The sequence below is a fragment of the Haliotis cracherodii genome, unplaced genomic scaffold, assembly GCF_022045235.1.
Source record: "Haliotis cracherodii isolate W230 unplaced genomic scaffold, xgHalCrac1.p SCAF_1, whole genome shotgun sequence".
Taxonomy (NCBI): Eukaryota; Metazoa; Mollusca; class Gastropoda; order Lepetellida; family Haliotidae; genus Haliotis; species Haliotis cracherodii.
The window spans coordinates 1673745-1815359 of NW_027266264.1; the positions used below are offsets into that span (position 1 = coordinate 1673745).

Genomic DNA, 141615 nt, shown 5'->3' on the forward strand with positions numbered 1-141615 from the left:
TGGTCGCATCATGGGATACCAATGTATGTTCCTGTAGATGGTCACATCATAGGATACCACTGTATGTTCCTGTAGATGGTCACATCATAGGATACCACTATATGTTCCTGTAGATGGTCACATCATGGGATACCACTGTATGTTCCTGTAGATTGTCACATCATAGGATACCACTATATGTTCCTGTAGATGGTCACATCATAGGATACAAAGACCGTGAAAGAAGCAGGGAGCAAGTGAAAGTTAGTCAAGATACTATCGCCGTGGAGCAGCTACAAAACATGGCACTAAATAATTTATTTCTGTATCCGTATTACAAAACGAGTATGGCACTTTGTTAACAAAAATAATTGTGCTTTGTTACAAAATGTAAAAAAAGATTCCTATTCAAAACAAATGACTATTTCCATTGAATGTACACATATTATATTTTCCATGGTGTATATCTCATGAAAGCAATCACGTTGACACCCATGGTGTAGACCAATACAAGTTTGAAGAAATGCCTTTGTGACCGATTGTATAAGATATGCTGTTTCCTCCGGGTATATTTGCAACCAATGTGTCCCGCGCTGTATCAATCAGTTGCGCCCTTGCGCCACCACCACTGGCTGTATATTTACAATGGTCTCCTCAGACAGGTCATGTGTTCTGTCCCCCAGGGCCATGTCTTCAGCAGCCGTGCTGATTGCCCTCCTGCTTCTCCAACTCTCCCCGACTGGAAGCACCCTCCTCAACATCCACAACAACAAATATGACAACCTCGTTGTAGCCATTCACGACAGCGTGCCAGAGAACCTCACCCTCATCTCCGAGATGAAGGTAAGCAAGGTGTAGGATGACGGACAGCGTGCCAGAGAACCTCACCCTCATCTCCGAGATGAAGGTAAGCAAGGTGTAGGATGACGGACAGCGTGCCAGAGAACCTCACCCTCATCTCCGAGATGAAGGTAAGCAAGGGTGAGATGACGGACAGCGTGCCAGAGAACCTCACCCTCATCTCCGAGATGAAGGTAAGCAAGGTGTAGGATGACGGACAGCGTGCCAGAGAACCTCACCCTCATCTCCGAGATGAAGGTAAGCAATGTGTAGGATGACGGACAGCGTGCCAGAGAACCTCACCCTCATCTCCGAGATGAAGGTAAGCAATGTGTAGGATGACGGACAGCGTGCCAGAGAACCTCACCCTCATCTCCGAGATGAAGGTAAGCAATGTGTAGGATGACGGACAGCGTGCCAGAGAACCTCACCCTCATCTCCGAGATGAAGGTAAGAAAGGGTGAGATGACGGACAGCGTGCCAGAGAACCTCACCTTCATCTCCGAGATAAAGGTAAGCAAGGTGTACGTTTCTTCTTTTAAGAAAATATTTCGAACATGTCCCGAGGCTAATATTTGTTTTGGCTGTCTATTCCCTCACTCAATGGCCATCTGTACGCCTATCTGTACGCTCACCTCTCTCAGTGTGGCCTTGTTTGTTTGCCTGTCCGTCATCCTACACAGATGCTCATCTGTGCGCCCACCTCTCTCAGGGTGACCTTGTTTATTCTTTTCCGTGGACATATATCTGTTTGTGTCTGTATTTATCTTTCCAGCTACCTACCTACCTGTCTTGATGCCTCCCCGTGTTAGAATCGATCTTCAGCAAACCATTCTTGTCGTAAAAGGCAACTAACGGGATCGGGTGGTGAGACTCGCTGATAGTGTTAATGGTTATCGTCTTATCCCAATCACGTCGATCCATGCTCATGATGGTAATCACTGGATTGTTTGGTCCACATTCGATTATATACAGACCACTGACAGCAGCGATAAACAAAACAAGAAAGTCTTGATGCCTACTAGGGGCGTTCATTAAAGATTTCTCCTGACCCACTTCCGATGGACCTAGTGGAATGAAACTTGGCATAGGTATTAGTCTTTCTCCACATAGGAACCACCAAGAGTTACACAGTGTCACGTATTGAACCAACCGCAAACACAAATGAAGTTGTAATACAGATTTATTCCCTCCCTTAAGTTAATTTTAAAACCCAATAACAATATTTAAATTCAAACAAATACCAAATTATTACCATCTACTACTAATACTAATATCTTAATACTAACAGTACAAATGACTACTACTAATAATACAACTATCTACTACTAACAATACAACTATCACGGTACACTATCCTGATACTAATAATCTACTTCTAACAATACTAACACTACATGACCATGCTGATTCTGGCTGACTGTACAAATTATTACCCTGCCCCGCTATTTAAACTGACCCCAAAGCCCAAGCTACCCCTGACCTCCCTATTGTTACACCAATTAACTCCCCAGCTATCACCCGTACCCAGTCACGCTTCCCTGAACCTAACTTGTTCCCATAGTATTACCTGAAAATATCTAAAAACAACCCGCTAAGCTTAATATACTAATCTAACCATACCATAATACATCTATCTGAAGTACTAACATATAATTTATATATACAAGATTATTTGTGATCTTGACACACACTTCTCCCATCGTTTTATGCAACTATGGAGACCTCGCTTGTAAAAGCCCTCATTTTGCGTCTCAAACCAGGACTTGATCATCTGTGAAACGTTTTCCCTTCAAAAATGACTTCATGGTTGGAAAGAGGTGGAAGTCGGATGATGCAAGGATTTCACAGCCACAGGACCGCGCTTCTGTCTGGGCAACATGAGAGTTGTGTACTGGAGCATTGTCTTGCAGGAGACAGACATTCTTGGTCATCATGCCACGCCTCTTAAACTTGATAGCGTCCCGCAATTTCCACAGCAGTGAACCATAATAAGCTCCTGTAATTGTGGTACCCTTTGCCAGGAAATCCATCATCACAACTCCGTGCTGGTCCCAAAACACCGTGAGCATGACCTTGCCTGCAGAGGGTTGGACACGTGCCTTCTTTGGGGGTGGTGACTCCACATGCTTCCATTGCATCGACTGAACTTAAGTCTCAGGATCATAGTGATGGACTCATGTTTCATCCTGTGTGATAAGTCTGTCAAAAAAGTTTGCCTGTTTTTTTTGGCACATGTCCAAAAGATCCTTTGAGCAATTGACTCGTTCCTGCTTTTGGACAGGTGTGAGCAACCTGGGAATCCATCGTGCAGACACCTTATGCATGTTCAAATTGTCATGGATGATTTTTTCCACAGACCCTACACTGATCTTGACATCTTGTGCTAACTGGCGAACAGTTATACGTCGGTCTGCCAAAATGGCGGTGTCCACTTGATGGATAGTGTCCTCATCAATGGCTAAATTGGGTCGACCAGGAATGGCAGCGGTTTCCACAGATGTCCGACCACAGTTGAACTGGCGATGCCATTGTTTAACAACATCATATGATGGGGCATCTTCCCCATAAGTTGCTTTCATTTCATCGAAAGTTTCTTTTGGTGTGCGACCTTTCAAATATAAAAAAACCCTAATCACTGCTCCGTATTCTACTGGCTCCATTGTCACACCCTACTCGATCATAACACCTGTAAAAGTGGTAAGATTTATAGTTCGGTGCTGCAAATTCAGACATAACCAAAGGATACATGTATCATTACACATGTGAAATTTCAACCAAATATGATAACCCTAAGTGGTTTAGGGGAAATCTTTAATGAACACCCCTTGTAATTCCACATTTAAACTCCATCGTCCGATCCTTGGTTGATAGGTCATTTTATAAAGACAAATGTCCAGTTGAAAACATAAACCACCGGGTAGGAGGGTGGATAAAACCAGTAGACTATGCGTATTTCTGACCAACTTCGGCATGCCATGAGTCGCACCTCGGGCGTGTCCCTAACAACAATAAACCGCTTACAGCATTGTCAGTCTGAGCTGGTTCACCCTGACTGTTAAATTCATAGTCACTAAAACAGATGGCAGGGCAATGCCTTTTGAATTTAAATAAACTGGGGTTTATTTCTACGGCCTGAACTAGTATCCTTATTTCTTCAAAGCTTGACATCTGCCATGCACCGTTCTATGTGTACAGAACGCAGAATAAAATCAAGAAAATTTGAAACTTCAGAACACAGTAGAAAAACAAAGGTGGAAGGCACTTCCTATGATATGATCGTCATGTATTTCTTACAGAGCATTATCAGCGATGCGTCCTCCGCGCTGTACAAGGCAACTAGGAAACGCTCCTACATAGGTAGTGTCACGTTCCTTATCCCGGGCACATGGTCTAAACAGCCAGCTTGGGCCAATGCGAAGGATGAGACATTTGAAGAGGCAGATATCCGAATCGACCAGGCGTCTCCAGTGTATGGCAACAACCCCTACACGGAGCAGCCCGCTGGATGTGGCGACCCCGGGGAGTACATCCACCTCACCCCGGAGTATATCCTCAACCCTCACTACAGGCTCACCAACTGGGGCGAGGGAGGTAGGTGGCCATCGGTCTTCATCTCGCGACATTGTCATTGCAAAGCCTAACATCTACACTCAATGATGGAAGATGGGCAGGGTATGTTGTATAGGCAGACGCTGGTGAATTGACAAGTGCTTGGCAGACGCTCATGGATGGGCAGACTGCTGTATGGCGGATGCTGTTGTGTGGGCGGATGCTGTTGTATGGGCGGATGATGTTGGGGGCGGATGTTGCTGTTTGGGGGATGGATGCTGTTTTGGGGGGCGGATGCTGTTGGGGGAGGGAAATGCTGGGGGGGGGGGGGGGGAATGCTGTTGTATAGTCATATTATGTAGCATGTAAAATGTTATTACGTACAGGTTTCTCTTATGCCATACTGTTTACCATATGGCCAAGTAGACATGTGAATTTGATTGGATAATTAAGGAAATAATGTATTCATAAAATAACAAACAAACGCTTGGAATACGTTCTGCAGGTCGGACGCTCGTCCACGAATTCGCGCATCTCCGTTACGGAGTGTTTGATGAGTATGGACTGAACACCGCGGAATTCCCCAAATTCTACTTGGATGACAACACCTTGATGCCAACTGGGTGTACAAACTCCATCAAAGGTCACCCTCAAGGGAACTGCACCCTCGATCCGGCGACGCACCTGCCGGGGAGCGACTGCTACTTCCTGGCGGACATAGACGGGAACTCCGCCAGGGCGTCCATCATGAATGACCTCTTTGTCAAATCGGTAAGCAGTAACAAGGCCGGATCCAACAATTTTAAAAGAAGGGTTCCAAAATATCAAAATACTCTCTCAAAATAATACAGTTCCGGATCCCCCCATCCCCGCTCAATTTGGATCATGGGGCATGGAATAAATATACCTTTGTATAGACATATTTTGTGATATGAAACATGTCATTTATTTATCATTCGGTAAAATAAAGGCCAACAGTACGCTTTCACAGCCAAATGTAACGAATAGACTATTAAATGTTTGGTGTCACGACCCGATGTTGGGATTGTGGGCTGGATGCATCATATACACAGCGGAATAAGCCGATCTAACTCGGAATCTTGAACAAATCACAGCGCCATCTGGCGTTCTTATTGGGAATGTTTCCCTTTAGTTTTCGGTGTCCTTTTGTATTCGCAGACGTTCTGCAGTACACATTGTCCTTTGTTTCTGGACGTCTTTTCTTTACTATCTATATATCTTATGTTGTTCTTTGAGTTTCATTATTCATATGCAAATATCAATTGTCGTTGCTAAAAAATAATTAGTCTAGATTATTCACCAAAACAGATAAATATTTGGCGTAAGGTCAAAATAGGTGTGAAAATTATATGAATGGACCACTGAAAATCAGAGATGACACCTGTTGGCTGTTACTGCGTACTGTCGATCTTTACGTTTCTACTTATGTAATTTATGTCCCAGTGGGCAACTGTAGGTATCAGTACCTTCGAGATGTAAAGGGGAGTTTGTGCTTTACAAATGTCGTGAATTTGTGTAACTGGGTGTCTGGAATCTCTGTGGGTTTATTGCTTCAAGCAATTGGATTGGATACAAGTAGAAACGTCATTCTTACTAACAATTAATGTGTCAGTATTCATAAGATTTGATGTTACATTAACATTTGAAAATGCTGCACTGACACCACGCCACTGTTTGATATGTGTAAAGATTGTTTTGGGCTGTGCTGATAATTTCACGATTGTTGTAATGTATATCTTTGAAAAGTTTCTGTGGAGAACGTTATGTTGTTATTTTAGTGTTCATTTATGATTGTAACATGAAGGTTTAATATGCGTAACTGCCAAAACACACTACAGTATATTAATTGGTATTTGTGATATTTACTGGCTTGTTACCAGTACATGTAAAGACTATATTCAAGGTATGTTGTGAGTTATGGATCGGGTTGACTAACTTTCCAAACTACCTGGCTCTTTAATGTGCAGGTAACTACATTTTGTGAGAGTAATTCCAATGACCCGGATTACCTCCACAACGACCTGGCCCCGAACCAGCATAACAAGATGTGTAGGGGGAGGGGCACCTGGGACATCATCTTGGAGAACCCAGACTTCGCGGGAGGAGCCAACCCGCCCGTCAACAGGACAGAGGCGGAGATAAGACCTACATTCAATGTCCTGTTCAACAATAAGACCACCGCACACATCGGAGGGGAGGTCTGTGGGAGACCCGTTATCCTGGTCCTGGACCTTTCCGGCTCAATGGTATCGGTAAGTTTTGATTGGAGACGATAATGCTACAGAGGTGGCTGAACAGTTCAGAGCCTAACTACGAAGGGCGTATAGTACACCCTAACAGTTTACATGTGTGAAGTACACCACTTCACATGCTTACAGGGGCGGTCGGGTAGCCTAGTGGTTAAAGCGTTCGCTCGTCACGCTGAAGACCCGGGTTCGATTCCCGACATGGGTACATTATGTGAAGCCCATTTCTGATGTCCCCCGCCGTGATATTGCTGGAATATTGCTAAAAGCGGCGTAAAACCATACTCACTCACTCACTCACTCACTCACTCACATGCTTACAAGCTACACTGGGACCAAAAACACAACCTGGCTGCACATTTCTGCGGGCATAAAAGCCAAAAGGTATTCTCTTTTGATGAAAATGGACAAAATTGACTACCGTACTGTCATCAAGTCAGTGAAAGGACTATCTCCAACAGCCATCCATGCAGACATGATGCCGACTTTCGGGGTTGATGTTCTTTCCTTTACCACTCACCATATGTCACATAGCAATTAGAGTAGGCATCTCTCATGAGAGGAGAGTTCAGAACAATCGGAGGAATGAACTCGGCATGACAAAGGTTTCAACACACTGGGTTCCACGGCTTCTGACTCCTGATCAGAAACAGTCCAGGTTTTCTCTCGTGCAAATTTAGCAGAGCCATCTGATCTTTCCACCTCTTCCCAAAGGAGAGGGTTTTACTGTTCTCCACTTGTGATAATGTTGAAAAATGATTAACAACCAACTCCATCAATGCACATGCAGTCCATCATACTTAGGCTCAGAATGTTTCAGCCACTCCTTCTAGGTCTTAATGTACGGTTTGTCAAATATGAATGTTAAATACCAGAAACCAAGCTCTGGTACTCACAGTATCTGTTTCTGGTACACTTGACGCCATAGGCATGTTATCTTATGCAAATTACTGTATGGAGATTGAATTGTCTTTCAGAACAACCGCTACTTCAAACAAAGTCAGACAGCGGACAAACTCATCAGAGACATCCTCCCCGTGGGAACAAAGGTCGGCGTGGTAACGTTTTCTACCACTGCGTCTACAAGAATATCTCTGACGTCGTTGTCAACAACCTCTGACAGAGACAGGGTGTCCAATCACCTGCTGAAACGGCAGGACTACGGGGGTGGTACCGGGATTGGAAATGGACTCCTTCATGCTAAACAGGTAGACAGAACATACGATTATGAAAGTACATGCATGTTTTATCTTATATAGAATTCGTATTCGTCAAACTATTGCTGATGAAAGACTACCTTCCACTTACTGTTGTTTTTGTAAATGTGGTTCACACATGAAATACTAACTGTTGCCCCCAGATGCTGCAAGGTATAGGTGCATTAAAGGAAGGCAGGATAGTGCTGATCACAGATGGAGAGGAGAATGTATCCCCTTATGTAGCTGATGTGAAAGGAGAACTGATCCAAGCAGGAGTCCGGGTACATGCAGTGGCATACAGTAGTGCGGCTGCCGTGGCTATAGGGAAACTAGCTAATGAAACAGGTCAGTCAAGTTACACCGGGGCAAGTCTGTCTGCCTGTCTGTCTCTCTCTAACTGTCTGTCTGTCTGTCTGTCTGTCTCCATTGATTGGAAGTTGTTGCTAAGGAATATTTCATTAAACAACGCAAGGTCTTCTTACTGGCCTGCTTCTGTTTGTCAGGTGGTCAGTACGCCTACTACTCCGAGGGCGCCACCTCCACCGTCCTGGACAGCGTCATCGAGACGTTGATGAAAGACATATCTATCTGTAACCACAGGGTCCGTATTGAGGTTCGTTGATGACATCGTTTCAAATCAAGTCATGTAAGTAGTCATACATTCCTCGTCGGTAAATGTCATCAATGATGACAGCATGTCATCCATGATGACAGCATGTCAAGACCACTGTTGGTTCGAATGGTGAAATATAATAAGAAAGTTTACAAATAAAGTTTACACAGTTGACTTTTACTAGTCCTGTGTGTTTGTCAGTCCGATAGCCTTAAGCAACCCTAATTCCTTTTCGACTTTCTTGCGCTTGGATTGTGTAAGATGCCTAGCTTGGTCGGAGGCAAATTATGCCATGCACTGCATTGACTCACTTGTTTCCTCAAACTCAAGGGGACAGAAACTTAGAATACCCGGATTTTGTTCCTATGGCCTTAACTATGACAGTGTCCCCCTTTCCATTACCTGTTCATTGTGAAGATGTCTGTGTCCAGACACGGGGAGTATATGAAGTGGACCCAAATATGTACGATATATTTTGTGACGATTTAATCCTGTTCTTTCGAGTTAACTGATATAGAACAGTCATTTCTTCAACTTCCGCGTTCAGGGCCAACTTGGAGGATAAGGTTCAAGGCCATGACTATGGTTTCTGAACCAGCGTAATTTCAGGTTTAATTTCAGATAATGAGAGTAGCTAAGCCTTTAATTCCCACGACACCCGTTGAAGACGTCATCACCATGGACGCTACAGTTGGGAATGACACGATGTTCGTCTTTACACTCCCGCGTGGAGCATCAGTGACGGTGAGTATGTTTCCTCCATTGCGGCTTCATACTTCAAGTTATTTAACAAAGCTTGGTTGCCACGAGAAGCTACATGTAGATGGTTTTATGCATTTCCTTATTGTGTTTAGGTAACCCTGACGTCACCTACTGGCATCAAGTATACCTCAGCTAGTCCTGAATATTCCCTCGACAGCAAACTCAACATTGTCAGATTCAACTTCCAGAAAGCGCAGGTATCATACTTCATTACTTATATAATCATGAGCCGTTTCTGTAATCACCAAGCCAAGCATGATAGTTGCATTTGTTTCTGTATTAAGACAGGAGTATGGCGCTATTCGCTGTTGAGCCCGACGCCTGGCACAGTGACACTTGTGGTGAAGGCGCTACCTGGGGATCACACACAACCCTATGAGATTACTTCCTGGCTGTCCTCCACGGGCGCCGACCTCTCCGGACCTAACCCCACTAAACCTGTCGTCTACGTCAGTGTACGAAAAGGATATTCCCCCGTCGTTGACGCTGATGTAACAGTGACGGTGGAACGACCATCTGGGCCTCCCGCGACGTTAAAACCTATGGACAAGGGGACGTGTAAGTATACCATAGGTCTTTGTAACAGATTTTGGGTAATAGGGTTTGTAAACCGTAGTGTATATGTAATCCGTAGTTATTGAGAGAGTATGGGTAATGGGATGTGTATGTACTCTGTAGTTATTGAGAGGGTGTGGGTAGTAGGGTGTGTATGTATAGCATTTGCTTGGAATTGCACAACGTCCCTATGTGTGTTTCTAACATGGCCGTGTTGTATAGGGTTGTGTAGAGGACCTCAGGGACCTGGCAACATATACTGACCATGAGGCTTCTGGAGGTGATACAAGTAATAGACACACAGCCTCGAGGTGCCTGTATTATATATACTTTAAATGTTAAGTTACTGCCTATAACAGGACCAGGTTCGATCCGGAGTTCATGAAAGTGTAAGTACATGTTCAGACATGACTCTTGTTTACTGTTTTGGTGGTGTGTACATGGAATGAGTTGCAGATCCTCCAGCTTCATTAATAAACAAGTGAGGCAATGTCACTGCTTACATTTGCTGGCACGGACGTGCGTGTGTCTCTGCATTACTTTATTCACTTGTTCTATCCACAAAATATGCATTTCTATAATACATATTAACATATTCCATGCAATCCTATGTCCCTACATTGAGAGAGGCCGTCACATGCTTGTGTTCCAGTGCCGGACAACAAGGCTGATGACGGGGTGTATTCTGTGTACTTCACCCAGTTCACTGGCAACGAGAGGTACTCCCTGGATGTGGACGTGAGAACTATCGCCCACAAAACACGCTACTTCCTTCAGGGGGGTCCTGCCTTCGGGAGGGCCAACTCCAGATACCCCAGTATGTTTGTATCTGTGCCACACTAAGGGCATCATTTCTACACACATTGCATTGAATCCATTGATTCAGTGCATCTATTTCGTACACGATACTCACCGCCAAAAGAAACGCCAACTATAGAAACATATGAAGAAGTTTGTAAGTTAAGAAGAAAAAGAGAAAAACTATCAGTCAACAGAGTGTCTTTATTCTTATCACGATATGCTGCATGTGATTTCCAAACTTTGCACGTTAATTCTCTACGCGACAAATGGGACATTTCAAGTCATGGATCTCTGATGTCACATTTGAAACAACATACCAGTATGTTCGTTTGTGCATTGAACCAATCTAATATCTCATGCATGTGGGTCATTCTTCATATATTAACCAACACATATGTTATTCGCTTTTCTTTTGTCTATGGATCAAATAGAGCATAATGTGTGCACTCACTCATTAATAAGCACTGAAAGATTGTAACCGAATCAATTGAACTTTGAATATAATGGTAAATTGTCCTTATATCTCAAGGCGTCCTCTGTAACCTTGTAGCCTTGTTGTCCGTGTTTACCAGATACCACAGCCACTGTAAAAACTGTGGATGCCGACAGCTTCACCCGCACCACGTCTCCTGGTGCCATGGACGTTACTGGATTTGTACCTGGAAAAGACGTGTATCCCCCTGGTAGAGTCATCGATCTCAAGGTCGTCACTTCCAGTGCAAATATTGGAACAGTGACCTTGACCTGGACTGCCCCTGGGGACGATCTCGACGTTGGCACTGGTGAATATTTTGGTTTATTGTGTTCCGGATTATATAGAAGCAATGTTATCGAAGTTGAAGGAAATAGAATACAACAAAAAATTATTCCGGTGTCCGAGGATGGGTGGGAGGTTGCTAGCTATATTTTCAGCTATATCTTCAAAGCCAGATAGGTATTTACTTTAGAATGTGAGCCTAAAAAACAGCTTGCAGCAATGTACTTTTTGTGACTGACAATATCATCTTTTTCAACTGTCAGAAGTACATTTATCTGAGGTTGGCATAGTGGGTTTACTAGGGTTGATGATCAATTCTTCATGCATTATTTTTCATAGTGATTGCAATAGGATGAACCACATATGTAAATCGCGACTGATAATTATTTGCTGATAATCATTTTCTAAGATTTTGGATCACATCTACACCGTCATTTATGGTGTTAAAAAACAAGTGGACCTACATTTGTGTTTTGCAAAGCTTCTTTGGGCTGCTTAATTAGTACTTTTCTAAAGATGTACCAACTATTTCCGTTATAGAGATTGCAATTGGAGGGACCAGATTTTACTAAATATTTACTTTTAACCATTTTCTGAAATATGGGTTCATCTCTCCCGTCATATATAAGGATCAGAACCGGTGGGCCCACATTTGTAAATCGTTTGGCTGAGGTTCACGTAGTAAATCCGCATCTTCCGGAGGCAAGGGAGTTAACTGTCAACACAAGTCACGTTTATAGTCAGTCCTTGCTTCGTGAGGACGGTGAACAAACATTTGCACATAATTTACATTGATAAAAAGTAACAAAAGCAAGTTCGTAATACTGTGTTTTTGGACGTAGTTCATACTACAGGCGCAGTTTGTTTGGAATGTGTGCCCACCTCGAATTTTTGATTAGGCAAACAGAGTTAGCTGCCATCTCGAACCAACGACATTTCTATATTATATTGTCACTCTTGCAGATTTATGTCTTTTTGTAAATCAGTATTCTAAATTTAATTTTCAGCTTCCAGATACGAAATACGAATCGCAGAAACTTATAAAGAACTGCACACAGATTTCTCGTCGTGCCAAAAGGTGACACAATCTATGATATCCGGACCTGTGGCGCCTAAACCGGCCGGCAGCAGAGAGAAGATGACGATCAAGACCCCAGTGGGTTGGACGACCGTCTGGTTTGCCCTGGTGACCTTTGATGAAGTCAATCACGCATCTGAAAAATCCAACATAGCTGTGGCAACTTTCAAACCAGTAAAGATGAATGGCCTAGTAACCGCCGAAACAACACGCCTAAAGACTGGACAGTCGGTGACCGCACGACCTATGACAACGACGGCTCCAAGCGCAGGTATGATCGGCGCTATTGTGGGCGGCACGTTAGGCGGTGTTGCTATTGTTGCAGCAGCTGCTGTTGTTATAGCTAAGATGTTCATCAGCAAGAAGGTTCTCCATAGGCCGTCAGACCCGCAGGATGCCCCAATGACCGAGCCAGCTGTTCCTAACAAGTCGGTTTTCTTACAAATGAAATATTGAAATACTGAACGATGACTGCAGGGAAATTTGACATGTAATCACGATCAGTTGTTGAAATTTAATGTATACGATATTCCACTTGATCACACTTAAACTTCGTGTTTGTCCATCAACCACAAATGACATTATCTGACAAGGCTTGTACAGAGATCATTGCTGAGTCAGACCAGAGACAGTGTATGTCTAGAGTGAAAATGACAATGAGTATAGATTGTTGTCCTTAGCTTGGACACGGCATGAGGTCAATGACGTATACAAAACGAAGACATTTATTCATACTTCTAATTCACAATGATGTGTATAGATGAAGTAAAATACATTTCCACGATGTTTCCCTTATATATGTATCATATATGTATATGTCTGCGTGCGTGAAGTGAATAAGCAATAAATACATTCATAATTTAGCACTGATATCAACCTTTCACACCATCCAACACAGACGTATGGCAGTTGCAAGTACACCAGGTCGTGGAGGAACGCCCACAGTGATGCAGTTAGTGAACAATACCACTTAGGTTCTCGTCACCCAGGGGTGAACAATACCACTTTGGTCCTCGTCACCCGGAGGTGAACAATACCACTTAGGTCCTCGTCACCCAGTGGTGAACAATACAACTTACGTCCTCGTCACCCTCTGGTGAACAATACCACTTAGGTCCTCGTCACCCTCTGGAGAACAATACCACTTAGGTCCTCGTCACCCTGTGGTGAACAATACCACTTAGGTCCTCGTCACCCAGAAGTGAACAATACCACTTAGGTCCTCGTCACCCAGAGGTGAACAATACCATTTAGGTCCTCGTCACCCTCTGGTGAACAATACCACTTAGGTCCTCGTCACCCTCTGGTGAACAATACTACTTAGGTCCTCGTCACCCATCGGTGAACAATACCACTTAGGTCCTCGTTACCCTCTGCTGAACAATACCACTTAGGTCCTCGTCACCCTGTGGTGAACAATACCACTTAGGTCCTCATCACCCAGAGGTGAACAATACCACCTAGGTTCTCGTCACCCTCTGGTGAACAATACCACTTAGGTCCTCGTCACCCGCTGGTAAACAATACCACTTAGGTCCTCATCATCCGGAGGTGAACAATACCACTTAGGTCCTCGTCACCCAGAGGTGAACAATACCACTTAGGTCCTCGTCACCCAGAGGTGAACAATACCACTTTGGTCCTCGTCACCCGGAGGTGAACATTACCACTTAGGTCCTCGTCACCCAGAGGTGAACAATACCACTTAGGTCCTCGTCACCCAGAGGTGAACAATACCACTTAGGTCCTCGTCACCCTGTACATCACGGCGTGGAGGAAAGCCTACGGTGATGCATGTGGTGAACAATACCACTTTTGTACCAGTATGTAACGTCAAGTTTGTCGAGGTTGACCGTCGAGAAGAGACTAATATCTGTATCGTTGATGTGAGTGTTTATCCCCCTGAAGATCAATGGTGAAATCCCTGTTTGGTTCATGTGAGTGTTTAGGGGCGGGCCATTTGATATTGAGCGGGGAGCCCGGGAGTTTTGGGTAGAGTCATGTTTTTCTTTTCTTCAGTTATAGGGGCTGAAATATTTTTTTCTGAAAAGAGATCTGAGATTTTCTTTTACAGCACATTTCAAATTCAAGAAAGAATGGAAAGAATGCTAACATTTCCTCATTGTTCACTACAAAATAATAACTGTACAGATGTGGGTGATTTTGAAACAGAACAATTAAAATAGCAGTATAATAAAGCATTTTCTATGATACTAAATAAAAACCCATTTTTTACAATGCCATGGGTAGCAAGAAATAAAGAAACATTACCAAACTGAAAGTTTGGAACTTGGGTCCAAACCCAAATAGTGTTACAAAATGACAACCCCAACAGTTTGCTGTGTAATGCACGTGAAACATTACCAAGATCAGTGGAACTTGAGTTTGAAGTGAAACCTTTGGTGCACTTGCAGCATGCCAGCCTGCAAAGATATGGATATAAAAGGAACTATGTACTGCTCATTCACACCCAAACCGTTGGACAGTGACATTAATGGTACTGAATGAACAAGCCATTGGTATGATAGATTAAGAAGCAACGCATGACCATGTTGCAAGGAGCTTGGCTGTAGCCGAATGACAGTCACCTGGCTGATGGTCCGTTATAGGCACACCAGCTGGACGGGAGACAAGCGATACTTCATTGTCGCCTTGGCCGACTCCACAACTAGCCATGCACCATAACAATATCCACGAACGTCGTGGAGTTCTTTTTCCCAAAAACATTTTTAAAAATATTGAAAGTCCCAGAACACAGTCAAATGCATTTCTCCAATCACAAAGATCAGTTACATACTAATATATGTTGATGACATAATATTTTCTGAAACGTTTTTGGAACATTTGAGTCACCTCAAGGCAGTATTCCAAAAGATGAAAGAAGCAGGGATCACTCTAAAATTGTAACAAAACAAGTCACCTACTTAGGGCATAGCTTCAGTAAAGATGTCATCCATGTCGATATACTTCAAAAATAGATTCAGTAACGCAGATCCAACCCTCTAAAAACGTCCATGTCTTGTGTCATTTCTTGGATTTGGTTTGGTATTATATATTTGTAGAAAACTTTTCTGACATCGCGTCTTTCGAATGGTCCAACAATTGCCAACAGGGATTTGAAAAGCTAAAGTAAGCCCTTACAACAACCCCCATCCTTGCATATCCTGACAAAAAAAACCTTTCATCCTCACAACTGATGCATCTCAAACAAAACGTAACGTGGAATGATGTTGTGAATTCATGTCTATTGGCCATACAAGTATCTTCCTGTTCTGTTGTTGGGAACAAACAATGTTGATTGGTAACGTTTCTTTTGCTTATCAGTTTTCAAGTAATGGTATATGATGCTTAATGGTCCTTTCCCATCACAGTCAACAACTGTTTGGAATGATTATTAATAAATAAGGGTTACAGGCACACTGGCGCTCTGTCAAAGATTTTCTCACGAAATATTTTGTATTGATAAGGAAGGCCATATTGTGGTCGAGACTCTTTTATTTAGAGTTTTTTATTTTCACAAAATTATAAGCTGTGTTTTTTTACCCTCTCCCCTAGAAATCATGTGGTTCAACCAGCCTGAAGACCAGTCACAAATCCCTCTATTTTTATATAAGCGTTGATTCACATGGAGGCCAGTGATAAATAGATCGATGAATGTTTAGTGTGGAACCAGTAACACTATCTGTTGGCAGTACTTGACTGCCCCCAACATGTACATGACTGTCAGTGTTAATTTGGAAACCGCATGCCCTGTAATCTGCAAGGGGGCATTGCATTACCTGTTATCTTATATATTGCTGATCGAGGGGCAGCTGATCCATGGCATGGCACTGGTGTCGCCCAATGATATATGACGTGTACCCTAACTTATTTGGAGTAGGGGGATCACTACCAGGAAGACATGATATACACGTTTACTGGAAACCGTACATGCAAAGACATGACGTCCCTTGAGACGCACATTTTGATCCGATAGTGTCATGCAAAGTAAGATTGAAGAGGTAAAAAATACACTAAGATATTAATCTTTTCTTCCCCATCTAACACAAAACATAGCAACTAATCCATTTTGCACTCATGTCCTACATTGCACACAGACACCATACGTTGTACACAAGCTCACTACATTATGCACTGACACCCTATAGTGAACATATACACCCTAATGTTAACACATACTAGTAACACTAGTAACACAAGAATTTTACCTTATTAATTGAACACAAGATTAACAAGACAGTGTTCCCGTGTACAGATACGTACAGTTTATAGCGGTGCCACTACACTGGGGTGGTGACAGTCAGTATAGGGGAAGCCGACTCACAGATACGTACAGTGTACAGGGCTGACGCTACACTGGGGTGGTGACAGTCAGTATAGAGGAAGTCGGCTCACAGATACGTACAGTGTACAGGGCTGAAGCTACACTGGGGTGGTGACAGTCAGTATAGAGGAAGTCGGCTCACAGATACGTACAGTTTACAGGGCTGACGCTACACTGGGATGGTGACAGTCAGTATAGAGGAAGTCGGCACAGATACGTACAGTGTACAGGGCTGACGCTACACTGGGATGGTGACAGTCAGTATAGAGGAAGTCGGCTCACAGATACGTACAGTTTACAGGGCTGACGCTACACTGGGGCGGTGACAGTCAGTATAGAGGACGTCGGCACAGATACATACAGTGTACAGGGCTGACGCTACACTGGGGTGGTGACAATCAGTATAGAGGACGTCGGCACAGGTACATGCAGTTTACAGGACTGACGCTACACTGGGGTGGTGACAGTCAGTATAGAGGAAGCCGGCTCACAGATACGTACAGTTTACAGGGCTGACGCTACACTGGGATGGTGACAGTCAGTATAGAGGACGTCGGCACAGATACGTACAGTGTACAGGGCTGACGCTACACTGGGGTGGTGACAGTCAGTATAGAGGAAGCCAGCTCACAGATACGTACAGTTTACAGGGCTGAAGCTACACTGGGGTGGTGACAGTCAGTATAGAGGAAGTCGGCTCACAGATACGTACACTGTACAGGGCTGACGCTACACTGGGATGGTGAGAGAGAGAGAGAGAGAGAGAGAGAGAGAGAGAGAGAGAGAGAGAGAGAGAGAGAGAGAGAGAGAGAGAGAGAGAGAGAGAGAGAGAGAGAGAGAGAGAAAAAAAAACGTTGGAAACGTTGTTCGGGTGCTTGTGTTGCTGAGAGAGACTCGTTGGGTGGTAGGGTCTTGAGACCACACGACCTCATTTGGCACATGGCCGCAACCACGAGTTTCAGCATGATAACGCCCGTGCCCACACTGCGAGAGCAACAAGAGACTTCCTGCAGCAGAATGGCGTCAGAACCATGCAGTGGCTTGCCCTCAGTCCCGATTTAAATCCCATTGAGCACCTATGGGATGAGATTCAAAGACGGCTGAATGACGTCCGACCAAGGCCGAAAACTGCAGCTGGACTGCATCAGGCGTTCCTCAGAGTATGGGCTCAACCGCCTCATTCATTCCATGCATCGACGTTGCACGGCAATCATCAATGTACATGGCGGACACACGAGATACTGACTTGTGATGCCATTTTCTCAGAGACTAGTGTCGTCGTTCGCTTTGAGAACATTTGACAGTTTCATTTCAACCTTGATGATCAGTTTTGCCAAGTTTCATCTTTTTAATATGTCTTAAAGTATGTTTGCAGTGTTTGGACAAATAAGGTTTCCCATATATCTATCCATGGTGACGTTTCTTTTGCGGTTCAGTATATGATCCATTGATACATAAGGTGAGGATATGATTCCTTAGACATGGAACACGGTATTCTGACGTTTGAAATACTGGAAAAGCAAGCTATCAATACCCTTCAATGATGAACTCCCAATAATTGACATCCTAGATTTAAAGGCACTGACTTTCTTATACAGGGAACTACATTTTGTGAGAGTAATGCCAAAGACCGGGATTACCTCTACAACGGCCTGGCCCCGAACCTGCATAACAAGATGTGTGGAGGGAGGGGCACCTGGGATGTGATTATGGAACATTCAGACTTCGCGGGAGGGGGCAACCCGCCTGTCAACATGACTGTGGATCAAACGAGACCAAACATCAGAATATTGTACAACAGAGGACTCAAGACACCATCAGGCGATGACATCTGTGGCAGACCAGTAGTTCTGGTTCTGGATCTGTCTGGTTCCATGCTTGAAGTGAGGGTCCTTCCTGGAATGATATCCCGTTGTTTGGGGTATCATTGTTCGTTTAGTATAGGGGAATAAACGATTCGTGGTCGTTGTTTATCATATAAAAAACACAGCGGGGAGAATAAACCATGAGGGGCGCAGTCGTTTATTGCTTAACCATGAGCTATCAAGATAATGTACATCCTCTTCAAGTATATTGATAAACTGTAAAGCTTTAAAATAATTACCTGGTTTTTAATAATGATGACACCCTGTATATAATTTGACCTCTCAACCGACGTTACACCCCCCAAGATCGTTGCCGGTGTTAACTGCAAGCCACAGACCGTGACATCGGGGGGTCTAAAACAGTCACGATGATTGCAGCTGTCAGTGCAGTTGGCGGTAATGTTCCTCATTCTTTTGTATTTCCTGGTCAACGGATGAGAGAAGAACTGTTGTCTGAAGCAACACCTGGAGCCTCTGGCCACTGCAGCAATGGCGGCAAGCGACGACTAGAGTTGACGAGTGCAGTCAGTAAAATGTGAGTGAATATCCTTTAACAGATGTTTGTTGACATTTACAGAAAATGAAATGATTTTATTAGGACGTGTATAGATTTACCGCGCACTTTTCGTACATCGCCGAAAACAGGTGAAACCGGGATATCGGAAGACGTTAAAAATTTGTTCTTGTTGTTACCCTGTCTGGCGCTGGGTATTATGAGGCTAAAACAAGGACTGGTCGGCTCAAAGTCAGTATGCTGTGTCTGAATGGGGTATTTGTGTGAACCTGTTGCATGGTATCTCAGTAGGCTAGCACTATAAAATCGGCATTAGTCCGGACTAGTACAAGCATTTTTTCAATTTTAACCCTTAGACAATCATCTATCCACAATTAAGCAATGATCGTTTATATACTGCACTTTCTGTGTATGACTGGGATTACCTGATGAATAATACTCCTTTTTCTTTCAAAAATTGGAATGTGACAAGACCATTTTTATATCACAAATTGTGTTCACTATTCGGTGAGAAAACGATATGCGAAACATGGTATTCCTCTACTTTCGTTTACTGTTCTCGCTTCGGTACTTTCTTACTCTTGTTGTGAGACTGAAACTATTCGTGGATCTGTGTATAAGATGACCTAATGGATTGTATTTTCTTCGTTTCTTTTTGCGGTATCGTGAGCTCAAACTGCTCCCAAGTTGCTAATATGTCCAACTCTGACAGTGACAATACTTTTGAGTTGTCAAGGAATGTGAATGTTTTTCGGGACATGAATTGGAGATTTCTGAGGAAGAAGTGTTGTAGTCTTGAAATGGCACTACCAAGATGAAGCAACATGTCATCAACTCTGTGACTCCGTGCCACTTACTCACATGATGTAACATTACACTATACACATGGATGAGCGATTAGTGGTACTTGGTCTGAGGGTATCCTCACAAGATAAGTACACGCCAACATCACTGCAGTCTGAACAACAAAGTTGATGGTCCAGTGGGCAGCTACACCACTGCCTGATCCCTTCGTCATCATGGGACGTGTTTTGTAATATACAAATACAAAACAACGGAAGGTAGAAAATAGAATGATTTTTATTTCAACATGTATACATGAATAACATTTGTTATATGAATTCGTTTGTATTACCAAATAACAAAGCACACATGGACATGTAATATCGTTATTTAATCTCTTCAGCGATATACCGATATATAAATAATAGATATACCGGATTATGGATTATTTATATATCGGTTTATCTCTGAAGAGATTAAATAACGATATTACATGTCCATGTGTGCTTTGTTATTTGGTAATACAAATAATATATATACCGTAATATGCACCGTGTGCGACATACGCTTGCTGTCGGAAAGCGTACGTTAAATCTCCAATATAAGTAAGTAAGTAAGGAATATGGTCTCAAATTGTTTCAAATGATCTCAAATTTTCCAAAAAACTGCACTACAACTACAGCTGCAGATTGAATGTGTCCGGACAGACTCAGGTGCACGTGCACTATCAGTGAGTGAGTGAGTGAGTGAGTGAGTGAGTGAGTGAGTGAATGAGTGAGTTTTTCGCCTCGTTCAGGATGTTTGCGTAACATGGCGGCGGGGTACTCCAAGAGCATCCATCACCCAGTGTCACTATGTGGGGAATCAAGCCTTGGACTTCAGCGTGACGCGCCATTGCTATATACATCAGCTTACCTCCGCTGACTATTGATGACGTAATACGGAACAACAAAGAGGATAAACAATCAATGTTTTGACATTTGTATTTTGCATATCTTCCTTGTGGTCATAAACAATAAAACTATGCAATAAACGCAATAAACCATTTAATACATTCACGTCATTCAGGCGGTGAACTGAACTAAGTGTGTGTCATTGTGCAGCTTGGAAGCTTAACGCTGAACTGACCTTTAGTATGTCAGAAGCTCCTATGTTTACATTTCCAAAGCAACAATTAAGGACTACATCTTTATGTCACCTGTACTTGTACAAACGTAAGAATTACCCACAGTTTACTGGTATTGTCACATATATGACATACTTCATACTCATACACATTGTGCGGCATGAACCAACAAACAAAAAAACTTTTACTATTCGTTAATCTTTCTCCTCTGTGTCCAAGCGATCAAATCCTCTGTAGGTGTTGCCAAGGAAACTGGGAAGATGCAGTCGTGTCTTGGTACAGAACTTCGAAATTTTTCCTGTGAAAAAGAAAGTTAAAATAATGAAATATTCCAGTCACGTGTTGGCATTACGTATTCTCTTGTCAATATCATATTACGATTATCCCAAGGTTATTCGTTACGGAAACAAAGCTACCACTGGGTATCAGCATGTTTGAGTTTTTATCCGCCTCAGATTAAATGAAATAACCCCCACACAATAAAGGCTTATGTATCAGAACAAAGTTACCGATTAGTCTAGTATGAAGTACATGTTTTCATATTCGTCACCTGACTGATATATAGCGAGAACGACAGCGAATCCAAGAACCAGCATCATCCCAGACATGATAAAGACATCCGTCAAGATAGTGTCCATTCCGTCCTTAGTTGTCTCCCTTGATCTGTTCTCAGCCACAGGCGAGAGTTCAGCGTCGACTGCAGAACGGTTTCCTGCGGTACTTTCTGAAGGTAGAGGCATCAGGTAGCGTACGTGTAACTAGCTCACGGTTACAGAATAGTGCCACTGACTAGTTCATCATAGTATTGTAGCATCCTCCCACATGCTGACATGAAATACGAGTGAATTATATTACATTTAGAACAAATAAATCGTATCCAAATCTCTTTCTGTGTCAATTCAAAACTCTCGCTACGTAAACAATCCATAACCCATATTGGAAGTCTCATCGCGCGGCCTTGCCTTGCTCCATCCAGCAGTGTTGTGAAGAGGTAGTGTTTGTTTTTTGTTGATGTTTAACGCCGCACTCAGCAATATCCCAGCTATATAATCGAGTCTGAACCAGACAATCCAGTGATTGACAACATGAGCATGCATCGATTTACGCAATTGGGATCGATGACGTGCATCAACCAAGTCAACGAGCCTGACCACCCGATCCCGATCTTTCGACAAGCGTAGTCGCCCTTTACGATGCTCATGATGTCAATCACTGGATTGTCTGTCCAGACTCGATTATTTACAGACCGCCGTCAGAGTGCAACGTAAAAGAACAAACAATCAATATTTACTCCCGTACTATTGTACTCCTATGACCTGACGTACATGTATCAGGTCACAGGTCAATGCTTCCCGTACCAGGTTATTCAGGTCTAAGGGTTTAGTGATGCGTGACATGTATGATCTTAAAGTGACGACGTTCAGGTCTGACAGCCACATAATTTCCACTCAGTGCAGCGATCAACGTGTTCGTATTACGGACAACTCATTTACTGTTATACCATATCCCAATTTGAACTTTTACTACTCTAATTACTGTTTATCGATTGATGATTGAAGACTTGACCGGAAGACAACGAAAGTATAATCGTTGTTTTTTAAGTTTTGCGGATTTACACCGAGAGTTGATTTTACCATTGTCGGGGGGATGCACGTGGAAGTGATGGTGGTCGTGACCTTGTGCTTCCTCCTCCAGGAGGGGGTTCCGGGGCAAGGGGACGGCCGAGTCAGGGGGTAGTTTTCTCACAAGGTCGGGATACTTGTTTCCCCCGCGAAAAGAGAAAAGACTTCCAGTGCTGGCTTCCGCTTTAAACATGAAGATGAAGTTGCACATCTCGTTACTGTCTGCGAATCTGCAACAAAACAAACAGCGTGCCATATATCAACCCCCTCGTTGCGTGGCACTTGTCGACATGTGCAATAGGTGGTTCATTCCTATACCCATTATCTATGACCAGCGGAGGTGAGGAGTGGCAAAGAATTCTTGTTGCGATATATTCTTCAGAGTCTGTTTCTCCCGAACCTTCACATTCACAACCTTTGCCAAAGTCTGATCGGTTGCCATTTTGAAGAGTCATAATCGGACCTGAAGGAGCATGAAGTCGCGTGGCATTTTAAGGAAATGACGTCACTCAGTGGTCATTATAAGACGCCGAGACAACATAATCTGGTCAGTGATAAAGCAGTTTGAGCTCACCATGAAAACACACAGACCCTTTAAGATTTCGTTGGAATATTGCTAAAAGCACATGTCGGCACATGTTACGATTTTACTGACTTCATGACCCCAGAACGAGTAGATCATTGGCAATGGTCATTCACCGCTATCTTCTTGTTCGACGTCTTGATATATATTCACCGCCAAAAGAAACGCGAATACCATACATGTTGGTTAATACATTCTTCAAAAAAAGAAACTCACAGGTAGCATGTAGTTCATTGAACCTGGCTACACAAACAATCCGGTATACAAAATGGATATATGTTATTGGAAAATGTTGGTGGCTTGATATTCGTCAGCCACGCAGCCAAAACGCAGCCACTGTCGATTTGCAATGTCTTAAACGGCATTGTTTTCACACTTGTTAAAAAATGTCATGGTGGAAAATGGTAAAGCAAAATGCACGTGCAAATTATGGCATTCGTAACACGTGGTATTGGTTATTAAAAGGCAAGCATCAGCCAACAATGTGTCGTTCAATTGTCAGCATTTTTCAAGTTCGAAACTGCCGAGACTCAGCGCTGCGGATCGGAATATCGCTATAGGACGTATCCAAAGAGGGAACAGTCTTCTGTTGCACGCCACTTCAACGTCCATCACAGCACCATTTGCCGCCTTTGGGACCGATTCACAAAGTTCAATTCCACTGCAGACCGTCCGAGAACCGACCGACCAAGAGCTACCACCCCTGCACAGGATCGCAACATTCGACTGTTGCAACTACGTCATCGCAATGCCACAGCTACGGAGACTGCAGGACGCATCCCTGGGTAACTGTAGTGACGCTTGCGTCACGAGATCTGACTTGGTTGTGGTTCGGGAAAATTTGACAGTGAATCGCGACATGATTCAAATTCTTCAACCTCACCATTTTCCAATCATTGACCACCAGAGGGAGTTGTTTCAACAGGACAACGCTACACCGCACACAGCTCGTGTCACAGTACCTGCATGATGCCAACATCAACGTCTTGCCCTGGCCGTCGAGATCTCCAGATCTCAACCCAATCGAACTCCTCCTGGATAAACTCTATCGACGTTTACTCAGAACACACCGCAGAGATGCACCATTTTTCTCGAGCAATATTAATGTGTAAAGTTTGGAAATCATGTGCAGCACATCGTGATAAGAATAAAGGCACTCTGTGGTAACACTTGACTGGTTGTTAGTTTTGTCATTAAGTGGCACACATTGGAAACATCTCTTATTGTACATACTTCTCTATATGTCTATGTTCGCGTTTCTTTTGGCGGTGAGTTTCACAGAACTTACCCTGCAAATGTGGTCCGGTTTCTATCCGTTGAGTCGTAGAGACATCTTGCCACCTGCCGACAGATAATGAATGTGTCATGGGGGTATCACCACTGTCCTACAAGGGTATAGGTCACGAGTGATGGAAGCATCATCACGTGCTAACAAGAAGGAAATGGTGAAATAAAACATTTACCAACTTATCCCCAGGCTTTATGACGATGTTTCTTTGCACGGGGTAGAAAACCTAAAAATAGATGTAATAACAATGATGAAAAACACAATATATTAATGATGAACAGGTTATGTTTCGCTCACTCAACACAGATGCACAAATCACTTTCAGTCAAACGCAGTGTTGAACGTATAACATTCAGTTAAACGCGGTGTTGAACATATCACACATTCAGTCAAACGCAGTGTTGGACCTATTACATTCAGTCAAACACAGTGTTGAACGCATTACATTCCGTCAAACGCAGTGTTGAAATATTACATTCAATCAAACGCAGAGTTGACCAAATTACATTCAGTCAAACGCAGTGTTGAACACATTACATCCAGTCAAACGCAGTGTTGAAATATTACATTCCATCAAACGCAGTGTTAAACCTATTACATTCAATCAAACGCAGTGTTAAACATATTACATTCAGTCAAACACATTTTACACGTGACAGCCCCAACGCTGAAACCCATTTATCACATGCAGATTAAGTATAGGTGAGGTGTAGGTTCTCGTCGCATACGATCATAACATGTATTCATTCCTCCATACCTGAGGCCACATTGGATTTCCCTTGCCGATTTCATACCAGGATCCGTTGTACAAATAACCTGTTATTACTCTTCCTGTAACACAGAAACACACGCTACCATGATGACGTCACACATAGGAAAACACGGCATATTGTGTTTTTGGACCGTTCATGTAACACACAAATACACGTTTCCATGACATCATGACAGATGGGAATACTTTTTCAGGGGTGAAATGAAACTTCGGTCAGAGGAAAACATTGCAGCGATCCCAACATTAAATGTCAGTGAAGTAACAACGGAGTGAAGCTTGGGCAGAATGCAGCTGACACAATACAACCTGGTTCGAATCCAAGGAGTCTCTGCTTAAAAAGTATCTACACAGTATGCATGCTACTTCCCCGAGGCCAAGTTTCGTTGTGATGATTGATGGATTCTGTTACTTGGAAAAGGTAGTGGGAAACGTGTTATGTATCAATATTTGAGGCACTGGAGGTATGGATGCAAAACATGTTATAACTGATAAACAGTAACCAGAACCACCGCTGAGGACCCTTGACCAGAACCCGCCGTCCAATGGCAGCTGAAAGCGTTTGTCAGTAGCTGAGGCTACTTGAAGTAGTTCAATCAGAATGGGGGATTCTGCAGTGTCATGGGAGGACCTGGATTCTTTCTGTAGCCGAAAATCAAATAAACCGAAAGAAATCCACAATTATAGGTAGATAATGTAACACCCTACTTGGCTTTGTTTGTAGTTTAACGCCGCACTCAGCAATATCTCAGCTACATGACGGAAACTTGTAATAATCCAGTCTGGACCAGACAATCCAGTGATTAATAACAACACGCAATCCACCCAGCCACCTGTCTGATCCCCCGACCAAAACACCTCTGACGACATGCATAGGTTGTCAGGGGTCAATTCGTCCTCGAAATCACCACAGGGTGCTGAATTTGATGATGTGATGGATGTGTGTGTGTGTGTGTGTGTGTGTGTGTGTGTGTGTGTGTGTGTGTGTGTGTGTGTGTGTGTGTGTGTGTGTGTGTGTGTGTGTGTGTGTGTGTGTGTGTGTGTGTGTGTGTGTGGCTGCTTGTTCTAGTCCGGACTGATGCAGATTTATAGTTCTAGCCTACTGAGATACCATGAATACCATACTCAGACGCAGCATAAAGACTCCGGGCCGACCAGTCCCCTTTATGCCGAGCGCCAGACAGGGTAACAACAAATACCATATTTTAACGCCTTTTGGTATGACGCGGGCGGGCATCGAACCCCGGACCTTCCGCTCTTTTGGCTGACGCTCGACTACTAGACCACGGAGGCAGTTCTGATGTGATGGAAGATGACGCTATGACATAGAGACTTCTACACGACTCTGCAAATCAGCTGTAATACTGACCCAGGTTGTGGGCATGGGGTCTGAAGGCAAATGGGTAGATGGGCGTGTCCCCCGTGTAGGAACAGCTGATGTCCACGAGGACCTCTGGAAATAAACACACATTTTGTAGCGGCGCAGGGTATATTATAGAAATGAAGTTATGAAGTAACGAGGAGAGAGAATCGGTATGAAAAGAACGGACATCACAGTTAAATAAAACACCTGATCTGACTAAATGATGTTTCTGGTAGTTTCCTTAATGTGTATATCAAAGTTGCCTTTGCCCAGCAGACAGCGTATGTGGCGGGTCAGAAGTTCTCACAACGTACTTGGTGTTTGCGGTGGTATTCGAAATCCATTGAAGTACATCACTACCATTCCGGCTGTATATAATTCCCTGAAGATCAATTATTTACATAGAAAATTAACCACATTTAAACAATACATCTATGCTGAGTAAAGTCACATTCAGCACATTATCAATACCTAGACTCAAACAGCGGAAACCAAATTGCAGGATTTAAAGGTAGAAAAGCAAGTATTTCCAATCTCATTGGAGTGAGTGAGTGAGTATGGTTTTACGCCGCTATTAGCAATATTCCAGCAATATCACGGCTGGGACACCAGAAATGGGCTTCACTCATTGTACCCATGTCGGGAATCGAACCCGGGTCTTCGGCGTGACGAGCGAACGTTTTAACCACTAGGCTACCCGAACTCCCCTATCTTAATTAGACATCTCTGCAGTTTTACGACCCCAAATATATCAAAATACATCATGAAACTCAATCAATTGGTGATGATACCGAAACAAAACATAAAGAATGTTGAAGCCTTTTTTCCGACTGCTATGGTAGTATGCTTTCGATCTAACCTTCGTTACAAATTCTTATCAAATGTCAGTACGGTTTTTTAATTTGCTTACCTTTGAGTTGAAACGGTCAGCCGTATTCCCGAATAATCCTTTTTTGTAGAATCTATAATATAGGTTCTTTGAGACATGATAAGTAATATATATCGTGTACAGCGGTAATTCGTGTTTCCAACACTGTGGGACTCATGGTGTATTCTGAGCCAAATATCTGCGTCCATGGCGTTTCTTTATTAATAGTGAAATTTGTCCTTTCCAAAGTAACTCAGATGGTCTATTTTAATTTTTATATCAGCTTTTCACATACGTTTACTTTACATATACAATGGGTATAAGGAAATATAACTTAATTATATACTACATGTCTCTGTTGGTGCTTCCAACCTCAGATGTGGCGAACATTACATCCGTTACAATGGAGAAAAATATATTTGTACTGGACTGTACAATAAACTATTGCTGACCCGGATTTCTCTCTACTTTGGACATATTTGACAGGAACTGACCAGTGCCAGGTTTGGCGACTCCATGGACAGTTCTACGGGGAGGAAGTCTTACCGGTAAACCCATGTTTGTAGTGAATCTGCAGTATAAGCGTTGTGATCGTCGATCCTTTACCAATTCTGAATCCAACCCCTGGAACAGAAGAATTTTACATTCGAATAATTCTAACTTATAATAGACCTGCATAACACATATTAATGTAGGTAGGCAATTTACAGACCTAGGATTAAAACAGTCTCTCCGCTCCTTCATTCTTGTAACTTTGACAAACGTTAATTTCAATAATATGTTCTTAAACAAGAATTTGTATTCATTTGACTTAGTATTCACTTTAAATCCAAAGTTTCAGAGAAGAAATGTCACCTTTCGGTAAACTTGTCGATGTGGCGTGTTTGGCCCAGGCGTACATGGCTTTACGTTGCCCGGACCTGCATTTGCCTCCCCTGCAGTTCCTGTGATGATTTGAGAATCCAGCAACAAGATGAACAAACACATAACGACAACAAAATGTCTATAGCGCACGACGACCATCAGAATAAGTAGCACTGTTGCCATTTACGATATCAAAAACTATGCATAACAGGTGGGCAATTCTGAAGCTGCTGTCCTGACTGTACTCCCCTTGGAGCTGAGAATGGAAACCGAGTGCACACTGATCTTTATTTCCAGCGGAAAAATAAATCCCTTCCACCCCGTTTCGAAGTAAAAAGTTAAAAGCTGAGTCTATGAAAGTCACGTGACATAGCACAAGCTAACCTCCGCTCAATCGAACAGCTGTTTTCTATCAATTTTGAATTTGTTTTAATTCTTTTACAATAGCAGCTTAAAACATGTCGGTGAGATAATTCGTTGTTGTGGTATCACTTGGGGAACCCCATCTACCACTCGTGATCCTTCTACAAATATTATGTTATGTGTCCATTATTACTCACTCACTCACTCAATCCGTGAAGATCCGGGATAGAAAAGGTCTTCAGCAAACCATGCTTGCCGTAAGTGGCGACCAATGGGATCGGGTGGTCAGGCTCGCTAACTTGGTTGATGCATGTCATCTTATCCCATTTGCGTGGATCGATGATCATGACGTCAATCACTGGATTGACTAGTCCAGACTCGATTATTTACAGACCGTCGTCATATAGCTCGAATATTGCTGAGTGCGGCGTTAAACATCAAACAAACCAAACTAACCAAATCAACCAGCTCAAGTCTTTGGTCTTGGCAGTTCTCCACGTTTAATACACTCGAGCATACTCGTCTGCGAAGATTTCAAAGAGAGTCATGCGACTCTTGCTCAAACGTTAATTTGATCTACCAGCCTACAACACGTACCATACATCGGTCTGTCTACCAGCCTACAACACGTACCATACATCGGTCTGTCTACCAGCCTACAACACGTACCATACATCGGTCTGTCTACCAGCCTACAACACGTACCATACATCGGTCTGTCTACCAGCCTACAACACGTACCATACATCGGTCTGTCTACCAGCCTACAACACGTACCATACATCGGTCTGTCTACCAGCCTACAACACGTACCATACATCGGTCTGTCTACCAGCCTACAACACGTACCATACATCGGTCTGTCTACCAGCCTACAACACGTACCATACATCGGTCTGTATACCAGCCTACAACACGTACCATACATCGATCTGTCTACCAGCCTACAACACGTACCATACATCGGTCTTTCCAAGGGGTTCTCCATTACACGCTTTGAGAGAGATGTGGTGAGCAACACCGCCACTTGTCAACGCCTCAAATTTGACTGAAATTGAGGTGAATACATGTTAGTAATAAGCTGGTAGACACAGCTGTAGTATCCACACCGGAACAGTGTTGTAAGACTGTGTTGTTGGACTGTGTTGTTAAACTGTGTTGTTGAACTGTGTTGTTGAACTGTGTTATGGAACTGTGTTGTTGGACAGCGTTGTTATACTGTGTTGTTAAACTGTGTTGTTGAACTGTGTTGTTGGACAGTGTTGTTGGATTGTGTTGTTGAACTGTGTTGTTGAACTGTGTTGTTAAACTGTGTTGTTAAACTGTGTTGTTGGACAGTGTTGTTAGACTGTGTTGTTGAACTGTGTTGTTGAACTGTGTTATGGAACTGTGTTGTTGGACAGCGTTGTAATACTGTGTTGTTAAACTGTGTTGTTGAACTGTGTTGTTGGACACTGTTGTTAGACTGTGGTGTTGGACTGTGTTGTTAGACTGCGGTGTTGGACTGTGTTGTTAGACTGTGGTGTTGGACAGTGTTGTTAGACTGTGGTGTTGGAGTCTGTTGTTGAAAAGTGTTTTTGATACAGTTGCTGGACGGTCAGTGTTGTTGTACACTGAGGCGAATTGCGATTATTAATAAGCTAGTAGATATCGCTATAGTATCTTTGAAGGAACGGTGTTGTAGGATATGAATACGACTTACAAAGCGATTATCTTGCGTTCAACTTCTATAACCGATGTATAGAGAAGATTGTCCTTGGTTCTACAACCGATGTGTGGGTTTAATTCCTTGTGGTCTACTCACCTATGTAGGTGTCCTCGGGACAGTTAGCTACATTGAAACTGGAACACATGTAAGCATCAGCCTGTAACACATGTAAACATCGGCCTTTAACACATGTAAGCATCGGTCTGTAACACATGTAAGCATAAGCTTGTAACACATGTAAGCATCGGCCTGTAACACATGTAAGCATCGGTCTGTAACACATGTAAGCATCAGCTTGTAACACATGTCAGCATCGGTCTGTAACACATGTAAGCATCAGCTTGTAACACATGTAAGCATCGGTCTGTAACACATGTAAGCATAAGCTTGTAACACATGTAAGCATCGGCCTGTAACACATGTAAGCATCGGCCTGTAACACATGTAAGCATCGGTTTGTAACACATGTAAGCATCTGCCTGTAACACATGTAAGCATCTGCCTGTAACACATGTAAGCATCGGCCTGTTACACATGTAAGCATCGGCTTGTAACACATGTAAGCATCGGCTTTTAACACATGTAAGCATCGGTCTGTAACACATGTAAGCATCGGTCCTTAACACATGTAAGCATCGGTCTGTAACACATGTAAGCATCGGCTTGTAACACATGTAAGCATCGGTCTGTAACACATGTAAGCATCAGCTTGTAACACATGTAAGCATCGGCCTGTAACACATGTAAGCATCGGCTTGTAACACATGTAAGCATCGGCCTGTAACACATGTAAGCATAAGCTTGTAACACATGTAAGCATCGGCCTGTAACACATGTAAGCATCAATCTGTTACACATGTAAGCATCGGTCTGTAACACATGTAAGCATCAATCTGTTACACATGTAAGCATCGGCCTGTAACACATGTAAGCATCGGTCTGTAACACATGTAAACATCAGCTTGTAACACATGTCAGCATCGGTCTGTAACACATGTTAGCATCAGCTTGTAACACATGTAAGCATCTGCCTGTAATACATGTAAGCATCAGCTTGTAACACATGTAAGCATCGGTCTGTAACACATGTAAGCATAAGCTTGTAACACATGTAAGCATCGGCCTGTAACACATGTAAGCATCGGCCTGTAACACATGTAAGCATCGGTTTGTAACACATGTAAGCATCGGCCTTTAACACATGTAAGCATCTGCCTGTAACACATGTAAGCATCGGCCTGTTACACATGTAAGCATCGGCTTGTAACACATGTAAGCATCGGCTTTTAACACATGTAAGCATCGGTCTGTAACACATGTAAGCATCGGTCCTTAACACATGTAAGCATCGGTCTGTAACACATGTAAGCATCGGCTTGTAACACATGTAAGCATCGGTCTGTAACACATGTAAGCATCAGCTTGTAACACATGTAAGCATCGGCCTGTAACACATGTAAGCATCGGCTTGTAACACATGTAAGCATCGGCCTGTAACACATGTAAGCATAAGCTTGTAACACATGTAAGCATCGGCCTGTAACACATGTAAGCATCAATCTGTTACACATGTAAGCATCGGTCTGTAACACATGTAAGCATCAATCTGTTACACATGTAAGCATCGGCCTGTAACACATGTAAGCATCGGTCTGTAACACATGTAAACATCAGCTTGTAACACATGTCAGCATCGGTCTGTAACACATGTTAGCATCAGCTTGTAACACATGTAAGCATCTGCCTGTAATACATGTAAGCATCTGCCTGTAACACATGTGCCTGTAACACATGTAAGCATCAGCTTGTAACACATGTAAGCATCTGCCTGTAATACATGTAAGCATCAGCTTGTAACACATGTAAGTGGTGAGTGAGTGGTGAGTGACGAGAGATGGCTGACAGTCACCAGCACAAGTACATTACCTCCAGTTAATGTGAAGACACGCAACGTTCAGGGATCACATCCCCTACTCAATAAACATCTGGCTCTTGAGAATTTTGGAGTATCAAGAACTAGAACTGACCCCTGTTTCATTTCATATTTAATTTCGTTACTGATTGTGATACTTTCAAGTAATGTTTTTATTTTGATCAACCCAGTGCAACCAAAATGTGTAGCATGTATATTATGTTTGTTCTGACACTGTTTCCTTGGCTGGAAGACCCAGGACCATGTTGTTGACTGCACTGAAATAAACATTCAAATCCCATCTGCCTTTGTCCTCAACTCAAACGTTTTATACACAAGATGTAATTCTATACTTAATATACCCATAAGATTATTATTGAATTTCAATATCCAGGTCTATTTGTTCAAAACTGAACAGCTGTGGCAAGTCATAGTGAATGCACGGCAATACACCACTGAACAGCTTTGTCCAACCATTACTTTACAACCGTCTTAGTGGTAGGAACGCTTTGTGAAGCTACCTCTCACGACATCAATTGCATCGTGTAGACTAGTCGCCCGTATACAACACATACAACCCCTTTGACTGAAAGGATTCATCAGGGCGTGGCGCAGCTTGCCACGTCACACAATATCCCTGTTATAATGCTATCTTCATAAAAGAAAAACTATACACTCTTCAAAACTAGAAACGCACGGGTAGTATGTTATTTACGGAACCTGACTACAAAAAAAAATCCGGTATATAAATTGGATGTATCTTATTAGAAAATGTTGGTGGCCTGACAGTCGAGAAACGGTGCGCCAAAACACAGCCATTGTCGATTTGCAATGTCTTAAAAGGCATTGTTTTCACACTTGTTCAAAAATGTCATGGAAGAAAATAGTAAAGTAAAATAGGTGGTGGTTGTGTCATGGTGTGGGGGGCCATATCCTACAACACGAGATCTGACTTGTGGTTCAGGGAAATTTTACAGCAAATCGCGACATGAATCAAATTCTTCAACCTCACCATCTTCCAATCATTGGCCGCCAGAGGGAGCCGTGTCAACAGGACAACGCCCCACCGTGCACAGCTCGTGTCACGGTAGACTACATTCATAATGCCAACATCAACGTCTTGCCCGGGCCGTCGAGATCTCCAGATCTCAACCCAATCGAACACCTCTGGGATGAACTCGATCGCCGTGTACGTCAACGTCAGAACACGCCGCAGACACTCCCACAAATTGGGAGTGCGTTACAAACAGAAAGGCGCAGAATTCCGCAGGACAGAATGTTCATACTCTTTTCCAGTCAGTGCCGAGGAGATGCAGAGCCGTGATTGCTGCCCGGGGCGATCATACCTGATACTGAGTTCAGCGCAACCTTGTAGCCTTAACAATGAACAGTTTTCAATGCCTTTGTACAACGACAACATGTGACTATCGAGCTCCAAAATTTCATATTTGTATCTATGATACTAAATTAAATATATCGACTTTATTCGGTGCAATACATTTCCTAAAAATTTACCTGCGCGTTTCCTTTTTTGAAGAGTGTATTAGCTTAATATCGTTTGTCACGATAATGTTTCTTTTTCTTTTAAGTAACGAGATGTTGGTTGTGTCAAACACATACAAACGACACTTCCCCAATATAGTTTCCTGCTTATAAGGTACCGTTGCATCTGATATCAAACACATTCAAGGCCATCCTAAATACCTTCCTAGTGCACAGTAAGGCGTTATAGCGAGGTGTGCACCCCTCAACACATCGTACACACTCACTGTTGTCGGAGTGGCTCCTCTCATCCGCAGATCAATAGTTCTCGTGCTCTGTCCAACTCTAACACTGACTTCGTCACCTCCGCAGATTGTTTGAGCATCCCCTGGAGAAATATTCTGAAGGTGGGCCACCATCAGGAAAACCGTCATCCAGCGGTGAGCCATGATCGTCCCGCTGTTCAGGCTTCAGCCACACTGCAACTAAAAACCAACTACACGTCCCGCATCAACGGATTAGATTATCACATAGTTTAAGAACAAACACTCAAACACAGGAACTTTCACACTTTTAACAGGAGGTCTTCTGTTATTGTAGTAAACATGAGACGTCAAATAATTCGAAAAACTCTCTCGGAGTTCTCACACACCTTATCATCGATTTCGCACATATGTCACTGGGTACATACGAGTTATGTCTCCTGTTATAAACTACTTTGTCCAGATAGTCCCCAGCTAGTGGCCTTTTTAACACAACTTGTTTCTTCAAGTGAACGGCGTCTATTTATAGCTGTTAGATGATATAACACTAAACTTACCGGTGCTTTAGCCTGCAGTGTGTACGCATGGTTGAGCTTTTGTCCAGACAGTACGTATAGTAACGTGTCTCTGGGTGTCTATTTGCTCTGTTGGATAGAGCGTCTGCCTTGTCAGTGGTTCGATCCTCTGACAGCCTCCGTGGTCTAGTGGATAGAGCGTCTGCCCGGGGAGTTAAAGGTCGGTGGTTCGATCCCCTGACGGCCTTCGAGGTCTAGTGGATAGAGCGTCTGCCCGGGGAGTTAAAGGTCGGTGGTTCGATCCCCTGACGGCCTTCGTGGTCTGGTGGATTGAGCGTCCGCCTGGAGAGTTAAAGGTCGGTGGTTCGATCCCCTGACGGCCTTCGTGGTCTAGTGGACAGAGCGGAATGTCGGTGGTTCAGTTCCCCGGATCCCCTGTGCATGCAATCGTTATGATCTTGAACACGACGTTACACCCCATTTCCTCTCACCTCACACCGTGTCAGTCTTTGCATCATCATTGATGCATGCAGAGTTTATGGAGAGCGTTGCTGAAAGGCCGGATGTTTAGTACACAGGTTTTGGAAATATTATTAACGCTTACACCTAACTTCACTTTAACACAAATTATATCCGTAGTTGTCAGTGTGTCTCGTCACCCCCTCTGTGTGGTGTCATTTCAAGCTTGTCTGTGGGGTATTATCACAGATGACCAGACCGTTAACAGGGACAGTCAGAGCAAAACATGGAGTGACATCATGACATTGCTTGAATATTGCAGCGGCGTAAAACTACGCTCGCTCACTCTGTCAGATCAGTTCAGCTTCCGGAGATGTAAACAATGGCCATACTCTGCACTGTACCTAAAAATAATTGTTGTTTGTTTTTGTAGAATTTTGGTAGTATCGTTCTATTTTCTTGTCCATTTAACCTACGATCGGTCATTTATCGTTCAGTGGGTGCCTTCCCTCGCGCAAAAGCCGTCTCTTAATATTTATGCGTGACCCTGAGGTCAAACTCCAAAACGAGGCTATCCCCACAAGCTGTCAAAATGGCATCGGAGCATCGCTGTGCCCTCGAATGCGTTTCCGATGCGAGCTGCGATAAATCATTCAGTTTTCATCGTCGTTACGGTCGATTTATCTTTGCGGAAACGATGACTGGCAGCCATCCGACAAGTTAAAGGAAAGTTGTTCACCGTAAGTAATATTTTTCATTCATGTTTTTGCAAAACTGATGAGCGAATATCGCCTATCAACTATTGATTTTATCGCAGCTTACATGACGTTTCAGTACGAAATACTCGTGCTTTTTTAAAATACTCGTGCTATCGATTTCTTTTCTCGTTACATAAATACTACGTTTTATATATGTATATATGAGAGAGAGAGAGAGCGAGAGAGAGAGAGAGAGTATCGCGCGAGTGTTAATATCCTGCATTAGGAATAAACATTGTATTTAGCGAGCCTTGGCGAGCTAAATACAAAGTGTTTATTCCTAGTACAGGATATTTACCTGTCCTAAACAAACAAGCGTGTTAACCTCTTTATCATATAATGTCATTCTTCAATTCTGTGCTTGAAAATCACTTCCCCTCACTCACAAACATTACCTAAACATTGGGAGTTTTCCTGGAATGCGCGCATTACTATTTATTATGTCACAGGGTAAGTGATGTGTCAGACGGACAGTGAAAGTAGCCAATATAGTTCCAACTGAAATCTGTTTCTTATACACTGGCGAAGCAACATATACGCAAAACAACAATTGTTTTTACGTGCCTTTCGCGACAATCCATCGGTCTGTCCGCTAGAGTAACTGCCCTTTGTCAAAGGGAAGCTACTCTAACCCAAGTCTATGAGACGTCACGGCCACTTTTTAGACGTTGTTGACAGTCGGCCTGTTCTGTCATAACGTTAAGAAGTTTAGTTAGATGTACACACAGCGCCAAGGTAACAATTCATACATATTTCGCCTAAATCCAACTATTTTTATTTGTGGGAAAGGTTTCAAGCCACAGAGGTCTACAAGCACAGATATGGCTACTGATCCCGCTTGGCTAGGCCTAGTGCCCTCGCAAAATTGTTTCGAAATTAAAACCTCGTTCTGGAGTTTGACCTTGGGGTCATGCATAAATGTTAAAAGAGGTCTATGTCTCGTACAAGAAGTGACTGAATACGTGTGACACATTCGGTGCCACATATAACCGCTACCAGGCATCATAGACTGGACATGCGTAGAATTGCGATAAATAACTCCAACAAGGACAAGAAAACATTGATGCAGAGCATCAAAGTTCCCCGCCATATGTGATGCCTCACAAACGCATAATTATGGATGCCTCACAAACGCATAATTATGATGTTACTGAAAGGCATGAAGGAGCATAATTATATTAACCACAAATAACACAACGCTGTTGTTGAAAAAAATATTATTCATTTTGAGTATTGGGCAATACAGTTGATACATGTGCATAGGGTAGGTCTATTTAAAAATAGTTTCTTGTTTAACGCCGCACTCAACAGTATTCAAGCCATATAACGGCGTGAGTCTGGACCAGATAATCCAGTGAGTGACACCAGAGACCATATAATAGATATATTATATGGTCTCTGTTGACACCAAGAGCGTCGAACTACGCAATTGGAATACGATGTTATGCATCGACCAAATCGGCGAGCCTGACTACCCAGTCCTGTTCGTCGCCTCTTACGGCAAGCATCCATGGGGTTATTTAAAAAGTAGATCGAAGGAAATTTCTGGCACAAATGTAAACATTTTGAAATAGTATCCAAACTGCCAACAACATTGGCAGATGCACATACTCAAATAATAGATCACATCCTTTTTACCTTTGGCATTTGGTTATAAAAATGAAAATGAAAATACTAAGGGCTCCATATGGCAAAAACGTCACACTAGATAAGGTCTTTTTGTCACAACCACAGATGCACATACTCAAAATATTATCACGTAGTTGGAGAACATTTCAATACCTGGACTAATCAATAACGCAGATTCCTCCTCTCTTGTTTTACGTATTTTGGTCAGTTTCTTTTTTGTATTTCTTTCTTTCAAAGAATAGTAATTGTGATCATGATGAGTTGAGTTACTTCGTCTTTTTCTATGTACTGTTTTTATCCAGTGTCAGTAACTGTTGTGGAATGTGGTTTACTTGTAATAATTACTGGTTTGAGTTCATATGATGATAATTGATTGGTTTGTCGTTTAACGCCGCACTCAGCAATATTCCAGCTACATGACGGCGTTCTGTAAATAATCGAGTCTGGACCAGACAATCCAGTGATTAATATCATGAGCATCGATCCACGCAATTGGGATCGATGCCATGCATCAACCAAAGCCTGACCACCGGATCCCGTTAGTCGCCTCTTACGACAAGCATAGTCGCCTGATATACTGTTAAGATGTAACATAACAATTCATCAATACTACTAAACAGAAGTAAATCTGCTTGTCCATTCGGATGAGTCGGACCCAAACCATTCCGCTGATGAGAGTCAAATAATGCATACGAATCAAAATCCGTAAAAATTGCAATAGAGACATCATTAAAAGTTACCAAAAGTGACTGGGATATCAATATTCCTTGTTGAAATGATTCTATGAAATTTGTTTTCCCTGCTTCAATATTTGGAGCACCTGTGACGGGGCCATAAAACTGATTATGACCTAAATACCCCTCATAGCCTTCGGTGTTAACAATGTGACTGTAGACAGTTGTGCCTTCATCCAACCGATTATCGAGGTCAGTGGAACACGGTACAGACGCAAATAGATTTGAGCCATGGGACACAAAATATATGATAGCGACCAGTGTTACGGCTGTACATTGAATTCCATTAAACGGTTGAAAAATACTACAGCCTTGATGCAAATTCGCCGACACACTTCTCCGATTTTGCTTTGACTTTGCTACCAAACGTTTCACATGTGGCTATGTGCGGTGCAATTATTAGAAAAAAACACAGGAGGCTGGGTTAATTCAAAATACGGAATATAACTATTCCAAATATTTCCAGTGAACATGAGCATCCAAGCAATCAAAAGTGTGGTATGTAGAATGTGGAATTCAGACATATTACATTTAAATTGAAATGTCGTCGTCGTTCATGAATAAGCATATTCAGAACATATTTTATATTATGCTGTTATTTACGATCTCCGGAGTACAGTTCTTCTTTTGTATGCACCGTGAAAATCAGAAAATTAGTCCTTGAGGAAATAAGGACATCGGATTACACATGAATGGTTTAATAATGTCAGCTAATGACCAGAAACGGTCAGATGCATCAATTAACTACATAAAGACGATTTTGAAGTATCTCTTATTGCTGGAAAAGAATAACATCAACATTCCACGCACACGATTTGTATGTTTTGTTTCCGTAAATGCGTGGCTTGAAATTTCAAATAAACCAACATGTCGACACACATGCTACAAATTTAACGTTTCCCGTATACTTCCCCGCCTTCAGGGCGGGGAAGAATAAACTGTCAACATGAATGGTGGGTTATCGTGTGTTTATTACATGTAGTCAGTCCTCCCCAGTACAGAAGTCATCGTCTTCACTGGACAACAGTGTGAACCCTTGGTGAGACGTCCCAAGTATATTGAAAGATTTCCGGCCCTGGAAACAGGATAATGTACCTGAAAGAAATATACACAAGTTAAAACGACGTAGTTCAAAATATTGAAAATAGCAAAATTGACAATGATCGATCGTTGTTACCGTGAACACTTTATCGACCAGTGGTTAGATATTTCATGGTAGACATCATGAATATACTCTCTCTCTCTCTCTCTCTCTCTCTCTCTCTCTCTCTCTCTCTCTCGATCGATCGATCGATCGATCGATCGATCGACAGGTTTCAGTGCAAGTATATTGTGTAAGGAAATTGCGCTTGTTCTGAGTGCAATTTGTCATACAGATTAATGACATAAAACAGCTGCCAGCGTAAAACAGTCCGTTACTATGGCAGTCACTTGTACAGTTAGGGAAGGTATTCGTTAACACGTTACTGTCCATTGAGCAGGCCACCAATAGCTAGTATATGTCCGTGTTCTACCTGATTCCATGAATCTGCTGACGATGAGGCCAGTGATGACACAGACAACCGGCAACGTTATCAACACAGCCACGACGACCAGGGTCACGTGATTCTCCTTCCCCTTGTCAGGAATGACAACTCTACCTTAATAACAAAATGTTCAGATTAAGTGTACACACATGCACTGTTCTGTATATATGAAGGCTTTTTGGAAGTACAGAGTAAACTTACATGATACCATATCTAGGGCATTTAGATAATCCGCAAAAATCTAAAATAGAGGTACCTGTTTCTTTACGAGAATCCATGCTGAGGCGCCAGACTTTGTGGGGATCGAGTTCTCCCACATACACAGCGTGGTCCGCGGAGTCCACTGTCACATCGTGGGGGTTCTGTAGCCCCTGTGTAACATGCGACAACATGAAGTCAGCTGTCACATCGTGGTCATCAGAGTCAACAGTCACATCGTGGTCCATGGAGTCAACTGTCACATCGTGGTCCGCAGAGTCCACTGTCACATCGTGGGGGTTCTGTAGCCTCTGTGTAACATGCGACAACATGAAGTCAGCTGTCACATCGTGGTCCATGGAGTCAACAGTCACATAGTGGTCCGCGGAGTCAACTGTCACATCGTGATCCATGGAGTCAACTGTCACATCGTTGTCTTTGGAGTCAACTGTCACATGGTTGTCCTCGGAGTCAACAGTCACATCGTTGTCCTTGGAGTCAACAGTCACATCGTGGACCTACGAGTCAACTGTCACATCGTGGTAGATGGAGTTGATTCTCACATCATGGCCCATGCAGTCAAATGTCACATCATGTTTCGTGGAGTCAACTGTCACATCGTGGTCCCTTGGAGTCAACTGTCACATCGTGGTCCATGGAGTCAACTATCACATCGTGGTTCATGGAGTCAACTGTCACATCGTGGTCCCTTGGAGTCAACTGTAACATCATGGTCCCTTGGAGTCAACTGTCACATCGTGGTCCGTGGAGTCAACTGTCACATCGTGGTCCTCGGAGTCAACTGTCACATCGTGGTCCATGGAGTCAACAGTCACATCGTGATCCTCGGAGTCAACTGTCACATCATGGTCCTCGGAGTCAACTGTCACATCATCGTCCATGGAGTCAACTGTCACATCGTGGTCCGTGGAGTCAATTGTCACATCGTGGTCCATGGAGTCAACTGTCACATCATGTTTCGTGGAGTCAAATGTCACATCATGGTCCGTGGAGTCGACCGTTACATCATTTGTGCTCTGTGTAACTTGAAACAAGATGGATTCAGTGTGTCATAAAAGAATAGTGATGGTTGAGCTAGCTGTCACATGGCAATTCATCTTCCCGAGGCAGGGGAGTTAATTGACTGTAAAAGTGAATTTTTCATCCTTGCCGAACTGGAATTTCAGGGCTCGATCGTAGCACCACCGGGCTATTACAAGTGATGTCCCTTCTACGTCCCTCCTATTGACCAATTAGATTTCACCTCTGATGGCACTTGCATTTACTTCAAACAAAATGGCGGAGCCCAGTCAACACGATTTGATCGATAATCAAACCATATTATAGTTGAACGAGTCTAACTTCGCGAAATGCATCAAATCATGTGAGCACCTTCATTAACAACATAAGAAGATTTTAAAATATCAGTTGACGCGGAGTTGGCGGTGCTCATGCTTTGCAAGTCCTGCAGTCGACCTGTTTACGAACCGGATTTCGAATTCGTTACGCGATTTTGATTGACTCGATAGTCCCAACTCAATAATTCTAGCCCAGTTCGGCAAGGCTGGAAACTGGAATTTTCTTGTAAGTTATCTCTCTTGCCTCGGGACGATGATGGCAATGGTTTTGCCAGGACCTTTGATGCTATCATTTACAAGTAAGACCCTGTTACCTCAGAAACAGCATATCCTGTAGGATTTATCCACCCCAAAACGAAATAAGGGTCTAGTTGGGATGGGGTTGGGTGTGGAGATGGGACACGTGGGTCGGGGGTAAGTTTGCAGCTTACATCAGGGACATTCCATCGCTGCATCACTTCCCCCGTATCTATGGCAACTGTGACTCCATGGACTGGTACATTCTGGTCACCCGATTTATGCCCATTCACGACAAACAGGACGCCACCTACAAAGAAAAACACAATATGTGACTAAAGAACGTGAAAGAGTTTTATATCTCAGTCTTAATCCTATATTCATAATGTTCTTAGATGACAACCCTAGTGGGTTGGGTTTACCCCAATTTCAATACAAATTCAACGAATTTTCTTCAGCTTAATGTCTGCGCCCACGCCCGTCTTGGACGTTCACCACTTCCGTAAAATCCAACCATAGCTAAGCGTACTGTGATCCTAATCGTGTTTATCTTTGAGATAAAGGCAGCTGATAAACTATCTCTTTCACAACTAGGTCCTCAGAAACTACACAACTAAATCCTTAGTTTCCAAATTAAATATTAAATTCTTAATAAAACGACTCCAACCAAGACCATCTCGTATTCATTCATAGCAGTGAATCTCTTTGAATCTGTAAATAAAAACCTTTGCAATAATGGTTTGGGGGAAGCCCATTCTATGACAGATGTTAATCTTGGGTAACACTTGTTTAAGGTACAGTTTATACACATTCCCACCATGAAGGGGGCAGTATTCTGTGGCCAGCACATACGGCCCCATCTCTTCACTGCTGATGATGAAGCTGAAACGCCCATCCAGATGAAAGCACTGTACCCGGCCGTGCATGCAGTCTGCCACACACACCAGACCCCGGTCCTCGGCCACCGTGATGCTGGACACCATGTTAAACACCCCCGGCAACTCTTCGCCACCTGAAACATGACTTCATGAATGGTCATTTTCCTTTAACCATAAACAACAAACAACGTTCATGTACTGCTAAGTCCGATCCATTTGTTTGTTGTTTAACGCAGCATTCAGCAATATTCCAGCTATATGACGGCGGTCTGTACATAATCGAGCCTGGACCAGACAATCCGATGATTGACATCATGAACTTCGATCCACGCAATTGGGATACGATGACAGGCATCAACCAAGTCAGCAAGCCTGACCACCCGATCCCATAAGTCGCAACTTACGACAAGCATAGATGTCTCTTAAGACAAGCATGGGTTGCTGAAGACCTATTCTAACCCGGATCATAACGAGTGAGGGCCGAGCCACAAAGCGACCACAGCGCTAGGACTGGCGTGAAGCGGGGCCCTGATTCCATCAACATCACTTTGCCTCGACTCTCTTCCACGACAATCTTATGATGTTAATACACTGCAGTCTGAATTGGAAATGGCGGCAAATAATTGAAAAGGAAGACTTTTAATCCGTTTTGAGTTATATCACAGCGTGGCACATTAATGTATGGGGTGTACATGTACACATGTGGCACATTAATGTATGGGGAGTACATGTACACATGGGGCACATTAATGGATGGGGTGTACATGTACACATGTGGCACATTAATGTATGGGGTGTACATGTACACATGTGGCACATTAATGTATGGGGTGTACATGTACACATGGGGCACATTAATGGATGGGGTGTACATGTACACATGTGGCACATTAATGTATGGGGTGTACATGTACACATGGGGCACATTAATGTATGGGGAGTACATGTACACATGGGGCACATTAATGTATGGGGTGTACATGTACACATGTGGCACTTGGGTGAAACAGATGAGCACAGGAATGATGCTGACGAAGCAAGAAATTAACCATTTGATTCAACGATCAGCGCATATCCTTGCACGATTAAAGGACGCAACCTCTGCAAAATGCATTGACAACGTCATAATGATGACGTCTTTCAAAACGGGCCTGTACATCCTTTGCATTTTCCAGATGGCACAGGGATGTTTCTGATTGATTAAAACCCGCATGTTTGAGGTGTACGTGTGCCTAGGATATGTAGTGAACAAATTACTGATTGTGACAGTTTTAACAGTGAATGTCAGTGGGTTGTCACATCAGCTGACAACAATAATATGGTTCATGTGATGTACCCACAAAACGAATCAAACCGAATTGGTGCCGTCAAAAGAAATGTTTTATCCCTCGATCTACGCGACCGGAAGGTGACACATATACTCTCATCAATCCTTTCCTCCGTCGTCGGTGTCGGCGGGTCGGCCCCACTGCGTCAGGAACGTGACACACATACTCACAGCAACACTTTCCTCCGTCGTCGCTGTCGGCGGGTCGGCCCCACTGCGTCAGGAACGTGACACATATACTCACAGCAACACTTTCCTCCGTCGTCGGTGTCGGCGGGTCGGCCCCACTGCCTCAGGAACGTGCCATTGCTGGAGTACTTCACTATCCGGCCATTACAAAACCTGAAACAGAATCAGGAAACAAATGTCTTCCAACCCGGTAACAAGATACACATAGTTATGCCTGGGCATACTCTCGATGGTACCTAAATGCACGGACGCCTATTTGGTCTCAGTCCGGACCCCTGTAGTCTGGCACTTCCTGTTTGCTAATGCTCATAATTCGTTCACCCGGAAATGTGTCACAATGTCGCTGAGAACAGTACCGTCCTTGATAAATCTTCCTGTGGCAAGGTAGTTAACTGACTGTAAAAATCCGGTTTCCACCTTTGCCGAACTAGGCTGGAATTTCAGGGATCGATTGTAGCGCCACCAGTGACTATTGCGAGTTGTGTCCCTTCTAAGTCCATCCTATTAACCAATCGGATTCTACATATATCACTTGCATCATTTGCTTCAAATATAACGGCGTCGCGCAGTCAATACGATCTGATCGATAGTCACACTCTATATTGTTATAAAACGGGTCCTTCTTCGCGAAGTGCATCAAATCGTGAGAACCTTATTAAGAAAAAAGATTAAGCAAATATCTGTCGACGCCCATTTGAGGGTATACATGATTTGCAAATCCTGCAATCGACCGACATCATGCATAGACTCCTTAGTACAGCCAAAATTTAACTCCGTAATTCCAGCCTAGTTAGCCAAGTTGCGAAACTGGACTTTTATAGACAGGTAACTCCCCTCCCTCGGGGAGGTGTTCTTGATAACGAAGTTTCTCTGCCTAAGGATGATTAAATCCGTGAGAATTCAGGGACACATAAAGTCCCCGGTAAGAAATGACAGAAATGTTACGTACGCTACGTTTTACTTCATTAGAAAAAGCGATGGTTACGGTTTTTACAGGAGGGCCGTTGTCTTTTTTATTAATACACAAACATGAAGGTTTACATGCATGCAAGTTCCCGTGGTCAGTATGACACTGACCCGTCAGCCACATAGAAGTCCCCGGACTCCAGGACAGCGACGTCCGAGGGCTGACAGAAGTGTCCCGTGTCATCACCCGGCACCAGCCGCTCCCCCAGGACCAGGTCGGGCACCGTGCCGCCCCGGGGCACCCTCATCACCTGGGGACAGATGACGCTGACATCACTTGCAACAACTTCAGATGTTGAACCCAACTTATACAACGTGCAGTACAGACTGGCACAACTCTCCCTCAGCAGCAAGCATAGAACATACACAGCCTTGCACATCTAGCTCATAGGTTCTAGTTCTAGTTCCAGGTCTATCGTAATTTGACTGATTCCAGGAAAAAGTATGTTTTGTATTTGATAAGGCAGTCAATATAAAACATATGTTAACATTAAAGCTGTTAAATGTTTTAAATAACCGAGATTATGAAGGTCAAGCGGACGTTATCAACAATATATTGTACATCGATACAAACGTTGACGTTGTTACATATTTAGAAATGCAATCGTCACAATATGTAAACAATCTCCTTCACTCATAACCTAAGCTGAAAACTTACGGTGATGGAGCCTATTGACATCGAACAAACTGAATTAATTAAACTGTCCATCTCGTCGTACTTCGGCAGTAAGTCACTCGTAATGCAATGTGAATGATAAAATGACCAGATGAGCAATAACACCGTAGAGTACCTGGTGCAGTCCTGCGTCGGTGACCCATACGTTTCCCCGTGAGTCCACCTCGATGCCGTGAGGCAGGTAGAACCTGAAGCATAAACAGCGTGAGTTCTGAGTAAACCATAGTGTCATCACTGTGGAAGAAAGGACGAATCTTTAATGCTTTGTTGAATGACTGATATATCCAGGGATAATAAACAACATGTTTGCTCCATGTTTGGAAAAAAAAATATATATTGTCCTCTGCTTAAGTGAATGTTTGCTCTGTACCAGTGTATGTTGTAGTAATAATAATAATAATGATAATAACAATAATAATAATGATAATAATAATAAAGCAGGGGAGCACTGATGATGACACTTTCAAAAGTCTTATATACCCCGGACATGAGTGCCTGTAGTGGACCGGACACCGTAAGTACTCACTGGTTCCTGCCAAACTTTCTGATCAGTTTTCCCTGCTTGTTCAGAACCAGAATGACATCCTCTTGGATAGGCGTGGGTGCCAGCATCTTGTTGTCTCTGTCAAAGGTTCTGCAATGATATTTGGGGAAGCTATACCATGACAAAGGGAGGCGGCACCAGCACTCTCTACACTAAATACCCAACGTCCGAACTCATCAGCCCGCGTCATGAAAACCTGTACTGATGAGCAATGGTCCGAAATCATAAGCAAGCTTTATAGAAGATACTTTCTAAAATGATGGAAAACACGGCTAGAAGTCCGATTCCAATATAGTTTGTTTGTTGTTAAACGCTGCACTCAGTAATATTGTAGCTATATGAACGCGATTTGTAAATAATCGAGTATGGACCAGTCAAGCCAGTGACTGATATCATGAGCATCTACGCAACTGGAATACGATGACATGCATCAACCAAGTCAGCGAATCTGATCACCCGATCCTGTTAGTCGCCCCTTACTACACGCTTCTAACCCGGATATTCTCGGGGAGATTTTTAAATATGTTCACTTGTATACCCACCTGGCATGTGTCATGACTTAATGAACGACTCACCCTGCCGTCCACGTTCTTGATCCCCTGTGGAAGATGTACACGTTGCCGTCCCTGTCTGTGGCCACGCCCACTACTTGTCCCAAGGCCAGATGGTCAGATGACCAGGAGGCATCCATCACCAAAGGATGAGGGGGAACAACTGGCGTGACTGGAATGAAGCCAACACGTAACACTACAAGTTCATATTTGGAGAATAGGTCGTCAGTACGCCGTGGAGACAAGCGACTTGCAAGACAACGGTATAAGGATCTGTACCGAAACGTCACCTTTACAGTTTTGAAGAAGTTGTAATCCATAAATTGTGTCTACTTTGTCATCCGTCAACTTCTAAGTAATGCTTATCAAACAATTCAAGCGGTCGTGAGTAATATGTGAAGTCTCGAACGAAGTCAAATCATTTGCCTATGGTTAGAATCTTGAGAAATATTGTATCACCGAGTCTAATGGCCCCCAACAAGTCAAAAATGTCTGTATACAACAGTTACTTGTTATTTAGACGAGGAACAGAGAGGCCGTTTATAGTATGCTCTTATGCTATTATGCTCTGATATATCTGTTGAAGTGTTAAAGTTGTTACTTAACAACGACGAAATGCACTATAAGCTCAGTTCATTACGTTGACCTCATGGTTTGGCAAAGATTGTGCAAAGCTAAAATCAGAGAAGTAGAGATTGCTTAGATAACATTTTCAGAGAAGTGTGATTCAAATCTACGAAATTACTTGGATGTAAAATATGATTTTATACGATGTTGTCAGGTATAGCGTGAACGTTACCTTTTCGATGTTTTCATTTGTATGTTTTTTTTGTTCATTGACGCCGCAATCAGGAATGTTCCAGCTATATAATGACATATGGATCCAGCTACAACGGCCTAATGATCCAGCTATATAAGGGCGTGTTGACAGTGGACGAATCTTTGGTGACAAACCATTGATTGAAACATGGACGACGCGTCACGCTGTTTGGGTACGATGGCACACATGCAACAAAGTTTGCAAATCCCACCACCAGATACAATGCAGTCGCTTCTTTATAAAGCAAGGGGCTCATTATTTCAATGTGGTTCAGACAACTACCCGTCTTTACTGTGTTCTTCTCTGATGCAGATTCTGTAGATTGCTGCTGATGGTTCTGCTCCTCGTGTGTCCGACCATCCAGTGCGGGTGCTGGGGACAGAGGGACGTTCAGTGCAGGTGCTTGGGACAGGGGGACGTCAAGTCCAGGTGCTGGGGTCAGAGGGACGTTCAGTGCAGGTGCTTGGGACAGGGGGACGTCAAGTCCAGGTCCTGGGGACAGAGGAACTTCCAGTCCAGGTGCTTGGGACAGAGGGACGTCCGAGACGGCAGGAAGGTCCTGCACACGTCCAGGGTGTTGGTTGGCTCTGCAGTGGCCCTGCGATATCTCCACGCTGGAGGTGGTGTAGTACATCATGTAGAACTGGCACATCTCGTCAGAGTCTTTAGGTCTTCGACACAAACAGATAGGCGATCACAATAGAAGATGGCATCATGGACGTTTTTAGAATACAACTTTGTGGTGTAGGTAATGCCATTTAGTACCTTGTCGGACATTACCGCCGGGGCCCGTTCCACAAAGCGATCTTAGCGCTAAGGTAGTCGTAAATCCCATACTTTAACATAGGCTTACGATCATCGCAGCGCTGAGATCGCTCTATGGGACGGGACCCAAGACAATGTGTGATCAGTACCAAAGCAAACGAAGGATGATCGAACCATTGTCTCCCATTAATTGAGCTATGGTAATACCATCCAATTGCTCTTCTGAAGACTCGTCTATTGATCACGACAAACATCAGGTGTCAGTAGGTGAGTGATTGTATTTTAACGCCGCAGTTAGCACTATTTCAACTATTTAACGGCAAACTGTTAATAATCGAGTGTTCGCCAAATCACCCAGTGGTTGACATCAAGAGCCTCATTGGACGTCACTAGGGTACGATGCCACAACAACCGGGTCACACATCGAAACTATCCGTCCCGCATTTCTACGGACATTTAGAACAAGCATCGGGCACTGTGACCCATTGCGCCCCGGAACCCCGAACAGAAGAATTTGGTACAAGTGTTCAGAAATAGTTATTGTGCCAAGCCTGAGATATGAGCAAGTAATTCAGTTATGAAGAAACACATACCCTTTGTTGGTGACCGAGTTGCGACCTCTTGAGTCGTAGGAACATCGGGCAACCTATAGAGTACATAGAGCATGTGATCAACAACATAAGCAGATGACCAACAACACAATCAGGTGACCAACAACACAAGCAGGTGACCAACAACACAAGCAGGTGACCAACAACACAAGCAGATGACCAACAACACAAGCAGGTGACCAACAAAACAATCAGGTGACCAACAACACAAGCAGGTGACCAACAAAACAAGCAGGTGACCAACAACATAAGCAGGTGACCAACAACACAAGCAGGTGACCAACAACATAAGCAGGTGACCAACAACACAAGCAGATGACCAACAACACAAGCAGGTGACCAACAACATAAGCAGGTGACCAACAACACAAGCAGATGACCAACAACATAAGCAGGTGGCCAACAACACAAGCAGGTGACCAACAACACAAGCAGGTGACCAACAACACAAGCAGATGACCAACAACACAAGCAGGTGACCAACAACACAAGCAGGTGACCAACAACACAAGCAGGTGACCAACAACACAAGCAGGTGACCAAAAACACAAGCAGATGACCAACAACACAAGCAGGTGACCAACAACACAAGCAGGTGACCAACAACACAAGCAGGTGACCAACAACACAAGCAGGTGACCAACAACACAAGCAGGTGACCAACAACACAAGCAGGTGACCAACAACATAAGCAGATGACCAACAACACAAGCAGGTGACCAACAACACAAGCGACTGTCAATCGAGTCTTTGTTTGATGCGATAGAAGCAATACAGATTACAGGAAACAGGCTCGTTGCAGTAATTAAAAATATATAATATTGAGACAAGTAGCTTACATGAAGTTGTGTGTCATTATATTAATAAAGTGTGTCTTACCAGTTCGTCGCCAGACTTTACAATATAACTGCCATTGACAGGATAAAATGCCTAAAAGAAAACAACTGAAAGGTAATAAAAAGATCATAAATTCTGACTATTACAAATCAGTAAACAAGTATTGCCTGAATACCAAACAACACTGAACATATCCAACAATCCACGAAGTAGGTGTCTCCATGACCGTGGGATGTCCTACCTGGGGCCACTGTGGGTTGCCTCTGCCGACCGCATGCCAGGTGTTGTTGAACATGTACCCAGTGATAACCTTTCCTGGAAAAGAGATGTATTGAAGGTTAATCACTTGATTAGGAAACTACATGTGCTGACAGAGCTAACAGCAGTGTCATTGGCTGGCCATACGCGGTCAGATTCCACACGTATAGCAGAGCACAGGTGTCAGTGACGACATCGGGTGTCAGTGACGACACATCGTGATCAGCGAAAGTGGCATCGTGGTTGCTAGGCGACCATCCAGTTCAGGGGTGCATTTTGGACAGAATCGTGTAAAAAGTACAACTACAACCGCTAGTACTGCCGTTGATATTACTAGTTGAACTCCCCAGGGAGTTGAGAATGATAACTGGAATGCAAACGGATCAACTGGTCGGGGGACAAAGAAAGCGCACTTGAGCAGATACTAGTACCTGGATACGTGCGGTATATAAATTTATAACATAATAATATTAGTGTACAAGTTCAGTCATGTCTATTACAACCGCTGATACATTCACTTATTATGTCAAAGTAGACAAAGTAACCTGTGTAGGACACAAATGACTACAAGCAATGCGTGGTATTAGATAACCGGTCAGTGGTATTAACAGCGCCAGGATCATCTTCAACCTACCTAGACCGTGAGAGTGAGTTCTGTAGGCGAAGGGGTAGATCGGTTGTGGTTCCTGGTAGGTGCAACTCACGTCGACGTGGGCGTCTGTGGAGGAGAGGTATCCTGTCACGTTTAACAGTAGAACCAGAGTTTCCTTTTCACCACTGACTGACTGATATAGAAGATTTAACGTGCGCATTCCGACTGCAGCGTATTTCGCACACGGTTTTCACCACTGAGGTACACGTGTACTTATATGATATTAGTAGAGGAAAACTTAGTAACGAGTGAAAAAACGTTTTTTTACTACTGGAAGTACGTGCACCGCAAACCCGAACAGCTACAGGAAAACACAATAATTCAATCACCAGACTGGTTTCAAAATCGGAAAGAGTGTGTGAAAGATGCTGACAATATGTTTCAGCCAGACAATGATGATACAGCCAAAAGAATAATCATCAAGAAGATCAGAACATTCCCCTTATGTGTCGACGAACTAGATGCGCACCACACGCGCAAGCATGCTGAGGAACTGTTGTCGCTCTGTTACTGCTTGGAAGTGACTAAACTCATTTGTCAACTTTCCCGAGAATTGTGTTTTGGCTGTATGTTTGAAGCAGATGGTGAACAAACCCATACCTCTCGCTTGACGGAAGAGGAACAGGTGGACAAATACTTTACAATGTCAATGAATGATCTCAAGGATGTACGTGTGTTAGATCGATGGATGAGCATTTTAGCTGATGACACATCATTGAAAGATTCCTTTAATTTTGTACCTTATCAGTGTAAAGATTATCGCAACTCGTATTTCAAAACCCCAGAATGGTTTGAACAATTGAAGCGACGTGCTGTAAAAATGTTAATATTTGAAAAACATTACTCCTCGTAGTTGAAAATCCTTGACTTGTGTTAATAGCTATTCGTATGGTAGTTGAATTCACATGACTTATTCTATATAATAAAGCATGATAGTATTGAATAATGCATGTGTTTGTTAACTTTGCTGTGTATATAAAGAGAATATGCGCAGATGGGTGGTCACATTTGAATTTACCACACGACACAGAAACATGTCTAGTAGGTCAGATGTAACACCGTCGTCGTCTAGACAGAACGAGTTAGAGAGCTATTACTTTAATCCCAAGTCCCCGGATGCGTATTATGGTGCCTCCAAATTTCAACAAAGTTTAAAAAGACGTGGTAAAACGTTGGGTGTGTCTGAGGTAAAAGCCGAGTTGAGCAAGCACAATGCTTACACAATTCATAAGTCGGTGAATCGAAGATTTCAACGCCTCAAAGTACTCGTCAACCGAGTAGATGAACAGTGGGATGTGGACCTGATGGACATGAGTCGCTATGCTAAAGTGAACGGTGGTGTACGTTACGTGCTGATAGCCATTGACATATTGTCTCGCTATCTGTGGGTAGCCCCTTTGAAAAACAAGAAACCCGAGTCCATCGTCGATGGCTTTAAAGCCATCCTATCGCACGGACGTGCACCTCAAAAGATCAGTATGGACAAAGGAACGGAATTTAAAGGGACATTCAAGGATTTTATAGAGCGTCAGTCGATCAAATTGTTTGTCAATCAGAACGAAGACATTAAAGCGAATTACGCCGAGAGAGTCATTCGAACGTTGAGGTCACTCATAGCGAGGTATCTGACACACAAGAACACCGAGCGCTATGTGGACGTGCTACCCACAGTACATAGAAGCTTAGGCGAGTGGGCCCCTGCAGATGTGAATGAACGAAATGAAGTCAAAGTATGGGGACATTTATACATGAAACCATCAGCATACATGTCACACAAGTTCCGTTCCTTTCAATATAAAATAGGGGATATCGTGAGAATCAGTTATTGGAGAAAACGTTTTGCTAAGGAACACAACTTGAGATGGACGGAAGAGTTATTTAAAGTAGCAGCCCGTTATCGACGACAGGGTATTCCTTTATACACACTGAAAGATTTTCACGACCAGTTCTTAAAGGGACCCTTTTACGGAGAAGAATTACAGCGTGTCGATAAAGATTTAGATGACACATGGGATATCGAAAAAGTGTTAAAGAAAAAGAAAGACAACGAGAAAAAATTGTACTATTTAGTCAGGTGGGCAGGTTGGCCATTAGAAATGAAACTAGGACGAGTCGAGTTGAAAGATATCAATAATACCACCATTGACGTGTTGTGTAATCTGTGCGACAGTTCACACGTGGGTGAGAATTATCTACCTTTATTGAGACGACTCAATCTGAGAGACGGACCCAAATATTATTTTCACCAGCCATGGTACTTACCCGTTATCGTGAGAGACACGTCAGAAATCGAAGTGTATATAAAGTGTGCAGAAGGAACATCGCATTCATTTCTGAAAGAAACCGTGAATGGAGGGAAAGACTACATCGACTTGAGCAAGACCCGACTTCACGTCAAACTCAAAGTCACTCACACCGACAAAACGCCCTTAGCCGATAAAGAAAAAGCAGGGCCCGTCAACCTCACTTTGCACAGCTTGTGGAATCAGGTGAGCGTGTTCCTACAGGGACAACAAGTTAGCTCCAGCAATGCCAGTTACCCTTACAAAGCTCTCATGGAAACCCTCCTCGACTACGGCGCCGATGCCAAGTCCAGTCAGCTGACCAGTCAGCTGTATTACAAAGATTCGGGAGAAACCGTGGTTGATTTTAATGACCCTGATCCTTACGGCGGTGGAAACGATGGGCTCATCAACCGCGGAAGCTTCATCGCCGGAAGCAAGTCGATCACCCTAACAGGGCCCCTCATGGAAGACGTTTTCGGTTTCGACCGTCATCTGGTGAACGGCGTGGATGTCGGCATCAATCTATTCAGATCCAACACATCCTTCGTCTTGATGTCGGGAGAGAGTAGCAAGGAATATAACATTGAACTACAAGACGTGTACCTGAAAGTATGCAAACTGAGGATCAACGACGCTCTTAAAAAACATGTTTGTTCAAAGCAAAGTGAAATATGGTGTTCCTGGTATGTCGGATGATCTTGTACGAGTCGTTGTATTACCATGTACGCACATTTTTCCGCATACTCATTACAAACATAATTATCATGTGTTGCACACATTATCATGTGTTGCGTTACAGGCCCACCCGCTAACGCTACTTGCTTTGACCTGGAAATATTTGCGAGGCCAAAATCTTGTATTCGTGAGCGGAACGGGGATTGCTCATCAAGACGAACATATGCGTATTCACGCTGACCGTCCGTGAACAGGGACCTTTAGGGTAGACGGACTGTAGCAGATTGATTACGGTAATGCCCAGATGATGCGACAAGGTGGTGTATACGTTTAACATGAGTTTACTGGTACATATGTCCATCATGAGATCGTCTAACACGAGAATCATGTTTTTGCTCGACTGATCGGACCACAAACGCAGTTGGCTTTTGCTGGGCAAAGATTCGTGAAACTGAATGTTAGCAATAGATTGCTGCACGTCGGCGTAAAGATCCTGCCACACCCCGTAACGGTACACGATGAGATCGGGTGGTTTATGAAACACTCTACTGGCATTCTCTAACAGGCGTTTCGTCCAATAGGTCTTGCCACTACACGTGCCCCCGATCACGGACAAGGTGGTAGTTGTGATGAAAGGGAGCAAACATTTCTCGGACATATTTCACGGAGTGTCTGTTTGAACTGATACATTCTGTCACCGGTGCGGGCTTATTTATGCAGCCCTCGGTACGAGTGGCCGTTGTTGACGTCTAGCCAGTCTTTGGAGAGCTCTTTGGGCTTTGTCTCTGACCTGTCTGACGTGTTCGTACTCGAATATATAAAACTGAATCAAGGGAGTATGGTTTAACAGGGTTCGCTTAATGCTTCTTTTCGTCGTGTCGGGACGAGCGATACGTCGCAACATTCTCAAATAATGGTTGTGGGGATGAGGCTGTAAGAAACGACGTTGCTCGCCACGTGTTACCGGGATGCGAGCATCGAGCAATCGCTTTACGATGGCTTTAGTACCCTTGATTTGCTCGCCATTCATGCTGCGAATATCGCGCAAGGTTTCTTGGTAATCATTAAACGAAAGAAGTTGTCTGAAAAACGTGTAATGCCTCAGGACGTATCTCGCCATGTCTGAATCGTACGGTGTCACACTCGACAATGAAACGTACTCGTGAGACTTTGATCTTAAATAATCATAAAAACCGTATAACCCAACTTACATAGAACCATATACATACATCCATGTCATATATAGAACTGAAACACAATAGACATTTTCTCTGTTTTTATTGACTCGTCTACCACTCTACAGGAAGAAAGATCGTGTTATATGGTAGAACACGTGAAACAGTACTTGAAATAGTCACAGATAAAGCGAGTCACATACGCATCATTGCGTGTTTTGTCTGTACAAAACATCTGTACGATATCTCGTAAACTAGCACTATTTCTACATTTCTGTAACGCGTAATATAAACAATAGAATCCACAAGCACTCGAACTAGATTGCTGTAAATCAGACGTGTTATATCGATAACTGCGAGAATGTTTCTTGATAAAATATTTAAATTCACGATGATAGTAACTTGGTTTCTGTCCATAACTATCAAAAAACTCGCCGACTCCACTCCCGTCAAAGTAAAAGTCAACCCAATGTTGACCCTCGCCACGTGCTAGGTCCGTGTTAGCCACACATCCCCATGGTTTTCCACTGAAAGGTACGGTGATGTTAGCTAATGTATCTCTCGCGTACACACCCACCACGTGTGTACGGAGGCTGGGGTGTGTTCGGATGGCACACTGTAACTGTCGTTTGTACATTGTCTACTTTAGAAACACGTTTCGGCTTTGGTCGATTTCGATGAGGGCCGGAAACTTGGCCAGGGCGATGACGTTGAAGGTATGGGCGAGGGCTTGAGCAAACTGGACTTCTAGTCGTAGATTACCCGACTTGACCAGATTCAGATATTCCCCTCTGTTGACTTGGATGTCTTGCAGGTTAAATACGTACAAGGCATGACCTACGGAAAATTCCGTGCGGTCCAAGTTCAAACCTTTGTCTTTACGCCATTCGTTATTCCAGTCGTACAGACCGGCGTAAGCCTCGACGTCGTTCGACTCTAACGGTCGTCCAGGTACACTGGTACCGTTCAAGTACAGTCCCATGCTTTTAACGATGTCGCCTTGGAAACAGAAGGGATTGGCCGTGTACGATCCGTTCACCCCATCGGACCTCACCAAGGCGACCACGAGTCGACTGGGGACTTCGTCTTGAAATATGGCATCCCAGTTAAAACTCAGACTGGACGAGGCGACCGAGGCCATCTTGACCATGGATCGTTCGTACGGGTACAGGGCGTTGGCTTTTTCGAACTGTTTGTTGTGGGCCACGATGAGAGCGTCGTTGATCCTCAGTTTGCATACTTTCAGGTACACGTCTTGTAGTTCAATGTTATATTCCTTGCTACTCTCTCCCGACATCAAGACGAAGGATGTGTTGGATCTGAATAGCTTGATGCCGACATCCACGCCGTTCACCAGATGACGGTCGAAACCGAAAACGTCTTCCATAAGGGGCCCTGTTAGGGTGATCGACTTGCTTCCGGCGATGAAGCTTCCGCGGTTGATGAGCCCATCGTTTCCACCGCCGTAAGGATCAGGGTCATCAAAATCAACCACGGTTTCTCCCGAATCTTTGTAATACAGCTGACTGGTCAGCTGACTGGACTTGGCATCGGCGCCGTAGTCGAGGACGGTTTCCATGAGAGCTTTGTAAGGATAACTGGCATTGCTGGAGCTAACTTGTTGTCCCTGTAGGAACACGCTCACCTGATTCCACAAGCTGTGCAAAGTGAGGTTGACGGGCCCTACTTTTTCTTTATCGGCTAAGGGCGTTTTGTCGGTGTGAGTGACTTTGAGTTTGACGTGAAGTCGGGTCTTGCTCAAGTCGATGTAGTCTTTCCCTCCATTCACGGTCTCTTTCAGAAATGAATGCGATGTTCCTTCTGCACACTTTATATACACTTCGATTTCTGACGATAACGGGTAAGTACCATGGCTGGTGAAAATAATATTTGGGTCCGTCTCTCAGATTGAGTCGTCTCAATAAAGGTAGATAATTCTCACCCACGTGTGAACTGTCGCACAGATTACACAACACGTCAATGGTGGTATTATTGATATCTTTCAACTCGACTCGTCCTAGTTTCATTTCTAACAGAGCCACCATCCACATGCCCTCCAGTTTCAAATGTTGAGACAGTTTCACCCAGAAACGGTAAGGCGTGTTGTCCGGATAATACTCCCGGGAGTCTGCACTGTTAAACACGATGTATTTATCCATTTTACTTGTCCTTCACTTCGCTTGCTTCTACCTAGGAATCGAAACTCGATGGCCAACCTGCCCACCTGACTAAATAGTACAATTTTTTCTCGTTGTCTTTCTTTTTCTTTAACACTTTTTCGATATCCCATGTGTCATCTAAATCTTTATCGACACGCTGTAATTCTTCTCCGTAAAAGCGTCCCTTTAAGAACTGGTCGTGAAAATCTTTCAGTGTGTATAAAGGAATACCCTGTCGTCGATAACGGGCTGCTACTTTAAATAACTCTTCCGTCCATCTCAAGTTGTGTTCCTAAGCAAAACGTTTTCTCCAATAACTGATTCTCACGATATCCCCTATTTTATATTGAAAGGAACGGAACTTGTGTGACATGTATGCTGATGGTTTCATGTATAAATGTCCCCATACTTTGACTTCATTTCGTTCATTCACATCTGTAGGGGCCCACTCGCCTAAGCTTCTATGTACTGTGTGATTGTAATTATACACTAAATCGGGTAGCACGTCCACATAGCGCTCGGTGTTCTTGTGTGTCAGATACCTCGCTATGAGTGACCTCAACGTTCGAATGACTCTCTCGGCGTAATTCGCTTTAATGTCTTCGTTCTGATTGACAAACAATTTGATCGACTGACGCTCTATAAAATCCTTGAATATCCCTTTAAATTCCGTTCCTTTGCCCACTCCGATCTTTTGAGGTGCACGTCCGTGCGATAGGATGGCTTTAAAGCCGTCGACGATGGACTCGGGTTTCTTGTTTTTCAAAGGGGCTACCCACAGATAGCGAGACAATATGTCAATGGCTATCAGCACGTAACGTACACCACCGTTCACTTCAGCATAGCGACTCATGTCCATCAGGTCCACATCCCACTGTTCATCTACTCGGTTGACGAGTACTTTGAGGCGTTGAAATCTTCGATTCACCGACTTATGAATTGTGTAAGCATTGTGCTTGCTCAACTCGGCTTTTACCTCAGGCACACCCAACGTTTTACCACGTCTTTTTAAACTTTGTTGAAATTTGGAGGCACCACAATACGCACCCGGGGACTTGGGATTAAAGTAATAGCTCTCTAACTCGTTCTGTCTAGACGACGACGGTGTTACATCTGACTTACTAGACATGTTTCTGTGTCGTGTGGTAAATTCAAATGTGACCACCCATCTGCGCATATTCTCTTTATATACACAGCAAAGTTAACAAACACATGCATTATTCAATACTATCATGCTTTATTATATAGAATAAGTCATGTGAATTCAACTACCATACGAATAGCTATTAACACAAGTCAAGGATTTTCAACTACGAGGAGTAATGTTTTTCAAATATTAACATTTTTACAGCACGTCGCTTCAATTGTTCAAACCATTCTGGGGTTTTGAAATACGAGTTGCGGTAATCTTTACACTGATAAGGTACAAAATTAAAGGAATCTTTCAATGATGTGTCATCAGCTAAAATGCTCATCCATCGATCTAACACACGTACATCCTTGAGATCATTCATTGACATTGTAAAGTATTTGTCCACCTGTTCCTCTTCCGTCAAGCGAGAGGTATGGGTTTGTTCACCATCTGCTTCAAACATACAGCCAAAACACAATTCTCGGGAAAGTTGACAAATGAGTTAAGTCACTTCCAAGCAGTAACAGAGCGACAACAGTTCCTCAGCATGCTTGCGCGTGTGGTGCGCATCTAGTTCGTCGACACATAAGGGGAATGTTCTGATCTTCTTGATGATTATTCTTTTGGCTGTATCATCATTGTCTGGCTGAAACATATTGTCAGCATCTTTCACACATTCTTTCCGATTTTGAAACCAGTCTGGTGATTGAATTATTGTGTTTTCCTGTAGCTGTTCGGGTTTGCGGTGCACGGACTTCCAGGAGTAAAAAAACGTTTTTTCACTCGTCATTTTTACAGAATGTTACTTTCTCACGACGCCTGATGTAGATGGATGCGACACTGAAGACGGTCTGTGCTATGAATGATTAGTTATGCGAGGACTAACGTTTTATATACCATCTAATTTTGGAAAATGATATCATAGACTAATTAAGACATGTTCGTTGCGTACAACTGTCACTAAAAAACCAGCAGACGACTGTCCAAAAGCAGACGAACGTTTTTCTTATTTGCATCTAACCCGTTGAAGACGGGGGGACCGCTAGCAGACGACGAACGGGAAACCGCTAGCAGACGACGAGCACCTGTGCCAACACCTTCACTCCGCTTGTATCAATACCATCCTTTGTCCCCATTGTTACCACATCTTTAGGGAGGTTTCAACGGTCTAACGCACATTCAAGTACCCCCCTCCATTGTCTACTCGCTCGCGCTTCATCGCTTTCCTTTGAAATTGGGAGGTAAATGCTATTGTTGTCATGAACTACTAAGTTTTCCTCTACTGATATTCCATTGGGCGGAGAACGGGACATCCGCGCTGGCCGTAACAGCCGACTAGGTGTAATCGGATGGTTACAAGGTGTACCTCGTAGGGTACGGGGTCGTGTGACCAACTGGATCGGTGGTCAGACTCAGTGGTCAGGCTCAGTGGTCAGGCTCAGTGGTAAGGCTCAGTGGTCAGGCTCAGTGATCAGGCTCAGTGATTTCGTTAATGGCGTGTCATCGTGGTTCGTTGTTTACAATATCGATCACTGAATTGTCAGGTCCAGACTCCAATGTTTACAAGCAGCCGTCATATGGCTAGAATAGCCGAGTGTGGCGTTTGACAAAAAACATACAAACGTATGTCATGTATCCCTATCGGTCTGTTGGGTTCAGCTGCATTTATATACTTGATATTGCTTCATACGCCTCAGAAGTTATTGGATGAAGGTTAAAACATTCAACGCATCAGAAATGCTTTCTAAAGCCTTTTGGTAAACATGTGGAGGACATTTCCAAATATGATGCATCAGTGATAAAAGTTATGTCCGACGCTATTCCCTATTTTGACTTGTACCATATGTTCCCGTATTTCTCCATGTGAACAATTGGCTTGCCTTTGCATGTGTTTGTGACAGTTGTCACCTGGGGCCAAGATACGTACACCTGGTATCATCACTATCATGTACGGAATCGTACAGTCGACTCTGCTTTGGGCAAATATTTCTGTTGAATAGGGAAAGAGTTCCGTCCCTTTTATTAGTGGTTATATTACTCACTGCGGCGCACAATACCATTCACTCACTCACTTTCGTTATGTACCATTATGAAGTGATGGAAATAGCTCAACCATGGCCGCCGCTAAATACGTAGGTCTGGACAAGACAATAAGAGGTTAAAACTATGAACAACGACCTACGTCGTTGGGGGCGATGATGACCGACATTGACCATCTCACCGAGCCTGACCACCCCTAATATAGTCATATCTCACAGAGCCTGGCCACCCATACCGAGCCTGACAACCCATACCGAGCCTGACCACCCGTACCGAGCCTGACCACCCATACCGAGCCTGACCACCCATACCGAGCCTGACCACCCATAACATAGCCACATCTCACCGAGCCTGACCACCCATAACATAGTCACATCTTACAGAGCCTGGCCACCCATACCGAGCCTGACCACCCATACCGAGCCTGACCACCCATACCATAGCCACATCTCACAGAGCCTGGCCACCCATACCGAGCCTGACCACCCATAACATAGCCACATCTCACAGAGCCTGGCCACCCATACCGAGCCTGACCACCCATAACATAGCCACATCTCACAGAGCCTGGCCACCCATACCGAGCCTGACCACCCATACCATAGCCACATCTCACAGATCCTGGCCACCCATACCGAGCCTGACCACCCATACCGAGCCTGACCACCCATACCATAGCCACATCTCACAGAGCCTGGCCATCCATACCGAGCCTGACCACCCATACCGAGCCTGACCACCCATACCATAGCCACATCTCACAGAGCCTGGCCACCCATACCGAGCCTGACCACCCATAACATAGCCACATCTCACAGAGCCTGGCCACCCATACCGAGCCTGACCACCCATACCATAGCCACATCTCACAGAGCCTGGCCATCCATACCGAGCCTGACCACCCATACCGAGCCTGACCACCCATAACATAGCCACATCTCACAGAGCCTGGCCACCCATACCGAGCCTGACCACCCATACCATAGCCACATCTCACAGAGCCTGGCCACCCATACCGAGCCTGACCACCCATACCGAGCCTGACCACCCATACCATAGCCACATCTCACAGAGCCTGGCCATCCATACCGAGCCTGACCACCCATACCGAGCCTGACCACCCATACCATAGCCACATCTCACAGAGCCTGGCCACCCATACCGAGCCTGACCACCCATAACATAGCCACATCTGACAGAGCCTGGCCACCAATACCGAGCCTGACCACCCATACCGAGCCTGATCACCCATACCGAGCCTGACCAGCCATAACATAGTCACATCTCACCGAGCCTGGCCACCCATACCATAGCCACATCTCACAGAGCCTGGCCACCCATACCGAGCCTGACCACCCATACCGAGCCTGACCACCCATAACATAGCCACATCTCACCGAGCCTGGCCACCCATACCGAGCCTGACCACCCATAACATAGCCACATCTCACAGAGCCTGACCACCCATAACATAGTCACATCTCACAGAGCCTGGCCACCCATACCGAGCCTGACCACCCATAACATAGCCACATCTCACAGAACCTGACCACCCATAACATAGTCACATCTCACAGAGCCTGGCCACCCATACCATAGCCACATCTCACAGAGCCTGGCCACCTATACCGAGCCTGACCACCCATAACATAGCCACATCTCACCGAGCCTGACCACCCATAACATAGCCACATCTCACCGAGCCTGACCGCCCATAACATAGCCACATCTCACAGAGCCTGACCACCCATAACATAGCCACATCTCACAGAGCCTGACCACCCATACCATAGCCACATCTCACAGAGCCTGACCACCCATAACATAGCCACATCTCACCGAGCCTGACCACCCGTAACATAGCCACATCTCACCGAGCCTGACCACCCGTAACATAGCCATGACAGGGCTTTATCAGCAGTGGTTGACTGTATTTTACTATGTAAAGGAGAAACGCTAACACACAGAGAGTGCGTTGCGTTTTCATATAAATAACTCCCTGTATATTTTTAGAACTTACACATCTATCACCAGGTGTTCTACATACTTACTGGGTGTATTCGGCGGTATGGCAAACCGTATGCTCTCCAATAAATATATTCCTGCTGCATATTTCTGTCTGCAACGACACATATAGGCGTACTGAAGTAACTGCATGCATCAAAAAACGTAAATCAAAAAGCTCTGGCTTACTGTCTGTGTGAAGTCCTGAAAGTCGTGGTTTCGTATTGGTTTTATCATATACATCACTCAATACCACTGGAATTCAACAGATTGGAGTGTAAATACACCCCACACCAACTTAAGATACTGCATTCAATTATTTCGTTTAATGTACAAGTCTAGATACCAACAAAATGTTTTGCCCATTTGTTTGGATTTCTTCAGGTGGTCTAGAATTAATATCCTTAACAAAACATATGATAACCAGGGGAATATTGTATTGTATGGCGTCTGTGAAGGAAACGACTATTCTGAAGTTATGGACTATATGTTATTTGTAGCTATATTTAGTATATACCAGTCTAAAGTAACTGAAACGTAGCTGTCATTATAACATATTCCTTAAAGCCGTGTTATCTTACGCTACAGATGACTTAAGTATATTAAGTCACCCATTGGTTCCAAACTAAACGTTCTCGATGCCAATTAATAAATAGTATTATTGGAAACAATATCCCCGGATCCGCCTGTCCACGTCGTATTATACCACGGTTGTAAAAACGTAGAATCATGGTGTAATAAAGATACTAAAAATGATTATATGTATAGTTGATATATGTTCTGCTCTTCGCAAGTATTATTCACAAAATACCGAGAAGGTTGACACTGTCCTTACCGTTCTGGTGTTATAAAAATGCGGATTCCGGAGAAGTCTTTCGGTGCAGATTCTGAAATCAGAATTACATTAACATTACAGAAGAGAAATATGCTGTGGCGTGCTGCCCATTCCCAGTGAAGACTCTGCCAGATGGACAGGACTATCTGTGCACGGGAGCAGGCACAGAAAGGTAGGTCTTGTATGACTTGAGAGGACATACGCGTTCTAGGTCCCGTCGGCAATATTTCCAGCCAAGGTGTACCTGGAGTACTTCACACAAACATAAGACTGTCAACTGACAGGAGCCTAGTCCTCCTCCTCCTGGTATGACAGTAACACTGGTTTATGGGGAGATGTACACTAAGAGGGGTTCTTGCCCAGGAGTGTACCTCAAAGGTGTGACAATACCTACCCTATACATCAGAGTTGTGACAATACCTACCCTATACATCAGAGGTGTGATAATACCTACCCTATACATCAGAGGTGGTGCAATACCTACCCTATACATCAGAGCTGTGACAATAACTACCCTATACATCAGAGGTGTGGCAATACCTACCCTATACATCAGAGGTGTGGCAATACCTACCCTATACATCAGAGCTGTGACAATACCTACCCTATACATCAGAGGTGTGGCAATACCTACCCTATACATCAGAGCTGTGACAATACCTACCCTATACACCAGAGGTGTGGCAATACCGACCCTATACATCAGAGGTGGTGCAATACCTACCATTAAATGCATGCTGGAAGTGAGTCTGTAACACAATAGTTTTGATGGCGGATCCTCTCCCGACTCTAAAGCCAACGTCTGTAAAACACATAAATATTTAAGTAGCATTTACAAGCTGGTTATGTAACTGTAACAAGATGGATGATCAACGTCTTTACAGAGTTGAAGTGATACGTGGATGCAGGTTCGTTACCTTATTTGGACAATAGCATATTTTGTTATGCCAGTTTGAAGTGACTGGTGCTAAATTATTGCCAGGCACGTGTTCTGCAAAGAAAAATTGTGCCAAAATAAACTTGAAACTTTGACACAACTTTACTATATCCACTGAGATTGTGAACTGAGTAATGTAGACATGATTGTTTTGTATAAACTGTAAGTAACTGGGTACCGTCTGGTAGGGGTGTGGGTGGGACACCTTGTGCACAGGCAAACAAGAACACCTCTGACGCGCCTTGCTGACAGACACCAGGACATTTCCTGCAATAGAGGTGGCTTATATTGACATCACATCAATTTACACAACACTGAAGCAAGAACTCAGTCTGTATAGAAACAATCATAATCTAGTAGTATAATTGTATCCAAAAAAATGCTCAACATGAAACAGAAGCAGTCGAACCATGGGCTCAGTAGTTCACCTTCTCGTTTGACATTCAGAGAGGTTCACGAGTGAAAACAATTCGCGGTTATCGAGAACAAGCAAATACCCACTTTGAACGCATACTGTTCTCGTATTGCTAAAGCCCTTGACACAACATTGATAACTACACCGTCATTCAAGACAAGGATGACTTATTTTCATGTATTTCACACACGTGTTGTTCTGTTTGTGCTGGCTACCAGGCAGTTTGTCACATATAAAACGCAATAAAGATGGTTTGAGATTTATTCCCAGGCGATAAACACCCGATAATTTCTGCGAAACATGCATCAGTCCCCATAACCATGACAACATACCACACATCAGTGTTCCTCGCTGGCTCCCCGTCACAGCCATACAAGGCAATGTGATGAGCGGCAGTCTCGCCGGCAAGAACCTCAAACTTCACTGAAACACACAAAATCCATCGAGCAGTCTGTCAACACATGAGATTGTAGTGATGTTAAGACAGGGTAACCAAGATTCGAACTCTTATGGTGGCAGTAAAGTTCCAGGACAACTGACCTATGTACTGACCTATGTACTCCGCCTCCCCGACTAGCCACTGGTCGCTGCTGTAGCTGGAGCACAGATGGGCGTCGGGCTGCAACATACAGAAGGTGAGATCATCGTGTTGGATAATAAACGTCGTAGGCGGGTGTGGAGGGACACCCCATGGGTTGATAATGTAGTCATCCTTGCTCACTGTGTGGGTGCCATGCGGTGCTAGTTCATCCAGACTGCTAGGAGGGGTGGAGGTGTGTGTGTATGGGTGGTGTGTGTGTGTGTGTGTGTGTGTGGAGGGTTGGTTGGAGGGTCATGTAGTTCTCTGTCAGGAGGGTTCAGCACTGTTGGATTCTATCGGGAGGATTCAGCACTGTGCCCAATGTCAGGAGGATGCAGCACTGTAGTCCCCTGTCAGGAGGATTCAGCACTGTGGTATTCTGTCAGGAGGATTCAGCACTGTGGGATTCTGTCAGGAAGATTCAGCACTGTGGGATTCTGACAGGAGGATTCAGCACTGTGTGATTCTGTCAGGAAGATTCAGCACTGTGTGATTCTGTCAGGAAGATTCAGCACTGTGTGATTCTGTCAGGAGGATTCAGCACTGTGGGCCCCTGTCAGGAGGATTCAGCACTGTGGGATTCTGTCAGGAGGAGTCAGCAGTGTGGGATTCTGTCGGGAGGATTCAGCACTGTGGGATTCTGTCGGGAAGATTCTGCATTGTGGGATTCTGTCAGGAGGATTCAGCACTGTGGGCCCCTGTCAGGAGGATTCAGCAGTGTGGGATTCTGTCAGGAGGATTCAGCACTGTGGGATTCTGTCAGGAGGATTCAGCACTGTGGGGTTCTGTCAGGGGGATTCAGCACTGTGGGATTCTGTCGGGAAGATTCTGTACTGTGGAATTCTGTCAGGAGGATTCAGCACTGTGGGATTCTGTCAGGAGGATTCAGCACTGTGGGATTCTGTCAGGAGGATTCAGCACTGTGGGATTCTGTCAGGAGGATTCTGCATTGTACTACTTTAGGACTGGCATGCCAACTTCACTCAGTCGTTGGGAAACCTAATCGGTAACATTAACCCACAATAATGCTGGCAAACTAAGGATCGAGGCAATGTTTGGATTTGAAGCTAGGTACAGGAACATGTATATCAAAGTGGTGCCACCTGTGCCACCACATATGCATGATTAAACAGCTGACACTGATGGCATCGGTAATACGTCGTGCGTAGACTTGGGGACTTCTCCGTTACAGAACATGATCCGAGGGTGGTCGCTGAGAGCCGCTGATATCAGGGACACAAGGATGTCTCAAGTGTCAGGTTTCAGACGTTGTATGTCCGCAGATCGGGGAAAACTATGGCTCTTCGTTAATTCACATTCTTGGAGCATAATATCACCCCTTATAATCGGGACATATATAGCAGTTTCCATTTGGATATTCCTCGTCCGCATATACAATGTACTAACTTAAGAAACGTAAACGGAAATAAACTGAAAAATTAAATTGGTTTTGGCAGATTGTAGTAACAGAGTATATACTTGAAAAAGTGTAAGTGAAACATATTAAGTTAAATACTAAACGTGATATCTAATCTGATCTTAAAAAATAAAATATCTGAAAGATCGATAATCATTTGTCGATGGCAGTCAGTTCAACAACAATGATCTAACTATGAACTTACCGAAGATGGATGTGCCCCCTTCATCCTGATTTCAAACATTCTGGTATCCATGGGCAGCCGTCGTCTGGGTGTGGTCGTGTCGGGAACCGTTATGCCTGGTGCCACAATAGTCAGGAACAACACACATCTGTACAGCGCCATCACAGAGGGGGCCTAGTTAGCACAGTCCACTACGACAAGACGAGACGGAATGTGTGTGAAATACGAAGGATGTATCTACTTACTTATGTACGCACGGCTGTTGGTATTAGGTCGCTAAACGAACCTGGCAACCAGTTGCTACATACAATGGCGTCCCAAGTAACCCCATGTCTGTCGGGGGCACAGGTGGACCGCTGCATATCAGTTGCTTCCCTTGGGCACGCTAGAAACCAATGATTGTGGGTTCAAATCCTAGTTCGCCCCGATTATGTTTCTCGGTTGGTCAGCACCATACCCGTGCTCGTGGGTTTCACCGAAGTGGTAAACGTCTGAGACCTGCATCACTTCGGGCTTTCCTCCCACATTAAGCTGACACGCCGTGATATAACTGTAATACTGTTAAAAGCGGCGTTAAACCCAACTCACTCACTCACTCACTGAACCGATCTCAATTTGCTATCTAGCATCAGTCCTAGGTAGTTTTACATTTTCCCCCATCGTTTAACTAGTGTTGCTTTTGGCTACATTCTATATTAATAAATGTAAAGTTTTGAAAACTACGCCAAACTTTGTTAAATTTAAACATTATATTCACAACAGATATAAAATAGATGATTTTTTATAGCTGAGTGGATATGAGTGTGATTGAACGTACTAGTAAATATTTAAGTTTATTTGTTATACTACTTAAGTAAACCAATCCTATATTAAAACTTAAATCCAACTTGTCATGGAAACATAAACAATAAAAATTTGTGCTAAATATCAAAAGGCACCAGTTCAGTATGTGCCTGGTAGACATGCAAAGTTTTGTAAGAAAGTATTTAACGTTTTTTGAGTTACACTCTGGAAACGAACACCACCCCTGTAGAACATAAGTCCAACTTATTGCCATGGAAACGTGAAAATAAAATTTTCTAAAATTCCTAAATAGCAGGAGGCACCAGTCCAGTATGTGTCTGGTAAACATGCACAGTTTTTGTTGGAAAGTATTGAATGGGTTAAGAGTTATGCTCCGGAAACAAACTCTACCCTATAGAACCTAAGTCCAACTTGTTGGAATGGAAACGTAAAAAATAAACATTTATAAAATTCCTTAATAGCAAAAGGCACCAGTTCAATATGTGTCTGGTAAACATGCAAAGTTTTGTAAGAAATTATTTGATGGTTTTTGAGCTATGCTCCGGAAACGAACAGCACCCTTATAGAACCTAAGTCCAACTTGTTGCCATGGAAACGTAAAACATAAAAAATTATAAAACTCCTAAATAGCAAAAGGCAGCAGCTCAGCATGAGTCTGATAGACATGCAAAGTTTCCTAGAGAAATATTCAACGGTTTCTGAGTTATGCTCCGGAAACGATTTCGGGACGCACGCGTGCACGCACGCACACAGACGGAACTCATTTCTATATCCCCCGCCAACTTCGATGGGGCGGGGGATTATAAGTGGATGTGAGTGTGAATGAGCATCTATGTCAATGAGTCAGGTACCATGACCTGAAATGAGGTCAAGTAACCTCAAGTAAAATCAAATCATCAGAAACGCACAGTGTATATTCATAAAATTAATTTATTTTGACATATATTTATACAATTTACACAAACAAAACATACAATAAAATATCTTTTCTTAATGTTCACAAACAACAGCACATTTTGATTTCTATATTTTATGATACAAACAGGTCGTAGAGGCTACTGTCCCTAACAATGTACACAGGAGCTGCATACACAATATATCATATATATCAACAAATGAAATATCGTTAACACTAAAACATTAACTGCTCTTTTTTGGCATAAAAATATTTTTAAGAAACTGATACAATATCTATACATTTAAGATACAGATTTCTCTAACAGAACAAGAAAAGTAACAAACTATTATACTCTTGGTGTTGGGAGTAGTTTCACCATCACGACTGACTCATGGAAATTGGATGTTTTAGTTAATCCAAAAAAGGAAACAGACCAAGAACTACAAATAGGTTTAATCAGCTGTTCTGTCCCGCCACTGTAAACAGACGAAGTAATTGTGCTATCTCTGCTTGCTTCTCATGCTAAGAAAGTATACTGCTCAAAAGAAGTTAAGGAACAGACGATTGTTTCATGTGACTACATACAGTTAATCTGTCATGACCAGCTGTAGTATGAAACAATTGGGTGTTCTTTACTTATTTTGAGTAGTATACATCAGGAAGACAACTACGTTCTACATAATAAGTGACTGCATTTCACCAACCTTCCATACAGCACAAACCAACCCACCCTTTCCTCAAAGGAAAATCGACCTACAACATAAATTGTCAACAATTGAAACCTGCTAAATCAAAATTACACTTTCCTTTTATATCTGTTTAAAAAAGAATTCATATCAGCACCTGCACATATACACAGATGTGTATCTGTAAGTAATTAATAACAACAGCACATATATCTCCATATATATGTTGACATCTATTGTCTGCAGCCAAGCTGACTTAACATTGCTTGCCAAGGCATGAATGAAGTACTGTGTGGGTACTGGCTCTCGAGAGACTGCACACTATCACCGTGGGCAAGGCAGACACTGAGGTGGGTGAACAGGTGATTTCTCTAACAGCCATCACTTCATCAACACATGAGGAGGAACAGTCAGCACGTACATCGGCTGAAGAATGAAGTCATCAGTCAGTGTGATCAAGGGCTGGAATCTACAGTGTTCACTTGTTACTGGTGGTTGTAGTTGTGGGCATGGATTGCAGTGTGTACCACCAATATATCTGTATGTTTGCATATGTGGTAGACAACTCTAAGTGTTTACATGGGAAATCTTAAATTGCTAACTTTCATAACATACAACCCAACAGATCTGCCAATCATCAAAAAATAAAAGCAGCCTCATTAATTTCAGTAACAATTATCATTAAGTAAAGCAAATTCTACACATAAAGCAATGGATTTTTTTTCAAATGTAAGGAAATTAAATAATCACTTTACTTACAGAAAATGGAATGTTTAAACAAAGTGTTTGCTACTGTTCAGAGACCTTGTGCATCAAAATATTTTACAAATTACATGAAAAAATAATTGTTTTCTTCATCTTACTTCACATCATAAGCTAAGGAAACATTTATTTGCCAATTTAACAGTTGACATTTCATTTTGATCTTTTAAAGACAACAAGCACTACAGAACATGAAACAGAGACGTGAATAACACGGACACACACGAAACATGTGCAAACAGGATCAATCCAAATGATACCCCGATACAACCATAATGACAAGGCTATGTTGTCAACACCAGGTGTCAATCACTAATTTGTTGTCAACACCAGGTGTCCCTCACTAAGGTACTGTCAACACCAGGTGTCAATCACTAATTTGTTGTCAACACCAGGCGTACCTCACTAATGTATTGTCAACACCAGGCGTACCTCACTAATGTATTGTCAACACCAGGCGTACCTCACTAATGTATTGTCAACACCAGGTGTCCCTCACAAATGTACTGTCAATGATGATGGCCCAGTGCAACTGTCTCTCATGTCCAAGCTATGCTGGCATAATGCTCCGCCACTCAACACTATATAGTCCTCTTGAAGTCCTCCTTGGAGCAATTGATCAGAAATTGTGTGACCCACTCACAGTTCAGCAAAAAACAACACAGTATTGGGCTTGAAAGAAGCAGAGTACATATAGAGTAGAAGGCATTAAAAACCTCACAGCACCTCAGCTGCAACGATGTCAGGAATACAGACCCAAAATAATGTTTACCCTTCACCCACAGATGACAAAATGTCTAGCAACCCTTGAAGTGAGTGAAATTATTGAAGGATGGGAATTAAAAAAAATGACAAAATAATTAACCATATCTCGCTGTGGCCTGCAACATGACAATGTGAGCATCACCTTCTGTTATTGGGTTATGATAATACACTAGGTCAGCCAGCCTACAGCTGTGAGATGTCTACACAGTGCTGCTCAAAATCGTAACTCATCACGTCTGTCACAATAAAAACTTAGTCAAGTGAATGAGTGAAGCTATTGTTATTAATACTATAGATTCTGATTTGATAGAAGCTGCCATTAAGATGATTAATTCTGACTTAGTAAATTAATTCTTCAGTGAGCTTTCATTCAAAGGCATAGTCCAGAAAGTAGAAGTTCTGGCAAGAGAAACTTTTAGTCAAAGGTTAATACATTTTTTTGTAATATTACGCATTGAAAAGCAGATGCTTAGAGGGAACAATAAACAAAGCATTACCTTAATAAATGCCCAACTGCTGAAGCTAGCTAAACCGTTTACCAGGTACCACTGTTATACCACTGGAATAATCTTACCAAGTGTAAGGTATGTGTAAATCCAAACTTCAGCAGCTATCAAGATAGCTTTTCCTAATAAATGTGTCCTGGTTCCTCATAACATGGAGAAATGTGGTGTTTAAACCTCGCACACACTTACACTCATAAATAATACCAACATCAGCAGAACTACATCTGTCTTACCGAGCTGTTATACGCCAGATATTCCTCAACATAAACACAGTGTATCCTGTGCTCGACACACAACAGCACATATTGGTGGATACACCTAACCTAGTGTGGCGACAACTGTACATGTTACCTCTCAGAAACTAATGACAAAACAACTTCTGACCAATCAGAGGCGGAACGATGCAGGGATGACACGATACTTCACATCACTACAGTGTTGATATGTACAACATTTTGAAAGGGTAGCATTGTGAAACACCAAAAACTTGGATACAAAGAGAAACAGTCCAGGCCTTCCTATGTGTGGATCATTAAGTGAAACTATTCAGCCACTTACATCAATCCTTTATTTCCCCTTCATTACAATGTCACTGCAGATCTGTATCAAACAAACCACATGAAACAGTGCCATCCATCTATGCCAGAATAATACTCTTCAGTGAAAGCGTTGCTATAACTCAAGAAGAATGGCCATCTTGTGGCAATGCATATCATGGCATGTATCATATATCGCTATCTGTGTATCGTCACATCGTAGAGTTCACCACGCATCAGTACCAACACTGCATCATGTTCAGTACATTGAAATCAGAATGTGATTGATCACATGTGACAGCAACACCCAACAACAACTCTTAAACTAGTAAATCCTCCATAATGATATGTACAAAAAGTCTATATGTGTGTTTCCCTTCGTTGCTGATTATTTGTAACATGGAATGTACAGCATGAATAGGAAAAAGCAAGGAACAAACTACATGACAGCTAAACACAATACTGCATGCAACACCACTTGCAATCTCATATAATTGTGACCCATAAAAACAATGACTGAGCTTTCAACATCTGCATCAGTCATCAAAAAGTCATCTCGGCCTCTGTCACTTATCTCATGGTTTATTGACCTAATGATGAATTTTACAAACATGAAATTAATTTTTTTTTTAAAAAGAAAGGTTTTTCTGAATGGCATAAATGGAATGAAAAATATTTCGAATAGAGTACTGGGCAGTTTTAATACATGTATCACAAAACAATTTTCAAGTCAGTATCTGTGAACAAAAATCAAAGCCCTGTCGAGTCTGCTGTAAAATCATGGCAATTAATGTGGATTAAATTTAAAAAACTAAAAAAAAACTCAACGCTATGAATGTGGTGGATAGGATGAGATAGTGGTTTCTTTACCGGGTAATATCTTCTTCTGACCAAGCAGCCCTGGTGCAATGAATGACCACAAGGAACATGGACAAGGAAAACCTAAACCACAAGCATATAGAAATACAAAATTCATGCAATTTCATGTCCCATATGTGGACAGGATAAACTAGTAGCAATCAAAGTCTGTCATATTAATGACTATGGCCATTGGAGTTCCAACACCACACAAGTTCATGTGATGTAACAAATGTCTTATTCAGCCGTCACGCTGACCACTTAAACCAAGATTGTCACATCTGTGTAAAGTCTGACTGATTCTGTTTGCAAGACTGTTCCTAAGTGTGTGTCATATTGGTAGGTGTCACTTCCAACAGGATGGTTAAACAAGGAACATGTTTTGACAATAACAAAAACAAAAAACATGTTGATTTGAACAGAATTGTCGGCCTCCACAAACCCCAGTCCTGGACATGATGAGAGTCTCGTCGTTTCAGAAAGCGATGGCAAATCTCACCATTTCACAGAGACTTACGACAGGGGTCCTTGGTTTTCACTGGAACAATTTGGAGAAAACTGATATACAAATGCAAACAAGATTTTGAACAAATGTCCAGGGACAAACATGTTTCATGTGTCATTTTGCAAACAGAATGAGTCTGGCTTAACAGATGCTCACTGTGAAAGCGGTCACAGCATCTCAGCACCTCCTCGCTGTAATAGGGGTTTGAGATGAAAGGAGGTTGCAAATTCGGGATGAAGCCACATACTGGCTTAGAAGTTACAAAATATCCCAGCTGGACTGTGCATATACGGACTTCTCCCTGAAGTCAAAGGCCCAGTTTAATCTCATCTCAATGAGGTCTTGTACCCCCTGTGATACCACTCTGCATGTAGATCCGGTAACACCTCCACTGGAGGTCGGGTCAGGTGAACCCTCAGCTAACATTGACTTCCCAAGCTGAATGAGAATGTGTGGGTCCTTGAGCCAATCGCAGCCAGCTTTCTGAAACGATTCGGCTTCATTTCGTTACCACGTTGATTCAGAAATTTTGATTTGTACAACTCAAAGCCCACATAGAACACAAACATTCCTTTGATGGTTGTCCATTTTAGGAGTAGATGCCGTCGAGCTCAGACACAAAGTGTATAAAATATCCACATTTACATAATTGTGCAGCCATATGTTTCTACATTCAGATTTTGTTGTTTCAGTTCATTTCCGAGATACAGACATCAGGTATACTGGTCTGAATGCATCCGTCACTTGTACTGCTAGTTTCAAGGCCTTGGCTCTGGTTGTTTGATTACAAAGTCAACCTGATGTGACCTCCCATGCAGGTGATCTGAGATCTTCATGCAGACAAGTTGATATTGAATCCAAGTTTATCTCCAAAATAAGCATCTCAATAATTGAAGGCATAGTTTTTAAATGTAAGGGGAGGCAATCACGCGGAGGATAATCACGCCCTCTGCTTCTTACTAGGGGCAGTGTACTCTTCCTGGTCGGAGTCATCAAGAGGGTCAAGTTCATGGTCACTCTCTTCCGTGCTCAGTCGATCAAAACCCTTGTGAGAGTTACCGAGGAAACTCTGAAGACTAAACACCTTTTGTTTCTTGCCTGAGAAACAGGATATTTTACCTGCAAACAATAATGTCTTCATTAACACATTAATAAGTTAATCAATAAAATATTAAAATAGAATCTGGGAGAAGCTTCATCACGAATATCAGTTTTGACCAAATTATGCCTAATGTTTCTGCATTCCAGTGTGTATTTCACTGCCCTATCCTTTTTCTGCCTTCAGCTTCCAAGCAGGCCTCATGACAAGCAGAGAGAGGCATGATAAAAACATGGTAAAATATCATGAAAAAGCTGAAAGTTTCAAGTTAGCATGTTTTCAAAATGAAGTCACACCGAATACTGTGATTGGAAACAGACTAGTATACATAAGCCTGCTGTTCCTTCCTTTGCAATAAGATGCCAAGAGGAAGACTCTCAGTTCCACAAAACTATCTTATGTTCAGTCTTTCACAGGTAAATATATTGAAGTATTGGAGTTATGACAGTTGTAAAGCTATGAACAATTTGGAAAAAAAAGGCCCTGGGCCCAATCCTAAAAATAATTACAGTGTTACTACTGACTTAAAACACTATGGTATTACGAGGCGACTAACGGGATCTGGTGGTCAGGCTCGCTGACTTGGCTGATGCATGTCATCGATCCCAATTACGTGGATCAATGCTCATGATATCAATCACTGGATTGTCTGGTCCAGACTTGATTATTTACAGACCGCGGTCATATAGCTGGAATATTGCTGAGTGCAGCGTTACACAACAAACCAACCAACCAATCATCTAGCAAATCCTGGTCTGGTCATCGATCTACGTGTTATGTTACATTCGCTGCTTCCCCCTCTTCCTCACCTGAATGGTGTAGCCTGATGATGACAGTGACGACCAGCAACAACACCACCGGAACAATCAACAACACACCGATGATGATGGAGGGCATGTAGTCCGACTTTTTGTCCTTGGCACTCTTCTTCTCCTGAGTTATCTCCCCTGAACTGTTACTGGTGCCTGCACTTGGGGGTATTATCGTACCTGTCGTGTCACTTGTGTCCTTGGGTTTCCCGGCAAAACCTTTCTTATCAGGAACATCTGTAATAAAAGGTGGAATATTAACGTAGCAGTAATAAACTCCCGTGACTGGTCTCGGTGTGAACAAATCATGAAACAAACCAAACAGGTCATAACATGGGACATGAAGATATTTTGTAGAACAATATTGAAGCTAACAGTCAGTAGCTCCAGGCTTGACAGAGCACACTGTATTTGGGGGCAGGATCGCTATAGAACTTATTGGAATCAATGTTTGCGGAGTCTTTGAAGGGCATTTAGAAGTGATACACATGAGGAAGAGAATTTATGGATGTCAACTTCTCTATTACCTGTCGGTGTTAATTACCCCCGGATTACGTTTGCCCAATGTCCATGACCCATTACCAATCAGTGATAAATAAAGTCCTGACTTCCAGTTGTCATTAGCTATCAACTATCAGCGCTAATTTACAGATAAGTGTTGGCTTCCATTTAGTCAATTGCCTATCACCTATCAGCGCCAATTATCTGCTGGCTTCCATTGTTAAGTTTCCACCTTTGTTATCTTATTACTTTTGTTGTTCCTACATGTACATATATATGTTGTCTGCCTCACAGCATTTAGTCACCTGATGAAGGAGTAAGCATATACAGTCGTGCCCCGCTTATACAGACTTCAGATATCCGGAAACCTCGGTTCCCGGACGATTTTCATTCAAAACGAAATAATTACTATACAAATTTACCCGTATATCCGGAAATTCAGTTTCCGGAACCGGACGGTCATTTTCATACACAAAACACTGAAATGCACTCAAAATTGTCTCACTTATCCGGACAATACACTTCCGCTGGTGGAAATCCTTTGATTCGTGAGAAGTCAATTAACCAAGTGACACTGAGTTACGTTTGAGACGCGCTTGTTTATTGTACATGTAATCCCCTTCGATAAATATGGCGTCTGTGGAGGTCAGAGGTCAAAGTTGACCTTGATTATGTATTACGAGAACATTACGAGGAATTGTTTTATATCTAGGGATCTAAGATTACCTTGTGTATTTTGCATAATTGAAGGGAAGTAACTCTTCCAGTAAGAAGCTGGTTTCAGTTATACGGAAATTCGTTTATACGGACGAATTGTGAAATGACGCAAGTGTCCGTATAAACGAGGCACGACTGTACTCCGAAATGTTGAGTTCCATAAGTTGACTTCAATAAATTCTCTTCCTAATGTTTGTGGAGGCTTGTTAAAACATGTCCATCTATCTGGAAGAAGACTGAAGGTGCAGGTTTTGTTGGATGTGGATCTAAATAATACACCTTGGTTTAGTTTTGCACAGAGCTAACCACTTCCTTCATTTTGTTATTACCTTACCAAGATTCTGGGCGTGTTATCTATTTACTGCATCTACATCATCTACTGCATCGTAGATGTACTTACCAATGACTGTGTCTGTCTTCTTGGGGGCATTCATGCTGAGGCGCCACACTTTGTGGGGATCGAGTTCTCCCACATACACAGCGTGGTCTGTGGAGTCGACTGTGACATCGTGGGGGTTCTGTAGCCCCTGTGTACATGAAGCAATTATTTCCACCTGATGACATCTTTGTGGTATAATGTAATAATGGGTTAGTGAGTGAGTTTGGTTTACACCGCTTTGAACATTATTCCTGTTATATCATGGCATGTCAGCTTGATGTGGGAGGAAAGCCTGAAGTGATGCAGGTCTTTGACATTTACCACTTTGGTGAAATGTAATGATGGGGGTTGGTCTACTCTCTGACTTGTACCTAATCATAAAATATTGTTAATAAAATAAGTTTCAAGTAATCATCTAATGCAACTGAACTTGTAAATTGATGTATGTAAAGTCTGTTTCATTGATTTATATTTCAAAACCTGAATGCCCATGCCCATTCAGTTGACGCCTTACATTAGGGACGTCCCATGTCTGCAGCAAGTCCCCTGTGGCCAGGGCTATGGTGAACCCTTGGACTCTGGCTATCTTTCCATCATAGGTGGGCCCATTCACAGCAAACAGGACTCCGCCTGAAGTCCAACAATACAGTGTTAGTAGCTTCCCGGTCCAACTGCTTACTTTGAACAATGTGCATTCAACACCAAATGATCCATTACAACGAATACAGCCTTTACCAATCACAAACTCAACCCACTGCCAAAACTATCATGTCTCCCATACTTTAACAGAGATTTAAATAAGTTGTTGCACAAAGACTGGTTTGCAAACAGGGTCCAGATCCTGTCTCATATCTTCATAATTAAGAAACAATGCAATAAGTATTTTATTCCGAAACATTCTTCCAAAGTTATCAGCAGGAAAAGACTACGGACTATCAGGGAGGGGTCTCAGGCTAGTACTCTATGTGCTGTAAATAACATTCACTCACTCTTTCTCACCTAAGTATTCATTAGTTGATGGTTTGAACGATAGTGAGTGGGTTGGGTTTAATGCCGCTTTTAACAGTATTCCAGTTATATCGCAGCGTGTCAGCTTAATGTCTTAGGAAAGCCCCAAGTGATGCAGGTCTCAGACATTTACCAAATCGGTGAAACCCAGGAGCACGGGTATGATGCCGACAAACCTAGAAACATAATCAGGGCAAACCGTGATTCGAAAAGTCAATCATAGGTTTCTGGAGTGCCTATGACGCACTCTGCACAGCGAATCACGGCGCCTTAGACGAGAGAGCCACTCGTGTCCCCCGGTTTGAACGATTAACGTGACTTCACTTGCCATAGTAATACATCTGCACATCATGTACGCATACGAGCAACATCTTACTGCAGGTCAGTATTATAGAAATAACATAACATTAATTGACTGCTTATGTATCTGCATTACATTAATCCTAACTCATAGAGCAATATCAGACAGACAGGCCACTGACCATGCAGAGGGCAGTACTCGATGGCAAACACGCGAGGACCCATTTGTTCATTCTTGATGATGAATCGGAAGTTTCCATCTAGATCAAAGCACTGTATGCGTCCATTCTCCCGGTCTGCCACACACACCAGCTTCTTATCCTCTGCCACTGTCACACTGTGGACGATATTGAACACTCCTTGGGGTGCTTCAGCATCACCTGTAATGGTCAAGAGGAACATAGAGACACGCTGTGGACGATGTTGAACACTCCTTGGGGTGCTTCAGCATCACCTGTAATGGTCAAGTGGAACATAGAGACACGCTGTGGACGATGTTGAACACTCCTTGGGGTGCTTCAGGATCACCTGTAATGGTCAAGAGGAACATAGAGACACGCTGTGGACGATGTTGAACACACCTTTGGGTGCTTCAGGATCACCTGTAATGGTCAAGAGGAACATAGAGACACACTGTGGATGATCTTGAACACTCCTTGGGGTGCTTCAGCATCACCTGTAATGGTCAAGAGGAACATAGAGACACACTGTGGATGATGTTGAACACACCTTGGGGTGCTTCAGCATCACCTGTAATGGTCAAGTGGAACATAGAGACACGCTGTGGACGATGTTGAACACTCCTTGGGGTGTTTCAGCATCACCTGTAATGGTCAGATGAACATAGAGACACGCTGTGGACAATGTTGAACACACCTTGGGGTGCTTCAGCATCACCTGTAATGGTCAAGAGGAACATAGAGACACGCTGTGGACGATATTGAACACACCTTGGGGTGCTTCAGCATCACCTGTAATGGTCAAGAGAAACATAGAGACACGCTGTGGACGATATTGAACACACCTTGGGGTGCTTCAGCATCACCTGTAATGGTCAAGAGGAACATAGAGACACGCTGTGGACGATATTGAACACACCTTATTATAACAATTGCAAGACTGCAGGCAAAACATACAATGAATGATATATGATGAGAGAATACATGTAATTAAGTGATCATTGCCTACCATTGTCTGTGAAGTCAGCCTGCCCCCACTCATCCAACAAGGTGCCATTGGCGGAGAACTTGAGCACACGGCTGTTACAGTAGCTACAACAAAACACCTTACTCCAGTCAATCAGGAATTAATTAAGATTGGTCTTGGAAGTTGGAAAGTTATACAGAAACAAGGAGCATGAAATTAAATATTTAGGCATTTGTATGTTGCTTCAAGTGCACCTGATACACCTGATGATGCACCTGATGATGCACCTGATGACAGACCTGATGGTACACATGACACACCTGATGATGCACCTGATGATACACCTGATACACCTGATGGTACACCTGATGATACACCTGATGATGCACCTGATGATGCACCTGATGGTACACATGATGATGCACCTGATGGTACACAAGATGACACACCTGATGATGCACCTGATGACACACCTGATGGTACACATGATGATACACCTGATGGTACACATGATGACACACCTGATGACACACCTGATGGTACACCTGATGATGCACCTGATGACACACCTGATGATGCACCTGATGACACACCTGATGATACACCTGATGACACACCTGATGGTACACCTGATGATGCACCTGATGGTACACCTGATGACACACGTGATGGTACACCTGATGACACCTGATGAAACACCTGATGGTACACCTGATGAAACACCTGACACACCTGATGGTACACCTGACGGTACACCTGATGATACACCTGATGACACACCTGATGGTACACCTGATGACACCTGATGGTACACCTGATGAAACACCTGACACACCTGATGGTACACCTGACGGTACACCTGATGATACACCTGATGACACACTTGATGGTACACCTGATGACACCTGATGATGCACCTGATGTTACACATGATGACACACCTGATGGTACAGATGATGACACACCTGATGGTACACCTGATGACACCTGATTAAACTCCTGATGGTACACCTGATGAAACACCTGACACACCTGATGGTACACCTGACGGTACACCTGATGATACACCTGATGACACACTTGATGGTACACATGATGACACCTGATGGTACACCTGATGACACACCTGATGGTACAGATGATGACACACCTGATGGTACACATGATGACACCTGATGATGCACCTGATGTTACACATGATGACACACCTGATGTTACACATGACACACCTGATGGTACAGATGATGACACACCTGATGGTACACATGATGACACCTGATGATGCACCTGATGGTACACATGATGACACACCTGATGAAATACATGATGACACACCTGATGATACACCTGATGACACACGTGATGATACACCTGATGATGAAGGATGTGAAGTCCATATACATTGATTGTACCCCAGACTGTGAGGGTGACACAGCGAGGAACAGTAAATGAAACATCAGTCACTCACCCATCTGCCACAAAGAAGTCCCCAGATTCAAGGACTGCGATATCTGCTGGCTTACAGAAGTGTTCGTTGTCGCTGTCTGGCTCAAACTGTTTACCGAGGACCAGATCTGGGGCTGAGGTACCTTTGGGGATTCTCATCACCTGGAACAATCACTGAAAACTGCAACAAAGTTGGGGGCTACGCATGGTAACACGTTCAGTTTAATTCTAACTTTCATCTTGTTGTCTTCAACAGTTCTAATCTACCTGGATTCTCACAGAGGATATGACCATGACAGGGGCAAAAAGATGACTTATTATGTCTCAAGGTGTGATTGACCAATCATAGAGCAGAACTACTTAGCCCATATGAGTCCGTATAGCGTCAGCAAAATCCAAGATGGTTGTTACTGACCTAATATGAGACCGTATACCGAAACAGCCATTTTGTATATTCCAACACCCTCCTCACATATTTCACATGAAAATACTGGTACAGAAATTTGTAATTCAACACTTTTTTGTGTTTTTATATCATTAATTTTTATGTGCAAGGACATTTAAGTTTTTTTGGATCACGTTTGTATAAAGTTAAAATTATCAACAAGGTTTGGCCTCTGAGGTTTGAAGAGTAGTCTCTCTTTGATCCTTCACATCTTAGGTTGTAAGTGTTAAGTTTTGAGTTTTAAGTTTTGACATGACATGTGCGACAACGATACCAAATAATGCAAACTTTTCGGCATAATTAATTTGTTATGGTGTCTTTAATTGCCGTATACGGTGTCATATTAGGTTAGCAGAAAAATAATAAATATAATTTTTTTTCTGCCAACCTAATTTGACACCGTCTATGGCAACTAAAGACACCATAACTAACAGTATACCGTCAGTAAAAATCCAAGATGGTTGTTACTGTCCTCACATATTTCTCCCAATGTATTTCTACCAATCTATTATGACCCTGTATACAGCAACTAAAGACACCATAACTAATAGTACACTGATGTGATCCGACAGTGAGACAGTTCAGCTCACACCCTCAACTGTACCTGGTGCAGGCCGATGTCAGTCAGCCAGATGTTGCCCTTGGAGTCCACCTCTATACCATGAGGCATGTAGAACCTGGAACATGCAACAGGTAGAAGCTGAACAGAAGCTAGGGCACTTCCTACATTGCCAAAATGGATAAGGAAACATACAAAAATACATCTGAGACTGGTCGGTTCAATCATGTTCATTGTGGACGGCACCTGCCTGAATAGGTGTCCACTAGGAGGTCCCTAGGGAAGTAATTGCAGGAGAGCCCCGTGGATCAACCCTACAATCTACTGAAAATATTCATGGGCACAAACTGGTCTAATGTAACAACCCCTGGTTTTCCAGTAAACCAGCGACAGAAAATGATAGAATAGTCCTATAGTCCTTGTTAGACTAACATCTAGTCTCTGAAATGAACATATCGTACATAAAAAAACAGTTGTTCAGTTATCTTAATAAAAATATAATAAAAAGGTGCCCAGTGACTCTTCATTTTCAGAGACTAAACAAATCTACAGAGCTATAATTTCTTGGAATTTTACAACACGTGTAAAGTGTCCTATCACCAATCACTGGCATGCCATTGAAAGTGTATGTGACAGGAAAATTTATTGCCCATACCACCTCTCCCCAAACACACACCCTCCCACTGGAAGCAGGGGGTCAGTTTAGAGGGCAGTAAGTATCAAATGTCAATAAATCTATTTTGAGAGCAAGCTTGGGTACCATTTAGTGTGATTCCCATGGCTAAACAACTTGACTTCATCCATCCCTTATGTCATCGACAGTCAATTTCTCTATGGTAGATACCAGACTGTCATCATTCGTCAGTGTTGCCTTCTGTGCGACATCATTCAGGTACACAGTATGAGTCCTAATGACACACATTTCTCAGTTTGTTTCTTCATAAGTGCGATCAAGAGTGACACAACAATGACAGCAGCATGGCTTGTATTTTCTACTGCCTTGTATAAATAGGGAGATAGTACAAATGTCAACGATTTTCCACACCCGGTTGGAGCTAAACAACACATCTTTACCATTTAAATACCTTTCAATGACTGTCTTTTGATTTGGATGTATGCTGTGTTTGGTTTCACCAGTGATGAAGCAATAAGCTGCAGTGATCTAGACTTGTCAAACATTATAGACTTGCATCGGCTGTATTTGATATATATTTGTATCAGGGTCTGTAAGACAGACTAAAGGGGCATTCACACGGTACAACTAGTTGTATACAATTTGTTGCATGCAACACATTGCATCGTGTGAACGGGCAAGTCGGTCCAACTTTTGACGCATGCAACTTGTTGGACGTGAGTTGTACGGAATAGGACATGCTCTATTTTCATGCGACAAGTTGTACGTACGCAGCCAATCAAAACGCGTATGAAAATCACGTGACATTTACACGTCAATTTGTAAACAAAAATGGCGACTCCGATTCACGTCGGTAAGTTCTGCTTTTCGGTATCCTAAGTGTCACCACTCAATAAAGGACCTATGAAAAGTAGGTACCACTGTCCCAAATTATATATTTTGATATTTGCATCGGTCTAATTCTCCAGGTTAAACTGTTTATAGTGTTATTTGAAACGACAGGCTATGTGACTGTATACTGTAGTGTAGACCAAGGTGAGATTAGGTCCATATACGTTTCTAAAACTTAAAATACATCATACACACAAATAAACGTCACAGTTTTAGATTCTGAGGGGAATTATCTATTTTGTGATGCCATTAACAACTATGTTAGGCAAAGCATATGTATCACTAATGACATCTGAAAATAGTGTACAGCGAAAATATTGCCATTCGCATTTTACCAATTCACTGTTCTAAATGTGATTATTTATTTAAATAAGGTATAGCTACATGATAATTTCAATTACAAAAACATTGGGTTTCGTTTCTGCTCTTTGTCAAAACACCAATCATCATTCCAAAGAGACTCCAATAATCCTATATTCGTTTTCGAAACAAAAACTCTGGACCGAACCGCCATGTTGATAGCGTTGGGAAATCACGGTTCTTTTCGCGTTTGACGAGATGCCTATCACATCACATGTATTTCACACTCAGCTACGATACATACATCCCTGATTTCATCATACCATTAAGAATCAAAGGACATTTTGTCTAAGTCACCAATACAAACGGTCCAAATGAAATCAACCGCAATATTCAAGTGTGAAACCAAACCCTGTGCTCTTCTCATTGAAAAAAATGTAAACAAAGCAAACTTCTAGTTTTACTTAACATTTTCTACTATTCCGAGAGATTTAGTCGTCAATTTGTTGCCTACATTAGCTCGGATTATTACGAATATGCAATCCTTGCAAAAATAGAGGAATAATTAATTAGAGTATAGATACTTTTTTGGAAAAGTCAGCAGAAATCGTTCCACGTGACGCCATGATATTGACGCAAAATCACACACACTGACGACGGTATTGGTCTGCCTGCCCACATAGTATCAAGGCGAGAATGGAAACATAAAAACAAACAGAACTTGTTGATTTCAGATTGATTCTGATTACTTAACTTACATGATTCATTTATGTAAGTATGTGATCCCAGCATCACGGTAAAACCTACTCCAAACATTCCGCGTACTGCTTTCAGTGAACTCGCTACGTTATGACGGGTGGTTACCGGTAGTGATGTCATATTAGTATACGTCAACATCAACATCGTTGTACATATTTGTTATTTCCTTTGAGGTGCGGGTGAACTAGCACACAACGCATTCAGTTCATGAAGTAGTTTACTGTTTCAATCTTCAATTATAATTTGAATCTCTCTTCAATATCTTTTCACCCAGTAAAATAATGCACTGCTGCAAAATGGGTACATGTATGCAGTACTGTTACTAATATAATCTAAAATGCCAGATAATTTATGAAACTCATAATAATCAGCTGTTTTTTTATCACAGAAATTGACATTCATCGTGTTATTCTTCCTAAAAGATGCCTGGTGAATGTACCACACTGCAGCATATACATATTTCCTTTGGAGAATTGTGAAATATTCATTGTGGCAAATTTATATACATAGGTTAAATAAAACATGCCCTTCATTTCTTAAATTAAAGTAAATGTACACCTGAAGGAAATTCGTCACGTTTTATTTTTTATTAAGGTATAACTCATTAGACAACTCAGTGGACAACTATTTGTTTTACATTTGGATTTTATCGTCTAATTGGCGGAACATTTGCAGCTAAGGCTTTTTGTCAGAATTCTCGCGAGACCCGAGTTGTATGCAACTCGCCGCCGTGTGAATGCCGAGTTGTATACAACTTCAGTTTGTGCAACTAATTGCATACAACAAGTTGTATACAACTAGTTGTACCGTGTGAATGCCCCTTAAGTCCTTGTCAAAGTGCCCAGTAGTTAAGATATCATAAGGACTAGTAGAAATTAGCCATTTTTAAGGGTTTTGCTATATGTTTTCATTATCAGGACTATTTGACTAAACATGTGAATTTCTATTGCTGTAAACACTAGGAATCATCAACACTCACTGGTTGCTGCCAAACTGCCGGACCAGCTTGCCCTTCTTGTCAAGGATAATGACCACATTCTCAGGTATGGGATCCTTTGGGATCAGCTTGTTGTTGATGTCAAATGTGCTGCAACAAAGATTAATACTCAATGTAGGACCACTGCTACATACATAAGTGGTTTGGTGCATGTAGAGGAAATGAATTAGTTCAATAACTGGAAATTTACCAATAAATTGTACATTTACATACTTATCCTATCTAACACTATGCATTTCTTTTTCTTCGATTTGAGAAATCGTTTAGAAAAAACAACCAAACTGTATTCTCTAACGATCAAACACATCTACACAGGGTGGCGATAAGAAAGAGAATGAAGTGACAGACACAGAGGGCATGTGATCAGGTTGTGTAGATCGGTATGCATAGGATTACCTGCGGGACCCATTTGTTGGGGAGGTGGCCATGCTGATGCTGGGGTGTGTTTAGGTGATTATTTTTTAGAAGTCGAGACTTGGTTCAAGCATGTTTCCATATAGGATCGAAGAAATAAGAAATACATAGTGTGAGACAGGAAAAGTTTAAAAATTAAAAGCTGACGTATCACTGGTAACAACGTAAAGTTAAATCCAAATAAAATCTAAAAGATATGGAACATACCTGCTGTCCCACTGTCTACTGCCTCTGTGGAAGATGTACACATTTCCATCCTTGTCCGTGGCTATACCTCCGATCTGACCTAGGGTCAGTTGCTGTGCCGGCCAAGAGCCGTCAAACACCAGTGGATCCGGGAGGTCGACTGGCTGGTCTGCAACAGATCCAGGAGCATGTTACTGGTTGCGTGTGATGTTACACACACCCAGGGAGTCACTCTCAGTCCCCTAGATCATGATATTATCTGTCTCAGATGACTGATTAACGGTAGTCTTCAGTAGGTTGAGAACAGAAGAATGAATGATCTTAAAGCAGAAATTAAGTGAACAAAAGATGACCACTTGGGATCATATTATTTCTGAAGTGCTAGTCAACTTCACACCTTTAGCATAACCTAGACATGCAAGCGAGGGAGTCTCTATGGGTGGGATCACAGAAAGGGATCAATATGACCTCAGACTTGAGGCATTCAAACAATATATTTGTACATTCAAACAATTCAAGAAACACACAGACTAATACATAGAACTAGTGCATCAACAATACATACTAGTGTATATCAGCTTTCTCCCCATGATGACAATGTTTGAACAATTTGAACACAAGCCAGGTAAGCTGGCAGCTAACAGCATGACCATCAAGCTGGGACATGGAACTAACACAGTCAGGCCAACTGGGAGTTACAGCTAGACACATGACTCATAAGCTCGGGGGCCGACAACATTCCTTCACTCTGACACAGGTACTCAGCTGGTTCGTTATTCTCTCTGTCAAGAACAGTGATGCCATGAATCATAATCCATCCTGGAATACCTACAAGATAAACCAGCTCGTCCCATGCTGTCAGTGTCTGACACTTGTGGTACACAATTCAGGAACGGTTTCTATGCCGATCCCTGCTCCAGACATCACATCACACTTCAATATATCCCTAGCATAGTGAGAATAATTGTTTGTTGTTTAATGCTGTACTCAGCAATATTCCAGCTATATGACAGCAGTCTGTCAATAATCAAGTCTGGTACAGACAATCCAGTGATTGACATCATGTACATCGTTCCACACAATGGGGATGAGATGACATGCATCAACCAAGTCAGCGAGCCTGACCACCTGATGCTGTTAGTTGCCTCTTACGACAAGCATAGTTGTCTTTTACAGCAAGCATGGGTTGCTGAAGGCCTACTCTACCCCGGATCTTGCAGGTCAAGAATAAATGACTAAGTTGGAAGGAAATATGTACTTCCCAGGTGTTAACATATCTGTCTGCACATAGGGCACATTTACCTTTTCAGGTATATTAGATATCTGAGTGGTAGTTGATTCCTCCCTAAAATACACACTAGGTGATGGTTATGTACACTACAATAATGAACATCATAACACACAAAGGAAATAAGTGGTTGAGGGTAAAGAAAACATTACAATGAATGAAAGCCTAAACAACGGATTTGCCAGTCAAGGTTCTAGGGATTATTGCATCGGTCACATGGTATTCGTAAACACATTGTTCAGTCTATGTAGATATTGGGGGGTGACTCCACAGCTTTCTCTACACTGGTTACATAAAGGGTCTGGCGGATGCATAGTAGTCTATAGGTGGCACCGTCGTCTAAGAACCTGCAGTTCACTGTGTAGAGTTGTGTCCCTTGCCAGGAACATATGATTGTGGTTTCATAACCACAATTGCCCTGTTTATGTTTCAAGGTTTGCAAGCACCAGACCTGTTTTAGTGGGTTTCGTTGGTAAACGTTGGAGACCTGAATCAATTCAGGCTTTCCGCCCATATTAAGCTGAAACGCCATGATATAACAGGAATACTGTTAGATGGGGCATTAAACCAAACTTACTAGCTCAAAGGACTGGCAAAGTACTCTACCCCAGTGTTACAAGATATACTCTGTTCTCACATTGACTGCTTCTTTATCATTCAGTGCTGTGCAAAGCGGGTGGCTCATCTCTACATACACATAAAACAGTAAACACATTCATCGATCAACGACAACAATGAAATAAACACACAAGCACACACAATCACTAGACGACTGAATCAAACTGCAGCAGCAGCGTGCAACTCTACCAGCAACTACTACTTATATGACATATCGGAAAACAACGCTACACAACACTTCATCTGCTAACATGCGACAACGATGTGTCTTACGATTGGCTTCACTTTGACTGCCATGATCAGCAGAGCTGCTCAGAGTTCTCCCCCCTTGTCTTGGCCTCTCAGTTGGTCTGGCGACATATCCTCTAGACTTGTACTCTGAATCGGAGTTCTTCGGGGATGGTTGTCTGGCTTGTGGAACCTCACTAAGCTGGCGGTTCATTGCTTCAAAAGCCTTGTTCCTGTTCCTGTTACGATTCCGTGGGAAACTACTCCGCGAGTAAGCATCAAGGTCGTCATAATAATCTTGTCCGAACCTTTTCTGATTTCTTAGAGGACCTAAGTTTTTCAAATATTGGGAATACAAAGAATAGTCGGGATAGTCTTCTTGCATGGAGTAGCCTTGGCCGCCCAAGTATGGCATGTCATTACCTGTCTGGTCCACAGTTTGTGCCGCCTGGGTCGCCATGACTGCATGATGATGATGCCCCTTAGCTTCCTCCTCAAGGTCCGGGTTGGGGGGCAGGGGGACGTCCGAGTCGTCAGGGATGTCGGCCATGAGCTTGGGTTGCCTGTTGCCACCACACTGCCCCGAGGGCATCTTGACGCTGGAGTCGGTGTAGTACATGATGTAGAAATTGCACATCTCGTCAGCTCCTGTAGCTCTGTTGGGGAATAACCAGATCAGTGTCAGGCATTGCTTCCAAACTCTCAAATGAAAGTTATTTGTAAGTGGCAATGAGCAAATACCAATATGATAAGGAGTCTTTTATTACATTACATTCACACAGCTTGGTTACATCCCACACTATTTGTTCAACTATGTTGTAGCAGACCTATAGTGCAAACAATCCAATTCTTGGTATGGTTGATAGCCGGCTGATAGCCAGCTGATGGCCGGTTGATGGCCAGCTGATGGCCGGTTGATAGTCAGCTGATAGCCAGCCGATAGCCAGCTGACGGCCAGTTGATAGCAAACTGATAGCCAGCTGATGGCTAGCTGATGGCCAGCTGGAGTACAGCTGCCCAATGTTGATGAGTACGATGACACACAATCAGCCAGGTCACAGCCAATTCTCATGTCAGCTGGAGACCTATATCACAATAACAAATCTAGACCAAAGTCAATGAACGACACCTGGATGGAAACATAATTTATCTTTTAAACTTACCCAATGTTTGTGACCCTATTTCTGCCTGTTGAATCAAAGGTACATCGCGCAGCCTGTTTTAATAAAAAAGTACTAAATGAAGATGGTACTGCATGTTTGTTTGTTTTTAATGCCGCACTCAGCAATATTCCAGCTACTTGACGGCGGTCTGTAAAAAATCAAATTTGGACAATACAATACAGTGATTAACATCATGACCATTGATCCTTGCAACTGGGATACAATGACATGGATCAACAAAGAGATGGACCACCCGATCCCGTTAGTCGCCTCTTACAACAAGCATGGTTGCATTTTATGGCAAGCATTGGTTGCTGGAGACCGAGTCTACCCCGGATCTTCACGGGTTTGGTGCTGTATGTATCAATGGAAGATGCAACTGACATGACGCTGTGGGATACCCTGACACACTGTTCTGTGTGTCTGATGCAGTCTGACTCCTACAATCAAACCCTCCCCATCATACCTAATACAAATACATCAAGAGTTTGGGTCGTGTGGTGTCAGCTCCTGGACATATCCTTCACAATGTTCAGGCGAGAAGTGACAGGGTGTCCTTACATAAAACATGCATCCTGCTGCCAACCACATTGACTTGATTGACTAAATATTTTCTGGGTAGTCCTCAGGATCCTCAGGTTAAGAGGCCTGGGAAATAATGGGATACACCTATCACCATGTGAAGTAAAGTTAGATCATATCTCTTCCTTCATCTACAAGTTACATCTCACGAGGAGGGTGAAACCATCAAAAAGTAATGTCTCAGCTTACCAGTCCATCACCCGGGTTCACAACGAAGGAGCCATTGACTGGGTAAAATGCCTGAAAAATGATAATCAATTATCATGATTATACTCTGCAGAAACAAAGGGGACAAGAATGAAGAAGATACTTCATGGCGTGTCATCACTGACTCTCCTGCTCGTTTTTGTCTGCATCTACGTAGCTGAAGCTATATAGCCATGTTCTAACCAGTTGTTGACCACTAGGACTGGGACGATGATACCTTGGTGGGACAATAACGATAAAGTATCACGATACCTTGCTCACGTTCCAATACTTATCACAATACCTTGCTCACAATCTGATACGTATTAAAATACCTTGCTCACGATCCGATATGTATTAAAATACCTTGCTCACATGCCATTACTCATCACACTACCTTGCTCATGATCCGATACGTATTAAAATACCTTGCTCACGTGCCATTACTCATCACACTACCTTGCTCACAATCCCATACGTATCACAATACCTTGTTCACTATCCAATAGGAATGTTGATACCTTACTCACGATATGATACGTATCACAATACCTTGCTCACTATCCAATCAGTATCGTCAATACCTTGCTTGGACAATCATGATAAGGTATCACGATACCTTGCTCACGATCCGATATGTATCCAGATACGTGAATGTATCGGGATATCTGTGGCCCATAAGCCATCTTTTTCATAGATGGCTGAATACCTGGTATTTACAGTTGGCACTGTCAAGTATGGCGGATGGACAAAAATATTTAAGTTTCACTACTAATTAGTGTAACAGTTACTAAAGCAAACTTTTAAGATAAGAATCAATATTTTGTAATAGCACCTCCTATACATAAACATCACATTGAAATAATAAAACAAGAAGTGGACACCTGTCACTATCAGTCAGTCCTGTCTTCATTCATACCACAGAATCTGAGGCCACGTAAAGACAGGGAAGACAAGAGTATGTGGGTGAAAAGAGAACAGTATTAAACGTCACAACATTTAAAATGAACTTCCTAAGTACCTGTACTGTCATGTAGTGGAGGAAACAGCTGACGAGCACCTACCTGAGGCCACTGTGGATTGCCCTTGCCAATTTCATACCAGGTGTCGTTGAAGACATAGCCAGTTATTACCTTTCCTGAAATTTGACATTAACAGTATTTCAGCATTCTTTCTATCAGAAACGAACATCACAAAACATCAAACTGAAGAGCCGAGGTAAAGTGGGTTTAACGGGGGATTTAAGATTATTTTACTCATGTATATAGATGTGTGTATGGTGTTTGTATGGACGTGTGTATTTGATTGCTGGTACAAGTCCAGACAAATGACAGTTTTAGAGTGCTGGCCCACTGAGATACCATTCTGCAGTTTACAATATTACACCGATTCAGGCTGTCCTATCCGTGTTACAACTGCATGTGTCCATGTTACAGTTGTATGTGTCCGTGTTACAGCTGCATGTGTCCATGTTACAGCTGTATGTGTCCGTTACAGCTGCATGTGTTCAAGTTACAGCTGCATGTGTCTGTGTTACAGCTGCATGTGTACATGTTACAGCTCCATGTGTCCATGTTACAGTTGCATGTGTACATGTTACAGCTCCATGTGTCCATGTCACAGCTGCATCTGTCCTGTGTTACAGCTACATGTGTCCATGTTACAGCTGCATATGTCCTGTGTTACATCTGCATGTGTCCATGTTACAGCTGTATGTGTCCGTGTTACAGCTCCATGTGTCCATGTTACATCTGCATGTGTCCGTGTTACAGCTGCATGTGTCAGTGTTACAGCTGCATGTGTCAGTGTTACAGCTGCATGTGTCCGTGTTACAGCTGCATGTGTCAGTGTTACAGCTGCATGTGTCCATGTTACAGCTGTATGTGTCCGTTACAGCTGCATGTGTTCAAGTTACAGCTGCATGTGTCTGTGTTACAGCTGCATGTGTACATGTTACAGCTCCATGTGTCCATGTTACAGTTGCATGTGTACATGTTACAGCTCCATGTGTCCATGTCACAGCTGCATCTGTCCTGTGTTACAGCTACATGTGTCCATGTTACAGCTGCATATGTCCTGTGTTACATCTGCATGTGTCCATGTTACAGCTGTATGTGTCCGTGTTACAGCTCCATGTGTCCATGTTACATCTGCATGTGTCCGTGTTACAGCTGCATGTGTCAGTGTTACAGCTGCATGTGTCAGTGTTACAGCTGCATGTGTCCGTGTTACAGCTGCATGTGTCCATGTTACAGCTGCATGTGTCCGTGTTACAGCTCCATGTGTCCATGTTACATCTGCATGTGTCCATGTTACAGCTGCATGTGTCCGTGTTACAGCTCCATGTGTCCATGTTACAGCTCCATGTGTCCATGTTACAGCTCCATGTGTCCATGTTACAGCTGCATGTGTCAGTGTTACAGCTGCATGTGTCAGTGTCACAGCTGCATGTGTCCGTGTTTCAGCTGCATGTGTCCATGTTACAGCTGTAACTAGTCCAAGGGGATGACATTCTTGTACCAGTTGTGTCCTAGCACAGCTGTTTACTACATACCTAGACTGTGAGCATGGGTCCTGTAGGCGAAGGGGTGCATAGGCTTGGGGCCTCTGTACACACAGCTGATGTCAGAGTGAGTCTCTGCAAGCAAACATGGCTTTCTTACGACTACTGAAAAACTGTTCTTAAATTCAAATGCATATACACCTGTGACAACACAGTTAACAAACCTCAACACCACCAGGTAACTGAGCAATCCTAGGATGATCTTGATTATATATTTTCATTGTACTTATTTCAATTCTGGGAATACCATAAAACTAAGGAAAATATTGCTCTTGTGATTGAAAATGATCCCAATTATCCATGTGCAACCTCCCAGGTTGGGCTGCACTAATCATACATTTGCAAGAAATACAACCTTGATCCAGGCAAGACAGGTAAAACCTTTAACTATCTTTTCAACCACACACAAAATGTTTTGATGAATCCTTCAATAATAAAGATGAATGTGTGGTGTGGAAGCCATTTACTTACTGGGTGTGTTTGGGGGGATCACAATACTGTAGGACGCCATCAGATGTATGCCTGCTACATACTTTTGTCTAAAACAGATAATGACAATCACATCTTTACAAAATATTCTCTGATATTTCTCATTTGGAAAATACATATAATTGATAATTGAACTGGTTGTACACTGCCCTAAGTATATGCCTTGATGGTCACACGATAATGACACAAACTGTTTGGAAATATTTCCAGTAGGACTTTGTGTGTACTATCAATTTTACCAGTACAACTGAGACACGTAATAGACCATACATTCTCACCTTTTCGCAGTAAGATAGATACGTATCCCTGAGTAGTCCCGTGGTGTAGTTTCTGCAAGACAAGATCATGTTCAACAGGTGCTTGTTCTAACAGTCACACTTAAAACAATACATGGTCCAAACATCGGGAGTGGATAACTGTCTTGGTTCAAACACACTCTTGCATAATAGTAATTTATTTCTGCTTTCTGAATCCTGGGTAAAAATACTATTAACAATTAAACCATGCACTTGGCCCAATGTTTAAGAGGACCCTGTCTGGGAAGCAACTGTATTTGTTGGATACTTCTAGTTTCAATTGTTATCATTCAGTGTTGTTGGAAATTTAGGTACATTGGGTGTCCTTATGTAGAATCCAGAATCCAGATACTTCAAATACTGTGTAACAACATAAATGGGTTCATTTATTTGGAGCTCACATGATCAGACAATCCAAGCACTTGTTCAAGGTAGGACACAGCATTCCTCATGACAGGGATACGTGTCTACTCAGGTAAGAGAGTCAGTCAGTTGGGGTCAATACCTCTTTGAACAGTATTATAGCTATATCATGGCATGTCAGCTTAATATGGGAGAAAGCCATTAGTGATGCAGGTCTATGGCATTTACTTCTTTGGTGAAACCCAAGAGCACCGGTATGTTGCTGACAAACCTAGAAAAAGTAATTTTGAACCACAATCATAGGTTTCTGGCATGCCAAAGGGATGCAACTCTCTGCACAGCAAATTGTGACGCCATATACAACTGGACCACCTGAGCTTACTCAGGAAGGAGACAATGTTTGGAGACATACAGACGGCACAAGCTGTCGACTGAGAAATGCATAGATAATTCTTTTCGCTCTCGGCCAAAAAAACAATAGCCAAGGTTACATAGGGCACACCTCTGTAGTAGAATCACTTCAGATTCACACAAAGTTAAATCTGACTAATAATTACATGAATTATAACAAGGCAAACTTATGGCTAAGTTGACTTTACTCATGGTCAGGCATGTTCAACCAACAAGAACTGTCCTACTTCAGCAGCTGCCATTGTTTGATCTGGTCTACTTTCTGTTTACTGGAACTAACAGATCGGTCAAAGTGTCTGTAAACTATCTGAAAGAACTTTTATAATGGCCTTGCTAAAATGAATGGTAGTTTCATGACTATGAGAGTGTGTGTACACAGCAGCCTGTAAATATACTGAGTCTGGTACAAACAAACCAGTGGTCAATATTATGAACATACAACCGCAATGCCAAGTCACCAAGCTTGACCATCTCCTCCACTCTATTTTCCTCTTACAGCAAGCAACAGAGTGCTGGGGACTTACTCCAACCTGGGTCATGGAGATGGGACGTTTATTGAGGGACTTACTCCCACCTGGGTCATGGAGATGGGACGTTTATTGAGGGACTTACACCAACCTGGGTCATGGAGATGGGACGTTTATTGAGAGAATTACTCCAACCTGGGTCATGGAGATGGGACGTTTATTGAGGGACTTACAACAACCTGGGTCATGGAGATGGGACGTTTATTGAAAGACTTACTCCAACCTGGGTCATGGAGATGGGACGTTTATTGAAAGACTTACTCCAACCTGGGTCATGGAGATGGGACGTTTATTGAGGGACTTACAACAACCTGGGTCATGGAGATGGGACGTTTATTGAGAGACCTACTCCAACCTGGGTCATGGAGATGGGACATTTATTGAGGGACTTACACCAACCTGGGTCATGGAGATGGGACGTTTATTGAGGGACTTACAACAACCTGGGTCATGGAGATGGGACGTTTATTGAGAGACTTACTCCAACCTGGGTCATGGAGATGGAACGTTTATTGAGGGACTTACACCAACCTGGGTCATGGAGATGGGACGTTTATTGAGAGACTTACTCCAACCTGGGTCATGGAGATGGGACGTTTAATGAGAGACTTACTCCCACCTGGGTCATGGAGATGGGACGTTTATTGAGAGACTTACTCCAACCTGGGTCATGGAGATGGGACGTTTATTGAGAGAATTACTCCAACCTGGGTCATGGAGATGGGACGTTTATTGAGGGACTTACAACAACCTGGGTCATGGAGATGGGACGTTTATTGAAAGACTTACTCCAACCTGGGTCATGGAGATGGGACATTTATTGAGAGACTTACTCCAACCTGGGTCATGGAGATGGGGACGTTTATTGAGAGACTTACTCCAACCTGAGTCATGGAGATGGGACGTTTATTGAGAAACTTACTCCAACCTGTGTCATGGAGATGGGACGTTTATTGAGAGACTTATTTTAAACTGGGTCTCCATGGTAATGGAGATGGGATGTTTATTGAGAGACTTACTCCAACCTGGATCTCAATGGTCATGGAGATGGTATGTATTGAGAGACTTACCACTGAACTTATGCTTGTAGTGTACTTGTAGCACTATGGTCTTGATGGAAGACGCTCTACCCACTCGAAAACCAACATCTGTCAACACAACAACATACACCGTCATCTGCAGGTACACACAGAGCATATTGCAACAGACTGTGCCATCTCAACAAGTTGTGTTATTTATACTTGTGCTACACATAAAACCTCTACTCCAGAGTCGGAGTCTATTTAAAACAAATTTGGTCTGGAAAACCATGCAAACAAAAGTCCATACATTAACAGACAGATCTACAAATAATGGTGTCAAGTGACAGATTCGGGCTAGTCGACTGTTAAACAACATGTATCTACATAGTGTATCAAGATTCTGATTTCTGTTTGGTGTAATCCACACTTTCCTCACTTCCAAAATTAATTAACTCATATCTGATAATAACACTCTACAGAGCTCAAAATGGTCAGCTAGATTCATTTTACACTTCAAAGTTGAAATATTAAATATATGTGAGGCATTTTATTGCAAATGAAAAGATTAAGTTGATGTTTCAGTAACAAAAGTTGATGAATTAACTGGTGCAGGATCATGATTACCACGAAAATAATAGTGGAGCATAATGCACATTAAAAGAATTTTGACAGTTGCAAGGTGTCCTTAATATCTTAAACTCAACATGATGGTTACTAATTTACATACTTATCTGTTACTAATTTAACCCTGTCACATCTCACCCCAAGGATATGAAGATTCTGTGGTTTTAACCAATTTAAAAGAGCCCTGAAGATATGTGATTACGAAAGTATCTTTACGGTACATTACAGAGAATGTAGCTGTACATGAGGTTTATTGCTCAGTACGTCAACTATTTGATCCTTTGATAGTGAAACTGAGGGAAAGGTATCAACTCATGACAAACCTCACCTTTAGGTAGGCGTGTGGGTGGAGCAGCCTTGGCCCAGGCGAATATGATCTGTTCCTCCGCTATGCCCCGGCACACTGCGGGGCACCTCCTACAGGCAGAAACAGTGAGTGAGTGAGTGAGTGAGTGAGTGAGTGGGTGAGTGAGTGAGTGAGTGAGTGAGTGAGAGTGTGAGTGAGTGAGTGAGTATGTGGGTGAGTGAGTGAGTGAGTGAGTGAGTGAGTGAGTGAGTGAGTGAGTGAGTGAGTGAGTGAGTGAGTGAGTGAGTGAGAGTGAGTGAGTGAGTATGTGGGTGAGTGAGTGAGTGAGTGAGTGAGTGAGTGAGTGAGTGAGTGAGTGAGTGAGTGAGAGTGAGTGAGTGAGTGAGTGAGTGAGTGGGTGGGTGGGTGGGTGGGTGGGTGGGTGGGTGAGTGAGTGATTGAGTGAGTGAGTGAGTGAGCAGATGGGTGCACATGGGTGGGTTATCAGGGTATTGTTCCCATTTCCTGGAACATACAGCATGTCACTTTGGATATGGCTCAATGAACTTCATGTTTAATTTCCGCGTTAAACGTTGTCAATAGCCCTGTAGTCTTTGCTAAACTGCATAATAGTCTACTTGTAGACATTTGCCCTTTGAAGGGTTTAGCTATATGTTCTTATTTCAAGGACTAGTGGACAAAAACTGTTAGTTTCAACCGCTGCATTTCCACGAGTTCTGGCCATGAACCTTGTGAAATATTACAGACAACAAAGCATATGCACTTTGAGAGTTTTGAAAATTTCAGAATAATAGGTATAAGAAACAAAAATGGTGTATGGTATGACACAGCCGGGAATCAATCCACTGACCTTACCCTCTCTGGGCAGTGTAGAATGAAGGGGCACACCTACCATATGTCCGTGTCTCTGGCCGGTTCCCCGTCACAGCCATACAGCAGGATGTGGTGAGCTGTCTTCACATCCGCCATTGCCTCAAACTGAACTGGAACACCATCAAATGTCCAAAGTATAACTATAAGGATCAATACTGAACACGGTAAACTCAATGTTTCACTGAAACCTCACCATCGTGTGAATATATATACACATCCTCATACACATGTGTATACACACATACACATGTGGGTGAAGTCAATGTTTATAGGCAGCTTCCCTGGGAGACTGACCATTACACATGAGCAGGGTTGGGACTCTCCTAAAAGGCGAACTATTTCATAATACTATTTTATCAACAATAGGATACAAATCTACACTTTTCATCCACAACACAGCTCATGGTTTTTTTTCTCGTCATGTCCATTTCATTCAGTTTATAAAAGCTGAGCAAATATATATTTTCTTCCCTAAAAAAGAATACTTTTTCCAATGTTATGTAGTATGACACACTGACCGATGTAGTTCTCGTCCGCAGCCAAGTCATCCAAACTGTAGCTTGAACAGAGGTAGGAATCCGGCTGAAACACAAGACACATCCTGCACATGTAGACCACTCAACACGTGCAACACGGGGACATCATGGAAAAAAACCACGATGTACATGTCAGTATTAAAAATGGACTTTGGCAATCTTTTACCCATAAAAAGATAATAGCTTCTACTGGAAGGTTCAAAGGTCTTTACCCTGATTAATAGCTGGAGGTGTAACTGAAATTCCCCCAACAAATTTGAACACCTTTATTAACTGATGGTCAGACAGACTAATTGGGGCCAATGTAAAGCCGAGAAAATTGGAATCAAGTCATCAGTCTCGTAAAGATTTACAATGAAAAGCCGAGAAAGTTGGAATCAAGTCATCAGTCTCGTTAAGATTTATGATGAAAAGATGAGAAAGTTGGAATCAAGTCATCAGAGTCTCGTAAAGATTTACGATGAAAAGCCGAGAAAGTTGGAATCAAGAAATCAATCTCGTTAAGATTTACGATAAAAAGCCGAGAAAGTTGGAATCAAGTCTTCAATCTCGTTAAGATTTACCATGAAAAGCCGAGAAAGTTGGAATCAAGTCATCAATCTCGTTAAGATTTACGATGAAAAGCCGAGGAAGTTGGAATCAAGTCATCAGAGTCTCGTACAGATTTATGATGAAATTCAATCTAGTAACTGATCTTGCAATGAATATCATTGGGACACGTATCAGTTTCAAGCAGCACCAATTTCATCCACTGATGCAGGCCAATATTGACACTGGGTGGTCCTATCAGCATACATATCATTAAACCATTCATTGTCATGTCATATTATTAATGTGGTGTACACAAATAATGACTTGATACCTAAAATATGAATAGCAATATATGCCAACAGATCATATCATAAATCACATTTCATTGACAGCCACAAATTATTTCTTCATCTGTTCCATCTACATTACAAGGCCCATATGTTGCCACACGCATCGTACAACAGAGAGAGCTGGAGTATAAGAATAACGGAACTGTTTATCCACATACATAAACTATTTCCTCCACATACATAGCCTTACTCTGGTGCTAAACATGCTTTATGAAATAGGGAAGCATTTCTGCAATAAAGCTCACTATAATGAAACATTAATGAATTTATCCCTATTACTAACTACACATGTACCAAATTATGTTACATCTTGAACGAAAGTGGCCTAGTAATGGAAATGAAAAGGTTTTTCAATATGGCTGCCATTGTGGCCATGTTGAAAATCCGATTCGAGCCTATTGCAAAAATTGGTCATTGGTGGAGCAAGTACCGTATTTGACCCATTAAGCGCCCTGGGCGCTTAAAAGAAGACAGAAGGGGTGGGCACTTATTGGGGCCAATTCAGAGTAAACTCATCAGTAAGCCTTACCGTATTTTCTTGAGAATAGTGCACACTTTTCCTCTCCAAAAAACACAGCTGTGTAGAAGGGGGTGCACATTATACACGAATTAATGAGTTTTGATGTTATTTTCCCCCATAGAAAGACATTACTGTGAGCACGTAACACCGGAAATACCATGTCAACAAATCCATACTGAAGTTCGCAAATTATTCACTGTCTGGCTATAAAAAGTGTTCTTTGTATATCTGGACTTTAGTTTGTAACTTATTTCATTAATTTTATTCAAAATTCATTTTAATATTGTTTTAAATAATTTCGACGAAATTGTGTGTGAAGCGATCGGAAGATCGCACAACTCACTGTTATTAACAGAATACCGCTATTGATGCCTTGAAACGAACTTAAGTCGACAGAGAATGGATACATATATCATAAATGCCATACTTTGATTCGTTAAAAGTCATATTTGTTTTTGTTGGACGATTCTATGTCAACACGTAATTCTCGCAATCAAGCGATCACGTGCACGGGAGCATCGACGGTGACTGGTCAGACTGGTTCCATGTAAAAAATAACGCTGAGCAATAGCGCTCAGCTGCTTCGCTTAGGGTTATTATAATTTAAAATATGTTTAGTAAAAGCTGCATCTAAATTAACAAGATATTGGAATATATTATTCCTGATAAAAAAATAGTTTCAGATACAACTTTTGCTGATCCTTGCATTTAAAATCCTGTAAAGTTATATTATTGGGTGTGTCTTGACCGAATCACCGGTAGATTCCAAGAAAACGTGTGTACAGCTGATTGCTGTGTCCGGCTTAGTTTACAAGAAAATGCACAAGGTAATCTTAATCCCTGGATATAAAACAATGCCTAGCTGAACAAAAAATACAATTTAAACGGTAAATTAACATGTCTGGTGATTTTTTTATATCAAATTTCGAATTTGTGCTGACGAAGTTTCTCAAGACCCGTTCGTTTGCCGGACTTCGCTGAAGGGGTATGGTGTAATTTTTTTCTGTGCATAATATTCAAAGTCACAAATATCTAAAATAAACAGAATACAGTCATGCCCCGCTTATACGGACTTCAAATATCCGGAAACCTCGGTTCCCGGACGATTTTCATTTAAAACAAAATAATTACTATATAAATTTTCGGGGTGGGGGGGCGCTTAATGGGTCGAATACGGTACATGAAATTAGGCTCTATTGGCCCTGTGGTTTCTGAAAACATGTTTACGATGCACAACAGACAACTGCCGACTGCCGACTGACAAAAATGCTAGGACATCAGCGCTTGACTTTCAGTTAGGTAATATAATGAAATTGTGAATTGATGTATAAGTGTTTACAATCTTTAAGCCTTGGGGGATAGGGCGATACTGTTGAAATCATAAAGCTGTCACTGGTTGTGACATATTGCATTGACTGAAGGCTATCACTAATGTGGATGTTTCAATTCAAACTTGATGAATAACCACTTTTTTTACATGATGATGAGTCAGTGAGTGATTTAAACAAACTTTGAACTGTATTTGACTGATATCATAGTGAGCATGGGGTATTGGAAGTGATAAACATGCTCGGCCTGCAAATACATATCATGATATAATGCAACAAACCTTATGGCCGCCCTGCAATACACATGGCAACATATTGTATGTCACTAAAATATTGTATGTCACTAAAATATTGAACTCAGAAGCATCAATCAAGAAAAAATTCTCTACTTCAGCCTTACCCTTATTCTTAACAACTTTCCAGGCGGAAAGTATGACTGTCGCCATGTTGGGGCCCTGGATGTTAACTGATCGTTAACGGAAATGTAAGAAGTTATGGAAATGCACCAAGGGTGGTATGACCTAACCATGATCTTCGAGATAAACAAATTATATTGCATCCTCCCTGTATTGGGTGCTGGCCCACACTGAAATACATACAACACATGTATCTCCTTGTGGTGACTTTTTTCAAAATGTGTCTCTATTCACTCAGCAGTGAATGGGTACCCGGTAGGATGAGATGGCAATGTGGTCGTTAACTCTATAGCGTTTAACAGGCAGCTTGGGTTGTATACACCCTAGGGAGCTGAGAATAGTTGTTGAGCGCACGCTGATCATCATCATCATCATCATCATCATCATGATGTTATTTTGTGTTAATTTACCATCACACTCATTCACAGAAAGGTAGAATATGTATGTTTAACATGATCATATTTCTCATTATTGTTTGAAATTAAGGGAAGTATAAACAGGTTGAAACATGAAATACTGAATTGTACACATGTCACTATCACAATCACTATCCCAATCATTTACTCCTTGTTAAAATATTGATTTTGGAGCTGCTACTGACAGGTGTCCAACATGTGTTGCCGCTGTGAGCACATACCGGTACATACTACACCCATTCCCAGGTAGAAAAATGTTTGCTATGATAAATCAATGTATTGAACAAGGGCACATTTATTTTAAATGTGTCACAAAATTATTACAGCTTAATGATACACTGATTTATCATCACGTTTGATGCAATATTACTGTAGGAGTAAAGATAGAAATCACTCCCAAATGTCAGCTTTAGTTAGTCATATTACATACATGAATGTTCTAAACTCTAAAGATACAGAACTGTCACTATGTTGCTGAAATGATGCTGATGCGACATTAAATTTGAACTCTCTCACATGCAGAAGAATGTGTATGTGGTGTTACCTTGTAATGCTGCGTGACTGAGCCAATCCACTGAGGTACCGATCATTTGATACTTGGCTAACATTTTATGATAAAAATTGTCCCAGAAAATAATAGTTATAAAATAATTAGTCTCCATACAAAATTCCAGAATATTCAATAGTCAGTTCCCAAGTAACCTCTTGCAGTCACAATGCATATGAATTGCTGCTGCTGCTGCTGCTGCTGCTGCTGCTGCTGCTGCTGATGATGATGATGATGATGATGATGATGATGATAATGATGAATCGATGATTCAATCTAGCATATCTTTGTAGGGTTCCACCATGACCACAGTCACATGATTCTAGGATCATAAATAGAAGCATTGTCTCAGACTGACTGTTTATTCCAGAAAAAGTTGGTGTCTTTTTCCCCTAAGCTTCTTATGGAAGGGTCCCACCAGTTTGGCAACCAGAATAATTACTGCTTGTTGTTTGATATAAAACTTTATATCTTTTATGATTTAGCTCTAAACTTATGAAGAATATAACAATCTTCACTGCTATTTCGTCTTTCAATCCCAGTGGGATCTGTTTTGGCAAGAAACTAGGTTACTCTTTGGCACTGCATTTTCATAATTACTTGAACTGGGTCAACAAATTGAAAAATTAAAAAAAAAATATTGTCTGATCTTAAACTTGAGTCTTATTACTTTGTGAAGTCAAATAACACATTCCTCATGCAAGGTAACATTTCCAATGAATGCAGATTTCAATGCTTGTTGGGGGGGTCAGGCTTGCTGACATGGTTGATGCATGACACCGTATCTCAATTGCGTGTATCAATGCTCATGATGTCAATCATGGATTGTCTGGTCCAGACTTGATTATTTACAGACCGATGTCATATAGCTGGAATAGAGCTGAGTGTGGCGTTAAACATCAAACAAACAAGATCTTTAACAGACGACCAGGATACACAGTTAAAACATACTCTGTCTGACCATGGCTATAACCTGGCATTACTCTTCATCTTCCAAAAATACCATGTTTTTTTTGCACACACAAGTTTGAAATCTAAGGGGTCCTGGATCCTTGAGGTTTGCACTATTTGAATCGAGGGATCTCCTCCATGTTTGGTTTCTGGTTAGTACATGGTCCCTTGATCAATTGACTTTCATGCCTAATTTCAAACAGTAAATTAACTGAACCAGGTGGATTCTGACCCACCTCTGACAATCAGCTCTTGACAATTCCCCATATCTACCAACCATCTATAGAGGTTATCACGCGAGTGTGTTTGGGGATGGTAAATATCCTGCATTAGGAATAAACATTGTATTTAGCGAGCCTTGGCGAGCTAAATACATAGTGTTTATTCCTAATACAGGATATTTACCTTCCCTAAACACACAAGCGTGATAACCTCTTTATCATATAATGTCATTCTTCAATTCTGTGCTTGAAAATCGCTTCCCCTCACTCACAAACATTACCTAAACATTGCGAGTTTTCCTGGAATGCGCGCATTGATATTTATTACGTCACAGGGTAGGTGATGTGTCAATCGGACAGTGACAGTAGCCAATATAGTTCAAACTGAAATCTGTTTCTTATACAGTGGCGAAGCAACATATACGCAAAACAACAATTGTTTTTACTTGCCTTTCGCGACAATCCATCGGTCTGTCCGCTAGAGTAACTGCCCTTTGTCAAAGGGAAGCTACTCTAACCCTAGTCTATGAGACATCACGGCCAGTGATTGTTCACAGTCGGCCTGTTCTGTCATAACGTTAAGAAGTGTAGTCAGATGTATACACAGCGCCAATACGAAACAAGGTAACAATTCATACATATTTCGCCTAAACCCAACTATTTTTATTTGTGGAAAAGGTTTCAAGCCGCAGAGGTCTACAAGCACAGATATGGCTTCTGATCCCGCTTGGCTAGGCCTAGTGCCCTCGCAAAATTGTTTCGAAATTTATATCTCCAAACTTATAAAATGCCTTAGTTACGTCGCAGTTCGACACTGACTTTCAGTATATAAGACTGTCTTTTTTAAATAATTGTAGCAATTATCCCTGTAGTTTATCCAGATTCACGATGGTTAATTCTGACTCGATCGCCGAATGACAAGTGCGACGCCATGTTTGTTTATAAACACTGAAAGTAGTCCCTACTTGACCTTTGATATTTGCATCTCTATCCGCATATGACCCCAACGGATATCGTTTTTATCTGTTGGCTTTATCCTGCCGAGAAACCTACCCATTATATGATAAAGAAAGATACACGCAAACTGTTATCAAAGTCAACAGATCTCCAACAGAACAGACTGCAGTCATGCATCTGTCGTGAGCAGCAGTATACTCATCATTTCAGGTCTCGAAGTTTACATTTTTACCAAGTAGCCATATGGCTACCAGTACTGTTTTCCAGGTAGCCAATGGAAAAATCAAGAAGTCAAGCCAACAGTGTAGGTAGCCCGATGCGTTTGAACTTATCTTTTATCAAATAACTATTATAGTATGTACAACTACAAGTCATAGCACTAGTCTAGAATTGTATATTAGTGGAAACTACTTGATTTGTTATTTGTGACTTGAGCAATGATGCAGTCTATGTTACTAGATTATATAGATATATCCTTGCTTATCCAATGAGCACTGTCAACTAAATGAAAATACTTATTAATATTTATGTATTTCGGTTCAATGTCGACTGCAGGAGGAATTATTTACGAGTACAATTATTAGCAGATGTGTTTTCCAAGATCAGCTGTTATTTATTTTTGTGTCTACATATGTGTAGCACACAAAATATTTTTCAAGATAGTCATTTGGCTACCTCTGAATTTTTGACTGGACAAATTGAAATTTAGGTCGCATTGGCGAGTGCTTCAGTCACAACTTTGAGGCCTGTATTTCAGTTTTACCAGCCACTAATCCTACGTATAAAGAAAGTAATAAGTTTTCCTATTCACCATGTTCACAACACACAATGGGCTGTAAGCAGTCGCTCCATGCTATGAATCTTTAGCAAGACAATAAAACATATACGCATTCTTGTTTGTAACTATAATCAATTTTTATGTCATTTTTTTCGCGTGTGCAAAGGAGACTGATAAAGATTTTTGTTGGAATTTAAGTGTGCCCACCAGAAAAATGTTTAAAAGGAAAAGTAAAATGTTGAAACCTGTTCATTAAGCATGTTCATATATTTTTCATTTTCCAGTTTTCTTGTGGAAAATAAAATTCTCACTTGTTTTACATCAAACCAAAATGTCAGAAGGAACATGGAAGGGTAAGACACAAGGAACTTAAATCAACTGTGCCATCGGCATTTTAATAAAAGGAATTTTAAGAGTCTCCAGGTTCATGGTGTCATATGAATTTTGACACTTTATTCAGTGTTCTAAATGAGGACAGACATCTATATAACAATCAAATTGACTGCATTTGGTACAGACTGAGGTCAGGATAGGCCATACACCTCATGTAGCACAGTCGCCAAGAAATATATTTCCTGACGTGTATTTATTAGTGTATTAACATAGTACAGTGTTCAAAATTAACAAATGACTGCTAGTTGGAGACTACAAACATTCCAGAACGATTAGTGACATTATCTTGAGGACTAACTTTCACCATCAGGGAGATGGCACCTCTATAGCAGATCATGTCTGTAGAATAGAGGAAATATATATCAGTTTGTAATAAGGCTGGGACAATTAACTTGGGTACATGCAGGCCTACCCGGACCCGTGGCTAGTCACATGATATATTGTTTAATGACAAAAATTATCTAGAACTCTATGGTTACACTACAAGACACTAATGTTTTCATTTCTTTCTGACTATGGACCCATTCCTTCTAACTTTTCCTATGGTTGAATAAAGATATAACTTAAGTCAACTTCAGTGTAATACTGGCACTACTTACAGAGGATGGATGTGCTCCCTTCATCTTTATCTCCATCGTCTTCGTGTCCACCACCTTTCCATCAGTTGGCTTTGGGCTGTCATCTGCAGTATTGATACTATGTGCTACATTTTCAGCACCGATACTATGTCCTGCAATCACTGCTACAACACAAGCCAACACCGCGGGAATAACGCACGTGTGTATTGACATGTCTTCACAAGGACAGGAGGAAGATATCGAGGTTGGGTGGGTGACTGTCCTCTCTCCCTGTCAATGTCTGTCACTGGATGCTGCGCACTGTTGTCTGAACCTGCAACCATGGTAACAGATGCCATTAAACATGTTTTTATACAAACTGTCTGCAACTTCAGCCACAAATTCATAGCCCAACACTAAAACAGCCTTAGTCATTGACACATGTCCTGTAGCCCTTGCCAAACTGCCCAAAAGTTAAGGTATCATAAGGAATAGTAGAAATTTACCATTTTTAAGAGTTTTTCTATATGTTATCATTATAAGGACTAGTAGACTAAACATGTTAGTTTCCACTGCGGTAAAATCTACTGAAAATGAAGCCCAGAGCCAAGTTCAGGCCTGAAGAACCTAAAGTTTTGGCCCCAACTGAACTAATGTGAGTTGACGTATGTTGTTTCACGCCAGTCAGAAATATTCCAGCATTACCACAGCCACCCACCCTCATTAACGTGATTAATACCAGGTAACACTTCACTCACAAATGATCGGGAGAACTCGACTCTATAATCAATAATCAACACAATGCATACTCAGGAAGACAAAGCCGGGCTACAGGTGATCTCAGAATTTGCCAACAGAGCATGTAAACATGGCCGAGTGTGATCGATTACATACAAATAGAAGAAACTGTGTTAAAGTATTACTTACACGAGAGAAGATGTTTTCACCTTGAGTTATATTTTTAATATAAGTTGATGATGATCAGTGTATGAATAATTTGGTATACATGTTAAAGGTTCGAGGGACAGAAATTTGAGAAATTGCTGACAGACCAAGTATCATTATCAGGAGAATCTGTGAACAACCAACAACCACCTGATCCTAGCATGGTGTGCCTTGAACTGTTGGATGATGCTGAGATAACAGGACACATTGTCAGATGTTTCCTGGTTTTATGATCAATGAACCATTAAGTTTGAAAACAGAAAAGAAATTAATCAAAATTTCTCTGTTTGAGAGAGTTGGGATTTTGTATCACAATATTTTTTCCCTTAGAGCGATGCTGCCTTAACTTTAGTCCTGCCAAGTTAAGACATGATAGAATTTTTACATTATCATTCGAACTGCCCATGATATATCCATGATTGAAACAATAGCCCCTCTTGACAGATTGCACGCAATCCCCATAACACGTTAATACATGTCATATGTTGAAAAACTTGGATCACTCAGACAGTCATCAAATATCTACACTCTGACATGCCACGTCCCTCCGGCTATGTTTGTCATGTGTTTGTAGGGCTGTGTACAGTGCTGGTGTACATGGAGTACGACGGCCTGACAATCACCCAGCTGTCACATACAGTATCACTGTTCAGAACCAATTATCAGGATGAGCGATCAATGGTCCTAGGGGACAGTATAAATGTTCACAACTGATTATCAGGATGAAAGATCAATGGTTGAATAATCAAGAAGCATAACCTGTTTTATGTGCAACAACAACATTATTTAGGTCAGCAGGGTTGTTCCTGGGTTCATCTGTGTTCAAGACCTGATGACCCTCAGTAACAGATCCAGGTTGCCTACACTGGTTAATTGTGGCAGGCTTCTCTTGTATTTGACTGATTTTGATAAAACTAGTGATTCAACCGTCATACTTTCTATCGGTTTTTTTCAATTTGTGACGCAATATTTTGATTCTGGAAAGATCCTTGGGCAAGAAATGATAAGAGATTAAAACTGATAAAATGTCAGAGCCAATTTGTCCACTGACACTGATGACTATTTAAAGCCAAGGTCATGTTTTCCTAAAAGTTTAAGCATTTTTTCACACAGAGAGTAATCAAAGACATATATTTGGATTGCTTCTGATGTTTATTTTCTGCTGTATGTGACATAGCCTGAATAATTAATATCATACACACAGGTCAAGTGTTATCCACCTTTGTCTATGACGTCATAAATGATTTTAACATCTCTCCATGTCCGAAAGACGAGATCCGATTTGTTGACGTGATCTTGATAAAATATGATGTATCCCACCTTAGAGAGAAATAAATTTCTCAGTTGGAGAATAAATTGCTCATACCTCGCTACGGAGAAAACAGGCTGTACTTGCATTTCTCAGCGGAAAAATCAATCTCTTACACCCCCCTCTGAAGCAAAAAGCTGCACGCTTTTCCAGAGTATAAATAACTGTTAATAGTGCAAACTTTCAATCAGTTTACACATAATTTACTAAAATCAGAATTCATAATATTGAATGAAATCGTCAATAAAATTAATGAAGTCGGTTAATAACTTAAAGCCAGATAAACACTGAGCACTTTTTATGCCCAGAGAGTGTAATTTGATTCATCTGTTGATTTGCTATTCCCTGTCGCTCTGTCGCTCTGTCCATGCGAGTGGTTATGTTTCCACTTTGGAAAACAAATTGAAAACTCATTGTTTGCATGCATAATATGCACCACCTCACACACAGTGCTAAAAATACAGTAAATCAAAGTTGGATATTTTGTCTTCGAATCTGAAGCCTCATTTGGTCTTCATCGTGATTAGGTGGTCAGACATGCTGACTTGGTTGATGCATGTTATCATATCCCATTTGCCTAGATCAGTTCTCATAATGTCAGTCACAGGATTGTCTGGTCCAGACTCGATTATTTACATATATAGCTGGAATTTTGCTGAGTGTGGTATTAAACAAACAAACAAATCTTACATTTGTATTGGCTCCTTCTGAAATTGCTTTGGCTCCTGAAGTATAGCCTTTAGTTGACACAATAGAACAACACATGCAAAATGGCTACCTGGGTAAAACTTTGAGGATTGGTTTAGGTAAAAAAGAATACATTGTACATTTTTACTCAATGGACACTGAAAGGGTTTATGATGGCAATAACAAATAGCTACATAGAAACTTGCAGAAGTTGTACATCTGCCTCAACAATCTCACGTGACATTCTGTACACAAAGATTAAAGAAAGAAAGATCTTAAATTATGATTGAGGAAGTACTTGAATAATAGTAACACTTAGGGACCAGACATTTTGATCAAATTCACCACTAAATGAAATAAAATAAGTATATTAAAGGTGAATAACTATAATAAAGTACATTTGCTATGTTGTCTTATAGTGTCACTATAATTTGCAACCATTAAAACAGCTCTGATATAAGAGGTCTTTACAAACTTGCAGGCAGACTAGAATTTACACTATTTTGTGAAACAGGTTTGTCACAAAAGTGAACTTAATCATTTGTCTGTTTTTGCATTAAAAAGATACTGTTGCATGAACAGGTTTTCGCACAAACAATAAAAAAAAGTATTAAGTATGACAGCTGGTGGCAGTATCTGCTACACATGATCATGACTGCTGAAAGCTATAGAGCTTACAGAATACTTAGCTTTTATCTTTCAATACCAGTGGTAAACTTATTGTTGATCAACTCTATGTAAATATTTCTGTAGGCACTGTCAAATAGCCAGTTGTTTTGCTCGAGGCCTCAGGACAAGATCATGATTTACCAACGTTATCATTGTTCTTCCATATTCATTACCGAAGTTTAAATGATCAGATAGTGTCACAAACACCGACGTGAAACTGAACCTCCAGACATAAACAACATGATGAACTAAATCAAGAGTTCTTTACAGTACGAGATGAACACGTTGCTACATGTCTCTATTCCTATAACATGTTTGACAATCGTTGTCATTTATCTAATTAATTGAGGCCTTACTCGCATATTCATTAAACTATTCTATTAACAACTCAAATCCATAGTCTCAACAACGTCAATTCTACTGACCACTACCCCATTCCGCAGTGGTCTGAAGTTTGATCATATTATTAAAACGAAAACAAGATTGCAAGCTTTACCTGTTATCGTTTTTTCCCTTGAATGGTTAATGACAGTGTCATGCTTGTCAAAGTGTTCAGTTTATCATGGATCGGCTTGGTGAGATCGTAACATAGACAGTGACAGCTGTTAGTTTACGGTGAATTGATCGTGCAGAAAATCACGGATTCCCATGATTCAACAAAAACACTTCCGCCTTCCCACAATTCCTAAGAACGTTGAACTTGATCGTATTTACCTAACACCTATCTATTGTAACTCTCAGGGAATCTGCGTTTGGTCATTTGCATCGTTTTAAAAGATACAGTGAATTATTTTGCCTTTCAAAATGGGGGGGGGGGGGGGGGTATGTAATATTAACATGCATCCCTCACGTGACTTCGCGAGGGAGGTGAAAAAGCAGACATCTGTTTCACCAAATGATGACGCGGCACTAGGGAAATTCGTTATCATATAAAGGATAATATTTATCTTCCTAGTATATTACGTAGTAAAAAGTAAGTTTTATCTAAGGACGTCTTTCCGACCTGATTTTTGTTTTAGTATAAAAGGCAGTAAGAAACTAGGATATCCATTCATTGTTTTTATTTGCCAAGTAAAAGTTTATACATTAAACATGACGGTCCGTCAGAAGAATATAAACTATATTAACTAACGAAGCAGAAATAAAAATACTTACCAACGTTTTGAACAGAGTGCATCAAATACAAGAGATGTATGATAACTAGCGAGAACAGTCGTATCATCCGTGACAGCCGGTTACGTCACAATATCGCGTTGTTTATGTGAACAATTACCTGTCAGGTGTGAACAGTTAATACAGCCACACGTGATATACTGCCAATAAATACCAGCAGTCTACAGCTAATTATCGATGGAGACAGACAGCAAATTAGCCACGGCTGACTGCTTTCATTGTTTTTGCTTGTAAAGTCGATTCCAGGTTTGACGTCACGAGACAGCTCCTATAGGATTATATGCAAGGTGACATGACCCCAGGGCCTGAAGTACCTGACATCCGGCAATGCTAATTATTCCTCTAGGCCGACATAGTGGCATTATTGGATTGAAAATATGTGTATGTACACAATTGTATATTATAATTGTACTAAAATTTACAGACACTTTCTTGTTATATTACCACACACAAAATGCATTAAAAAAAGCAAAAATCTGCTTTCCCCATTTGACGCGAGATAGACACATCTATCAAATACTCACCCGTGAAGAGATAACCCATGTAGTAACAATAATATGTAGGCTGTAGCTTTATTAAACAGTGTTTATGATAACATCACGGGCGGACTGGACTACCTTCTACATCAGCCGGTCATTTGAACGGCGGCCCATGCAACTATGATCTACAACGTCTACAGTATACTCAAAAACGGATAATCTACCGATTGATACTTTTTTCACAAAACACAAGCGAGGCCTTCCGAACAAGTGCGTTTGAAATAGAGTATAGGACTATCACTTTGTATTGTAGTAGTGCAAGTTAAAGCAGATATACAAAATACCATAAACTGTACATGAAAATGTGATGTGTTTCATCAAAATAGTTGCAAGCATATGTTCTGCATGAAATTTAAAACCTTGTAAGTTTGAATTAACGAAGAATATGCTGTTCTATGTTTCTCAAAAACGACGTGAGTAGTTCCTATATAATACATGTAGTTTATTACCAACCCGAATGTGGATGAATTAATGAAAAGCAGTGTGCATGTACCATGCACAGAACAGCATGGTAACTTTCCATTCAAAATATTTCCAACATTGATGAAAGGTGTTGTACGAAACTAGTATATGTGCGACAAATCAGGGGAAGTAATAAGGGAGCATCCATTGACGAACTTCCTGCATGAAGTCATAACCAGATATATATGTTTATTATCTTGTTTAACATTCGTCTGGTTTATTCCGTTTGATACCACAATGAGCAAAACAATAGTTGTTGGAACATGGGCATTCAGCAGTAAACCGGTCCTCACTGCCGGGGACAAACTCGCGTGCGGAGGATGCAGTTGCGTGGATGCTGTGAAATGTGGAATAAACGGTGATTTTACAAGCGCTTTTACTAATTATTTCTATGAACTTCTAGATTGAAACTCATGTCAGTGTCGCTGCTCGTGATTACAGGCTTGCATATAACTGATAATGACATAATTAGCAGTATAATGTCGATAAATACATGGAATATGGTACCATACCAAATTAGTAAACTACCGTCTACAATTGTTTTCATCGGCATACTTGATGAAGCGCCCATAAATCACCCATGGTTAACCCTGACATGTTTCTGCATAGTGGACGTTTTACATCTGTCTTTATTGTAATAACATAACAAAAAGAAGAAGAACAACACAATAATAATAATGTGAAAGATGACGTTATTTATGTTGACTGTGGTAATACTGGTCGTGTATTTTACGCATTGTGTTGACGATGAGTGTTTTTTATCGAGCGTTCAGTGGTTGAGGACGATGCCAGCTACGGGGACTATCTTGTTGGAAGGGGCGGACCTCGGAACAAGGATGGTTATCTGGAGCAAGACGCTGCTATCATGGACGGGTGCAACTTGGATTTCGGCGCCGTCACTGGCCTACAGGGGTAAACAATCCCATTATTTTTATCTCTCCTAGTGTAGGCTTCGATTGAATATTTATACCTACTACTCAATGTTGGGGAATGGTAAACCCAAATGAACTGTAGCCTTATTTTAAAGGTGAGTTGAGTATCCACGCGAAATAAAAATATTACCCAAATTCGCAGACGTTCGAGAAGGAAAAGGCATATTTGTCACAGGAACTCGTTATTGGTCAGTAAATAAAAACATATACCCCTATATGTAAGATTCTCTACCCAACTGCCGAAATGTAAACGAAAGTCCTTTTAGTTTATTCGGACCAGTGCCAGGAAGTTCTATCAATTGCAGCGTTTTGTAAATACCCTTCACCTGTTTTATTTGTTTGTAGTTTAAACACCGCACCACCCGATCCCGTTAGTCGCCTTTTACGACAAGCATTGGTTGCTGAAAACCTATTCTAACCCGGGTCTTCAAGGCTCTCCTTCACCTGTACTTACAGTACGTTTTACATGTAGCCTATATATAGTGTTTACTGACTGAAAAATATACCATTGACATCTCAATAAAACCTTTACACAGTAGACTGTTGAATTGTGACATTCCCTCAACGTTCTCACGTCCTCCTCAGCGTGTCCAAAGCTATCTCAGTGGCCACCGACGTCATGAACTACTCAGAACACAACATGCTGACGGGAGGCGGGACGACAGCATTTGCTGCACAGAGAGGACACGATATAGACGCGCAGCTAATGCAGGCAGTTGGTATTATCGTCACTTATAGTAATTGATTAACCTCTTTGGCATGTTTTACCGAATAGTTCAAGAGTTGCCTCGGGGGATTGTTTTTCCCAATCCTTGGGAAATTATTTGGAAACAAATCTACATAAAATTATGATCCATATAGGACAAGACCATAACGCAAAGCCGCATGAAACACACTAACACACTAGTCTTCCGCGGCACAATTCGGGACCACCGTTGCCCCATTTTCTGAGGCGCCCCAATTCGCTGTACAGAGTTGCGCCTCTTAGACGTTCCAGGAACCTGTGATCAAAGGTTCGAATCTCAGATACACCCAGTTTATGATCTGTGATGGGTCAGTACAGTACTAATCGTGAGGTTTACTGCATCACTTTCCCCCGACTTTGAGCTGTCATTCCTGACTTTACCCAGGCACTCTCCTACACTAAACCCAACTCACCCACTCACCCTCCTACACTTAACCCAACTCACCCACTCAATCTCTTACATAAAAACCCAATTCACCCACTCACTCTCCTACACTTAACCCAACTCACCCACTCAATCTCTTACATTAAACCCATCTCACCCACTCAATCTCTTACGTTAAACCCAACTCACCCACTAACTCTCCTACACTAAACCCAAGTCACCCACTCTCCTACACTAAATCCAACTCACCCACTCACTCTCCTACACTAAACCCAACTCACCCACTCAACCTCTTACATTAAACCCAACTCACCCACTCAATCTCCTTCACTAACCCCAACTCACGGACTCCCTCTCCTACACTAATCCACCTCATCCACTCACTCTCCTACACTAAACCCAACTCACTCTCCTACACTAAATCGCACTCATCCCATCACACACACCCATACGCTACACTATGGACCTATACAAGTCGGTGGCTACACAAACACCACTCACCCATTCAATCTCTCTCCCACACTTCCCTTCCCAGGCTCCAGTCTCCCCATCAAGTGGTGATGACCAGGCGCGGGGCAACGATACGCTGGGTGTGATCGCCTTATCTGATGGAAACATCTGTGCAGGTACTCCCCGACTCTCCAGTGTCTCCGCTCGCCACTCTTGCATCTTCCCGAGGCAAGGGAGTTAACGGACAATTTCACCCTTGCCGAACTAGGCTAGAATTATGGTGTAACAGTAAGGCCAATCAAAATCATATAACGAAATCGACATCCGGTTCGTAAACTGCCGTGCAGATATCGGTCGATTGCAGGATATGCAAAGCATGTGTACCGCCTACTCGGCATTAACAGATATTTACAAATATTTTCATCTTTTTAATCACGGTGCTCACGTAATTTGATGCATTTCCCACAGTAGGTCCCACTGTATTACAAAATAGATTTTGATTATCGATCAGATCGTCTTGACAGGGCGCCCCATTTTGTTTGAAGCAAATGCAAGTGATATGAGAGTAGGAATCTGATTGGTTAATAGGAGGGACATAGAAGGGACATAACTCGTAAACTATAATAGCCACTGGTGGCGCTACGATCGAGCCCAGAAATTCCAACCTTGTTTGACAAGGGTGGAAACTGGACTTTACATTATGTCTCCCTTGCCTAGGAGAGATGTATTTGCTGGAACTTGAACACATGCAAGGTGATCTAAATACATGGCATTTGCGTGTTTGCTTTCCTGATGAAGCCTGTGTTTCAAGTTATCCATAAATTGATCGATGATATCTCCAAAGAAGTCCCCAGCTCTATTGCTATCTCAGCAATGTACGGTTCAATTCAGCATGGCTAGCTATATAAACGTTAAGGTTATTCTGTCTTAACAAAGTGATCTAAGCTCCATGGTTATAGTGACTCATTGCATGAGACTAATGAGGACTGTCAGTCGACCCGAGCCTAGTCTACCTTTAATGAATCGGTCCAACATTATTTCGCCACAAAATAAAAGCTATTTAATACGATTTTCAAAACAAAAGCTGATTAGATGTGAGAGCAGCCTGCGTGTGTCTCTTGTAGGTGTGACAACAAGTGGTAAAAGCAACAAGTGCGCCGGCAGGGTGGGAGACAGCGCTCTACCGGGGTGCGGCCTCTACGCAGGTGAGACCTACCCCTCCATCCAGGTAGAATACATCCTTGGGTAGCCAGTGTATTACACATCTACTTTATAATGACATATACTGCGAAACCCTTCGCTACCATATGCTCTTTTAGGGTCTCAAAGGTTGTCTAATCCAGTTGCTCTGACGGGGGAGAAATTTGTGAAGAGAGAGATATTGGCGGGGTGACGGCATTTATCGTATTACAATAGATAACTGAAGACGGGTACATGTCTGCTTGTTTGTCTTCATGCCCCGCAGTTGCTCATGCTGTCAGCCATTGGTTTGCCTGGCCAAGCGGGGGTTTGTTTGTTTGTTTATTTGTTGTTGAACGCCGCACTCAGCAATATTCAAGCCACTATGACGGTGGTCTGTAAATAATCTACTCAGGACCAGACCACCCAGTGACTGATATCATGAGCAATTCGGATAAGATGCACCAACCAAGTAAGCGAGCCTGAACACCCGATCCCGATCTTACGATAACCATAGTTACCCGTCTACGTCAAGCATGGACGACCTATTGAGCTGAGCCGGATGTGACAGGGTATTCTTCATGTATTGCTTTGAAGTGTATAACAGACCTTGTCCGAAGACAGTCAGTCGAGTTCGGAACCCGTCGGGGCTCCAGGGAATAACAAGTTCCCAGTCTCCCATGCGTATTGTCTTGGAGTATTGCGCTTCATCGCGGCATGGCTTCATTGCTTAGACCGTCATGGCTGGTCTGCCTGGCGCAAACTCGGCTATGTGGCTGGAATAGTACTGTCTGTATATGGTGTTAAACAACATGTACTCTAATTGAAGGGGGCTTAGTGACTTCTGCACACTCACTCACTCACTCACTCACTCGCTCCAGACAACGAGGGAGGGGCCGCCTGCTGTTCCGGCGATGGTGACGAGATTCTCAAATACTGTCCAAGTTTCCACACAGTGTGCCTCATGAAACAGGTATGTACTGGGTGGTAGGCAAGGTAAATTACTTGTAGCATTGGAACATGACAAGAGGAGATGGCACACGTGCACATAGTGTTCTCTGCAATGGAAGTATTGTGCATGTCTATTACGTACTATTATCTATACATATCATTATTCCAGTCGACCAGCATTAATACGTACTACTTTCTGTGCAACTCATTATTCCACTCGACCAACATTAATACGTACTACTTTCTGTGCAACTCATTATTCCACGCGACCAGCATTAATACGTACTACTTTCTGTGCAACTCATTATCCCACTCGACCAGCATTAATACGTACTACGTTCTGTGCAACTCATTATTCCACTCGACCAACATTAATACGTACTACTTTCTGTGCAACTCATTATTCCACTCGACCAACATTAATACGTACTACGTTCTGTGCAACTCATTATTCCACTCGACCAGCATTAATACGTACTACGTTCTGTGCAACTCATTATTCCACTCGACCCACATTAATACATACTACGTTCTGTGCAACTCATTATTCCACTCGACCCACATTAATACGTACTACGTTCTGTGCAACTCATTATCCCACTCGACCCACATTAATACATACTACGTTCTGTGCAACTCATTATTCCACTCGACCAACATTAATACGTACTACTTTCTGTGCAACTCATTATCCCACGCGACCAGCATTAATACGTACTACGTCCTGTGCAACTCATTATTCCACTCGACCAGCATTAATACGTACTACTTTCTGTGCAACTCATTATTCCACTCGACCAGCATTAATACGTACTACTTTCTGTGCAACTCATTATTCCACTCGACCAGCATTAATACGTACTACGTTCTGTGCAACTCATTATCCCACTCGACCAACATTAATACGTACTACGTTCTGTGCAACTCATTATTCCACTCGACCCACATTAATACGTACTACGTTCTGTGCAACTCATTATTCCACGCGGCCAGCATTAATACGTACTACGTTCTGTGCAACTCATTATTCCACTCGACCAACATTAATACGTACTACTTTCTGTGCAACTCATAATCCCACTCGACCAACATTAATACGTACTACGTTCTGTGCAACTCATTATTCCACTCGACCCACATTAATACGTACTACGTTCTGTGCAACTCATTATCCCACTCGACCAGCATTAATACGTACTACGTTCTGTGCAACTCATTATTCCACTCGACCAGCATTAATACGTACTACGTTCTGTGCAACTCATTATTCCACTGGACCCACATTAATACGTACTACGTTCTGTGCAACTCATTATTCCACTCGACCCACATTAATACGTACTACGTTCTGTGCAACTCATTATTCCACTCGACCAGCATTAATACGTACTACTTTCCATGCAACTGCTTATTCCCCTAGGGGAGCAGCGCCCAGGCAGCTTGTGACCAGGTGATAAGAGACATCCGACGAAGGCTGGGACAGAAGGAAATGTTCGAGTTTGCCGTGATTGCTGTTGATATGGAGGTACTATACCCCTTATTGAAGGTTTTTGTTTTGTTTATTGTTTAATGCCGCAATCAGCAATAGTCCAGCTATATGGCAGCAGTCTGTAAATAATCTAATAATGACTGACGGTATATACGGTGTATATGAAGGTAATGTACCCCTGATTGACGGTAATGCTGTGTATATGGAGGTAATATACCCCTGATTGACGGTAATGCTGTGTATATGGAGGTAATGTACCCCTGATTGACGGCAATACTGTGTATATGGAGGTAATATACCACTGATTGACGGCAATACTGTGTATATGGAGGTAATATACCACTGATTGACGGTAATACTGTGTATATGGAGGTAATGTACCCCTGATTGACGGTAATACAGTGTATATGGAGGTAATATACCCCTGATTGACGGTAATACTGTGTATATGGAGGTAAGATATCACTGATTTTCGGTAATATTGTGTATATGGAGGTAATATACCCCTGATTGACGGTAATGCTGTGGATATCGAGGTAAGATATCACTGATTTTCAGTAATACTGTGTATATGAAGGTAATATACCCCTGATTGACGGTAATACTGTGTATATGGAGGTAATATACCCCTGATTGACGGTAATGCTGTGTATATGGAGGTAATGTACCCCTGATTGACGGCAATACTGTGTATATGGAGGTAATATACCACTGATTGACGGCAATACTGTGTATATGGAGGTAATATACCACTGATTGACGGTAATACTGTGTATATGGAGGTAATAGACCCAGAATGAAGGTAATACTGTGGAAATAGAGGTAATAACCCCAGACTTGAGGTAAAACTGTTTATGGGAAGGTAATATACCCCTGATGACTATTTACGTTCGATCTGTCTGCAAAGACATTGTAGAATCCGCCATGACACAGTGAGATTGTTTCAAGATTCAGTATCCTCTTCCAGGGCAACGTTGGCGCTGCGACCTCCGTCACGAGCTACACCGACCCCAAGACCGGGGAGACATATGAGGGCTTCCCGTACACCGTGTACAGGGGCCGGGACCTGGGGGTGCAGACGAGGGTGCAGGCGAGGGTGCAGGCCCCTGGCACCAGCACATAACCAGGGTGTGACGCTTCCCGTACACCGTGTACAGGGGCCGGGACCTGGGGGTGCAGACGAGGATGCAGGCACCTGGCACCAGCACATAACCAGGGTGTGACGCTTCCCGTACACCGTGTACAGGGGCCGGGACCTGGGGGTGCAGACGAGGATGCAGGCACCTGGCACCAGCACATAACCAGGGTGTGACGCTTCCCGTACACCGTGTACAGGGGCCGGGACCTGGGGGTACAGACGAGGGTGCAGGCGAGGGTGCAGGCCCCTGGCACCAGCATATAACCAGGGTGTGACGCTCATGTTCCGGCCTCATATGAAGTGACAGAGCCCAGCGTGGTTTGTACGTTACAGCTTTCTGCATCACCCTGGAGCCTTGTGCCTCCCATCCCCAGGATGCATGGTGATGTTATCACGAGAATCATCAGTTTAAAGTGAAACTTCATTGCCAAATAATATGTTAAGATTTAACTTAAACTCTCCACCCGCCACCCGGAGCACTATGCTGGTCACTTCGACCAGCTGACCAAAGGGTCGTATGTCGACCTCTGCTCCCTTACAACACTGACGAAGAACGAGACCGAGACTGGAGTCTCCCTCAACCGATTATTCTCTACCGGAAGTTAGGACATGACCTTGCTGATTTGTGATCATAACAGTCACTGGTCTCCGATTTTATACACCCCCCCCCCCCCCCCTCTCTCTCACTTCCTCTTGATTTAATGAAGGGATATTAAAACATAATGCACGGATGTTGAACTGCATCAATGATTCTTCTTTTTTCTCATATTAAAACACACTTCAGCTACAACTGGATACTGTACACGGACATCTAGCCAGCAACTGCGGATATTACATCAGGTGATGGTGGCTTGAAAACTGACACACACGTGGTGGCCATTTCCAAGTCCATGAATATGAAAAAGGCCATTACATGTATTAAAATGATATCTATGCTTCGCTGACATTTTACACTGCAACAGGATAGGAGGTGAATGACACATTAATATGCATTTTCTGGTGATGGCGCGGTATGCTGTGTTTCACTTGATGTATTCTGACATGTAAGTATGTGAAACGGTAACGTAATGAATTTATGATGGAGCGTAATAACAAATTCAAACTCCAACGGGAATACTTTAGGGATGCTATATTACAAGAACCGATAGCGTGGATGTTTAACCCACAAGCAAGGCGCTTTGGGTAAATAGATATAAAACGTCAACGCCAGAGAATATCCAATCTCGATTATCCACCGGAACTAATTCCACTGTGCGTAAAAGACAAAAAGCGGGGAGAATTATATGAGGTATATGCAAAACCACATTTCATTTCCACGGATAATATTGGATTAGAAATTGTCTTGTCATTCAAAATGCATGCCAACAAGCCCGAGTTCGTCCATATACCACTCTACTACTTTTTCACGAGATCACTTTATAATTCAAAACAAATAATTTTTAATCTTTTAAAATCACTGAAACCTCGAAATGTCGATTCTGTGCACATCTCGTGTCGTTGGCTAAAACCCCACCCCGGCGACAGCGTGGCGCTGTGATGTAGCAAAGGTGTGGCAGATATCACTTCTCTGGGAGTGTCTCCTCAACTTTGAAGTTGAAAAAAATGTATAGTTCTAGTTGACAGCGATTTCAATTATACTGTTGAATCTACTGTTTTATTAAATTTACAATACTTTCTAGTCATTTATTCCAATATCTACATACGTTTATCCATTCTTGCCGTAAAAGGCGGCTATGCTTGTCTTAAGAGGTGACTATGCTTGTCGTAAGAGGTGACTATGCTTGTCGTAAGAGGCGACTAATGGGATCGGGTGGTCATGCCCGCTGACTTCCCTGATGCATGTCATCGTATCCCAATTGCGTGGATCGATGCTCATGATGTCAGTCACTGGATTGTCTGGTCCAGACTCGATTATTTATAGACCGCCGTCATATAGCTGGAATATTGCTGAGTGCGGCGTTAAAGAACAAACAACCAACAAGATGTAATGGAACTGAACACCCGACAAGATGTAAGGGGGAACAACTCACAGGTTCTGCTAAACACGCCATGGAGGGGACACTGGCATCCAAGACATGGCCCTCCCAGTTTTCTGTGCAGATCTCGGGCGTGGCAAGATCACGTGATCCTCAGTTCGAATCCCACATTCGTCCCATTGATGATGATATAACTGACTGATCTAAGTTAATAATCTCGAGAGGTTATATCGGCACTTGACAAGATGTTCGGAGCCGCGCATTCGGCAAATGATTTGCCTGCTCCAGACTCGACATTTCGCGTCATTCACCCACTTTCAATTTCCCTGAACAAAATACATCTAAACAGATCTAATTAAGATGGAGTAGCCTTCAAAAGCTATTTTTATGGAAACAGACCCATCACTCAAGCCTCGGAGGCAAGTTGATGTTTTTATTTGAAATGGTAAATTGAAACACATTTTGTGTAATCTATTGTTATCGTGGAACGAGTCGTATTTTCGAAAATCCCTTTTCGACCTTGAACAGCTGATGCCTATGCATCACGACTGCAGCGATCGATACTTGCGTATGTACCACCAACCCCGATCATGGCTCAACTGTGGAGCCTGTCACAACGAAACGTTTAATTAAACAATAACCTCTTTATAATGGATGCCTTAACGATCTGAACAAGACGTTGAAATTGTAGTTTTTTTAATGATCAATTACGTTTGATTTAAGCTGCAACTGTTTTGGCGTAATGTATGGCAAAGACGGGAGATGCCCTCTAAACGTCACGTTACAACATCCCTGCGAATCGGACTACTTGGCTTGCCTTTATGTAAATGCCACGTCAGTGAAGTTTTATGCCTCTTCCAATGACATGCTATTCTCGCTGCAGGCTTTCTAACTGACGCAGTCTCTCGTATTCTTGTCGACCGCTCACATCCGATGTATATTTAACCTGGCGCTATCAGATTGAAATTCAAGGAATATATTTAGCACAGTACGTTTGGCAGATAAATGCCTTTTCTGTGTAGTAAGCGTCTATGGTCCTTTAAAAAATTACTTCCAACTGGTGTTATGTCTTAGTGCCTTGGATAGACTCAGGATAATTAAGAGTGTATATTTGTACAGACGTCCACGTTGCGGGTTCTCTTACAGGTACCAAGGGCTCACGAAGCGTGCATAAAAGAAAACGATTATTCAAAGAAGTGGTTTCTCCTCATTCCTTGTGGATGTCCTAAGTGAGTGTGTAAGTGTGTCAGCTTTATGTGGGAGAAAAGCCCAAAGTGATGCAGGTCTCAGACGTTTACCACTTCGGTGAAACTCACGAGCAAGGGTATGGTGCTGACAAACCTTGAAACATGATCGGGGCGAACCGGGATTCATACCCACAATCAAAGGTTTCTGCACAGCGAATCGCGGCGCCTGAGACGACTGGGTCTCCCGTGACCCCGTGCACCTTCTGATATGAGCGACGAAAGGCCACAATAAACCATCCTGAAGACTGTTTGTCTTTCACGCCCGATGGAATCTGCAGCTATCGAGACTGTATGTCTTCACGCCCAATGGAATCTGCAGGTATCGAGACTGTTTGTCTTCACGCCCAATGGAATCTGCAGGTATCGAGACTGTTTGTCTTCACGCCCAATGGAATCTGCAGGTATCGAGACTGTTTGTCTTCACGCCCAATGGAATCTGCAGGTATCTAGACTGTTTGTCTTCAAGCTCAACGGAATCTGCAGGTATCTAGACTGTTTGCCTTCACGCCCAATGGAATCTGCATGTATCTAGACTGTTTGTCTTCACGCCCAATGGAATCTGCATGTATCTAGACTGTTTGTCTTCCCGTCCAATGGAATCTGCATGTATCGAGACTGTTTGTCTTCACGCCCAATGGAATCTGCAGGTATCGAGACTGTTTGTCTTCACGCCCAATGGAATCTGCAGGTATCTAGACTGTTTGTTCTCTCCCGTTGACGTTCCATATTGACATGGCCAATGTCTGTTTTACCTGCGTAGAGAGGGATCTACATGGTCTACAACTTGACCACGGGGACTACACATATAATTATTTACATTTATACTTTATTTGATGCTGAACCCCCAAACCCCCAAATCATTGTTTTGCATGAATATGTTTGCCCAAGCTGACAAGAACTTACACAAGCCTTTGAGATGACTGACATGTTTCGTTCTCTTTCTCGTGGCACTACTATAATAGTCCTTTTACTATAAGTATATAACCTGTTCTAACCCGGATATTCACGGGTCGTTGAATCTGGCAAGATACTGGGGATACTGTGAGATAAAACGCGTGGATCGATGCTCATGATATCCGTCACTGGATTGTCTGGTCCAGATCCGATTATTTACAGGCCGTCTTATAGCTGGAATATTGGTGAGTGCAGCGTTGAACAACAAACAAACAAACGTGGCTGGTCGTACGGCGGTGGAATCAGACATCCAAGGCCCTGCATTACTGAGCTTTTCCCCCACGTGAAGCAACAGGCCATGCTCGGATGCAGCTCAGAGATAGCTGCTTTAAATCTAATTCACCCACTCCTACATTCCAACCCATCACACCGTACTACTTTGAACTCATGAAATAAAACATAAATAAGCAATTGAAAGGATTTCACAAATGAAAAATACAAACAAACAAAAAACGCTAACATGAGCCAGTCCCATTGGACATAACGATTCAAACATAGGAACTCAACTTGATAAAAAAATATGTAACAGTTACACGCAAAAATACAAACACGTGAGTAAACATTCAAACAATGGAATAATATTTTGTTTAATAAAATATGGATCTATTTCCAGTTAGACGTGACGTTTGTTGTCGTCTCGGCTGGGCGCAGCATGGACGAGTCTGGTAGTAAGTTATTAACCCTGTGTAAACACGTGTCATATTTCCACACTTGTCCCCGAGACACCTGGGGTTAATACACAACTTTAGCACTTGTCCATGTCCCCACACTCGCTCCACACATCTCCACACTGCCTCCACACATCCCCACACTCCCTCCACACAGCCCCACACTCGCTCCACACAGCCCCACACTCGCTCCACACTTTCCCACACTCGCTCCACACAGCCCCACACTCGCTCCACACAGCCCCACACTCGCTCCACACTTTCCCACACTCGCTCCACACAGCCCCACACTCGCTCCACACAGCCCCACACTCGCTCCACACTTTCCCACACTCGCTCCACACAGCCCCACACTCGCTCCACACAGCCCCACACTCGCTCCACACAGCCCCCACACTCGCTCCACACAGCCCCATACTCGCTCCACACAGCCCCATACTCGCTCCACACAGCCCCACACTCGCTCCACACAGCCCCACACTCGCTCCACACAGCCCCACACTCGCTCCACACTCGCTCCACACAGCCCCACACTCGCTCCACACAGCCCCACACTCGCTCCACACAGTCCCCACACTCGCTCCACACAGCCCCATACTCGCTCCACACAGCCCCATACTCGCTCCACACAGCCCCACACTCTCTCCACACTTTCCCACACTCGCTCCACACAGCCCCACACTCGCTCCACACAGCCCCACACTCGCTCCACACTTTCCCACACTCGCTCCACACATCCCCACACTCGCTTCACACAGCCCCACACTCGCTTCACACATCCCCACACTCGGGATGGAATGAGAGTGGGGCTGTGTTATGTGAGTGTGGGTCTGTGTGGTACGGTTCGCACATCCCTTTTTATTTACATGGCATGCACAGTTTGAATTACCGTAAATTTGTTAAAATCGTCCAATAACAGAAAACTTGTGAGAATCCTGCTTTTGTCGACACCGAACAGCACAACTCGGCATCTTGAGGGTGCACAAAGGATTTGTTTGATAACTGCGTGACATATATGGTGACGAAAACTTTAACATCAAAGAGGCGGTAATGCAATAACAGAATTTAATTAAAAACACTTGAGTTTTTTGTGTTTTTCAAATATTGATCGTGGCAACGGCGTTGGGTGATAAACTCGTTGTCAGTCGTTGTGACATTGTGATGTGATGGGTTTCCAGCTGGCCATCAGTGAGTTCGGCACATCGCCACGCACAGCGTTTCCGTCGCCACGTGTCACGTGCTGACAAGCCAATGGCCTCAGATTCGAACCAACCATCAACGGATTCTGGTATCTCGGAAGGACGCAACCCAATCATAAATCTACATCATCTGAGATATTTGGGCACCAGTGCCCCAATTAAACATGGAACACGACGACAGTACCCCAAAAGACAACATGCTCCATTCAGTCACTGAATGTCATTGGTCAGTTTACCTGTACTGGTGAGGTGAGGTGAGTTGAGGTGAGGTGAGGCGAAATTGGGTTTAACGTCGCGTCCAAGATTATTGCACTTATATAGCGACGTGCATGCACGTGTGTGTGTGTGTGTGTGTGTCTGCTTGTACTAGTCTCTACTGATGCCGATTTATAGTGCTAGCACACTGAGATACCATGACGTAGTTTAACATGAATACCCCCCTCAGACACAGTATACTGACTCCCAGCCGACCAGTCCTTGTTTTAGCCCCTTAATGCCGAGCGCCAGACAGGGTAACAACAAGTACCATCTTTTAACGTCTTTTGGTATGACGCGGCCGAGGATCGAACCCCGGACCTTCCGCTCTCCGGACGGACGCTTAACCACGAGACCACGGAGGCGGTCACCTGTACTGGTCACTGATGATGAGATTTATACATAACAATATTTATGGTCCCTGATAATTGTCCATGTCAGACTTCATCATATGTATGCCTGTTATCCAGACGCCGTGGTGCGTCAAGTGGGAGTACTTCAATGTAATGCCGTTTAGAAACAACACAAACATAATAAAGTTTACGCGTACGTTTTTGTGGGTATCGTGTTTGCTGACGTCACATGATTGTCTCGGCTGACGTCCGCGTCATTACAGAACATCCGTGGCTGTTAGGTGTTCCCAAGGCAATAGATGCATGGAGTTCAGATGCCGCACCATCTTTTGAGCATCCTCCCAAATTTAATTAATTTCTTTTCATGGCTCCAGTCTTTTGCAGAAGGATGCACATGCATTTCTGTGCGGTTGATAATTGTAACAGAAATTAATGTGCACAAGTTAGCCAATGTATGTCTTATCGCAGACTAAGTGAACGTACAGCCAGGATCTCCTTCAAGCATATCAAAGGAGTTAAGGAATCGTTACTGTACATGACTGGATGCCAGATTAAGTGTTCAGACCTCTCCCAATTATATAAAATAGTAAATTTATAGACATATGTGGCATTTGGAGCACAGCGCCGCACAGAAGCACACCTGCCACACGACGTCAGCCTGCACACGCTCATCACGCTGAAAGCACGTTTACTGATTTTGTTGACACAAAACACGATTTGTGAATTTTGGAATTCGTCTTCTGCGTACACGTGTAGAGATTCTGCTGTTACTAAGGAAACAGAAACACTTAAAAAATGTTTTTTCGGCACAGTAGGGGAGGAGGCAGCCTTAACGTCTCGGCCTAAATTGTAATTTTGTAAGTGACTCTGGATAGAATTATCATGGTTTTAATAAGGATAACTGCCTGTGACTATTGGGCCACAATGTTGCGTTGTCATGGTTATGCATAGTGTAACTGCCTGTCACTACTGGGCCACAATGTTGCGTTGTCATGGTAACTGCCTGAGCCTTTTCCGCGGCATGGATCATACATGCAACTGTGGGAGAAAGGTTGCTGTCTACTCAGTACTGTGTTACTTTGTTGTGTCAGCCAGCGGATCTTCAGAAGCTAGATCGAGACTCATGTTTCCATGAGGGAAAATGCACGCGTGTAACTTGTCTTGTATACAATAGCCAAACCACAATAAACATGTATATTCTGAAAGGGGCAACTGAATATACAGACGGACCAACTTACTGTTGTAACAGAGGCGTGAGATGACAAGTATACAAATATTGGGGAATGTATTAAAGTGAGTGAGTGAGTGAGTTGGGTTGGGTTTAACGCCGCTTTTAACAGTATTCCAGTTATATCGCGGCGTGTCATCTTAATGTGAGAGGAAAGCCCGAAGTGATGCAGGTCTCGGACGTTTACCACTTCGGTGAAACCCACGATCACGGGGATGGTGCTGACAAACCTAGAAATATAATCGGGGCGAACCGGGATTCGAACCCACAATCACAGGTTTCTGGTGCGCCCAAGGGACGCAACTCTGCACAGCGAATCCCGGCGCCTTAGACGACTGGGCCACCCGTGCCCCCAAATGTATTAAAGCCAAACAATCCAACAACATGAACAGTGATATAGCTGGAAACGGGTTGCACGAGCAGCACGCGCCTCGGTGGCAAACTGATCATAGCTTTGGTCGACCTCGACAAGCTACGAGCTGAAGACGTTGATTGTCACATTCCTGGAAGTATGCTAGATGCGGAAAGAGTTTTCGTTTCGCCCATTGGTCAGTTAAAGTCGCATCCATATTTTGCGTTTGATTCTAAATAACAGGATTGTCAAAAGATCGATACAAGTATGGGAATTCTGAGTCAAAAAGTTTTCGTAAAATGATTGACGCTTTCACACTATTCTAATTTGGACAAGCAGATCATATTTCATTTGTTCTTGCTGGAATCGGCTTTATGAATTTAATAATTGTTCAGTACATCACAGAGTGAAGTATTTATTAAACAGGACAGACACGATGTCTAACGGAACACTAATAGCAAGGGTTTGAGCTGAGGGGAATCCAGGCTTGTTTTACATGTGGTCACACAGCTAAATAAGCTGCAGGAATAGTTATCAGCTGCCACCGGCGGGTCCACATCACAGAACGTCCCATGATAACGTTCAATACAACCTAAACCGAAGTCGCCTGTATATTATACATTTGTCACCCTAAACAGCCGAAATAGCGAACACATTAATATGCCATGATTAAATGATGAGGTTAAACACCACTCACTCACTCATTTCGTTGTCACAGTGCCACAAGAACCTGGACACAAGAGGATAAAGTTGTGGCATTTTGTTGTATGAGCTGAAACAGGATTACTGCTATAGATAATAAATGCATCTAAAATAAGTTCATTTCTGCATAAAACCTGTTTACAATTAAGCGCTGAAATGCTTATCTACGGACATAAACAAAGTATCAAATGTATCACCTAAATTCATAAATAACGCTCTTCTTGTTGCGAGACAAACATAAAAAGTCGCTCACTGACGTAATGATGACAGATGAGCGGAACGACAGGGCAGCTGATATCCCTAAACGCAGACACATCAAATGAAGAAAACCCCGTATTGGCAAAGGTGTATCCCTCGGATGGATGGCCACCCAAGAATAATCAGCCCAGGCACCGCGGCAGTAGACCCACTCCGTGCTGCTGGATTGTCATCCCTGTTGTGTGCGACGGACATGACGGTGAATGAGTTGTCACCTCGTGGCATTCTGTGGTCGTGCCATCCGCAGCAGGCTTACTTTCTTCTTGCTTGACGTACAACACTAGTTACTCTCTTGCTTAGTCTGCATCGTGACAGCCTGATTGTCGTACAAAAATAGTTAGTCTCTTGTTTAGTCTGCATCGTGACAGGGGGCACGGGTGGCCCAGTCGTCTAAAGGCGCCGCGATTCGCTGTGCAGAGTTGCGTCCCTTGGGCAAGCCAGAAACCTATGATTGTGGGTTCGAGTCCCGGTTCGCCCCGATTATGTTTCTAGGTTTGTCAGCACCATACCCGTGCTCGTGGGTTTCACCGAAGTGGTAAACGTCTGAGACCTGCATCACTTTGGGCTTTCCTCCCACATTAAGCTGACACGCCGTGATATAACTGGAATACTGTTAAAAGCGGCGTTAAAACCAACTCACTCACTCACTGCATCGTGACAACCTGATTGTCGTACAAAACTAGTTTGTCTCTTGTTTAGTCTGTAACGTGACAACCTGATTGTCTTTCAACACTAGTTAGTCTCTTGTTTACTCTGCATAGTGACAACATGATTGTCGTTCAACACTAGTTAGTCTCTTGTTTAGTCTGTAACGTGACAACCTGATTGTCGTTCAACACTAGTTAGTCTCTTGCTTAGTCTACATAGTGACAACCTGATTGTCGTACAACACTAGTTAGTCTCTTGTTTAGTCTGCATAGTGACAACCTGATTGTCGTTCAACACTAGTTAGTCTCTTGTTTAGTCTGTAACGTGACAACCTGATTGTCGTACAACACTAGTTAGTCTCTTGCTTTGTCTGCATAGTGACAACCTGATTGTCGTACAACACTAGTTAGTCTCTTGTTTAGTCTGCATAGTGACAACCTGATTGTCGTTCAACACTAGTTAGTCTCTTGTTTAGTCTGTAACGTGACAACCTGATTGTCGTACAACACTAGTTAGTCTCTTGCTTAGTCTGCATAGTGACAACCTGATTGTCGTACAACACTAGTTAGTCTCTTGTTTAGTCTGCATAATGACAACCTGATTGTCGTACAACACTAGTAAGTATCTTGTTTAGTCTGCATAGTGACAACCTGATTGTCGTACAACACTAGTTAGTCTCTTGTTTAGTCTGCATAGTGACAACCTAATTGTCGTACAACTCTAGTTAGTCTCTTGTTTAGTCTGCATAGTGACAACCTAATTGTCGTACAACACTAGTTAGTCTCTTGTTTAGTCTGTATCGTGACAACCTGATTGTCGTACAACACTAGTTAGTCTCTTGTTTAGTCTGTAACGTGACAACCTAATTGTCGTACAACACTAGTTAGTCTCTTGTTTAGTCTGCATAGTGACAACCTGATTGTCGTTCAACACTAGTTAGTCTCTTGTTTAGTCTGTAACGTGACAACCTGATTGTCGTACAACACTAGTTAGTCTCTTGCTTAGTCTGCATCGTGACAACCTGATTGTCGTACAACACTAGTTAGTCTCTTGTTTAGTCTTTAACGTGACAACCTGATTGTCGTTCAACACTAGTTAGTCTCTTGTTTAGTCTGTATCGTGACAACCTGATTGTCGTACAACACTAGTTAGTCTCTTGTTTAGTCTGTAACGTGACAACCTGATTGTCGTACAACACTAGTTAGTCTCTTGTTTAGTCTGTAACGTGACAACCAGATTGTCGTACAACACTAGTTAGTCTCTTGTTTAGTCTGCATAATGACAACCTGATTGTCGTTCAACACTAGTAAGTCTCTTGTTTAGTCTGTAACGTGACAACCTGATTGTCATACAACACTAGTTAGTCTCTTGTTTAGTCTGTAACGTGACAACCTAATTGTCGTACAACACTAGTTAGTCTCTTGTTTAGTCTGCATAGTGACAACCTGATTGTCGTTCAACACTAGTTAGTCTCTTGTTTAGTCTTTAACGTGACAACCTGATTGTCGTACAACACTAGTTAGTCTCTTGTTTAGTCTGTAACGTGACAACCTGATTGTCGTACAACACTAGTTAGTCTCTTGTTTAGTCTGTATAGTGACAACCTGATTGTCGTACATCGCCAGTTAGTATCTTGCTTTGTCTGTATCGTGACAACCTGATTGTCGTACAACACTAGTTTGTCTCTTGCTTAGTCTGCATAGTGACAGCCTGATTGTCGTACAACACTAGTTAGTCTCTTGTTTAGTCTTTAACGTGACAACCTGATTGTCGTACAACACTAGTTAGTATCTTGCTTAGTCTGTATCGTGACAACCTGATTGTCGTACAACACTAGTTAGTCTCTTGCTTAGTCTGTATCGTGACAACCTGATTGTCGTACAACACTAGTTAGTCTCTTGTTTAGTCTTTAACGTGACAACCTGATTGTCGTACAACACTAGTTAGTATCTTGCTTTGTCTGTATCGTGACAACCTGATTGTCGTACATCGCCAGTTAGTATCTTGCTTTGTCTGTATCGTGACAACCTGATTGTCGTACAACACTAGTTAGTCTCTTGTTTAGTCTTTAACTTGACAACCTGATTGTCGTACAACACTAGTTAGTCTCTTGTTTAGTCTTTAACTTGACAACCTGATTGTCGTACAACACTAGTTAGTATCTTGCTTTGTCTGTATCGTGACAACCTGATTGTCGTACATCGCCAGTTAGTATCTTGCTTTGTCTGTATCGTGACAACCAGATTGTCGTACAACACTAGTTAGTATCTTGCTTAGTCTGTATCGTGACAACCTGATTGTCGTACATCGCCAGTTAGTTTCTTGCTTAGTCTGTATCGTGACAACCTGATTGTCGTACAACACTAGTTAGTATCTTGCTTAGTCTGTATCGTGACAACCTGATTGTCGTACATCGCCAGTTAGTATCTTGCTTAGTCTGCATCGTGACAACCTGCTTCACGTACATCGCCAGTTAGTCTCTTGCTTAGTCTGTATCGTAACAACCTGCTTCACGTACATCGCCAGTTTGTCTCTTGCTTAGTCTGTATCGTGACAACCTGCTTCACGTACATCGCCAGTTAGTCTCTTGCTTAGTCTGCATCGTGACAACCTGCTTCACGTACATCGCCAGTTAGTCTCTTGCTTAGTCTGTATCGTGACAACCTGCTTCACGTACATCGCCTGTTAGTCTCTTGCTTAGTCTGCATCGTGACAACCTGATTGTCGTACATCGCCAGTTAGTCTCTTGCTTAGTCTGTATCGTGACAACCTGCTTCACGTATATCGCCAGTTAGTCTCTTGCTTAGTCTGCATCGTGACAACCTGCTTCACGTACATCGCCAGTTAGTATCTTGCTTAGTATGCATCGTGACAACCTGTTTGACGAACACCGCTTGTACGTTCGGGTCTTGGACGCCATCATGGAGGAGTGCTAGCTTGAAGTGCATCGCAGATGAGTCCTTATGATTTAAATTTAAGATTTTATTACACTCTAAAGAGTTAATATTTATGGGTGAAACGTATTTAGTTACTCGTGTATCACGTCGTGTCATGTCAGACTCGCTGACTTGGTTGATGCATGTCATTGTGTCCCAATTGCGTAGATCGATGCGCATGATGTCAGTCACTGGATTGTCTAGTCCAGACTCGATTATTTACAGACCGCCGTCATATAGCTGGAATATTGCTGAGTGCGGCGTTAAAGAACAAACAAAACAAAAATTACGTCGTGTCAAAACAGTGCAGAGGAAAAGTAATAAATGACTCGGACCGTACGCGTTGACCACTGCATCCAGCACAACTAAGGGACGCAACCCTGCATAACGAAACTATAAATATGTACGCATCACAAGTATATGTTGAACCTGACGGTCGTTATTTTGCTTACATATAATTACATCGTAATTGGTTTACAACTGTTATTCTAATAAATATAAGCGGTAAAACCCTTTCCACATTCATAAGAAATCTCTGCTAAAAGCAGAGTCGATTGTGCGATTCTAAGAATTACCACAACAGCGCCTGGTTGTTTACCAAGTGTTCGCCTTCAGAACTCCAGTAGGAACGGTCTCATTGTGGAGACAATAAAACATCAAAAACATCCCCGAAACATAAATCATCAACCTTTACTTCCACATGTCATTAGCTCCAAAGCAAGAACGTACGTGTGTATATCACAACGAGGCTGTGTTATTTCAAATATAAAATGGTCATAAAACTGAAACATTCAAATACATCACTTAATCAACTGTGATTTCTTGCTACAAAGGCATACGTAATATTCCCGGATTATTCGATAATGATTAATAACCCTGCTGGCTCACCATACCTGCTGCTAAAAGAACCAGAGCTCGTCCTAACGTCAACAATGTTGCTGATACTTGTCTTTAATTGGGCCTCTTGACTGAACAGAAAGATGTTAATACTGGTTTGGCAAAAAATAGGATTGTTCAACGCCTGTTTGGGCATAAATTGTACATGTTCCATGGTGGCTCCGACTCGAACTTTAGAGTGGCCAAGACGACGGACGGCGAGAAGAACTTTGACTGCTGTTGATGTTGGATGAATATTGGCCAGGAGCCTCTCGTTAACTGAGGTTCTTTAATTCAAGACCAATTAAAGACGCTCGAATATGTTCGGTGATATTTGGTGCAATGTAACTTGATGGGTCAGAGTGACACAATAGTTTCGAAGGAATGAAACACAGCCTTTTTCTGTTTCTCTCTGCCATTCTTCATTCAAACTGCGGTCGCCTCCGTGGTCTAGTGGTAGAGTGTCTGCCGGAAATGGTACTTATTGTTTCCTTGCCTGGCGCTCAGCATAAGAGTATATAACAAGGATTGGTCGGCTCGGATCCAGTATACTTTACTTACGTTGGGTATTCATATCAAACTGCGGCATGGTATGACAATTAATGTACTAGCACAAGTACAAGACGCCATACGCACGTGGAACCCCATTGCACTGTCGAGGGGTTTGTTCTCTAACGTAAAACAACATTGACCTTGAGTATATGAACTTGTTGAAGACTTCGTGAATAGAAACACTCTCATGCAGAAGATCCTGTTATTACTCACGTGTAATGAACAATCATCTTAAGAACTGCTGGTTATGCGTTTAGAAATTCATAAAGCAGGAATACCCGTATATTACTTGGCATATAAGGACGGAAGATTTCGAAGTTGGCCAGTGTGGCCCTAGAGAAATATGAAGACGTTGTCATGCTATTTTCCTTTGTATCTAAGTTGTGTGCAAGCCCTTAGCCCCATGTGAACTCTGTTCACTGGACCTTCTTGTAAATGACCTAATTGCAGCACTAAAAGGTCATTACTGGTGTTTCTAGCCATCTGCAGTTTAGGATAGAATACGTAACTGTATTTGTGATGAGTTGTGTTATTACCGAAACAATAACCAGAGAAGAAACGGAGCTCTTACTTGACTTTAAGATCGTTGAGAGCATAGGTTATCATGAGTTGTATTGAGACGTACAACACCAATCACCTGGAGACCTGAGTAGTAGACTGGTGTCTGGAATTCCACAACACAGGCATGATCAGTAATCAGTGTAGTCCAGTGTAGCTCCTAGACAGTGAGTTGGGGAGTGAATGTGTTGAGTCATTTCTTTAAATTTCAGTTTTTCACTCACATCACAGTTGAAATCTCCAGTAACTAGGACACGTTCTCATTCATGCTGCTCGGAGAGATCCTTATCAGTAAGTGAATGTGACAACCGTGTCCACGACACTTTTCGAGGACCATACTTGCCAACAAGAAAGGAGATGTATTCAACATTGCGAGACGACGTTACATCACATAGCTGGACACTGTTCTTGAAACACATACACAGCTATACCATGTGTAATGTCTCCTGTTTAGACTTTATATCCTTGGTGGTCTCTTTCACTGTAATCATTGATGTGAGTTTCTGTGAAACACAAAACATGAACCACACCGACAAACGTATCATTCTTCACATCTTCAAAATGAACACTGATTGATCGAATATTCAAGTGAGCCACCTTCAGTCTATCACCATGACTGTTGTCAAGGGTGTGTCAAGATGAGCAGCCTTTCATTCCGCATTCCAGTCATCTCATCCAATGTTTTTTTGTTTTTTGTATATAAGTTTGAGTTCATCAAAACCTACAAGTTTTAGGTCTTGCCTTGATTTGACCCTACTGAGAATTGCATACACGTGACGTGAAGTCAAATGTTATACATCTCAATTAGATAATTATGGTAACGGTTTTCAGACAACCCTGCACAGATCATTTTGTAGAATGTGCTCCGGAAACGAATGATACACGTATCTGAGCCTAAGTCCATTTACTTGCCAACGAAACATTCTGAATAAATCCCAAACTGTCAAAAGGCACCAGTTCACCCTTGATCTACACAATGTGCCAAGTTTGGTGAATATATCTTTCATTATTTATTATTTCTGCTCCAGAAATGAAATGTGACGGACAGACGGACGGATGGATGGACGGAAGGATGGAAGGACGGACGGACAGCACCCATTCCTTTATCCCCCTTTCACTTCGTGGCGGGGGATAATAATAGACCAAGGGTGAAGGGAAACAGGTTAACTGTCGTACAAAGAACATCACAGTTTGAAAGGAGTCGAAACATAACGAGACAACATCGAGACTGGACTTATGGCCTGGAATGTCATAAGTGTCATTTGGTCTTGTGGGAAGCATCGGTCAGTTTAAATGCTCCACAGCGTGCCAGTGTTATAAACACGTATAACATAAAACTCCCCAAAGTCTTATGCTCGTGTTTACATCGTTTTATGGTGTACAAACCGCCCCCCCCGCCAACCCCTCCATTGAATGCTGTCCTAGTTCCACCACCCATCGTCTATGAACGTCCTGACATTGCAGTGTCTGACGCCTTCATGATACAGTGATTTCTGTGTGTACGTCCTGACATTGCAGTGTCTGACGCCTTCATGATACAGTGATTTCTGTGTGTACGTCCTGACATTGCAGTGTCTGACGCCTTCATGATACAGTGATATCTGTGTGTACGTCTTGACATTGCAGTGTCTGACGCCTTCATGATACAGTGCTTTCCACGTTTACGTCCTGACATTGCAGTGTCTGACGCCTTCATGATACAGTGATTTCTGTGTGTACGTCCTGACATTGCAGTGTCTGACGCCTTCATGATACAGTGATTTCTGTGTGTACGTCCTGACATTGCAGTGTCTGACGCCTTCATGATACAGTGCTTTCCACGTTTACGTCCTGAAATTGCAGTGTCTGACGCCTTCATGATACAGTGATTTCTGTGTGTACGTCCTGACATTGCAGTGTCTGACGCCTTCATGATACAGTGATTTCTGTGTGTACGTCCTGACATTGCAGTGTCTGATGCCTTCATGATACAGTGCTTTCTGTGTGTACGTCCTGACATTGCAGTGTCTGACGCCTTCATGATACAGTGATTTCTGTGTGTACGTCCTGACATTGCAGTGTCTGATGCCTTCATGATACAGTGCTTTCCACGTTTACGTCCTGAAATTGCAGTGTCTGACGCCTTCATGATACAGTGATTTCTGTGTGTACGTCCTGACATTGCAGTGTCTGACGCCTTCATGATACAGTGATTTCTGTGTGTACGTCCTGACATTGCAGTGTCTGACGCCTTCATGATACAGTGATTTCTGTGTGTACGTCCTGACATTGCAGTGTCTGACGCCTTCATGATACAGTGATTTCTGTGTGTACGTCCTGACATTGCAGTGTCTGATGCCTTCATGATACAGTGCTTTCCACGTTTACGTCCTGAAATTGCAGTGTCTGACGCCTTCATGATACAGTGATTTCTGTGTGTACGTCCTGACATTGCAGTGTCTGACGCCTTCATGATACAGTGATTTCTGTGTGTACGTCCTGACATTGCAGTGTCTGATGCCTTCATGATACAGTGCTTTCCACGTTTACGTCCTGAAATTGCAGTGTCTGACGCCTTCATGATACAGTGATTTCTGTGTGTACGTCCTGGCATTGCAGTGTCTGACGCCTTCATGATACAGTGATTTCTGTGTGTACGTCCTGGCATTGCAGTGTCTGACGCCTTCATGATACAGTGCTTTCCACGTTTACGTCCTGACATTGCAGTGTCTGACGCCTTCATGATACAGTGATTTCTGTGTGTACGTCCTGACATTGCAGTGTCTGACGCCTTCATGATACAGTGATTTCTGTGTGTACGTCCTGACATTGCAGTGTCTGACGCCTTCATGATACAGTGATTTCTGTGTGTACGTCCTGACATTGCAGTGTCTGATGCCTTCATGATACAGTGCTTTCCACGTTTATGTCCTGAAATTGCAGTGTCTGACGCCTTCATGATACAGTGATTTCTGTGTGTACGTCCTGGCATTGCAGTGTCTGACGCCTTCATGATACAGTGATTTCTGTGTGTACGTCCTGGCATTGCAGTGTCTGACGCCTTCATGATACAGTGATTTCTGTGTGTACGTCCTGGCATTGCAGTGTCTGACGCCTTCATGATACAGTGATTTCTGTGTGTACGTCCTGGCATTGCAGTGTCTGACGCCTTCATGATACAGTGATTTCTGTGTGTACGTCCTGACATTGCAGTGTCTGACGCCTTCATGATACAGTGATTTCTGTGTGAACGCCCTGGCATTGCAGTGTCTGACGCCTTCATGATACAGTGATTTCTGTGCGTACGTCCTGACATTGCAGTGTCTGACGCCTTCATGATACAGTGATTTCTGTGTGTACGTCCTGACATTGCAGTGTCTGACGCCTTCATGATACAGTGATTTCTGTGTGTACGTCCTGACATTGCAGTGTCTGATGCCTTCATGATACAGTGCTTTCCACGTTTACGTCCTGACATTGCAGTGTCTGACGCCTTCATGATACAGTGATTTCTGTGTGTACGTCCTGACATTGCAGTGTCTGACGCCTTCATGATACAGTGATTTCTGTGTGTACGTCCTGACATTGCAGTGTCTGATGCCTTCATGATACAGTGCTTTCCACGTTTACGTCCTGAAATTGCAGTGTCTGACGCCTTCATGATACAGTGATTTCTGTGTGTACGTCCTGGCATTGCAGTGTCTGACGCCTTCATGATACAGTGATTTCTGTGTGTACGTCCTGGCATTGCAGTGTCTGACGCCTTCATGATACAGTGCTTTCCACGTTTACGTCCTGACATTGCAGTGTCTGACGCCTTCATGATACAGTGATTTCTGTGTGTACGTCCTGACATTGCAGTGTCTGACGCCTTCATGATACAGTGATTTCTGTGTGTACGTCCTGACATTGCAGTGTCTGACGCCTTCATGATACAGTGATTTCTGTGTGTACGTCCTGACATTGCAGTGTCTGATGCCTTCATGATACAGTGCTTTCCACGTTTATGTCCTGAAATTGCAGTGTCTGACGCCTTCATGATACAGTGATTTCTGTGTGTACGTCCTGGCATTGCAGTGTCTGACGCCTTCATGATACAGTGATTTCTGTGTGTACGTCCTGGCATTGCAGTGTCTGACGCCTTCATGATACAGTGATTTCTGTGTGTACGTCCTGGCATTGCAGTGTCTGACGCCTTCATGATACAGTGATTTCTGTGTGTACGTCCTGGCATTGCAGTGTCTGACGCCTTCATGATACAGTGATTTCTGTGTGTACGTCCTGACATTGCAGTGTCTGACGCCTTCATGATACAGTGATTTCTGTGTGAACGCCCTGGCATTGCAGTGTCTGACGCCTTCATGATACAGTGATTTCTGTGCGTACGTCCTGACATTGCAGTGTCTGACGCCTTCATGATACAGTGATTTCTGTGTGAACGTCCTGACATTGCAGTGTCTCATTTCCTGTGTGCGTCCCCGCTTTTCTTGAAAAGACCTTATGTACTATCAAAACATTCCCCCTGCAAGGTTATTTATCATGGGATACAAGTGCAGAGGATGTGTTATATGCAGCAAACTTGCCGAGGTAAAACACACTGCCAGCAATTGTGTCTTCTTCGTTGGGTAATTCGTTTTTGTCTGGTCGATCTTTTCAAAGAAAGTTCGTTTAGTGTGCTTGCATTCAGATTGACACGTTTTATGTACAACCGATTACACCAGAACAACACATACCGTGAGGACATACCATTGTGCTCTTCCTGCCACCTTGCAAGATCACCTACGGAGTACATATACCTTACCGTATGACGTCAGTGAAGAATGGAAAACTGTCATGTCATCTGGACGTGTATCTCTGCAGTTCAGTGTATAACACAACAGCTTCGTCAGTCAAGCGGGCTTATACTCAGAAATCATTGCTCCGAGGAAGAAGAGCATTGCGTTGTCTGGTGTAAAGCGTAGCTTAAAAACGCCAACACCAAAGAATAAGCTGTCTCGATTATCATCCGACACATGCTCAATGTACATAAAGGGTGTATTCTTTAAGAGGAACTCACTGAATATTTTGAGGTAAATCAGAAGTACTGCCTTTCATATCGCATAAATATCCAAAATATGTCGTCATTTTGGCGGAAGGTTTTCCTGAGATTGTACAAGCCAGCAGGGCGACATGGATGTCTGTTGTTATTTCTCTAGACGTTCTGAGGCGGCACTATGGTCCAGCGATTCAGTGATGCTTACATAACTTATACGTGTCCATCTCTTCGTAACTCAGCGCACGTTAGGGCATGTGATCAGTAGAGTTTTCTGTGTAGAATCACAAACACTTTTATAAGCCACATAACCCTGTGGTGATGCTTCGGCATAGCAGGAAGAAACTTATTCATTCCGGAGTATACAGCACCCAAAGTTAGTGTTAGACGCTGACAGGTAATTGTGAACACTTTAAATAAGTTTGTGACAATAGAAGCCGAATGCACCGTTTTCTATATGATGTCCTAAAGCTTGAAGCTGGATGCATTGACACCTTTTGCTGAATGACGTTCTAAAACTTGAAGCCGGATGCTATTACACAGTTTGCTAAATGACGTCCTGAAGCTTGAAGCCGGATGCTATTACATCGTTTTCTAAATGACGTCCTGAAGCTTGAAGCCGGATGCTATTACATCGTTTTCTAAATGACGTCTTGAAGCTTGAAGCCGGATGCTATTACATCGTCTTCTAAATGACGTCCAGAAGCTTGAAGCCGGATGCTATTACATCGTTTTCTAAATGACGTCTTGAAGCTTGAAGCCGGATGCTATTACATCGTTTTCTAAATGACGTCCTGAAGCTTGAAGCCGGATGCTATTACACCGTATGTTAAATAAAATAAAGTCCTGAAGCTGGAAGCCAATGCTGGGAAAACTTAAATTGCAAGCTCAGCTGTACAGAGATTAGTGTGTAAATGACCGCAGACCTCAATTTTCCGTCAGCGTTGTAGCTACACTTATCATAGCATGCGTAAGAAAAGCTACGTACGACTCGCGTCATTGTTAAGGACATTTGTGCTCACTCAGACTTGCATGAAATAATGTCCTGCGACAAGGTTAAGAGGAAGAGATTTCCCTCCCGATATCCAGATGCTTATTTTGCTAAAACACCACGGGAAATCGCACTGAAACAATTTGCCTCTCAGCAGTGTGCTCGTGGAAATTATCACACGCTGGAGAAAGTGACGCTAACTGCAATTTATTGCATTTAAAATGTGTTTATATTTCTTCAGAATGCTTAACTCTCTGCCCTCTATTATTGTTTAATGTGTCTGGAACACATGACAACGTTTCTAATTTGGATTGATGAAAGTAAAAACTTGGGTTCATCGTCAGGACTGCATTTGAGGCCGACACAGCTACACGTAGAATAACGGTGAGCGGAAATGAGGCATAATGAGGGCCTCTGATTGCTAAACTGATTCTGTGTGGGGCAAACTGCGTTCCCGGTTACCGTCTTCTTAAATTTTGGGGAAATTTATAAATGGATAGTGCATCGAATTTTCCATATTTCTTACACGAAGCAAAGTCATTTGTCCATGGTGCTGAGTAAGAGTGCGCCAGGGCTGCCATGACGTAGCATGTCTGAATGACATGACGATTAACAGGGTTCAAAGTGTTTACTGTATTGTGATAACTGGAAAGAAAACATGAAAGTTTTCTTTGTCACTGGTAGATGGTGGTTGTTAGGTTCTGATAGATAGGATGGATGTACCTGACTACGCGACTGAGATTATGACAGGGCAGTGGTCAATCACGTACGGAGGACTGACTGATGAATAAAATAATCCCGAGAAAGTTATATCCCTACTTCTCAAGGACTCACCTGCACAATGCGATCTTAGCGCTAAGACTATCGTAAGCCTATGTTATTGATGGTAATTACAATCATCTTAGAGCTAAGATCGCTTTGTGCAAGTAGGCCCAGGTGTTCGAAGCCGCAGTCCAGAATGACATCACAACATCTCTGCGAATCTGACCCGTTGGTTTGCCTTTCCGTACAATCTACCTTCACCGCATCTTCCAGTGACATGATTCTCGCTACAGGCTTTCCAACTGACGCATTCTCTCGTATTCTTGCCTACCGTTTTCATCCGATCTCTGTTTAACTTGGTAGTAAATTCAAAGAATATATTTAGCGCAGTACATTTGGCAGATAAATGCCTTTTCCCTGTAGATAGCGTCTACGGCCATTAGTTACGACTGGTGTTATGTCTTAGTGACTTTGGTAGACTCCAGATAATTAAGAGTGTATATATGTACAGACGTGCATGTTGCTGGTTCTCTTACAGGTGCCAAGGGCTCGCGAAGCGTGCATAAAAGAAAAAGACAATTTAAAGAAATAGTTTCTCCTCATTCCTTGTGTACGTTCTGACGTGAGAGGCAACCCATTGAAGACTGTTGGGCTCATGCCTCAACGTGACGAACCAGCCACGGGCTGGAAGATCCAATGTTAAAGGTGTAAGATCCGATATGCCTTCTCACAGCAGTTCATATTCAAGCAGCTCCAACCTTTGGAGTCCACATTTCGTAACTTCTAAGGCACAATCGAGCATGCTCTTTCTTCGGAAATTTCGAAGAGCGTCAAACGACTCGGTATTGCTCATATGTTGTTTTATCAGGGTTACAACAAAGCTTTCAAAACTTTTTATGGTATGCATGTGGAGGACATTTCCATATTTTAAGTTCCAAAATTATGTCTGATGCAGTTCCTTAATTTGACTTGTACCATGTGTTCCCGTCTTTCTGTGGTGAACAGTTGAATTGCCTTTGCATGTGTTTGTGACGTACGACACCAGTGGGGCTGTGTTCGCTCACCTTTTCGCGAACACCTGGTGTCACCACTTCTTGATAGTGATTCATAAACATATGCTCATGATATAGTCGGAATCGTAAAATGGACTCTACATTTAGCAGATATTTCTTATTATTGTGGAAATTGTTTTGTGGGGTTTTTTTTATAACAAACGTGATACATGGTAACCCAAACTTTAACGTCAAGAGGCGCTAACGCAATGACATAATAAAATTAAAAACATTTGAGTTTTTGTGTTTGACATATTCATTGTGGCAATGGTCATTAACATGAGAAGTTTTGTGATGCGACATGGTGCTGACAAACCAGATGTTTCTGGAATTCGAAACAGCGATCAGGGGAACTTGGCATGTCTGACTCGGCGCAATCAATTACAGTACACAAGACCACTTGGTCACATGCGGCCCGGTTAAACATGAAGTGCAAGAAAATTCAAAAGAAAAACATTAACGTCCTAATCAATTGTTAATTGTCACTAGACATATTAAATATACTGACCAGTGGTGACTGGACCAGTGGTCCATATGGAGCTAACACATGATGTATAAGACTGCTTTACATGGTAGGGATTATGCAGGTATTATACTTGATAAATCC

The 141615-nt window shown here is 42.6% G+C and overlaps 6 protein-coding genes across 10 annotated transcripts; 2 read left to right on the forward strand and 4 right to left on the reverse strand.

Annotated features, from left to right (window-relative positions):
- The first annotated feature begins 666 nt into the window (after window positions 1-666).
- LOC139458761 (calcium-activated chloride channel regulator 1-like) lies at window positions 667-12859 on the forward strand. The gene is made up of 13 exons (XM_071240178.1): window positions 667-822; window positions 4119-4413; window positions 4877-5142; window positions 6360-6644; window positions 7616-7846; window positions 7999-8182; window positions 8341-8450; window positions 9072-9194; window positions 9305-9409; window positions 9497-9770; window positions 10420-10584; window positions 11141-11350; window positions 12333-12859. The coding sequence occupies exons 1-13, from the start codon at window positions 667-669 to the stop codon at window positions 12857-12859; spliced, it is 2931 nt and encodes a 976-aa protein (XP_071096279.1).
- A 7520-nt stretch (window positions 12860-20379) lies between these two features.
- LOC139471255 (peptidyl-glycine alpha-amidating monooxygenase A-like) lies at window positions 20380-35043 on the reverse strand. 3 transcript variants are annotated; one of them, XM_071253562.1, is made up of 15 exons: window positions 34658-35043; window positions 34125-34322; window positions 30540-30600; window positions 29693-29783; window positions 28364-28452; window positions 28055-28132; window positions 27551-27602; window positions 26955-27022; window positions 26647-26730; window positions 25266-25339; window positions 24684-24734; window positions 24509-24561; window positions 22650-22867; window positions 21566-21739; window positions 20380-21313 (listed from the first exon to the last, which is right to left on the reverse strand). In XM_071253562.1, exons 2-15 carry the CDS (start codon window positions 34284-34286, stop codon window positions 21210-21212), a joined length of 1359 nt encoding a protein of 452 aa, XP_071109663.1. In that variant the 5' UTR covers window positions 34287-34322; window positions 34658-35043; the 3' UTR covers window positions 20380-21209. The 3 variants fall into 3 exon arrangements, with proteins under 3 accessions (XP_071109663.1, XP_071109655.1, XP_071109669.1); XM_071253554.1 differs by lacking the exon at window positions 34658-35043 and adding an exon at window positions 34490-34614; XM_071253568.1 differs by lacking the exon at window positions 34658-35043 and adding an exon at window positions 34529-34594.
- Window positions 35044-39148: 4105 nt separating this feature from the next.
- LOC139471277 (peptidyl-glycine alpha-amidating monooxygenase A-like) lies at window positions 39149-66784 on the reverse strand. Of its 2 annotated transcripts, XM_071253587.1 has the most exons (23): window positions 66713-66784; window positions 66448-66617; window positions 64798-64864; window positions 64578-64668; window positions 64009-64097; window positions 63618-63695; window positions 62894-62945; window positions 62106-62173; window positions 50571-50654; window positions 49920-49993; window positions 49721-49771; window positions 48824-48876; window positions 47748-48136; window positions 46670-46817; window positions 46077-46184; window positions 45666-45738; window positions 44986-45125; window positions 43964-44061; window positions 42332-42526; window positions 41709-41824; window positions 39978-40092; window positions 39710-39835; window positions 39149-39290 (listed from the first exon to the last, which is right to left on the reverse strand). In XM_071253587.1, the coding sequence occupies exons 2-23, from the start codon at window positions 66586-66588 to the stop codon at window positions 39178-39180; spliced, it is 2469 nt and encodes an 822-aa protein (XP_071109688.1). In that variant the 5' UTR covers window positions 66589-66617; window positions 66713-66784; the 3' UTR covers window positions 39149-39177. The 2 variants fall into 2 exon arrangements, with proteins under 2 accessions (XP_071109688.1, XP_071109681.1); XM_071253580.1 differs by having other exon boundaries at window positions 66448-66778.
- A 1371-nt stretch (window positions 66785-68155) lies between these two features.
- Window positions 68156-109661, reverse strand: LOC139471293 (peptidyl-glycine alpha-amidating monooxygenase B-like). 2 transcript variants are annotated; one of them, XM_071253607.1, is made up of 23 exons: window positions 109484-109661; window positions 105420-105711; window positions 97395-97458; window positions 96896-96986; window positions 96025-96113; window positions 95121-95198; window positions 92732-92783; window positions 92436-92503; window positions 91956-92039; window positions 90466-90539; window positions 89405-89455; window positions 88634-88686; window positions 87894-88126; window positions 85358-85505; window positions 84719-84826; window positions 81201-81273; window positions 80174-80313; window positions 78748-78830; window positions 77742-77939; window positions 76766-76881; window positions 76273-76399; window positions 74655-74891; window positions 68156-73865 (listed from the first exon to the last, which is right to left on the reverse strand). In XM_071253607.1, exons 2-23 carry the CDS (start codon window positions 105609-105611, stop codon window positions 73687-73689), a joined length of 2538 nt encoding a protein of 845 aa, XP_071109708.1. In that variant the 5' UTR covers window positions 105612-105711; window positions 109484-109661; the 3' UTR covers window positions 68156-73686. The 2 variants fall into 2 exon arrangements, with proteins under 2 accessions (XP_071109708.1, XP_071109699.1); XM_071253598.1 differs by having other exon boundaries at window positions 87516-88126.
- Window positions 109662-111312: 1651 nt separating this feature from the next.
- LOC139458770 (N(4)-(beta-N-acetylglucosaminyl)-L-asparaginase-like) lies at window positions 111313-119204 on the forward strand. The gene is made up of 8 exons (XM_071240189.1): window positions 111313-111519; window positions 111935-112073; window positions 112679-112808; window positions 113759-113849; window positions 114798-114878; window positions 115734-115825; window positions 117224-117328; window positions 118260-119204. Exons 1-8 carry the CDS (start codon window positions 111399-111401, stop codon window positions 118413-118415), a joined length of 915 nt encoding a protein of 304 aa, XP_071096290.1. The 5' UTR covers window positions 111313-111398; the 3' UTR covers window positions 118416-119204.
- Window positions 119205-123352: 4148 nt separating this feature from the next.
- On the reverse strand, window positions 123353-124054 carry LOC139464329 (uncharacterized). Its single transcript, XM_071245890.1, has one exon. It carries the CDS (start codon window positions 124052-124054, stop codon window positions 123353-123355), a length of 702 nt encoding a protein of 233 aa, XP_071101991.1.
- Window positions 124055-141615: the final 17561 nt, after the last annotated feature.

Coding starts and splice junctions, on each gene's coding strand:
- LOC139458770 (XM_071240189.1), top strand. CDS start 111,399: ATGAGCAAAACAATAGTTGTTGGAACATGGGCATTCAGCAGTAAACCG. Junction 112,074..112,678: donor GCCGTCACTGGCCTACAGGG/GTAAACAATCCC, acceptor CGTCCTCCTCAG/CGTGTCCAAAGCTATCTCAG. Junction 117,329..118,259: donor TGATTGCTGTTGATATGGAG/GTACTATACCCC, acceptor ATCCTCTTCCAG/GGCAACGTTGGCGCTGCGAC.
- LOC139471255 (XM_071253562.1), bottom strand. CDS start 34,286: ATGGCTCACCGCTGGATGACGGTTTTCCTGATGGTGGCCCACCTTCAG. Junction 29,784..30,539: donor TCCCGAGGACACCTACATAG/GTGAGTAGACCA, acceptor CCTCAATTTCAG/TCAAATTTGAGGCGTTGACA. Junction 28,133..28,363: donor ATCGACAAGTTTACCGAAAG/GTGACATTTCTT, acceptor CTTCTGTTCCAG/GGGTTGGATTCAGAATTGGT.
- LOC139471277 (XM_071253587.1), bottom strand. CDS start 66,588: ATGGCGCTGTACAGATGTGTGTTGTTCCTGACTATTGTGGCACCAGGC. Junction 64,669..64,797: donor CGGGGAGGCGGAGTACATAG/GTCAGTACATAG, acceptor TGTGTGTTTCAG/TGAAGTTTGAGGTTCTTGCC. Junction 48,877..49,720: donor TAAAGTCTGGCGACGAACTG/GTAAGACACACT, acceptor TGTACTCTATAG/GTTGCCCGATGTTCCTACGA.
- LOC139464329 (XM_071245890.1), bottom strand. CDS start 124,054: ATGTGTGAAGCGAGTGTGGGGCTGTGTGAAGCGAGTGTGGGGATGTGT.
- LOC139471293 (XM_071253598.1), bottom strand. CDS start 105,611: ATGTCAATACACACGTGCGTTATTCCCGCGGTGTTGGCTTGTGTTGTA. Junction 95,199..96,024: donor ACCCACACGCCTACCTAAAG/GTGAGGTTTGTC, acceptor TTGTGTTGACAG/ATGTTGGTTTTCGAGTGGGT. Junction 92,504..92,731: donor ATCTATCTTACTGCGAAAAG/GTGAGAATGTAT, acceptor TATCTGTTTTAG/ACAAAAGTATGTAGCAGGCA.
- LOC139458761 (XM_071240178.1), top strand. CDS start 667: ATGTCTTCAGCAGCCGTGCTGATTGCCCTCCTGCTTCTCCAACTCTCC. Junction 5,143..6,359: donor ATGACCTCTTTGTCAAATCG/GTAAGCAGTAAC, acceptor TTTAATGTGCAG/GTAACTACATTTTGTGAGAG. Junction 11,351..12,332: donor CGATCTCGACGTTGGCACTG/GTGAATATTTTG, acceptor TTTAATTTTCAG/CTTCCAGATACGAAATACGA.